This window comes from Aythya marila, assembly GCF_965140915.1.
Source record: "Aythya marila genome assembly, chromosome: 5".
In the NCBI taxonomy this organism is placed as follows: domain Eukaryota; kingdom Metazoa; phylum Chordata; class Aves; order Anseriformes; family Anatidae; genus Aythya; species Aythya marila.
In genome coordinates this window covers 6,277,805-6,421,576 of record NC_139046.1, presented here as the reverse complement: position 1 = coordinate 6,421,576, position 143,772 = coordinate 6,277,805, and the positions used below count along the sequence as shown (strand labels likewise).

Below are 143,772 nucleotides of genomic sequence, written 5' to 3'. Positions count from 1 at the left end.
CTGGATGTGGCCAGGAGTGCCGGGTGCCAGAGAAATCAGGCCACGCTCCTGCAGCCTCATAGCAGGGGTATGAGGAAAAGAGCGTTTCCTGGAGTTAGCTGACACATCTGACCGGAGAAAGTCAATCTCATCGATGATTATCTCTCCTTCTGGTGGCCCTCTCTAATCTCTCCTGCCTGGGAGGCTCCTCCCAAATGCCTCCTCGCTAAACAGCAATTAAAGCACAAGTCCATTAGCAACCCCATGTTGTAAAATGGCTCGCAAGCCGCAGAGCGCTGTGAAGCCTGTCTGTGACAGCGGGGATCTGGCTTATATCTGGCTGCTTTCCAGCACCAGGAACATCCATCAGTCATCCCGAGACCTTGTCAGGGTTCATGTCCCCTCATAACTCTGTCCCAGCCTTTACAAAGTGCCCAAGCTCTCTGTGTGAGGCCGGCTGAGGGAGGCCAGGACACGGGTTGGGCCCTGCAGTGGGTGACAGGAGATGGCCTGGCTGATGGTGACAGCAGGCCTGGGAGGCTCTGGCCTGATCTTCAGGGACGGTCTTGATGGAACAGGAGCAATTAGAAAAATGGGCAAGAGGAAGCCATTGCTCATGTCCTTCCTGAGGTGATTTGGTCCCATTTTGATTTGGAGCAATCTGTGGCACACATGCCAAGGGATGTGCTTATGGGAAAAGGTATTTCTGGGCAGAAACCAACCCCTGAGTCCATCCAGCAGAAAGCAGCTTGGCAGAGAAGGACTGGGAAGTCCTGCTGGGTGCCAAGTTGAACGTGAGCCAGCAATGTGCCACAAAGGTGGCTAATGGGCCATCCTGGGCTGCATTGGACACAGCATGGCCAGCAGGCCAAGGGAGGTGATCCTTCCCCTCTGCTCAGCCCTGCTGAGGCTGCACCTGCAGTGCTGGGTCCAGTTCTGGGCGCCCCAGTACAAGAGAGACCTGGGCATACTGGGACAAGTCCAACAGAGGACCACCAAGATGCTGAAGGGACTGGAGCAAAATGTCCTGTGGCGAGAGGCTGAGAGAGCTGGGGCTGCTCAGCCCAGAGAAGAGGAGATTTGGGGGGATTTTTTCCATGTCTGTTGGGCCAGAAAACCTTCAGAGGTCCCTGCCAACCTCAAACATTCTGTGATGCCGCAGAGCCCGGCAGGGCAGGGGAACCCAGCACTTACCTCTCCACTTCTCAGCTTGTCTCCAGGACCATGGGCCCAGCTGTGACACCCTATGCCTCCATTTATACTACCAGAAGTGCAGTTTGGAGCAGGGTTTCTCTGAGGCTGAGGTTCAGGGCTTTAAATGAGAAACCATCATCTGCTGTGCTCTGGGGGCACAGGTGTGGCGAGGGGAGGATGGGCAGTGAGATAGAGCTAAATTTGTAATCCCCCTCTTCACAAATAATCCCTGCTCTCACGACTGATCTCTGACGTTTTGCGCCAGCAGGTCATAAACATCAGCTCTCCCGGTACAAAAATGGGACATTTCCCCCAAACATTTTGTATTTGGCTGATGCTGCTGAGTGCATGAGCTTCCACACAAGTCATTTCCCCTTTGCTGCATCATTTCTTCTGCATATCAGCATGGCCGACACCATTTCCCCTCTTATGAAAGAAGGAGATAAAGAGCTATTTGGAAGGCTTCAGTGAGAGCAGACTGAGGGTCTGGGCTCCTTGCTTGCTTGCACACTTGGAAAGGTGACGAGGCAAGCATGGGGCTTTCCCCAGGCATCCTGCTGAGCTGTCCTGGGGAGGTCCCCGAGGTCCCAACCAGCACAGGGGATCAGGAAAAGGATGGAGGTGACTGGAGAGCACAGGGATAATAAACACATGACTCAGGGGCGAAGTGGTTTCAGCAGAGGGATGGCAATGCACGAGCAATAAAATGGGAGCTACCAACACCACGCTGTCTGTAACCACACACCACACTTGCTCAGCTTTCCAGGAGGCACCAGGGAGAAGAAGGAGGGATCTGCTGAGGAGCCGTGGCATGACCCGTACCAAAACATCCCTGTGGACACAAAAGATGAGGAGCAAATGCCATCGCAACCTGGAGGGGTGCCTGGGGCCAGGTAAGTGTGAGAGGTGCCACAGGCAAGAGTGCACGAGTGAGAGGTGGCAATGGGCTACAGAGGGGCTGGGTGGTGCTGGGGATGTGCAGCCACCCCGTCGGGGCCTGTCTGCTTCTCCTGCCTAGGACAGAGGATTTGTGCCAGGGCAGCCAGCCAGAGCCACTCTCTGAGCACTGCTGCTTCTGGAGTGGTGCTGCCATTGCTACTTTCGGCTGTTTACTTTAATAAATGCTCTCCGCAAGCGGCCTTTTAATGGTATCTTTTCCCTCTGGAGGATGTGACGTGTGATAGCAGCCTGCAGAAACACCCGCCCGTCTGTCTGCAGAAATAGCCCGAGCAGGGGGCTGGCTCCTGAGTCACGCTGGAGAAAGCGGTGAGCTGGCTGGAGGTGACCCAAAACCCCTGAGTTTCGCAGAGCCCGGCGGGGGAAAGCTTTGCTCCTCATCCCGTGCTGCCCGATCTGCTGCCGGCTGCCCCGTGCTCTGCTCACACTCATGAGATATGTCTTGTGCTTTCCTGCACAGGGATTTACTGACGTCGGCAACTCACGGAAAGCCACTGGATATTAAAAAAAAAAAAAAAAAAGGCACCAGGATTAAAAAACATGAAAAACATAAAATATTAACAGCAGCACTGACTTTAAAAAGCCTTGACATAAGTAGAAAATGGAGCTGGAAAGTTTCATAAAGGTTTCAAGAACGAAGGGTATTTTGTGGCAGAATACTGCTCTCTGTCACAAGTGTGGAGGGAGCATCTGGGGGCAGAGGGACCCGATGACATACATCTGCCTTCATGTGTATTTTGGAACATGATTTATTTGTGTTCATTGAAATGGCAGCTTTTCTGGTAATTTCTTCCTTTCCTAGCAAAGAAGCCTTAATCTCCTTACTGGAAATTGTACTATTTATGCAGCAAATCCTGCCTCTGAAATTACTTGAGATCACAAGTTATGTAACCTGAACAGATGGAGTTTGACCATTTTTTTTTTCTCTTTGTCAATTCATATTACAGTCTGAACAGGCTGCAATCATTTATCAGCCTATTTGCAGCATAGACAACATAGAGTAAGGAGTTTAACTATGAAGTTAATTTACTCACACGTAGGAATGCTTACACCAGTGATGAACCATCACTGAGCAGCAGTGATAATAATAATGCTTATTAAGGACTTTCCTCGTTCTTGCAAACATAGTAAGCATTATGCACGTAGTAAGATGCACATTATATCATGGCCATCATCCTGCAAAGACATGAATATGGCTGTATTTACACAGGGGATAGGTGTGATTATCTGCAGCTCTGGTGTGAAGGTAGGTGTCTGAGAGTGTCTGTGAGATCAAACAGATGAATAAGGGGGAAGGAGGAGCTGCAGAAAGGCTGGAGAAAAAACAGGCCAGGGAAAGGCAGCCAGAGTGAGAGCCCTGATTAATGCTGCCCGGTTCAACCCTTCAGCAATATTAAGTCTTAAAATGATGAATCGTCCACCCAGCTCCCAGCTGATCACGTGCGTGCCCTATAGAAGCCAATACATAACATACAACATGCAGCTTTAACATTCACATTAGCTTAATGGTCCTTCTGTTAACACTCATGAGCAAGCAGATAAAATCCTGAAGGGCTCAATTATGCTTGTAGAGATTTTATCTTTTTTTTTTTTTTTGTACTAACGTGGCTGTTCTTATTACACGTGAGTTTAAACTGAAGTGAATCAAGGCCATAGGGAATTAGATGGAAAAAGATGATGAAAAGGGACAGGAGGGAAAGGTAAAAAGCAAAGGTTATTCCAAAATAAGATATATATGCATGACATCTCTTAGGTGTTCTTAAAATTGAAGGGGGCTCGATCAGACAAGTTTAGGGGAAAGGGAGAAAAAAATAATATTTTGAGCACAAATCTGGTTTTCTATCAAGCCAAAGTTCAACCAGGGCTAAAAAAGCCACCAAGTTTAAATACGGCCTCAGTCCAACCACATTATATACTTTTATTCCGTTCTGTGGGAATGTTCAATGTGACACACTTGCATATTCGGGGCCAAACTGCAATCTAAGGCTCAGCCCACGTCGAGCAGCTTTGCTAGAGGAGAGCTTTCAAGAAAACCTCAGAAAGCCGAAACGGAGCTCGTGGTATGATGCAGCACTTTTTTCCAAAGTAAAACTGAAACAGAGGCACGATGCAGCCACCAAGGCTGCTGTTCTACTTATCCATGGGTGCAGTTTTTCCTCTTTTTTGGGCAGCTGTGGAGCAGTGGCTCCTGAGAAACCCCGGTGATGCTGCGAGCAACAGCTCGCCTCCACGCTGCAGTTGCACCCTGTGGTCATGCTTAGGGGGATGGCAGCAGCTCAAGTCTCATCACAAGATAAAACCTGGTTTGATCCCATCTTTCACTTTGCTTAGACCTAAATGCATCCTCTGGTCTCCTTTCAAGGGACCAGCCTAAAAAAATTAGCCAGAGAGCTTACTTGCAGCCAGAGGCTCCATCAGCCCCTTCCTGCCCTCACTATTGACAACAGATCTTCCTCTAAAAACACTTCAGATCAGGACAGTAAAAAACAACCCAATGGGAGCTTCAAACTTCAAATTTTCCCTTTCATAATGTATTTAAGACTGCAGAGACAACAACAGATTTTAATGAAGCATCAAGCAACAGAAAAAAGTTACAAAGCCAAGTGGATGGCAGAAGGAATGAAAATTTCAAAGCCAGCCCCGATTTTAGCCAGGGAATTGCCATTTCTTGTGCACAGTGCTATGCAGCACCTCAACCTGCTTTCTTCTGGGCTGGGGGCTTTACATGCCTGGTACTGCTGATCTGAGAAAAAATATAATGCGTTTGTAGTCCATTCTGGATCCTGGTCAGTGGTTAACATAGTCAGATGCTTTCCTATTAGAAAAAAAAAATCAGATCCCCTTTTTTATTTATTTTATTTATTTATTTATTTTTCCACAAGGAAAGAAAGCCCACAAGCCCGTGCTCCTGCTTACAAATGCATGTAAATGTTTAGCTGAACACGATTTTGCTCAGGCTTATGAAGTGCTCTTTCTTTAGCTTAGCTTTTCCCAGGATGATGTAATTTACTTGACCGGGTATTTTCTACTCTTGCACAACTGTGTTAGTCGAGCTAAGCAGCTTAATCTGAGCGCCAGCCTGGCACGCGGTGTGCCAAATGGTTGTTCAGTGCCCTGCGAAAAGATCTGCTATTTTTGCGAGGCAAAAGGATTGCTCGTCTGCGCCCGAGCTGACTTTCAGATGGATGTCAGTCTGTTTGTGTGTAAGTAGGTCTCGGAGCCCCAAGGACTCGCGGGCTGGCTGAGCCAGACGCGGTCGGAGCAGTTACCTAACAGAAGCGGTGCTAAGAGCAGAAAAATGCTGTTTTTCCCCGTTTTTATGATGGCTGTCCTGGGTCAGAGGATTTAAAGGGCGCGGTCGTGACTTTAAGGGAGCACCCACAGCCCTGGCTGTGCTGACAAGATCCTGCCTAAAACTCCAGCACCACAAAGCTCTTGATTTTAGAGCCTGGGCTTGTGGGGGACTGGGGAAGAAAAAGGAGGGAGAAGAGAAAAAAGTAGATTTTTTTAATTTATTTTTTTACTTGATGAGATTCTCAGACAGGGGAAATGGGACAGATTGATCACCTTCAGAAAGCACATTTTGTTTAAAAGTACAGCCCAGGCTGCAGAAGGTTTGTCCTGTCTGTAAGGCACTACAAAACACTTCAGCATCGCTCCGTCTGTCTGCCCTTAGGGGTGGGATAATTAAGGCTGTGCTGCCTGAACTGCTGATTTTTTGGTTCACTGGTCAAAAACTTGCTTAAAATCAACTCGAACTGAAAATTTCACTCCCTGTTTTGTTGGGGTTTGGGGGAAGCTGACCTTTTTCCATCTGTCACTCCAAATTATTAATGTAATTCAGACACTATTCAACAAAACTATTTGTCATTAGGACTAGGGATGTTTCAGGAAGAAACAATCCCATCATGAGTAGTTTTATCACTGTAAAATTACTTCCTAAATTCAGCTCAGGTGTCTCTGAAACTGCATGCTCCCGCAGTGACATTTCTGCCTGGACTGCTGGTGGTCTCCGTATTGATATGCAATTCCTCGCTATTTCTGCATATCAAAGACTTAGATTTGGTGCATCCAATCACATCTCCCTCTTGTGGCTACATCCAAGGACTAAAACAACCTGCTGTTTGTTGTATGGGATTACACGGCTTGCTTCTTTTGCTAGCACGTCATTTTCCAGCATCAAACCTTGCTGACGACAGCGAGGGGATGGCTGAGGGGCCACATCACAATTTCCTGCCTTGTGTTTCCCAGCAAGATGCCACCAACTGCGCCGGGAACACAAATTCCCCAGAGAGCAAGATGCAAATCTCCGAGTCCCAGAGCACTGGCATTTGGGCTTGGGGACACCGATGTCCAACTGCGGGGCAAGAGCTGGGGGTCCTGAGAACCCCACGCCACCCCAGACAGCTCATCATTTAGACAAATGCCCATGCCCAGATGAACAAAACCAGTACACAGGCAACCCTGATGAAATTTGGTCTTCATCGGAAGTTTTGCCCCCTCTTGCAGAGGTTTCCCCCTAAACAACCACACCGCTGCAGATCAGCGCTCCCCATTTGGGTTTTACATCTGGGTTTTAGCTGCTTTTATAGCGATGTTCCTTCTCCTGCTAACGGTCTCACAGCAAATGATATTTCGTTTTGATGAGGAAGCTCTTGAGCAGAAGCCAGGTTGCCCCAGGCAAAGCAGATTTTTATTTATTTATTTATTTATTTATTTTTCCCCTACAGTTTAATCAGTAGGAAACGATCAGTAGGAAAAGAGGCCAACGCTGTGCTGCGAAGGTGAGCGGCCGCCTTGGGATGAGATTTTCCTTTCTCCTGCTCCCAACAACAAAAGCAGGAGCCAGCATCCACACTGTCTAACATGCACCCGACCGTCCTGGTCCTCAGCCCCCCTCCGTCAGGCTAATGGCAGCACTGCTGATTTGGGGGCACAGAACAGTCCGTGATCGGCCCATCTCTTATTTATTAAAGAGTCAGCTCTACCTTTCAAGAGGAAATGGAGAACATGGTTCGAGTTCCCGTTTGTGTCCTTGCCTCAAGAGGAAGGCAGCTCCTAGGCGGCTCCTGGCAGCTGTTCAGACAGCGTGAAAAGCCACTGAAATTATATATATGTATTTTTATAGCTCTGCTGTCTGAAAGGGTCAAGGCTGGCTGCCGTGAGGGAAGGTGTTTCTAGACAAACATTAATGTGACGCTGTGTTTGCGGGAGGTGACTCAGCTCCGAAAATATGTGCCTTTTATCACATGTTTCTAACTTGGTGCAGGAGCAGGCGCAGGGGACACAGCGCTGCTTATGCTGCGGTGGGATCCAGCTCAACCTCTCCATCCAAATGCTGTTTATCTGCCAGGGAAAGGAGCTTCACCTGGTGTCACACTGTACAGACCAGGCACTTTGCAAGGGCTACGTACACAATCCCACGACCGGCGGTGCTTTGGTGCTCAGCCTTTTATACAGGGTCACCCCAGGCTGAGAGCCACAGGGGCCGCATTGGCTGGGACTTTTTCTGCCTTATTTTCATCAGGATCAACCTGAAACTCATCCCTGTGCCTTGCCTGGACCCTGAGAGCCTGGGACAGGCTGCTGAGAGGCTGGATGGATGAGAGCAATCCCCGTTACAGCGAAGGAGCTTGATGGGGTGGCTTCAACCCCACGGGGATGTGCCACAGGCAAAATCACCGTCCCTGCTCCCCTCTGCAGCATCTGAAGCCCGTGGGGCGGATGATCAGGGCTGCTGATAGGGAAGAACATCTTCCAGCACGGCCTTGGATCTCGGTGACTTTCCCAGGAAGGAAATGAGAGGGTGGCGAGGCACCCCACCACCTTTCCCCAGCTTTCCTCCTGCCGAGAGTCAGCACTTTATCATATCGCTGCCGGAAACTATTTAAAGGCTCCTTAATTAGGCTGTGGTCTCGGGCAGTTCCTGTGCTGACTGCTAGATGGGCCCGGCCGATACCACGCGGTTCGTTTTTGTCAGGTGGAAAAAGTTTTTGTGTAAACCGCAGCCAAACGGTGCCTTCGGCTGGCTGGAGGTGGGGGCAAGCGGAGGAGGGACGGGGCAGTCGTCACGGGCAGGATTTGTTTGTTCCTCTCAGGTGCCCTGATTGGAAGCGACAGGCTCCAGAGGAGCTGGATTTCTGCAGGGCTCACCTCTAAAGCACTCCCCGATCCCGGCTCCTGGCGCCTGTGCTGGGGGGAGCAGGATGGGAGCTGCAGCTCGGAGGAAAGTCACTCAGCATCTGAGACACTCGCGGTGTGTTTTGTTCTGGTCATGGAGCTCAGGGCCAGGGCAGAAGTTTATTTTTGGACCTGAACTCTCACAAAAGTCTTTTTCGGGGCACCACCAACCACCCCCAGCCAAGCCTCGGGGTACCCAGCACTGCAGCATCTCCACCTCGTCCCCCACTGCTCCGGGGCTCCCAGCCACAGCCTCAGGAGCAGGGGCAGAGGGGGGTCTTTCATCTGCTTCGGGCTCATGGCAGAGGCTGAGTAAAAACTTTCGATCAGTTGCTGAAACCATTGTTAAATTAAGTTGTTAGATCAGCTGTTTGCTCAGCTAAGAAACCTGCTCTTCAGCTGGGAACCCTCGCTGCTTTCCCCAGAGCTTGGGCCAAACCCCAAGCAAATCAAAGCCACGTTTCCTGAATCAGGTGGGGATCCAAATTCAGAGGCTCAGGGATGTCTCCCTGTTGCCCAGCTCCTGGCGGATGCTTCCCCCTGTCCCCTACTCAAATCCCCACCAGTTGCTCATTAACAGGGCAAGGCAGGAGCTCGCTGATCCTGCCCAGCACCTCCTGCATCCCTCCAACAGACCTTGCAGACCTCCCATAGCCCAAATCCTTCAGCTGGCATGAACGTGTCTCCTACAGCCCGAGGCTTTTCCCTGTACACAGGGTGCCCCTGAAGACACATCTACACCTGCTGTCAGGTACACATCAGCGGCTGTACCGCGCTGTGTACACCCCTGTGAATGTTGTTGTAAGTCACAGGCAAACGTTTCTCCAACAAATGTCCAGGAACCGGTGACCTGGCACTGCCTGCTGCTGTTTTTTCTCACTCTTACTCCGCCCCCCACAGCAGAGGCTTTCAAAGGCAATAACAACTGGAAATAGATTTCTTGAGAAGCTCAAATTCAGAATATTTTCCTCTGCCTAGGCAGGCATTTGACAGTGTAATTCTTAAATGTACTTTATTGCTATTAAATTTAATCCCCGTGAAGGATTACATATCTGCTTCATTGCAAGTCTGGCAGGATTAGCAGCGGAGTGTCTGCTTAGTGTTTTAAAAACATCAAACACGAACACAGCCCTAAGCAAGAAACCTTTTCCGAGGGCTGCAAAATGCCAAGGGTCCGGGGAGCTGCCGGGTGGCAGGACCACTGACGGGTGCCCTTTGCTGTGCGTTTCAGCTGCCAAAGCCTCCAGAGAAGCAGCTGCAGGAGCCTGTGCTGTCCCTTTGTGTGAATATTTCCAATTCTGCTCTCCAGCAGTCAGAAACCACCGGCTTCAGTGCCGCCAGACAGACAGGGGAGCGGGAGCTCGGTGTTCTCCATGGGGTGGAGAATTCGGGGGTTTGGGGTTTAAATATGATTTGCGATGTGGTCATTGCATGTGATTGTTCATGGTTGTGTTCGTAACTTTCTCTTTTCCTCAGGTAGATAAGTGGAAAGAAAGGCAGTGACTGAGCATCCTCTCCATGTTAGCCCAGGTGGACAGGGATGGAGGTTACAGGACCCCGTGCCCCGGCACTCAGGATCTGCAGCGGGGATGTGAAATCCTGGCTGGAGTGGGATGTGCATCCCTGGGATGGGATGGGATGGGATGGGATGGGATGCCTGCACTTGGACTCACCCACTTGGAGGCAACTGTCTGTTTAAAGAGGATCTGCAGTTCCTAAAAGCTGCCGAAACTCAATATTGTTTGGGCTAATTAATGGCCTCTTTGGCCCAGGCACCAGCCCTAGGCAAATCCAGCTCCCAGATCCCCCAGAATAATCACAACTGCTCTGATGGCAGTGTGCAAGGTGCTGCGTGCTGCAGTAGATGGGTGTGTGGCACGGCACGGCTGGCAGGCTCTGCCCTTGGACCCAAGAGACCTGGCATTGCCAGGCTTCCCATGCCCCACACATAGGTATAACACAGCAGGCAGGAGAGGTGCATTTTTGATGTAGCTGCGATTACAGTGGCTCTGGAAGAAGAGATTAGAGAGCAAGAACTGCTCCAAGAATTGCCCTTAAAACTCAGGCAGCAGATACTAAATCTCCAATTACCTCTGCACCTCCGCAGCGAAGCTCAAATTCCTCCTAACTGTTTCCTTGACATCAAAGACAAAGAAACTTGAAAAAAAAAAATCAAAGCAGCAAACAAATCACAGAGCAAGGAGGACTTCTCAAGCAGGGAGCCAGCCAGGTCCCTGCTCATTTGCCTCAGAAGAGCCCTGACTGCGCAGACAGAGGCGTGCAGTTGCATTCAGAGCTCAGGTCACACGGGAAGGCTGACGTTAAATCCTCCCCCAAAAAACCTGCTCAGGTGAGTCTGTTTTAAAGCTGTGCTTCCAGATTCAACGCCATCAGTTGCCAGCGTGGGCATCCGACACGGGACAGAGCAGACTCTTTGCAGATGGCCTGGCTGGAAGCGGATCTCTGGCTGAGGAATTGGTGGTGGCCAATTCATCACCCAGCCCGCTGCAGCAGACGCCGCAAGGTTTATACACTCCGCGCACAAGACTGATTGCTCTGGCAGCGAGCGGTGCTCTCCTGGGAAGTTTCCTTTGCATTAAGTGCTCCTGACACTAATGTCGGTGCCTAAGCAAACACATTAGGCTGACTGAAACGGCGGCGCTGCTGGGAATCGCGGTGTGCACACACGGAAGGGCAGCGGCAGCGTGTGCCGGCGGGGCAGGACAGGGAAAGCACGGTGATTTTGTCTGCTGGGAGAGCTGGGGAGGAGGCCGAGCCCTGCTCTTTTGCTGGGCCTTGAGCTTGCCTGGTTTAGGTTTGGTTGTGCCCCAAGCAGGCGAGCAGCTCCCTCCTCGCAGCGCTCCAGATGCTGTATAAGAAGCAGGCCCAAATATTCTGCATGAAAATCTCCTCTGTGGATCACACTCAGGTGAAGCACAACTGGATTTGGTTGTGCTCCGTGCAGCCAGCCCACTGCCTGCACTCGGCAGAAGGATGGTGGTGTAAGAGGGGCTGAAACCAGCCGAAATTCAAGCTCCTTGCCCAGGGTATTGGCACGGCACGGCGCCGAGCGTTTGAGTGCACAGATCCGTGCCCAGGTCCTCCCGTTTGGAAGAACCTGAGAGCCGGGGGATTGTAAGGGCTGAGTGGGAGTACTCGGCAGTTCTCCACGCCGAAGATGAAAAAGACGAATAGAAACACTTAATGGCCTTTGAAACAAGAATAAAGCAGGCGGGATATTTTTAGCAGCCCGCCTGCACTTGCCAACACCTGCGTCCCGAGCACCGACACTCAGCTCCTCTCCAGGTTTGTGCGGGGCCATCCGCTGCAGCCCAGGGAAAAGGGGCACGGTGAAAGGCTGGGGTGGGGAGCACACCCTATAGCATCCCTGAAGGGGCACCTCTGAACATCCTCGGGGACCCCAGTCTCCCCTCTGCACAACAAAAATGTGTTTGTGCTTTGAAGATGCTGCTCTGTGCATCTCCAGAGGTTGCGTGCTGCAGGAGAAGGACTGAGGTGGGATTTTCTCAGCAAGACCTTGACATTTCCCTGCTTTGCCCAGCCCTTCTGTGGGGTAGGGGCACGGCAGCTCCGTCTCCAGCCAGGCCGTCTGTCCCGGGCTCCTTTCTGGAGAGCACAGCGGTGGCTGCCCTTCAAAGACAGTTCCCCCGTTAGGGAAATGCTGAAGCACTGCGAGTGAAAATTTCTTTGAAAGCCACACTTCAAAGCAGCGTACAAACACAGAGTGGTTCGGCGTTTTGCATATTTCCCTACCACTCCAAAGAACGGTTAGGAGCAGGTTGATAAGCAGGGTTTGTAATTATGCTCTGTGCTTTTCCTTTCACCCCCCTCATCATTATTTTCCTTAGAAATACGCACAGGCAGTGGAAGGCAGCGTTTTCCCATGAAGGACTTCCAATGCTAGGTTGTGTAAGTTCTTAGGAAATTATTTATTACTTGTTTGGGTTTTGATAATAAAAAAGTGTTGTTGTCTGAATTTTCCAGCGAGAGAAATTCAATCTCGTTCAATTTTAAACAAGAATTATCCCGAGCCAGCAATAACATTTCTGAAGGAGCCGGTCATGGAAAATATGTTTCTGAGAACAGTTCTCAGGACGAGAAATTTCCTCGGAAAATCTAAAACTTGAAACAAAATGAAAGTCGAAACGCGAGGGCGCGAGACCGAGCTGGAAGTGCTGTGTGAGAGTGGCACGTGGGGATTCAGCGTGTTGCTGCTGAAAATAAGAGGGCTTTTCTCCTTCACCGGCACAGGTAATGGTCGTGCCTGAGATCTCAAAGGGCTGCCTCACAGGGGAAAGATGACAGTAAAACTACCAGGCTCGCCATGCTGTGTGCTCACCGGGCTCCTTTTCCAGCCCTGGGGATCCAGAGGAAGTTTGGAAAAGGGCTAGACAGGGCGAAAAACCCCAAGGGTGTTTGAGCCCTACCAGGGACTGTTAGCACCGATGTGATAAATGCGGTCTGCTAGCAGCACTAATGATTTGTTTGGGAAACAGATTAATTTGGAGCCATGACACAGACCTTTCTCTTCCCCTCTATTTATTGTTGCCTCTCGGAACCGCTCGCTGTGAGCTAAGGGCACGTTGCGGAGCTGAGCGTGGTGAGCGTGGTGCTCTCGCATTATTCACGTCCCAGGCCGAAGGGGAGGATCTTTGTAACAGGAGGCCACGGGCAATTTCAATCTCCTTCTGAAAAGCCGTGTCTCATTCAGGCATCCTTTGAGGATCAGAGTTTCTCCATCATCTGAAGCTATTGCCTTAATCTAAATTGTTGGTTCAATTGCTTTCCATGAATTTAGCACTTAAAGGGATTAGGGCAAAAAGAGCTCTAATTTTCCCTCTGACCTTTTAACATCATCAAATGAAAGCTGGGACAGCAGCAAAGGAATTTTCTTAAGTCAATAATTGTTTTGCAGTGACTGCACGCCTGTGAGCCAATGGTGCCGCGGCCCTGACGGCCTCCCCGTGCGTCTAACAGAGTCATCCGCCGACGTCTTCGGGATTTGGCTTCACGTTGGCCTCGCCAACAGGACGGGACTTGCAAACACGGCAAGGAAGCAGCAATCCAAACTCAAATCCTATCGGGGAGGCTGCTCTGCCTGAGCCCCGGCGAGTTCTCCAAATGGGATTGTGTTGAAATCCCGACCTCGCTCGCTCTGAGGCTGCCGAAGCTGCTGCCTGCCCTGTAGCCAAAATTAATTAGTTCTCGTATCGATGTGTCAGGCATCACCATGAAATCACGAAGCGAGCAGAAAGCTGCTGGCATCCTGCGGCGCTTTAGGAGAGGGGCAGAGGAGGTGGGACTCAGGGCAGGCCGTGCAGCTCAGGGGGGTCTCGCTCCCCTCGCACGACGCTGGGCAGAAGGGATGGGATTTACATGGGAACCGAGCACGTGCACGTAAAGGATGAGCAAGGAGGCCCAGTCCTCACTCCTTTATCATCTCCTACACCACGTAAGAAGCTGGACCGTGAAGCCTGCTCTGTGCAGGGAGGGTTGGTGACAGCCGTGAGCTGTAGGTTTAGGGTTCAGCCGTCACTGGGGCTCACCCACCCCCCTGGCCCCATCACTTTGGTCTTTGGCTCTGCTCTGCTGGCTGCGTGCCCCCCTCCTGCCCCTGCAGGCCTTTCCTCGCTGGGCGATGCCGCCCCGCAGGGAGCCCGCAGGATGTCTCTTGCGACATCCGTGGCACTTGCAGCACAAGGAGACCCTGTCAGGAGCCTTAGCTTAATCCAGGAGCAAAGTACAAGGGAGCCACAAACAAGAGCTGCAGTGTTGCAACGCCGTTCTGCTGTCACAAGCCATCCCAGATAAAAATAAACCGCCGGGCCAAACCAAGCCCAGACTTTAGACTTTCTTTCACCAGATGCTGTGGGGAAGACGCCCATCGAGGGCACCCAGAAAGGGTGCAAACAGCACAGATGCTGAGATGAGGTTCCTTTTTTTGCCTCTCCTCTGAGTGTAATTTCCCCCTCAGTCTCAAGCAAGCTCTACAATTAAAATATTTCCCCCCCCTCTCATCACTTTAGGGTATTTCAAGTAGCCCCTGGGAGGGTAAATCCCTGTGCAGGGAAAGGAGCAACCAACACCCTCACTTTAGGCTGGGTCCAAGCGGGACAGGTCCTGGAAAGGTTTTGATCCAGAGATGCCAAAACACTTCCCAGTTATCTCTGATGCTCCCTTTAGCACGGCTCAGCGTGGCACCTTGCTGGGAATGGTAGGTGGTGTGATTAAAGCAGCTGAAGGGTGCTGTCAGGGATGCAAGGCGTGTTGCAGTTCCCTGGGTCACCCCAATTCACCGTTTGGCTGGAGCAGGAGCTGCAGCCCCCTAAAAATCCTGCAGGGGAAAAACACAGCCCAGCTCACAATGGATTTAGCCCCTGGGTGGTTACTTGTTTCTTCAGTCTGAGGTCTCATTGCTGCGTTACTGAGCAGTGTCCTGGCCACGTGTCCTCTCCTCTCACCTCCACCCACACCACCCCAGCCATGGCATCACCCTGCTCAGAGCCCTGGGGCAGAGCAGCTCCAGCAGTCGGGAGGGAAATGCTGGGGTCGGAGCTCAGCGCCTCGCACTGCCCACGCCACACACTCCTGGTTTCTTTGTTTGCTTGTTTGTTTTTAATTTTGTCAACCAGGAAGCAGCTCAGCCTACATTTTCTCATTTTTCTGCAGAAGCGCTCGAAATTCTCCAGAAAGGGCCTTTGAAAACATTCTGTTCTGAATGTGATCTGGAAGTTAGAAAGGAAAAAGAAATGCTGCTCTGAGCTGCCCGCGGCCAAGCTGGCCAGCAGCGGCTGAGTCGAGGAGTTCTGCTGCATCATTGTTGAATTTGGCTCTTCTTAATGTCAATACCTACGGAGCTTTTAGGGCTGCATTAAAAAGATAAAAAAGGAACCAGACCAGGAGAGCTCAGGCCAAACTTCGGTGCTATTAAATTCATCAAATGCACGAAGCAGCCGCTCTAAAGCCCAGAATCAATATTTTCCCATCAGAGTCCCGCGCAAAACACAGACCAGAGAAATTTGGGAAGTTTTGAAGGAATTTTGTTTGGAAGCTTCTGGCTCAGCTCAGACGGCTTTGGAGGCCGGGCTGGACAGGAGTCAGGCCTGCAGGACGTGTTTATAGGAGCCCTGCGCAGGGAAATGTCTGAGCCTTGCATGGTCCCGCAGCTGCCTGGGCCTGAGGGGCGTTTGCTTGGCTGCAACCATTCCCTCGGGGTCTACCAACCAGCAGACTGGTAGATTTTTGGGGGACAAAGCTGTTCCTGCGATCACTGGAGTTTCCTCATGAAGAGAAGCGTTTCCCTGCTGGTTCATGTGTCCTAAAATACAGCGGGGGAGCCCAGCCAGCCAGTGCAGAGCAGATAACAGCCCCACAGCTCGCACCCTGCGTTGCCCCCTGGCTGTTTTTCCGATGCTGTGGGGATGAGAAGTTGTTCTGCCGCCACTTGAAGGGTGAATTACTGCTCTGCGAGCAAAGCAGCAAGGTGAGTCTGTCAGACAGAACTCGTTTCTGTCAGGAAGGGAGAAGCTCAAGCCAAGGAGCTCCTCTGCACAAAAGCAAAATTTGTACGGGAACTCATGCCAGCGAGTTATTACATTGCTGATCAAAGCGAGCTTGAGATTAATGGGGAATCAACACATCCAGCAGGCAGATGCACACGGGGAACATGCCTGGATGAAGGCCTGTCTCGACCGCTCTCCAGCTCTGGGAGAGGGGAAGGTGGATGGGAAGCTGGGGCAGCAGTTGCAGGATCCGGCTTTGTCCCGGTGGAAGCCAGCATGACACACGGGCACCTGACTTCTGAGGGGGGGAGAAAAACCAAAACCAACCCACAGATGAAACCAAGGGCAGAAAGACAAAAAAGCCCTGAGACGTCAGGGCCTGGGAAACGTCCCTGGCTCGGTGCTGGCTGCCCCAAGCTGCTGCTGGAAGCCACGGGCACACGAGGGCCACCCCACAGCTCTGATGGGTACGAGGAGGCCAAGCAGCTCCTCAGGCACCCCAGCACCTCCCCCCAGCCCTTAATACCCCGTTCCCTTCCCAAAGGAGCGGGATCTGGCCCTGTGGGCGCAGCGGGATGAGGCCTCAGGGCTCTTTTATCCTTTCCCTTGGTTTTATTTGGATGGATTTGCCCAGGGTGCTGGGACAGGCTCGGCCGCCCCGGTAGGCCGGGCACTCCTCAGGGATTGGCGGCGTTAGGCGCTCATTGCCCGGCACCGTGAGGTGGGGAGAGATGAGCCACGGCTGTCGGGAAGGGGGGAAACGGAGGGGTGAAGCGGTAGGAAGCTCTGATAACAAGAGAGCCATAACCAGAGCAAATATTGAGTCATGCGGCAGCAGCTGACGGAGGAAGGAGAGCAGGGTGCTTCTTAGTGTGCTTCTTGCAACTCCTGACTTGCTGGCTGACGCTGCGCAGGAGCCCCAGCACCTGCTCACCTGCCATATGGGGTCCCAAAAATCGGCCTTTGGGGGCTGCCTTTCACTGAAAACGGAGCTGTGAGCGTGGGTCTCCATCCCACGGGGCTGGCTGTGGTGCTGGGCAGGAGGCCAGGACAAACAGCGTGCCTTGTTTGCCACGCGCCCCGGTAAAACAACAGTGGTGGCAGGCAGCGTCACCGCGGGGCTGAGGCTCCAGCGCTGCCTCCAGGAATGCAAGCGTGGGGCTGAGCCCCCTCCCTCAAGTGTCCAGGTGTCTGAAGCAAGACCAAGAGCTGCCGTGGCTGCAAGCAAACAGAAGGAAATAACCAAAAAAAACAAAAACACATACACAAAAAAAATAAACCCCCCCAAAACACAATAATCCAGCACCTCCCCAAAACACAACCTGAGGGCTCTTTCTTCCCCTCTGTTCCCCAGCTGGTGGGAGCGGGGCTGGTGGGACACCTCTGTTGGAACACCTCTGGTGGCCACAGGAAACCAGCAGAGGTCAAAACAGCCAAAATAACCACAAAAGCAGCAGTGCTGGGCCAGCTGGGGCTTTGCACAGCAGCCATGTGGAGGTGGAGGAGGGTGCTCGAAGCTCCCTGCGATGGGAGAGGAGAGGGCCCGCCTGCCAGCACCAAGGGCAGCCACAGTGGTGGGGACTCTGTTGTCCATCGTTTTGTGAGGAAAAGTGAGCAGCTCCGGCCCTGTTGTGGTGCTGAGCAATGCAGGGCTGGGATTTCAAAACCATGGCAGCAATCTGCTCAAGCAGCATAGGCCTGCTTGGCCCTACGAGACCGACATAGCCACGCTTGTGTACGTCAGCTTCCAGCACTGACAGAGCACAGGAGCAGCACGCAGAGCTGGGAGATGAACAACAACCCCCCCCCAAAAAACAAAACAAAACAAAACAAAACAAAACACACACACACAAAAAAAAAAAACAACACGGCACAAACAGCGATAAAATCACCTTTTCACAGCTCAAGCTTAAACTTTCTCCTTGGCGCAATGCTGCTCCTCCCAGCCGGGGAGCTGAAGTAACACCGGAGGATCAGAGCCCTAACAACGCGGAAGGGTGAGACACCGAGGAGCCCGCGCACAGCGTGGCACGTCCGCGGGCTGGCGTGGCCTGACGTGGCTTTGCAAAGACCTGTCCAGTCACTGACCGGCCTGTGAGAGCCCAGATGCAGCAGAGCACAACCTGCAAACAGATCAGCAGGAGGTGGGAAGTCCCTCTGTGACTAGCAAGTATGGACAACCAGAGGGCCTGACCTGCGGGGTCCCCATTTCAGCAGCTCTTGGTGGAAGCAGCCTGCCCAGGAGCAGCCCCCAGGAGCAGTGTGGCTCTGTGTGGCCACCAACGCACTGGTCAGCACACGGGGAAAACACAGAACGTTCCTCATGGGCTTTTTGCCACGGGTGCTTGCAGCTCAACCAGCTCAGCATCACGATTTCGTGCTCTGTTGGCAGCATGGCGTTGAGTCGTGGATGTTCACGAATCCTTTTCAACGCCTAAAAGACCAGCGGCAGGTGTCACGAGGAGGTGTATGCATCTATACGGCACATACACCCCATGCACAGCCCCGATACCACTTTCCCACCCTCCATCCTCTTCCCCATAGAAGAACAGGCAGAGAAACATTAGGGGGTTGCCAAGAAAGCCAACAGCCCTGGCAGCCCTCCAGCTGCTCCTCTCTCGCCCCGTGCCACCCCAAGACCACGGGCACCGTGGCCGCTCTCCTGCCCCGGCCGTGCAAGAGCCGCGGCACATTGCATCACCCCCGGGGCAGGGCTCCAGCACCTCCAAGCCAGGGGGGATTTTGCCAACCAGCCCCACCCCGATGAGAGGAGACGGGGAAATGCTTCCCCCATGCCCTGCAAAATGCCCGGGGCTTGGGGTCATTTCTGGGTTGTGCCAAAGCCAAGACCTGGTGAGCAGGCAAACAAACACTGCACCCTCCTCGGAGACCTCCGTGCAAGCTCCTACCTGCTTGCAAAGACTCATCCCAGAGGGACAAGGTTTTTAGGTGCCTGAAATTGTTGTTATGGGCACACATTCAGATTTACCCATTACAGGCTACACAATTTTGCCCGGCAACACTCCCTTGCAGACCCAAAATTAGGGCTGAAGTGGAGCAATTAGCATCTGATGAAGGGATGGGGAGGTGAAATTTTAAGGTCAGGGTTGTTTCTCAGCAAAGCAGGGCCTGGATGCTGCTGGGAATTTCTCAGTACCACTGTGAGAGAGAAACTGCCCAGAGAAGTAGCTCCCCTTGGGCTGGAGAGCGCTTGGTTTTCCACCTCCTCTGCGTGGTCACTCTGCGACGAGCTCCATTTTTCAGAGGCTTCCAGGCTGTGTGCAGGGGGCAGTCTGTGGATCTGTCACCAGCAGAGCATGGGGGAGTTTTAAAAACAGATGCAGGCCCCGTTTGTACAAAAATAACATCACAAAGGGCTTCTGGCAAGAGGGAGTCCATCAAACCTGTAGAAGAAGGGGCTGGTACCAGAAGCCGGTAGGGATTTCGGGATGCCCAGCTGTGTCCTGCTGGGGGCAGCTGAGGGAGGTAAAGCCACCACCAAGCATCACCGTATCACACCCACAGTTTTTAGGACTTCCTTCGTGGTCTTCTCTATTTTTGACCTGCCACCTAATCGCATAAGCTGCTTTCCAGAGTACGTAAAGCACTTGTAGCTTTCATTGACCTCCATGGGGTGATTGGGTCCTCCAAAAAATGGGAGCAGAGGTGGCCAGGTGGGAGATGCCAGAGCCAGCCTTGGTTTGACCTGGTTTCTTCATCTTATGGTCCCGGGCTACAAAGAATGGCAGGTGGGCAAGGGGCAGCGAGCGAAGGGCTGGCAGTGCCCAGCAGGCAGCTGCCACCTCATCTTTGCATGGGGCAGGCCAAGGTACCTGACAAAAAAAATCTTGTTTACAGCTCTCCCCACACAGCAGAGCCTGAACTGGAAAGCCAAAACACTTGGTGCACTTTCGACTCCAAACAAACAGTGGGTGTTAGGTTTTAAAGAGCATGTCACCATGACCTTAATGGCCCACTTTGCGCGTGGTGGCATGGAAGGGAGCCCAAAGGTGAAAAGGCTTAATTAGTAATACTTCAAGCTGATTACCACGGCCCATATATAGGGTGACCCGCATCTACTATCACTTAGCATAGTAATGACTAAGTGCAGCGTGTGGTTTAAATATCTCCCTAATGCCGGAGCTAAATGCATCCGTAGCCCTAACCCTCTAATTGACTGATTCTAAATATGATAGATTAGCTTTCCATCTCATTATATGCATCTAATCAGGGGATGAGGGTGTGTATACCCTTAGACACATGGTTTTTCATTTCTACTGCCCTACAACAGCAATTACAAGAAAATTACCTGCATGCTCAGCTTTGTTGCAGGCTTATCTCGTACCCCATCTCCGAAAGCTGCCATATTCACTTTATGATGGTAATAAAAAGAAGCTGCAGAAGCCTGCTTCTATTTGGACGCCGAGATGCAGAAATATGGTGTCGGCCTGCTTGACCTTCGCCCGATCACCCTAAATCAGAGCCGGGCTCCTGCCACCCATGGTCACTGCCACATGGCCAGCAGTGCCTCGTGGGACAGGAGTGGGAAGCGGGGGGGGGGGGTCTTGGCACAAGCAGCACCTTGGGCTTCAACTGCTGCCCTTGGCAAGGATCCTCACTCTGCTCCTGCTGCAAAGAGGCCGCTCAGCCACACAGGGAGCCTCTCCCTGCGGCCTCCATGCCCGGCTGCAAGGCCCCGCGCACCAGGCAGCTCCTCGAGCTGTTCGTCGCGCCCCGGCCTGAGGACACGGGTGGGTGGAGGACTAAGGCAAGGTCCCCGAGTGACCTCATGTGCCTCTCGCAGCCCAGCACTAATGAGCTTGCTGTGTTTAGGCTTTCACTCCAGGTCTGGGTAGCTCCAGGCACCTCCTTGCTCGTGCCTCGTGTCTGTGTAGGAACCAGGCCCCACCAGGGGCTGCAGGCCCCCTGTTGGACTCCTCTTGCTCCGAAGCCAGTTCCTAAAGCTTGGGAGTGCCCCAGATACACCCGTGCTCCACCAAAACTGAGAAGCACCCACATGAAGTCACCCTCAGAATTTGGCCAACATCTACAGGCCCTGTGAGGCCCCGCTCTGGCCCAGGTGGCACGTCCCTTCCTGGCAGGAGGTGTGAGCATCCATCTGTCCCTGATGAAACAGGAGAAAGGAGGAGGTCACCAGCCTCTTGCCTGAGGTGTTTGCAGAGGATCAGAAGATCCCCTGGGTTTAACAACCCTTTGTTGTTAGAATGGTCATGGGTGCTGTGCTTCCTCTGTGTTTAACCCACTCCAGAGCCAAAACAAAGGCCCAGAGCACCCTTAACGTCACACTGGATGGCCCAGCCCCACAGACCTATAGATAGGTCCGTATGCAGACACACAGTAATTCACCACGGGGAGATGAGCCACGTTATGATTTTGTCATTTTCCATTCAAGCGTCCCAGGCAGTGATTGCAGTTTGGGGATTTTCCAGCTCAGACAAATTACCAGGCTCCACCAAAACAGCTACGAGACAACCCAATTTTGGGTTACGGAGCCTTCACCAGCTAGGCAGGAGCTGAGCTCTCCTCTGTCTGCACGAGGGAAATGCCTGCTGTGCACAGGAGACTTGGGGCCATGGTAAATTGTTGCAGCGCAAGGAAAATTAAAGGAGCCAGGCTAACAGATCAGAGAAGGCATCCCGAGCTGGCAGGGGAAATTCTTGCTCATTAGGAGCAAAAACAGAAGACAGCTTTCAATTGCCAGGGTGTAATTTAGACCCAGGCTCTACGCAGCAATTTTCATGGGTCTGCATGGAGCCCCAGTGACACTTGGTGATGAAGGTTTCCACAAGTGAAGTCCAGGCTTAGCTGGCTTAAAGGTCATGCTCGCATTTTTTTCCTCTAGTTAAAATTAAGTTTTAAGTTGCTGCGATTACCGATTGAAATGGAACATTGTCCTGTGACATCCGCTCACTTGTCTGGTTTCCTTAGGCAGCAGGTTTCCTCCAGTGCCCAGGGAAGTGGCAGAAGCCCCGAGCTGGAGGAAACAAACACCGTGCCTGCCCCTTGGAGAAAGGGTTAGCGAGAATAAAGGGCCTGAGAAGCAGCAAAGAGAAAGGTTGCCCTAAGGAGAGCAACATGTTCAGATCCGTCTATCAGATAACAATACTTAAGTACAAGTTCGAGAGTGTGTTCGCAGAGCTTAAAAATAATGGTGACTCAGCTCTAGGTGAAATACTTACTCATCCATAATGCTGCCTCCCTGCCTCAAGTCTGGAGGTTTGAGCTACCAATGGTGCCGCGTTCGCTCCAAGTTTGGGACACACCAACAGCCCAGAAGCTAGAGGAGATCTCAGACAGTGTCTCGGTGGCATCTGCAAACCCAACGGCCCAGTTCTTGGGGCAAATGTGACACTAAGTCTCAGTTCAGAAAGAATTTGTGGTTTAGCATCAAGATCCAATAAGGGTTCTTAAGTTCCTCTTTCTTCTAGACTCTGCAATTGGGGAAAAGCGAGACTTGTGCAAAAAGCAGCTCTGGGCAGCAGACGAGCCTGTAATGACTGGGAGGCCTGGAACTGTTCTGTGTCTGCGTCTAGAATTAGATTAGATGGAGATACATAAAATTGCCTCTCACTCCCTGCCCGACCACAGCATACCTTGGCTGGTCTCCAAAAGTGGCCTTACTGCCAGCTCTCCCAATGTTCTTCAGTCTGGGCACATCTGGTGGCAGTGGTGGCAGTGCTGCTGCTGTTGCCGTGGCTTTGAGTGCCTTGAAATATTGTTCCTGGAGCCAAGTGAGATGAAGGGGAAGCAGGTTTAACTTAAGGAATAAAAGCTTTATTTCTTACTGTTGTAGGAAACCTGAGACTCTGACCCCAGCCCACGTTACGTGTTTGGAAATGAGAAACCAGATGAATAAACCCCTCTTTTGAAGGGAGGAGAGGGAGGGAAAGAAGCTCTGGAGGAGCTGAGTCACTGGTTTTGAGCAATCCTGCTAAAATCTCTCACCTCCACTTTTCTAAGACCGCTTGCCAACAACAGTCGTGGGAGCTCAGAGCTGGAGCAGGAGAGCTGACACCACAGGCAAGTTAAAACCGTTTCAGGGCTAAAACCTTGACGCTGACACGTTACCTGCGGGAGCCCACACCGCGAAGCCTCCGTCTGTACCGGACCCAAGCTTGTCTCACGCTTACTTCCTGGGATGAAAGGAGCAGGGCACGGTCCTGGGCAGTTCTGCCCGGCAGCCCTTTGCCACAACAGCTTCTAACTCCCACCATCTCCGAGACCTGTGGCCTGCGAGCCGCCGAGATCAAACCGGCCTCACTGAGGGCAAGGCGTTTGCCTTCCCCGGTGCGATGGGGGCAGAGATGAAAGGGCAGCCTTATCGCACGCCTTCACTAGCTGCCTACAAGTGGCCTCAGGCACTTCTAAAACACTCCTCCCTCTCGGTCACAACCTGGGGCTATGACCCCGTTTCTCAGAGGACACCCTCCTCTCCCTTCTCTTTGCTCACTTTTAATACAAGGCGTGAGGGGGCAGGCAGCCTTCCCTACAGACACCACGGGGACGCTGCCTGTCCCAGCTTCCCAACACCTCATTCAGGACCCGAAGATGCTCCGGCAGCCGAGCACCAGCACCACTTGTTGTTCTTCGGCACTTTTTGACCTCCTGTGCTTCTCATGGGCTTGGCTCCAGCAGCAGGGCACTGCCAGGGGCGATGCCGAGCGCGGTGTGGAGCGCAGGGGGCAGCGGCAGCACCGAAGGCGAGAGGTGACACACTGTGCAAGGGCTGAGGCAGGAGCTCAGAAATGCTGCTGAACGAGCCCCACGTGCAGCAATGATACGAGGTGTGAACGCCTTCCCCAGCCTTCCCCTTCTCCTTCCTCCCTCCCGTGTCTCCTGGACGCCGCCTGCCCTGTCATATGGGTTCGGAGACAGGGAGGAGGCTCCTGTTTGGAGGCACAGGACTGCACTGTGGTGGCTATACGGGAAGAATAAGAGATGGAAAAGTACATAAAAACCTTACCACGCCTTCTGCTGTTACAGTTTTAGCACCCATCTTTTGGTATTTGCCATTTTCCTCCAAGCTCCAATGCCTGGCTTCACATCAATTCATGGACCCCAGCTTTCATCTAAATAAATTATAATTACAAGACTTTCCAGCTCCTATTGATGTGGAGGAGAAGTGCAAGTCAGAATCTGAAATATTCATAATCCAGATGGGAAAAAAAAAAAAAAAAAAAGAGAGAGAGAGAGAGAAAGAAAAGAAAAGAAAAGAAAAAAGAAAAAGAAAAAGAAAAATGAGAAAGACTTTGACATTTATTATTTTGGAAAGCTCTTGATTTCTGAATGAGCTGTGATTTTCAGAAGACCTGACTCATCATCTTTGAATGCTGGGGTTTGGCAGCCCTGTATATATTTAGTAATACAAACCCTGACTTGCAGCTTCCAATAAGAATCCTAATGGCATGATAAGACAGATTTTTATCTCATTCACGTCATTTCCAAATATCAGGAAATTTCAGTAACAGCAAGAGTTGTAAAAGCTGTGAAATGCTCTCCCTGGGGAAGCGCAGCAGTCCCGTGACTGCCCACTGGAACAGCTGAACCATCCAGCAGAGCACGCAGCAGGGAACAGCTCTTTTCCTTCTGGCTGGGAAGGAGCGGATGATCCCAGACACGGTTTCCCTTTCATTTCTCCTGGCTCTGGGCTTTGCTAAGCAAGGCCTCGTACCACAGCCCCTGGAGCCTCTTTCCTATCCAGCTGGGGAAACAGCAGCTTCTGCAGGGGGAGCGCACAGCTTCAAGAGCAAAGACTGTTGCAAACCATTTAGGACTTCACAAGGAGAAAGGAACCTGTGCCAGTCCTTGGGAATGCATTCAAAGCATCTTTACCCAGCGGTTAGAATTGCATCAAATACATTGAAATCCCCGAGGCACTTGGAGTCTAGTGAGATTTTTTTTTCCATTGCCTATCAAGCAGTGGTATTAAAAATGATGTCTTTGGCAGCACAACCAGCCTGAGTGGATGTAAGATGATTTTAATCTATTCATTCTAGACCATCTGCTTCTTACCCTCAACTTTCAAAGGCCTTGAACAAGACGTAGGCCATTGAATTTTATAGCTAAATTTCATGAACCTCTTTGAAAATGAAAGGATTGCACAGAACACAAATTTAGAGACATCAAAGGGACCTTCCCTTTTCATGCAAGCACTAGAAGCAGTGCAATGGGAACTAATTATAATTTGCTCTATTGCCAGTTTTCGCACTGGAGCAAATACAAGCTTTTTATGCTTTAAACCTCACAAACCTGTGGCTGCCAGCTTAATATACTCCTAAAGCCAAAACCAAATTAATAGACTAAAACCATCTTGCATCCACTTAGGCAAGCAATGAAGCCAGAAGAGCTGTCAGGCTAGCTCATGGAGAAGTTCTTCTTTTTTTGTGTGTGTTCCTGCTTTGTTTTGAAAATCAACATTTCTTTACATATTCAGAGGCAGTGTAAAAACTAATTCGTCTTTTTCCAAAGCAACGCCATTGCATGGATACTTTTTAATGAGCTGATCTTAATCCACGCTGCCGACAGAGTCTGGAGGGAACACAATCGAGATGGCAGCTCCTCGTGAAAGTATGACAGAGTTCAGGGATCTCAGCCAGATGTAGCTGACTCAAGATCTGCTGACTCGAGCGGCTGAAGTCATTACGTAGACATGTAAGTTCCAGGCAGGCGATGGCGGGGAAGAGCTGCCCTGAATTATGAAGCAACATCCAGGTGAAATTGTGAAAATCGAGGACATTATAGCAGAATGTCAGGCGTCTAGTCCCAACACGGATCTGCACGCGCTGTTCTACGAGCGTGGTGTGACCCTGAGAGCACTTGAAATCGAGAGAAGTGAGTTGGGAAGAATCTCCCTTTGATATTTGATTCTTGCCCCATCAAGTCAAAAACCCCTGGGACAAAGCAGGCACTGGCTGGCCAGAGCAGGAGCTCTTCCAGCTCTGTGTGAGGGCCTCAGACACCATTTTATATATCTCAGCGATCTACAAGCCTTCTGATTTACAGTTCACAAAAATCATACTGATGCACCTACAGAAGTGTCTCAGTTTCCATTCCCCGAGCATTCAGGACATGAATCGGTGGGTGATGGACCTGCTACAGCAGTACAAGTCTCCAGAGGTGAATCTTCCACATGCTTCGTGCTCTCAGTGGTATCAGCAGAGCTACTTGGACCCTGGGGCCATGGAGACAGGATCTGTTTTGATGCTGAAGGCAATGCTATGGCACTAGCTTCTCCAGGAGGTGAAGGTTTCATTTCAGAAGGTCTCCAGAGCCCCAAGGAATAACACAAGCAGTGAATGCATGGGATGGTACCAACATGTTGCCAAAAAGGCCTATCAGTTACGACTCTCCTGCCCTGACACTGACTTTTCCAGGGAAGGAGAGGTCATTCATAATCCTTGATAGTAAGAGACTCAAAAAGTCGTCATTGCAAAATTGACAGCAAGTTGCTTACCCAGGTTTTGGTGCTCCCATGCCTGGTGGCCACGTTCACTGCACTTACCCCTGCCGAGGAAGCACAGCTGCAGTCAGTAACGCTGGGATACTGCACGAGGAGTTGCCTAAGGGTCATGCCTGCACCAAACAGGTGAACGCTGTGCTTAATACCCACGTGAACGTGATGGCACAGCGGCCCCTTCATGTAAATGCACTCATCCTGTACCATTTCTTCCTATGTGAGGAAGCAACTTGAGCTAGCCTGCGCAGCTGGTTCTTGGATCATTTTTCTGGATATCCACTGTTCCTTCTCACACATCCATCCCGTCCTTCCTCCTCTCTTGCCCCACTTTGAAGAGGCTGGGTATCCTGGGATCAGCACGAGAGGCTGGCTGGATGCAAATGTGGCCAGAAGATGTTCATGGAATGGAACAGACCAGAGGATGAAGCCATGCTAAAGAGGGAGATTTGGTACAATACACAAGCACAAAGGCAAGAAGTGTCCAAGAGTAACTGAACCTGTGCCCCACCTGTCAAACACTTCAGCAAATGGTTTAAGGATGGAAGTAAAAGGTGAAAGTAAAAGGTAAAAAAAAAAGCAAAAGGCAAACCTCTTTTGTAAGATGTTTAAATCCTTCTCCAGCAATTCATACCAGCTCAAGAAAGAGGTTATAATCCCGACATAACAGCTCCAAATCTAGCACGGAATGCAAAGGTGTGCCATGGAGCTACAGAAAAATCACTCGACTTCCAGAAGAGCACAGAAATCACAGAACTATCTCTTAGTATGATTTTTGTCTGGTTTCCACAAACTGCACTAAAAATTGCCTCAGTCTGCCTGGCAGAGGCTTGAGGCTGCAACTGATAAGAAGTGCCCTGTGAGTAATAAACCCTTAAATCTAAACCAAACCGAGTCACCCCGTTTCTGAGATAAGCCTTATCCTTCTCATGGGAGAAAGTTGTCCTTTTGTGTTACCTACTGGTCAACAACTTTGCTTTCAAGGAGATCGCCAGCTCTGCAGCTCCCATCACAATAATGCTACAAATAAATTAAGCACTACCACTTTGGATCAAAATTTTAATGAGGCACTAAACCCACAAAAGGGGCTCTGTATAGCATAATTAAATAGAATGGGCGTAAATAAACAGTAAGGTTTTACTAGTTACATTATAGTTGAAAACAGCTGGGATGCAAAGAAAGGAGCATTGAAGATGCATGATGTAAAAAGGCATTTCACAGAATGCAAACACTAGAACTTTTCATATCGCACAAACAGTAAAACACTACGAGCACATGACTTCCCTTTGATTTGGAAGAATCTGTGTGGGGCACAGGGCACTTGTTTTTTGTTTTTTTTTCCTTCTGCTAGTCAGCACAATGAAATATTTCACATAGAAACCCAAACAGCGGCAAAGAGAGCCATTTGTCCTTCAGAAAGAAATAAATACTTCAGAAACAGGTAGAGTCAGTAGGAACATCTGGTTCGGCCAGGCCATGGGATGCTGGTTCATGGCTCTGAAACGCTGGACAGTGCTGGGACTCCATGAAACAGCCTTGCAAACAATCAGCATTATTACAAGTCTGTTTGGCTCAGAGCTGCAAGACGCTTGATTTGTGCTCACGCCGACTCCTCAAATCCACTGCAGGCTGCAAGCGATGACATTCAGGCTGAGCCAACTCGCTCAGTACTCAATTCTCCATCTGCATCAGCTATTTACAGTATCACGTTTGTTCCACCCCTGTCAATATTTGATCAAAGAGCTGAATAAACCTACAAACACAGGAAGGTTTCAATTTCACATTAAGGTAATGTTGACAGTGGTGCTGCTGTATCATGTGAAGTCAGTGCACTGTTACTTCTCGAGAATGAAATTCCTGGTAAACCTGGTTTTCATTGCATTTCCCGCCAGTCCTCTGAGCAGCCCTTCCTCAGAGCCATAGCTATTGCTGCAATTCCGAGCTTGTGAATGAAAAGTTTCTAAATTCATCTTGGTTTATCATCGGAAGAATTCCTTCTTCAATGGGAGTCAGAATGGGCTCCTCTTTTATAAAATCTGGATCGAAGTTGCTCACGTCATCTTTGGATTTCTGTCAAATGGAAAAGACAAAGGGAAGAGATGTCAGAAGCATGCATCACCTGCCTGACACCCGCTCTGCATCTTTACTCTGGTCTTGAGTGCAAGGAACCTCCGCAACCCAGGCAAACCTTACTGAAGGTTTTTTTCTGGGGTTGGACTGAGAGCAGCTGAGTGCCCCGCGGAGCCTCGTACAGTATAAACTCTTTTAGAGCCTCTGCAGGCTTTAGACAGGCAAACCCCTCTCTGCTTTAACTGATACTACCTCTGAAAGGTTGCTTACCCCCACATGGCAGGGCAGGGCACATAAATCAACTCCCTTCCTCAAGTGTCAGCACAGCCCCAGCCATTCAAAGTGGTTATCAGCAGTGCTTCCAATTAGCTGACTCCACACAGCCCTTCCTTATCTGCAGAGCGTCTCAGCTGGGTTGGCTGGGGGGGAGGGGGGTACACTCCTCTGTGTGCGAGTCATTAAACTTGCACAATAATGAATTACCAGGTCACAGGAAGACAAATGGCTTGCCTCCAGGTGCTGGATTCCTCTCTGCACCATACAAAGTGGAACTGTTTACAGTGCACACAAACAAACGGAGTTTGTGGCACATTTTGACAAGGCATGTGTTTTTCCTGCATCCAGAACAAGATCTTTTATGGACGCTGAAGCCTAACGTTTCCAGATTCTGCCCAGCTCACGGATGGACTGAGGAGGCTCCTTTAGCCTTTCATTCAGGCCAAGAAGCAACTCCAGAGCCTGACCTCGTGCTGGATTCCCCTGGATGCCTGGTCCTGCACCCAGGGAGCTCCATGGAGCAGGGCTGAGCACTGCCACCAAGAGTTAGCAGTGAGACCACAGCACGGGACACGGCCACCCCAACCCAGAATTTCAAAGGCAGGGAGGACACAGAGATGACCTTGGGAAGTCTCTCCACAGGGAGCAACATCTCTTCTCGTGGAACATCCCCTGGGCTGTGTGGTACTGGGAAAAGGGGCAGCCCTGGGCCCTTTGCAGCCTGTTTGCCATGGGAACCACTCAGCCCATAGTGGCCTGAGCAGGGAGCACTCTGCTGGGTGCTGTGCCCAGAGAGACAAAAACAGAGGTGATGTATAGAGAGGGACAAAAGCAAGGCAGGTCAGACACAAAGAAGCAGGTGGAGTGGGCAGAATGAAGGTTACTTACCCTGTTTTATATCTGGGCAAGGCAAAGGCCCTGATCTGCTGCATCTGCTTTTATAAACCTGCATCTTCTGGCATTGAGCTGGCTTTGAAAATCCAGCATGGAAGGGAAAAGCGCCCTGTACAACACCGTGTGGCCAACCAGCAGCCAAGCCAAAACCATAGGCCTCACCTCCTGGCTCCCAGGCCAGGGCTTTCATGGCGAGGTTGCCTTTCCTCCGCCTCTTTTTAGTCTCACAGCAATAAACGTGCTCAAAACACCCAGAGGAGGAAAAATAAAATAACAGGACCCTTTCCGCCACCCCTCCCTCTCACGTACAATTCGGGGCCTGAACGGTGGCTCCATCTGGCGCTGGTTCAGCAGGTCCCAGTCCAGCTCTTTGAAGTAGGGGTGCCGCAGGATCGCGCTCTCGCCGCCCAGCGCCGGGCTGCCCAGCCGCATGCTGGGGTTCTTCGTCATGAACTGCAAGACAAAAAAAGGGCTGTTTGTTTCCCCCCATCCAGCAGGGCCACGGGAGAAGGACCCATTAGCAGTCGCACAAAAGCTTGTCCTCAGCTTTCCTGTTGAACCCAGTTGCTGGCCAGACTTCTCGATTTCATTGTACTGGAGCTGTGCGCAAGGACCTTGACTCACTCTCTGCAGGAAGCAGTTTGGGCGTATTTCTCCCCGATCCCTTCTATTTCGGTCAAATCCTTGGTTACCACAACAAGAAAAGAAAGTCGAAGTGCATCGTTTGCAACATTATAGATGTTGCAGAGTGTTTTGGGAGGTTATTTATTTACATACTAATTTCTCAGGCATACAAGCTCGCTCTCAAATGCTGCTCGCCAGCCAGGCAGGCCTTGGACTGGAGTCAGTCCCGAGCTGTGCCTTTTTCCTAAACCTCAGCTTGCTGAAGTGCAGCCAGGAGCCTACGCTTTCCTTCCTGTCATCTTAGGAAACAGAGGAAAATGAGCAAGGCGCTGGCTTTCACAGCTCCCAAAACCCTGAGCAGATAGATGAATGCTCACAGGTAACCGTCCTCTCCTCTCCATGGTGAAACTCCAAATGAGGGCTTCCTTTTGTAATGTTTTTTACTCTGCTACTAGTGAAAAGAGATCTCAAACTTCAGCCAAAGTGCCCCGATTTGCCAGGGAGCCATGAGAAAAGCCATCGATCACGCACACAGCGCAGAGGGCAGTGGTGGGTGCCCTTTAGGTCCTGACAAGAGTGATGAAGTGTGAGCGCTGCAGGTATTTCGTCAGGGGAAAGAAATAGTGGGGGAGGAGGGCAATCCTTTCCCAAGGCAGGGAAAGAGCTCGTGTGCTTGTTAATTTAGGGTTATAGCCCTTAAAACTTCAGCAAAATGCAATCTTTTCCTTCCCCTCGAGTATTTCTAATTCATTAGAGAAATCAGGTTATGTTTAAACCGGGAAAACAGCCGCTTGTGTTTGCCCATTGAAACCAGCAGCATAAATAAAGCCAGCTTCGCGCTGGTGGAGGTGTCCAGACGATTTCCTTGAAGATGAAAGAGCATTATGCTTAGCCAACAGCACAACCAGCCAAACCAGACAATCGGTCACTGTTTCGGGAGTGACCAAGCCTGCTGCATCTCGGCCGCGGGGAAGCGCAGGGAAGGGGAGGTGCAGGCAGAGGCCGGCTCCGCTCCGAGCGCAGAGCTTCTCGGCGGGTATAAATTCTCCTAGGACGAGTGGGTAAAAGGTGTAGGCATTCCCTACCTAGAGAGGTGACAGGGAGAAGAATGAAGACTCACAGGTTTGTTTTAGGTGTCTGCCTGGTGCTCCTGTCCAGAGGGGGCTTCAGAACCCGAGCGGATGGGATATCTGCAGGGTGGCTGCAGCTCAGGGACCCCGCAGGAGCCCAGACCCTGCTGACGTGAGCACAAAACCCAACCTGGCCTCCCTCCTGACCCCTCTGAGGACACGTACTGCCCCAGGGCTCCCTATGGGACAGCTGCTTTCCAGCATCCCTCCCAAAACCATCAGCAGAAAGGGCTGCTGAGTGCACCCAGACTTGTAAGGACAGTAGCAACACCAGCAGGGCCGGGGCCTTCCCATGCCCTCCCCGAACTCCTCAGTCATGCAGTATTTTTCCAAGGTCAGGCAGGCCAAGTACAACTCGTGTTTCCCCCTGACCCTTTCCACCTGCTTTTGTCCCTTCCTGCCAGCAGAAACCAACCCAAAATTTCTGTGTGGTTCTGAGCACCAGACAACATCTTGGTTTCCCAACCAGAAATGGGTCAAGCCAAAAGTTCTCAGAGACCTGGTTCAGGCAAGCTTTGGCAAGTCTTTCCCTAAACTTCTTTGGTTTGCAAAACAGGCCAGAAATCTCCTGTTAAGCCCCTTTTTTTTTTGTGTCTAGAAATTCCTTGCCCAGCTTCTTTGTCCCCACAGATGGATATCTGCACCTCACTAGCTGCGATTTGCATTGCTGGAACACCTAGAAAGCTCAAACAAGATCAGAGCTCGCTGGTGCTGGGAGTGGTAAAGACCAAAACAGTCCAAAAAGAGAAGACAAAGAGGGGAGAGAGCTGGGAAAAAGTCCCAAGTCTCCTGGCTCTTGACCTACCGCCTCCTCCATTACACCAGGAAGCTTCTGCTAAACGTGTGTGGGGAAAACATAAAAGAAATTAATCTCTGGAAAGGGCTGGCAACGTGCTTTGCTTGGGTTCCCATTCATGCTCAGCCATAGAAGACCAAAAACCAAACTGGACTGCCCACTCCCAGACCAGTTCAGTGCCCTGGGATATAGAACTGTGCTTACATTCCTGTTTGCTTGCTTTGCTCAACGCGCTGCCAAAATTGCACCAAGCAAAGGCACCCGCTGCACCAGCCGGAGAGCCAAGGTAAATGCATTCCTTGCTGCTTAAAACACCCTTTTTGTCAGGACAATGAGGATTAGCCAAGGGCTGTCCCTTGAGCTGGGCTGTTTTGGGCTCTGAGAAAACAAAACCCGAACAGTCAAAACAAAACAAGTGCTCGGAGTCCAGCAGCTGGCTCTGCTTCGTGCGCCCGAGCGGCGTGGCCAGAAGCCTCAGCCGACGCCAGGCAAAGGGCAACCCAGGCACCCTCTGCCCCGGGGTAGGTGCACAAAGGAGGCAGGAGGAGGGTGAACACTTCACATTCACCCACTGCTGGAACACGTCCTCCTGGCTGGGTGCTGAGAGTGGTGCTGGGCTGCCACAAACCCCCTCTGACTTCATCCTCACCTCCGAAAACAGCGAGTGGGACGGGTACCTGAACTCACGGCACCTTCCCCAGCTGCCAGGCACATGCTCAGCGCTGCTGCCTCTCGATCTGTAAGGACAGGGCTTTGACCCACCAGCACCAAAACCATTTTGGCAAGGTTTTTTTGCCCCTCCGACAGCTTGTTTCTCAGATTCTGCAAAGCCCTAAGGCAGGCTGGTGGAGTGCATGTAACTCACACACCCCATAAAGAGTTATCGGTGCAGCCTGAGGAAGCTGCCCTTGCACAGGTGCCTCCCGTGTGAGGCACACAAAATTGAAAGATGAAATTTGGGAGCTGATCTCCACCAGAAGAAAGGCCTCCACCTGCAGGCCTGTCTCACGATGCCTCTGGTGTCTGATGGTGCTTGTAGCAGAGCAAACAAGGAAAACAAAAAAACGTGCTCTGAAATAAGCAGCTGGAGCCCAAACCCGTGGCTCTGCCCATGCAAGCAGCACCTCTGAAGCACCAGCAGCTGCTCATCTTTCACCTGATCTCTTCTGCTGCACTCGGGAATAGCCAAGCTCTGGAGCTGGAAAAGCCTTACAAAGCGCTGGCCCCAGAAAGGCCAGGGTTAGCCTCTTGCTTCACAGTTAGGTTCGTGTTGGATAGCCCTACGTGTCCTTCCAAGTACAACTCTCCCGTGCTTTTTGCAGGTGGTGAAAGAGATCTGCAAAAAGTTTTTCATGGCAAAACGCCACCTCGTAGTGTTTATTATCTCTAATTTTGCGTGATAATCTGAAATCCAGAATGAATCCTAGCCTCTGGCACACAGAGCCCCGTGAAGAAATAGAGGAAAAAACCCAACCATAATACCAACAAAGCAAACCAGAGATGTTCCTGAGCAAAAGGAATTATCCCCCTCCCAGTGTAAAGAGCTCCCTTGGGGCATCCAAGAGCTCCCTTGGGGCATTCAAGAGCCCCTTTGGGCTCCTCCAGGCTGCTGAGCAGACTGGAGCGAGGCTGTTGCTGACCTCAGCTAACCCTCTCAGCAACACCACGGCCAAAAGCAGCAGCTGGAAGGAGCCGAAAACCCATGACTTCATGAAATCGTTTGAAAACATTTACTGAAAGAAAACGCAGCAAGCCACGACAAGAAATTACAGAGGTGGAGATCGGTCTTCACGGACGGGCCGTGAAGTTACAGGGAAAAAATGCAGAAAAAGCAGCGCCAGGCACAGGGGAAAATCTGTGCAGCCCTGGGAGCTCGGTCTGTGAGCAGGTGAGGGAGGGCAGGATGGATGTCACTGCCACGGGGGTGTGGGGACCCCTGCACAGATCCTGTCCCCAGGCTGTTGTGATCCCTGGATGCTCCTGGGATCACAGCTTCAGGGCAAGGCTGTGCAGGGCTTCTCCAGCTGCACTGGCCAGGCCGTGTTTATCCCCTAAAAGCAAGCTCGTGCCCCCCGAGCAGCTCGTCTTTCAAATGCAAGCCCACGGCACAGATGGAGAGCATCCCCGTCCTGCAGACAGGGAGGAGAGGAGCAGAGAAACTCATCACTTTGCTGAGCCCCAGGCAGCGTGCCACAGATCTGACAGCAAATCCTCGGTCCCAGCTCCTCTCCATCACAGCTTCCACTTGCCTCCAAGGGTCCCTGGTCAGGGCCGTGCAATCATCAGCCCCTACCTGCTAAAACAAAGCTCACGGCATCAAACTTTCCCTGCCTGGTGGTGTTTCTGGTGTTGCTGCCAGGGTGAAAAGCAGCACACAGGAGATTTACGCCCCACGGCCTCCCCTCTAGGAAGGAGGAGGAGATGAGGAGATACCTGACACGCTCACCTTCATTAAGATTCATGAGCTAAACGAACAGGGCAGAAATTAACTCGAAAGGAAATAAGATTTCTCAAAGATCCATTTGATCTCAGACAAAAGGGAATCGTTACATAAATGGAGCAATTACTCTAATTAAGGCTTCCCTCCATGAATCTCTGGGCTGAACGCTGCAGTTGCTGAAAACCGTTCGGCCGCCCATTATGTAAGGCAAACAAACCCACGGGCTGGGCTTTCGGGAGCCCTCCCCCAGCCCTAACAAAGAGAAGATGGATGTATGGCTCTGGTTGTGAGCGTCTGCCTTATCTTTAATGGTTGGGAGCCAGGAGGCTTCACTTGCCCCGACTGCAGCTGCCAGAGACCAGGCAGCATTTCAGCTCTCCACCCAGCACGCAGCAGGATGATTGCTAAAAGCCATGGCTTGTACCAGTGCAATTCGTCGTGGTGCTGAGCCAGGATAGGACCCACGTGTGTGTGTGGCACCTCTTCCTCCACACCAGGGTCCTGGCTACAGAAAACTGAGCAGCAGAAATCCTTCAGTGCAGAAAAGGCCCCGGGAGTGCAGTGCCAGGACTGCCCTGAAAGCAATACGTGGGGAGGGAGGCAGAGCATGAATCCGCAGTTATTTCCCCTTCCAAATAATATCGGGATGGGAAGGGAGGTAAAAACCAGTCCTCAGCCCTGCTCCTAAAAGCCAGAAGACCTCCAGAGGTCCCCCCCAACCTCAGCCATCCGGTGGCACTCAGCAGGGCAGCAGCCACACGCTGCATGTGCCAGCCGCAGGCAAGCAGGACGAAATGTCAGCGCAGTGGATATTAAGGCAGAGACATTTGCTCTTGCTCTCTCCCGCTGCAGAAAGGGCTGCTCGATGCAGCCGAGTCAAAGCTCGAGGGAGCAAGGAGGATTAACTGCCCTGCAAACAGTGCTGAGTGAGGGACTGGCAAAATAAACCAGGCGGACAGAGCCCCTCTCGTGTGGGACGGGCACATCTGGCTCCAAACTGCCTGGGGGTGCAACGTTGCTGACTATCACCCGGAGAGAATTTGGCCTAAAATATGAAATTTAAGTGCTGTTTGAATAGCTACAAACTTCCTTGCTGTGCTGAAATTGATTTTCTTGCCTTCTCCCACCCAGTTTAACTCATCCACACTAGAGCACGATGAAAAGGCCACAAATACCAAGCACCGGAGCTTTATACCGGCCCCTGACGGTAGCTGGTGATTTTAGACACTTCTGCCTTTGAAATTCCTCTAATAATCAGAAATGAACTTCAGTCATTAGATACCTGGATTATTTAACACAGGTTTCGGTCAAGAGGTCCCCCCAGAAATCTGTGTTTTCAGCACTGAGCAGTAAAACCCAGCTCCCGCGTGGGTCACCTGCTGCGGGGGCTGCTCGGAGGTTCAAGATGAGGCTGCTGTTTTTAAATCCCCCGGCTCGGATTCTGGATGCAGCACGGGGATCGATACATCAATCAGGGCCAGGCAAACGCGCCGAGGGAACGAGCAGCACGCTTATGAAGGGAGTGGGGGCATGATCCCACTCGCTTTTTAACCAGGGGTAAAACCTCCCTAGGGTTGCCCGGGAAAACAATTAATCCTTTTCTGATAGTCTTGTCAAGAGGAACCAGGCATTTATTACACAGCCCTGGGTGGCCTATTTACATAGGGTCAAGTACAAAGGGGACTAAAGTGCCCCCAGACAAACCTGTGAAGGCCAATTAGGAAAAAAAAAAAAGATCACGGGAAAATACTTCAAAGGAGCTTCGCCATGCTCTTGGTTCCGTTTCGATCCTTTTAATTTTAAAGTTCCTGAAAAGACACAGCAGGTCAGAAAGGTCAACGCTGGAAGGACGAGTGGATGAGCAAGACCTCCAGCCCCGAACAGTGCGGCCAGTCGGAGATTTATGGCTTTTACTGGGGCGCTGCGACCTCCCAGTTAGACGGCCTGGCTCGCTCCTGTGGGGCTGGGCAGCCAGAGATGGTCCCGGCTGCAAGGAAGGGTTATTCCCATGGCCAGGTCGGAGCCAGGTTCTCAAGGGAATTCTCAGGCCTTCCCCCAAGATTAGGTTTTAATGAACTCCCCCAAAATACCCCCGAGGGTCTATGACAGAGAAGTGAGCCCAGAGAAGTGAGCCACAAGTCTTAGGCTCGGCCACAGGAATCGCTTCTTCCCAAGCCCCTAAGAGCAAGCAGAAAAAGGAAAGGGGAAAAAAAAAAAAAAAAAAAAAAGGTTGACACAATGTATGCTGCTTCACTTTTTTTTTTTCAGTTCTCTGGCAGGAAAGAGGAGGATGAATCATAATTGACACCGCAATAGGCAGGGCTAGGAGCTTTTGTTGTGAAGCAAATCTGAGCCTGCATGCTCTGGGCTTAAACAAGAAGCTAATTTCAGCCTATTGGAAAGGGAAAGGTAAAAGACCTCATGATGAAAGGAAAAAGACCTTCAGGATGCATCTGGCTCTGGCAAGCTACATAGGGCTGGCATTACCTTTCTTTCACAGTGAATTATGCAGAGACATGAGACTATTACTGTGGGGAAGAGAAGCACATCAGAGAGGAGTGTGATCAATCAACAGGAGAGATTGAAAGCACCGGGGAAAACTGTTTGCTTTTCAAGAATTAAGAGACCAAGAGACAGCACACTGCAGAAATGGATACGCAAGCTCGAGCAAAAGAGGTATGAAGACAACCTGTGGTGGAGCTCAGCCTCGTCACTTAACCACACTGCATGTTTAAGGCAGAAATGGGTTAGGTGAGAGACCATTTAAAGCTGCACAATTCCTTCTGCTTGGGGAACAACCAGCTCCAGAGTCCTGCTTTCGCTGCACAGGCCCCAGAGCCAACCAGGAAACGCAAGATGAAAGCATTTTTAAAAACAAAACAAAGGCAAAAACGTTTACACAGATCCAACGTAGAGTTTCACAGAGAGATTCAAATATCTGCCTGACTCTGACAGCCAAAGCTTCATCAAACTGGGAAAGGGGATTTATGGGGACTGCCAACTCTGAAGGGATGCCAAGGAGAATAATTTATTGGCATATTTGAAGGCATTTTTAATATCTGCCTTTGTTAGCTGGCTCCTTCAGCTCTGAGAATAAAGCACCGAGCTCATCTAGCTCCCGCTTTGAATTCAGTGGGTCCACCGTTGTGTTGTTCCTTCTCCTTTTAATCTCCGTCTAAAAAAACTCTCCCGGCATCTGGTTCATTCAAACCCAGCTTCGTCCTGGCTAGCGAAACAGATCATCTTTTTCTGCCCGCTTCAAAGAAAGAACCTGGCCCAGGTCTGTGGGATGCGAGTGCAGAGGAGAGACGTCTGCCTCGTGCCGTGACGTACGAGAGACGTAGGCAGGGTTACACCATCACCACCCGGCTGCCCTGTTCCACACCTCATCGGCGTTTGGGACAGGACCAGGGAGGAAAAACAGAAGGGTTTGGTCGAGCTCACCCAGCAGCCAAACTGACCGCCCAGGACTGAGGGAACAGGCGAGGCAGAAAGGCAGCAGGGAGCACATACGCACTGCGCCGGGATGTGCCAAGCAAAGCAGGGCCGAGGTGTCTTGAGTCACACGGTGCTTGCTGCAGCACGCAGGGAGGATGCGGGCACCTACCGTGGCTGCGAGTTGATGACAGCTCCGCCTGGTTCTGACCTCCCAGGAGCCAGGTGGGTTGGACCCCAAGCAAGGGCAGTGCATGGAGAGAGGAAACATCTCCAAAGAACAGCCCAGAAGGCCTCACCATCGCGGAGTGATGAATTTCAGAGGAGAGCAGCTGTGTAGCAGGCAGCTTGGGCCACGCACATCTCTCCTGGACTCAGATGTCTAAGAAACCAGCCCCTTCCCTCCCCTGTCACTGCAGGCTGCTTGCTTGGATCACGTTAAAAATCTGCCTCTAAATCTTTCTGCCGTGAAAACTCCCTTCTCTCCTCATTAATGACATTTTCTAGTTGCTTACAGCCGTGGGGCCAGTCTGCTTCAGCAGCGAGCACTCCCAGCAGCGAGCAGAAAGCCTTCCTGAAAACATGTGTCAAAGAATCTCACTGAGATTTTAGGCTCTCATGTGCAAAAGAAATCTCACCAAGTCTTCAGGCTCTCCTGGTGGCATCCCCTCGCCATGGAGTTCATTCCTCCCACAGCACAGCTCAGTCGTCACTTTGCTTTCTGCAGCTGGGCCTGGGTGGAGTGCCCTGGGGGATTTTTTATTTTTTTTTTTAATTTCTCTCCAATTTTCTTTCTTCTCAGCCTGTTACGGTAAGTTCACGCAGCGCAGCTGGGGTCTCCAAGGACTCTGCTGGAGCCATTAGGCTGCGTCCAAGCAAACCCAACTGCCCTGTGCTCTGGCCTCACCAAGTCAAACAAGTTCCTCGGAATTTCTTTGACACAGCAGGAGATAGCCACCCTCAATCTGCACTCCCCAGAGATGCCTGGATTTAATTCCTGCACACATAAAAATAATATTTCTCTCTTGTTGCGAGCCACCACTCCTAATTCCTGAGAAACAACAGAAAACACTGCTCATTTTCACTGGAACAAAGGTCAGAGGAGGGTACACTTCACATTTGCTTCTTCCTCAGCTCTTACCACCTGGAGAGGTGCAGAAGAGCCATAACAGACCCCCCCTTTTCCTACTGTTATTTAATATATTTTCTACGTATGAATAACCCAACAGCATAAAGCACTTCTGCAATCGACTCCCGGTGCCCTCTAACTTAACTTCTTGTTTTAAGGTAGAATTTGGGCACACTTCCAGTTAGATGTGTGTGCTTCCCTCTTCCCCAGCTAGAGAGAAACTGCTGCTGGACAGCACGCTGCCTCTGACACACCACCAGCAGGACGTGGGGGAACCCTCAGAGGGCTCCTGCCTGCCCTGACACTTACCGGAGGGATGGAGGGACCTAAGGCGGCCCCATACCTGCTCTTCTGGGCAGCGATGGAAAGACAAACTTCTGCAGAGAGTTTTGAGTGGCTTTTTTAATTAGCGAGATGAAAATTGGCTGAGCTGTTGTGGAATGGCCCCAGTCTCCCTCTCTCCCTGAATTAAGTGACTTGCTGCTGTCTGTACTGAGACATTCCTGAGCCCTGTTTTGCTCTGCAGAAAAATCTGTGTGTGCTGTCTCCTCGGAAGGGGGAATGAGCTGCCTTGCCAGTAGTTTACTAGCTGTACACATAAGCCAGAGAAGCCAAGGAACTAGCTGAGAAGGCTGAGTTTCTTGGGTTTGGTCTGCATTGTGGGCTCACAAGAATGGGAGAAGGCTCTTCCTTCCAGAGCAGGGCTATTTTGACTTCTAGATCAGGCTTCAAGGCTGTCTGGAGACGTGGTTGGATTCAAAGTGTGGCACTTTCAACCATTCCCCCTCCTTCTGCTCCTGAGATCCACACGAGCTCCCTCCCAGCTGGGCAGGAGATCCCAGCTCCATCACCTTGTGCTCCAACAGCCAAAGCTGAGTCCATAAACTTGGGCTGTCAGAGCAGCACCTGGCTTCAGCTGACCCCAGAACATCCTTATTAACCATGACTGAGTCTGAAGCCCTAACCCACAAACACTACAGCCCCTCGGTCTTAGCCTGGCAACACCAAGGGGATTTTAAGCAAGTCTGCAAGCGCAAAGCATAACACGGGGTGGGTGGTTAGACTCGAGCGGTGTTGTCAGGGTTCAGATGGTGCCAGATGAGCCGTGGGGGAAGTGAACCCAGTGACACAAAGCAGCAGAGACTTCACGAAAGCAGAGCATTTGCCTTTTGACTCAGCGTCACTTCCAGGCTATTATTCTCTAGAATAACAGATTGACTTCAGGTTTCTCTTTTGCATCCTTTTCGCTGTAGTGCTGACATCATTTCTTCTCTGAAATACGGTCACGTTTGCTCTCTCAGTGGAGCTCCCTAACCTTTCAATCCCTCCTCCTCCTTCTAACACAGTTACACTCCTTGCACTAATCCTCCAGCATCTGTACCACCCTATGCTGTTCCACCTGCACAGCTTGGGACTGCAGGCTACTAAAACCACAGCCAATTTCCTCTGCACCTTCCTCTTCCCTTGCCTGGTATTCGTTTTTCATATGAAAGCCACTCAGAAGGGGAATCACCATTTCTGCCTGGTTTTAACTCTGAGTTTTCTCCAAAATACTTGTGTTTAGCCAGCTGGAGGCCAAACAAGCATTCATCTTATTTGTATCCCCAGAATATCCAGCTGCATGCAAGGCTGCCCAAGCTTCAGTTTTTGAAGGAGCATTTCAGCTAGACCAGAAGTGCTTCAGAGCTCACATTGTGACCGGAGGCTGGCACACAACAAGAGCCACCCTCAGCTTCAGCAGGCTCAGCTATGCCAGGAGTTCAGGAATCCAGGGTCCGAAGGCAGAGCCATGTTAACGCCTCCCCAGGGAGATGCTGCTTGCTGTCACCTGGCCCTGAGAGTGAAAACATCCAAGGTGCAACTCCTCAGCCAAGTCCCCAAGCCTTTGGGCCAACCAATGCTACTTCAGTTGATCAGCCCAGCTCAATAGACCTGGTCCTCCTCTCCTCACCTGACAGCAGACTTGGAAAGAAAAAGCCCTGCAGCTTTCCCTGAGACTTTCCTTCCCATTACACCACTGGCTTTTGAGCCCTGATTCTCCATGTCTCTTCATTCTCCCCTCCAACCAAGCCTGTCTGTTACAAAGTGCGATTGGATTGCATTTGAAAGCCATACATGAAGCAAGTGAAACCTGTGCCAAAATACAATGCACCCTGCTTATAGGAAACAAGAGGATTGTATTTCATTTTACGACTCAGCTTAATCCCAAAGCCTCCAGCTGCCTGGAAAGCCACCCTCTTTGCTCAAGCCCTTTTTGCTGGTGACAATTCACTGATTTAAAAAAATCAACACACTGGAACAAAGCAAACTCCGGCGGCACTCTCACCATAAAAGATATGGCACAGCAATCTCTGCTCTCAGAAAGCCTCTGCTTGCTCAGGAAGTTTCTCTTTCACAGCCTCTCCATCCTCAGACACTGGTGATTACTCAGTCAGCTGATAGCAGAGAGTATTTGAAAGAATTATTTAAAAGAAAGCAAAAATTACATTCAGATTGAGATGAAATGGTCTGAATCCATTCTGCAGTAATTCTCCTTTTCTGCAGTTTTTTTCCTACCACGAGCAAATCCATTCCCAGGTAGACTTGCTCACACAAGAAGCAGGAGAGCTCAGTCTGAGCCCGCTCTGCCTGACTTGAGCCATCATTCCACCAATTCCCCACTGACGCACTCCAGCAGTGCAGGGTATATGAGTGGGATTTCCTCCTTTCCTCCTCTGGGAGCATCAATTCCAGCAAAATCCTGCTGATTTTCACAGATTTATCTCTGCCCTGCTTCCAGAACTTCAGGGAAAATACCAAGGACAACAAATTAAAAAGGGCAATAGGTAAAATCTTCTCCCAGAGCACAAATCTTTCTGCTTTTAATTCTAAACAAGGTCCAAGGGCACTGAGTTTGTTTTTGTTTTCCTTGGTAGCGGTGCTCAAAACCACATCAGGAACACCCACCCACCTAAATGAGGTCCTGCGGACGTATCTTGGTGGTTATCAGGAAACAGCAAAGACGAACAGGATGCAATCTTCAGAAATCAGGTGATTTCTCATGGGGGGAAATCGGTGACACACAGTTATGGTAAACGAAAGCAAAACAAAATAACAGCATCCATGAACCATGTCCTAAAAACCAGTTTCCTTGTTCATAATGAACCTCTTTGTGAAGACAAACTGATCAAGTGCTTTCCAAACCCAGCTATGTGCACTTGTAGAGAATCTCTTAGCACCTACACCTAATCGCCTCTTCCTGGCAGGGGAATTTGATTTCACTTTCAGAGCTTTGCATCACTCGAGTGCTAAGTGAATTCTCACTAGGCCTGTTCAAGGTTAGAGGCCAGAACTTTTAGTGAGGGGATAATCCAATTATTGAGGCTATTAAGGCCTCAGTCTGCAATATGAGAGACCCCAGGTTTAATTCCCTGGTCTTCCATAGATTTCCCATGCGATGTAATTGCTTACAATCATTTTCGTCACTGCAGCAGTTGAGTGCCCTGATTTTCCAGAGCTCTTAATATCGTGGGTTAGACAGTACTGTCACGGCTGTAAACCAGGGAGTTCACTTCTGTTGAGATAAAGCCAGTAGTGATTATTAATGTGAACAAAGATGCTCACCCAGTAGCAATAATGTTCTATCTGCTAAAAATAGCATTAACAGCAGAAGCAATGATATGCAAATCTACTTCTTTAGCAGCTAGAAAACCTAGTATCTTCCTTTATGCAGTAGCTACAAGGGAACAAACAAAATAGGTTCAACACTGTTACACTGACTACTAAAAATACTGTCCTACTGACATACTGACACACTATGGGTACACTGCAAATATAGCACACAGCCATGATCGTGGTTGTTACCATTCAAATGAAATGAAGGCATGTGCTTTTTTCATTTTAATCTAGAGCCCAGAAAATCTCCTGACAGGACGCTTCCTTCCTGTTAAAGTCAGCGTGCTCTGATGCTTCTAAAACACCACGAGGAAGAGGAGGAATTAGGGAGCTCTTCTAGCTAGCAGGTCTGAACCCCAAAGCAGCCACTGAGACACTGCAGAAATTCAGGCTGCAGAGAGCTACCACCAGTGCTATAAAACTCGACACAAAAGTCACCTCCAGGTAGCAGCCACTCAGGGAAAGGAAACATTGAAGAACTGAAAGTCCAGTAAAACTTTCAATTCTCTCCTCCCATCAGTTAACCACGAGGTTCCTGGCTACTGCTCTGAATTTCAGCCTTCTCCCTGGAGTTACAGTCGTCTCCTGGAAGCGCAGTGCTTCTCCTGAGCAACACGTGAATGTCAAAGAGGCAGTTTTGCTTTCATTTGTGTTCCACCAGCAACACGTGATACAGCTGACAAGCAGAGCAGCAGGAGAGACCTTTTGCAGGTAGGTACCCAGCAGCAGCTAAGTTAATTGTGCAGTTTTTGAGACGCTCAGTCAATCTCTGTTTCAATCCCTAGCTCCCTCTTTCTCCAGCGCCACTCCTCATGCTGCTGTTTGCTTATCCCAGCAGAGATCTGCTGTTGAAAGTTTGGGTTAGAGCAGCGTGGCGTGAATGAAGTCTGTGCTGGCTGCTTCTGCGAGGTTCCAATCAGAACTAGGAAAATAAGCATTGCATCATTAAGAGGCTAAAATGCAAATTGTGTTTTAATATATGAAATTCCAGATACAATGAGCATCGGGCCCCATTCTACTGCTTTTATGCAAGACATCTGCCACAAGTCTACTCTGCTGTTACCTATCATTGCAGAAAAGGAATCGACTCACATATTCAAGAGTACCAATCTGACAACAGAAAAGGCAATGAGTCAGAACTTCATTTTTTTATTTTAAATTGTTGCAGATCATTTCCATAGATCAAGAGGGCCTTCAGCACGACAAGCGGTACCTCCTGAGCACATCCTGAGCTTTCAGAACAGAACCTTTTGCCTCCCCAAGAAGTGGGCTTTACACTCAGTTGATTTCTGTCAGGTTTATTAGGTGCATTTTCAGCTGCAGCATGCAATTGCTGATTTACTATCTGACAGAAAGCCTTCAGGAGAAATCTTCCAACTTCTGGCTACTAGATTAAAGATCTGACAAAACCCAACTCTCATCTCTTTTAAATGGTCCCTTTAAATCATTCATTATTCCATTTCTTTGAGTCAGCTCTCCACGTTATGATGAATTGCTATCTTATCCAACTATTTCTCCGGCCCTCTATTAACACAAAATTTAGGAGTATTAAGACTTAAATGGATGTATATTCATTCAGTGCTTAAAAGTATTAGGTGGTGTGATCATCAGCAGGAAGTAGTCAGTAGCTGAACAGCCAAGTCAGGTCTCCTGACTCCTCGGTTAACACCCTTATCATTGAATCACCTTTTGATTCATGACGAACCAAGGGAGTTCCAGTATTCTAGGCAGTGTTTGTACATGCACAGCCTGAAATCTTAGAAAGTTTCATTCCCATGTCACAGACAAAGATACGAGGCAGAAGATAAGAAAGATTCTGGGAAAATTCAGGAGTACATGCCAGAACAAGGACTAGATATAGCCAGCAACAGCTCTTCTCAAACCATTTGCAGTACAGCCCCTCTTTTTTTCCCCCCAAACACACAAAAAATCAGAAATCTCTGCATGCAGGTAGACAGCAGTCCAACAAAGGATTTTCAGGAAGACTTTACTTCATTGACACTCTGGTCACATGGAAATCACAGAACTGCAGAATCATAGCATGGTTTGGGTTGAAATGGACCTTAAAGACCATCTAGTTCCAGCTCCCTGCCATGGGCAGGGACTCCTCCCACCAGCCCAGGCTGCCTAAAGCCCCATTCAGCCTGGCCTTGAACAATTCCAGGGATGGGGCAGCCACAGCTGCTCTGGACATCCTGTGCCAGGACCTCTCCTCTCTCATTGTGAAGAATTTCTTCCTTATATCTAACCTAACCCTATCCTTTTGTTTTTAAAACCATTACCTCTTGTGCTGTCGTACAGCCACTGCTGATAATACTGTGTGTACCTGCTCCTTCTGTTCTGGAAGATGACCATATGCTGTAAATCATTAAGCCAGCAAGGGAATGCCCAGAGAAGCAGACACGCACACACCGCTTGCCAAGTTGGCTGCTGAACCGTATAAAGGACATAACTATGCAAACACACTGAAGTGTGGCAGGATTATTTTTTTTTCAGTTTATCCTTCATTCCAAGATAAGAAAGGGTCAGGGTCAGGGAAACTGCAATTTCTGAGCGCCCATCCCCCAGCCCTGTTTTCTTTTGCCAGATTTCGGCTGAAGAAAGCCAGGAGAGGATGCAGACAAGCGGCCGAGGGAACTCACCGCTTTGAGGATTGCCACTGCGTCCTGCTGGAGCCACGTCGGGTAGACAACTTCGTCGTTCAGAATGGCCTCGAAGAGGTCGTCCTCATTCTCCGCCTCGAAGGGCGCGTGGCCGCACAGCATCTCGTACAGCAGCACACCCATGGCCCACCAGTCAACGTCGGGGCCATACAGCATCTCCTGCAGAATCTGAAAAAGGGATGGGAGTGAAACATCACCCCTGGAGCTTCTTAAACCGAGCAGGGGAAGAAAACAGGTTTGGAAACATCAGTGCAGAAGTTCTTGCTGTGTCCTCAGAGCTCTCTCTGCTAGCCTGGCTGGATGTCCAGGAACATTTATGTGACCTCAACCTGGGAACCCCCTGATCTACGCTAAAGTACAACAGATCTGTTAAACAAGGGCTGAATTAACTTGGCTGCTCACTGGGTCATCTTGGAAACAACATCTTTGAACTTCTGCTAGGTTTTATCAGGAGGAAAAGGGGCATTTCAGCTAACCTGCTGAGCCTCAGAAGTGGCGGAGCAGCCATGTGCATGGGCTGACACCGCCTTTTCCCTGCCCCAGGAAGAAATGTGTACACAGCTCCAACAGCAACACTTTCAGCAGGGGAGGGGAAGGAGCCTGAGTGTGCAAGAAGGCACAAATGCCAACCACAGACAAAAATCATCTGGCAGCATCTGGAGGACAGCTGTTTCTTAAAGAGGTGTTTATTAATTTTGCAGCGAGGTTGGTGAATGACAGGGAAGGGGAGCAGGTATAAAACAGAACTGGGAAACAAGGGAGAATTCAATCTCCTTTCAAATCAAACTGGGACAATATCTCTGTGTGCCTCTTTCTCTCTTTTTTTTTTTTTTTTAATAGCTGTGGCTCTACCTCACCTTTCCTTAAGAAAAATATATGCTTAGTGCATTATATCTTGGTGCCTAGGAAACTTTACACCCAGCAGACAAATAAGGTGTAGCTCAATACTCCAAAGAGCACACTAGCTGCTCAAAAATGAGTTTGCTTGGTCAAGAAAGCTTCCCTGTACCTCAGGAGCAATGTAGTCTGGTGTACCGCAGAAGGTGGCTGTGGTGATGCCATCGTGAATGCCCTCTTTGCACATTCCAAAATCTGCCAGCTTGCAGTGCCCCTCGTAGTCCAGCAGCACGTTGTCCAGCTTCAAGTCCCTGCAACGAGAATCATTCACTGAGTTGCTACGTGCTTGGAGCGGCCCCAGCACAAACGGAGGCAGCGTCCCAGGCCTCACAAGCTTAACCTGTAAACTGGACAAGCCTCATCATCATAAAAAAATAAACAGAAGTCATGCAGGAGGGGTTTTCTTTTGCCTCATCTCTTACAAAAGGGAGGGAGGAACAAACACCATTCTGCCGAACGGCATTTAAGATGGGCAGGTACTCTACGAGTTCGCCCACATGGCTTTCCAAACGCACCACAAGCCCGACTGGCAGAGCTCCTGCTCACTCAGCTCGGGGACTCACTCACTGGAGCAGAGGTTGCCAGAGCTGTCGAATTGCGTAAGGATGCTCTGATGCAGCAAAACGCGCCGCACACGACACGCTCCAGCTCAGCAAAGCGCCGCGCCGGCGGGGAGCAGGTCCTCACTTCTCCCAAGGTGTAGGGTTTAGGGCCTGGAATTCCCTTAGCGGGGTGGACCTGACTGATAAATCCCACCTGGCATTTTGTCCAAGCTGAGGAGGAAAGTCCCTGCCAACAGTGCCATGTGGACAGGGCGAAGCTTCAGCCAGCACGGGACGCAAAGCCTTAAAGTCTTCCCACGTGTACCAACCCCAGACAGACCATGCTAACAAGAACCAATCTTCCCCCGTGGTGCTTGTTGGGGTCAGTGCCTCCTTGTTTCATACCTGCCTGCTTCCTGTCACAACAGCCCTGCAGCCGAATGCCATAGAGAGCAAGCCATGGAAAAGCACGTTTCCCAATAGCTCACCTGCACCAGCCGGCAAGCACCTAATCAAAAGCAGGCTGCCAAAATGACAGAGCCCTCACAAAGCTTATCAGGGAGATTGCCTCAGGGATCAGCCCACAGCCCTACGCGCTGTCAGGACCATTACCAGAAAGCACAGGGTCATCTGCAGACTTAGGCAATGCCTTCCTAAAAATACATACTGGCTCTTGGCACCTCCGCTTTTCAGCTGTCAGACGAGCTCTAGGCACTGTCACAGATGGAGGAAAGCAGCTACGATGGGAGTGCAAATAGGTCACTGTTTTTTTTGAGTGTTTTGTGTGTGTATTTGTTTATTTTTTTATTTTTTTTTTACAGGTTTGGAGAAAAACTGCACCAATGGGGACCCAAAAGGTATCCTGCTGGCTGAGCATACCTGAGTTTATGCTGCTTCTCACACAATATGCACTTGAACATCTCTGTCACAGAATGAATTTCCAGGTCACAGCTCTTCAACAGAAGCTATCTCAGGTATGGCTAACCTTTGCCCAAGAGTTTTGCAGTTCTCACAGCAGCTCTGCAGCAGGGAAATGTTACCATCGTTTTACTGAGATGGAGGACGGGCTCATAGGCTTAGACAAAGCAACTTTCAAAGGCATTTGGATGCCCAGATAGAAATAGAAAAAATAAAGTAAATATATCTGAGGACTTCAGGGCCCTTTTATGAAATCCGTGTTGGAACTTGATCCATTTTGTCCTCTGGTTGGACATCCATTTCCTTGGAAAGGGGGAGCAATGGGGAAGGCAGTGACATCGGTGGCATCTCCATACCAACATGAAAACCTGGGGAGAGCTGAAATCTGGATCCAGCTTGATCCTGCTCATCCTCTGTCTATGATCCTGAAGTGGCAATCAGGTGGTTGATTGCTCTGTCTTGCATTAGCATTTCTACAGCCCACACCACCACCAGAAGCCTCTCTGGAGCTTGAGACAAGCTCTCTTGCAACTTCACTGTTACAGTGGAAAGATCAGTGCCACATCATGCTAGACAATTAGAGCCACATCCTGCCCTAAAGAGATAAGAAAAAGTATTATTAGCTTCTTTTGAATCGATGGGAAAGAGAGGGTTGGAGGTTAACAATTTGCCCACGTTCACTAGAGCCAGGACTGAACACCAGCTTCCTGAATTCCAGCTCAGGATCTTAATCGTAAGATCATACAACATCCTCTCTCCAGTTTTTAACAAAGCACAGAAGCCAGTAAAAACCCCTCTGGAAGGATGCTGCCTGTCCCAGAAGGCTGGCTAACTAGTGGCCAGCAAAATTTGGAGGTCTAGGACAGTGCCCACGCTTGTCTTACGCTGCAGTGTTTGCTCTGGGTGGGATGCTCAGCAGAAGATACTTATTTTTCCCCTTCTTAGAATTAAAAATGGCCGTTAAGCTGTGTGGGCAAAGGCTTGTCTTGTTAAGGTGAGCACAATGAGAGGTATTGTATGTGCTCGTCCATGACAGTATGCCTTCAACAGCGGTTTACAGTCAAAGCTCCTGTTGCTCTTCCTTGTGGTTACTGGCAGAGCAGGGAAGCCCTCCGAGCATAAAGGCAGGCCTTGTTTCCAGGAATCTGCAGTGATGTGGTTAAAACGCGCAGTTTATTCTTGGCTTGCTTTTAAATGCAGCAAACGCCTTTTTCAGTCCTGGGCAGGTCTGACTTCTGGGGGAGGGTGCACCTAAACATGTGACTGGAAGGGGAATTTTGGTGAACTTGCTTGGAGATCCCCCTTCCAAGCTTCCCCCCCACTCCCCAGCACACCCGCCGTGTCCTGGCGTGCTTTGGGAATGCCTCAAAATGCGCCTTCGGTAGGTCTGAGCCAGCAGAAACGCAGTCACGTACCTGCACTGAATAAGCAGGTTGCTGTCCCGCATGCGAAGCCTGAGGAGCAGAGGCGAGATGCTGCAGCACCACGGGGCTTGCTCTGCAGACCAGATCCCCAAATGCCCTGCCACTGGGCAGCTCCTGCCCCGCAGGACGTGCTGCAGGGAGCCTGCAGTCACTGCTGGCTCTACAACACACCGCCCTCATCACACAGGAGCTTCTGCAGGTGCATGATGCTTGCAGCATCCTCCCAGAGAGGCTCTGTGGATGTAATTGCCATTAAATTTCAGCCGTCTGCCTCTCGCTGAGCTAGTGGAGTTTTAACCACACGAGGCAAACCTCCAGCCCTTTGGCTGCTCCGCATCGCGTGTTAAATCCATTAAGGACGCCTGTTGTCTCCTCCTGCAGTTGGGCTCTTGGCTTCTCCCGGCTTCTTTCCAGAAACGTGAAACCTAAAACTTGCATTTGCTATTTTCACGCAACCGGGAACAAGCCACTGATCTCCTCGCACTTGCTCAGGCTACGTGTGTTTCACTTCGGAAGAGGACCTCCCGCGACCAAAGGGACTGCTCAACGCCTTGCCAGGCCCACACAAGGCCCCACAGGCCCCATTGGCGCAGGCCTCGTGGGCCAGCATGGCAACAGGCTCGGCCATGTGGCCACCCTCTGGCTACCCCAAGCCCAGCCTAAAGCCTTCTCACACATCGTGTGCAGCGTTTGCTTCAAGCAATTCCAGCCATCACACACTCGGTGCTTGCTGCTTTACGCTGACAGGGCTCCCCGTGTGTCCCACCACGTGAGCCAGGCCCATCACATGAGAGGAAAAACACTGACAGGTTTCTAAGATTTACAAGGAGCTCTTCAGTCGAGCAGCAAGGATTCCGGGAAGCTGATGAAACTGGAAGCCGTCCAGCTCACAAAGCCCAGATCTACCTCATTTCCTTAATACTTGCATTTTCCATTCAATATTTTTAGCAGCTCGATGAAGCAATAAGAGCAGAAAGGTTTTCTGAGGGCTGCATTTCTAAGGTCCTGATGAGACTCTGCCTTAAGCCTGTTGCTGGCAAACTTCCCTTGGAAAACAGACTTCATCCCAACTCAGAAAGGCAGCTTTGTCCTCACACGCAGTTACGGCACATCGGCTTAACGGCATCATTTTATTCTAGACCCAGAAGAAATGACAAAACGAGCTGCCTCAGCGTCACTCACTGGAAGAGGTGTTCTTCATACGTCTGCCACTTGAGTCTGACATTCGTAAAAAAAATGAAATTACAATTGCAGATGATCCACTCCTTTCTGAAGCACGTCAAATACGATTCCCCTGCACCAGAGAGTTTTGCCAGTGAATAGGTGTTATACAAGTACCTGCCACTTGCTCTGCTCAGATCAACTCACTTATGACATAGAAATATGTTATAAAGGATGAAGCTTTGTATTTTTTCCCCTCTTTTGGCTTCACCACCCTGCTTTGCAATGGGATCTTTTCTGCAGGAGTGGGGGCAGCAGAAAATGGCTTCCAGTTTGAATTGCTCATGTCAAGGTTCTTCCAGGTTTGGTAATCCCAAAGCCCAGATTAAAGCCTGTAAAAGCTCGGTGATCCCATCTCAAGGCAAATACTTCAGTCACAAAAGATGCAGATACAGAGCAGCAGCAGCTAGCCACAAATGCAGCTGCAACTGGGATGACGCTGCAGTCAAATATGAAAATATGCATACATACATGTATTTATATTGTCCATATACAATTAAAAATAGAATACCTAAACCTGGAATTAGCCAAATGATTTATTTTTGGCATTTCGGAATGTGAACATTTTGATTTTTTATTCTTCAGCATGCAAGACCATGTAGAGATTCCTTTAGAAACACCTTTGGAGTGAGCAAATGTGCATTCAAACCCCTTCCACAAGCAGGGACTAGATTTTGTTTTTTCTCCATCTCTTCTGTTGAAGTCATTTTACTTCGTAGAAATACTGAAGTCTCCATCACGATGGAGAAAAACGTGTTTCTACTGCCGGCTCTGGAAGCCAGAGCAATACACGTTTCCAACTCCTGCTGCTCCAGTGAAATCGTAATTATTTTTTGTAAAATGAAACAACTTCAGCAGAGGAGAAAGAAAGACATTTAGCTCGCAGAATAGCACAGTTGTTAAGACACTTAACTAAGAGGAAGAATGTCCAAGATGGAGGCCCTGCTCCAAATGCTGTGGACATTTCGTCCTCCCCTCCTTTTCTTTCTTCCTTCCTTCCTATAGTAAATTTTGGGGGCTCAGCAGCCAAACTCAAAGAAAATAATTGTTTCACAATGCCATTCCTACTGGTTTTGCAATAGGAGTCTCCAAATTTTGTTTCCAAGATCTTATACCAGTTTGGGAACTAAGGCTGGGAAGGGATTTAAGGAATTTTGGAAATTAATTTCCAATCCCATGCATCTTAGGTTTTACAGAACTCGCTGATGCTTAAAATTTCCTTCACATCAGATGGTTCACATCTCCCCCATTCTTCTAATAATAACCAGGCATTATTTATTTTTATGGTCAAATTAATTTCTATAACCACAAATTCATATGTATAACCAGCAATTCATCAAAGAAGAGTTAAGCAAATGTCCTAAGCACTGGTATAGCTGAGTGTCAGCAGGCAGTAGAAAATACTGGCTAAGGATACTTGCAATATATTCTACCAGAGCTAAGACATAAAAACCTACTCTGAGCTGCTGGTATTTGTTTAGCTGCTGCCACATCTGTAGGGTAGGGAGAAATACTGAAATCACAAATGAAAAACCAGGTTACCAGCCTTTGAAAAAGGAAGCCACAAAGCAGAGATCAGAAAAAGATCAGGCTGCACCGAACTTGGGAAGACAGCTTGAAAGCCTGAGGTTTGTTGCTGAAAAAAAAGGAAGAGCTTTTGCTCCCTTTCAGCCTTGGAGGCTTGTTTCAATTCAGCTCCTGTGGTTCTTTAAAGGGGAAAATCACCATAAGCTCCAAGAATCTCATTGTGCTTACAGAAAGCACAGAACCGAAGGAAGCCCTGAAGGTACCATACAACATCTAACCAGCGTGCAGCCAGTAATACACAGCAATACTGGGGGCTGCTGTGCTGATACAGTAAGCCTCACTTTATGCACCCACAGCTTCACAAAACAGTCCCTCAGACCCCTGGGGGATTCAATCCTGATCTCTCCCAGCTTCAGCTTTACAATTAAATGAGGAAGAGGATGGCAGAACTGCATGCTTCATCCTTCCAGGTACTGCACAGGGTAAACCAGAATACAGCTCAGAGATTGCAAAATGTAAATTCAACTTCTAGTTTTCTCGAAAAAAAACGTTCTTGTGGCTACAGAAAATGTTCCATCTGCTTTCCAACCAGCTTCTGACTTGCAGTGGCAAACTCTTTCAGACTGTCGGCGTGCACACAGACAGCCTGACCACAGCAGGCGTACCTCAACCTGCAGTGCGATGGCATGGGGCACCAATGAAGGGAAGATCTCTCCCGGTGTATTTAAATAAGTTCATAATTAGCAGAAAGTAGGAATGAAACAGAGCAAGGTGCCCTTCTCCGCTGTCCTAACGACCAGAAGTTATTTTCAAAAGCTGACCACACTCAGCCATTTAGTGACCTTAAATATAGCCGCAGCGGCTCCAAACTGAACTTCTGCATTTCCCAGAAACAAAGTAAAAGCAGAAATATGACATAATGACACAAGAGTAGCATTCAGACCCAGTGTAAGCGGGATAAGTGAGCAAAACTCTGAAAATTATCACTCCCTGCTAGGCCACGTAACAGCTAACAGCCTCTCGTCCTTGCTGCAGGCTTTGTGCGGCCAGGAGGGAGCAGCGGCCCCTGGGGAAGGTCGATCCCACAGGCAGCTCAGCACCTGAGCGTTTCTCCAGCCAGGAGCCCAGCACCATTCCTGGGGATTTTACAAAGCCAGGACGTGTGGCTGACCTCTGAAAACTCAAGCCAAAGCACAACCAAGGGCCCTTCTGAAGGGCAAGGTGGGTGTTTGAGCTTGGAGAAGACAAGGAGATCCTGCCAGCCCCCTGTACCTGTGCCCAGCAGCGTGTCCAAAGGCTCTGTATCAGCCCCATGCACTCCCCAGGAGAAGAAGCCTGATTAAGCTTCAAAACGCCTTCTTGCTCAGCCGCTTGGGCTGCAGCCTAAACCCCGACTGGCAAGCACCTGCAGCCAGGAGCGCTCTATTATTATGTTTTAATCTCAAAGTCAAGCAGCCCTCCGAGCGTAAGGGCAAGTTCCTGCAAGCCACCTGCCCAGGTTAGGGCAGCGCCATGTGGGGTTTGGCAGAGATGGGATGGGACTGGTGCTCCAGGCTCCCTCTCCGCCTGACCCTTTCCTGCTGGCAGGGTCCCTTCGTGAGCTGCTCCCCTTGGCAGGTCCCTTGCAGGGCTGGTGCTCGTGCCCATGGGGTTGGTTTCTCTTAGGGCAGAGCAGCTGGCACAGCTCAGGATCCGGGGCCTCTCCGATGGTTTGAAGCATCAGCAGTCCCACCTCCCCTCCCTCCGGGCACTTCAGCAAAGTGTCTGTGGAAGCTACCACAATTACTGACATGATTTCATTGCTATTGAGATGAACGGGTGTGATTCATCCCCCAGCTAAATTAGAGTGCTAAAGCACACAGGCACCGACTACAAAAAGCCTCAGCGCACCACACTGGGTAATCACAGAGCTCCCATCACCTTGGTGGGTCCGAACCCGAGGGGCACAGATCCGGGGGGACCCCACAGGTACCCCGAGTCCTTCTAGGGTCAGGCCCACCTCTGAGAGCTTCCCCTTCTCCACAGCAGCTGGCAGAGAGCTAATGACAGTCTGCACAGGCAGCGTTACAAGGACAGCAGGACATTCTTGTGAAATGGGGCAGCAGAGAGCCAGGGTCATTACTGCTGAAACACAGACGCGCTGGAGATTGCTACGTTGGAGTAATCCCAAAGATGGCGCAATCCATAGATATTTATATGTCCACATGTGTGCGCATACTTCTTTTTTTTTTTTTTCCAATATGTACATATATACAATACGCGCATTATTCGCCGCGCTTTTATGTGGTATTCTTGTCAGGAAAAAGGAGTTACACTCGAGCTATTTCCCAGAATCCCGGAGCAAACGTCCTCCCAGTTGGTGCGGGAAGGAGAGGGGTGGGCAGAAAAAGGCTTCGTGTCCAGCCTTGGTATGCACGCCGCGCACACCCTCCCCGGATGAGCTGCCAGGCTGACTGCCTAGTCCTGTGATAGACTCCTCGGTCCCACTGGGCAGCAACGCTGGAATTTGCTGGCCCAGAAACCATCATTTGCTGAGTTGCTCCCAACAGAGCTGCTATTTTATCCTTGCCAAAAAAAGAGGGGAAAAAAAAAAATCCCAAACACAACCCTTCTTTCTGTGAGTCCCTTTGCTCGAGGTCTTCAGAGGAGGTGTACAACAGGCCTGGGACCCGAATGCACGAACAAGAATAAGATGTGGACTTATGACGGACGGTGCCAAGAGAGATTAAAAAGCATAAGCCTGTTATGTCACCTTGACAAAAATAGAGCAACATCGATTCAAAGCCTGATACAGAAATTAAACAGAAATTGGGCTCGTGCCCATGGTACAACGTGGTCTCAGTGCTTCAAGATTGAGTGGAAGAGTTACAACAAGATCAACCATCACCAGCGGCCCACAGCCCACCCTAGAGCGGCTCTGAGGCCCTGTCCCAGCAGGATCAGAGCAGGACCACGTTGCTCAAGAGGCTCCTCTTCCCAGCAGCACTGCCACACGTCCCCATTTCGCCACCGTCTGCCACTAAGCCTGCCCTGGGGGAATTAGACGGTGGCTCAAACCAAAGCGACTCTCCTGAGCTCTCCCTGCTAATCTCACAGCTGCTCGTGAAATTTACCTTCCCTACACTCAGCCTCTGAGGAGGGACGTTTCACTCAAGGAAATACCAAAAGAAAAAAAAAAAAAAAAAAAAAAGAAGTGGCACCATCCATCATGATCATGTGTGCAGACTGCCTTTGGCAACAGCTCGGGCAGCAAACAAACCTGTACGAGTATTTGTAATGCCAGCAGGGCTTTGTGGGGAAGAAGACACTCCTGAACTGAACCTGTAAGTCTAGTCAGACTTCTCCATATTCATATGAATGGCTAAGATTCACTCCACTATGACCCTCATCCTGAATCCAGGGAAATCAGCAGATATCCTGTCAGGTTCGGTCGATTTTGGATAAAGCCTTTAGGAGGAAAAAAAAATTACTTAACCTTATTAAGGCTCTGAATTACAGATCCAGATTTATAAAGCTAAAGCTATGGGCACTAATCTCCTTTCTATAATTGACTGAACAATGTTGAAGGCAAAAGTATTCTGTATTTTCAATGGGATTTCTTAAAACCACTTCGCTCTGGTCTCTGGATTTCCACTGCCAAATATACTATTAACTTTCAAAGAATCATTTTTCTGGGCCAGAATGGATGGTTTTGAAAATCTCACCATCCCCACGAAATTTTTATGCACACGATGGAAGAGCAGTGTCAGTGCTAGAGACACGTTGTGGGCATAAAATGCATGGGGTGCGCCAGAGGGGGTACCACCTAGCCCCCGCTGGAACAAATTTTAAACATACTTCCTAGGAGATGCTGTCCTGAGATGTTTGTTGTATTGTAAGAACCGAGACTGTCCCTGATATCAGTGGTTCTTTTTTTCTAAGACTCCGACAAACCTGTGGGCACACTAAGTGCTTTCCTGACTGCTCTGATCTCTCAGCTTCTCGCCACAACAATCGCTTAAATAGCAGCAGTGAAATCAGACGGAAGAAGAATTTGCAAGAGCCTAGCAAATGGGTCATTATCCCAAGATTTAGGTTCTCATTTCATGTGGATTCCTGCTGCTGTTCCCTCATTACAGGTGATTCACTCCAGGCTCTGCAAAGCCCAAGGATCCCGGATAAGCAGGGCAGAGCCGGGTGCAGCTCCTGGCCGGGCATGCCGGGCTCCCTGCAATCCCGCTCCCACTTCTGGGGACTCCTCCCAGCTTTGCACCAGGATGGGAGGGACGGATTGCATCTCATGTGCCACCCCAAATGCCATACTAGCAGCAACCAGACCCAAAGCCACCCATGCACGATGCTGGCCTGTCTCGTAGTGCTTTGCATCAGTTCCTTTGCCCATGAGTCTCTTCGGTCGGGGCTCCCTCTCCAGTTTGCGTAGGGACAGGGGAGCTTTCCCAAGGCAGTTCAGCCCCTCCGAAATTTGACTCACCAGCTGGCAAGGCCATTTAAGTTTCCAAATGAGGTGCCTTAGCTTGCTGCCCGATTGCAGGAAAAGCAGAAGGAACTTTGAGCAGGAGGCAATGCTCAGCTGACACGGTTACCGAGCAGAGAAGGCTGCCAACTCCCCGTTCCCGTAACGCGAAACAAATGAATCAGAAAGTGAAAAATAAGCCCTGTCTCAGTGCCCCTCTCCTTTCATAACCCAACACACAGAGTACCAACTCCAGGAAGGAGACTGGGAGGCTTGCATAAAGGAAGCACAAGGGACACTTTCAGGACAGGAATGAGAATAATGAGTAACTTCGGCGGGCAGCGAGCTCCAGCTATGTTGGAAATTTGGGGATGTTGCCCATGTGCCTTTCAGTGGGCTGATTCAGAGCCAGTTCACACCCTGACTCTGTGTCCTCACTCTTCTTGCCAGGACCAGGACACCCTGCTTACTGGAAGGTACCTGTGACAACTCCTCCTAACTCACCCTTTTTCAGGTCTTTTTCAGGTTTTACTGTTTTCATTGGGGAAGATCTGAAACTGTCAGGTCCCTCTTCTTCGCACTAGCCTTTGCTATATGCTTGTGCTTTTTGATTATAAATCCCTTTCTACTGGAAGAAGACACCGCGAATCCTCACTGAACTTATTTTTAATCTGTGGAGACAAGAAGCAACAGGTGAAACAGAGAAATCTTTGCTGAGAGTTGTGATGACACCACACCAAATCAAAAGTCCTTAGAATTAATGATACTGTATCTACACATCCCATGTTTATACAGGACAGAACTGCACAACAACACACATTTTCTATCGCAATACCAAAGTCAGCCAACCTGAAGAAACGATGTTTCTCAAAGAACCCTTTGCCTGTGCTTGCTAAAGGTACAAACACCCAGGTGACATCTGCAGTGTGTTGCTTTTTAGCTCACGTCCTCACCAAAGCTTGGCACACCCCACCTCCAAGGGTATATTTTTATTTTGTGGCAGGAAAGCGATTCTTAATGTTATTGACAATCCCAGTGGTTTCAGTCACCAAGTACACCAGACACATCTACTCAGTCAAGTGCCACTGCTCTCAGATGGGGCTGCTGTTTTCAGATCTTCTCTCCACCAATAAATAATTGATTGAGGACTAATGGAAAACCACAGAAGCTCAGGGGAAGCAGAACTCTCTACTGACCCAAGAGAAAAGTCCAAAAAGGGAATTATTTTAATTTTTCCATGCTGAAATGCGTCAACCACAAAAGATACATTAAACCTGATGAGTTCCTGGCACTGGTCTACACGGGCTAGGCAGACATGGAGCAATAGGTGACCTGTGTCCTCTCTGCACTTTGGGGACACTACACACACGTGGTTTATCTGTTCTCATTTCTGTTCTCAGGCTGACTTCACAGCACTTTACAAATGGTTTGCAAACCTCGTCATGATTTTGCATGAGAAACGATTCCTTGGTAGGGTGGTGAGAGCAGAGAGCTGGGTGGGGATGGCGGGGATGGCGCTGCAGCCTACTTCGTGCTAGACCACACCAGGAAAGCAACCACACCATGACCCAGCAGCTACTTTCACATCAAGATTACATCCCTGCGCGTTGGGAATCAGCTTTTAAACGCATGCCTACTTTCACTTCCCACCCCGCATTGTCCCTGTGGTGACTTGAGAAGCACCACAGCGATACGAATGCAACCCCAGCTTGCTTCCTCCTCAGCCCATGCCATTTTTTTTTTTTAATTATTATTCCTTGTTTTGAATCTCTGCATTTCCACACACATGCCTGTCTCCACAGCCATTCCTGCTGCCTGGAGCTCAGCCCTTGGGCATTTGGTGCTCTGCCCCCTGACCGAGCGCTTGCACTCACTCCTGGCGCCACTGGCAGCCTGCATCGGGGACCGGGCAAAACCTTTCTGCTGCACATCCAAAGATGAGGCTGGACAGCTTTCTTCTCTGAGCACTTCTCCATCTCCTCCTTCTACCTCAAGGCGAAGTGCTCCACAGCCCGATGGCCACAGCCACCAAGCTCCAGCACCAGTGGCGCGTTGCTCAAGCACGTGGTGGCTTGCTGTTAAAACCAGCAGCCAGCCCAGCAGAGCTCCTCGTTGCCCTCGATCGCCCTGGGCAGCTGGAGCTTCTTCTGGCACCTGACTAGCAAACCTGTGGCTGTTACTCCATGTGCAGAAACGAGGCAGAACATGGATTCGGGCTCAGCCTCTTCCCACATCTTTGAAGGAGCACGTTGAGGTGTAGCACTGCCAGCTGCTGAGGTAGCAGCAGGGTTGATTTTTATAAGCTAAGGACTGCCAGGTTCCTCTTCACGGTGGTGTAAGCCACTTTTCTCTGCCCTCTTCTCCAGCAGCATGGCTGTGCTACCTTCCTACCCAAACCTGTCCTTCCCTGCTCTGTCCTGTCGGTGATTTTGGGGTGCTGGGCTGGTAACGGTGCAGCAACAGCGTGGGCATCCAGCGCCTCTCCATGTGCTGCAACCAACCCCAGCAGCAAGAGCATGGCCCAGCAGCAGCCCTCAGCGTGGGCAGAGGACAGCATTTCACTTTACTCATGTCACAAGCAGGTAGGGGAACCAAGAGACTTCCCAGATCGCCCTGGCAAAGCTGTGCCGTGACTCGTGGTGCTGCCAGAGGACCTCAGCTGGCCCCTGTGCTCTCCATCACATGCCCTGCTTTTTGCCAAATTCCCAAGCATTTAATCATCTCACGACTTCTCCTACTCCGCAGCGCTGTCCCATCGCTTGGGGTGAGCTGTTCCTAGAATCAAGTACCACACAGATGAGCAAGACTGGAAAAATCTCCCCCACTCCGCCGCGCGAGTGCTCTGTTGGCTTGTCATTGGTACAAACCACAGATTACTTCACGATTTTCCAGCACCCACAATCCACATCATCAGCCGGCGAGTGGGCTGGCTTATATACGCAGATGAACCACAGAAGGGTTAACCCTGCAGTGGGCTGAGAGGAAAAGCCACCGACCTATACCCAGGGCTGTGACTCACCAGGAGGGGCTGCGCAAAAATAGGGCTTTCGGAGGCAGCCAGAGAGGTGAGGAATTTCTCCAGGGATCCCTCCCAACAGACAGCAAGGAAACAGAGGCGAGGGAAGGCGGCTCACCTTTCCCATAAACTGAGGCGGATCGGGTGGCTGCCCTGCCAGGGGAATCGCTATTGTCCAGCCCATTGTTTGCAGCCTGGCTAAAAAGGGGACGACAGGAGACTAATTGCTTCACTGGAGAAAAAAAAAAACAACCGTCTGGAGAGACCAAATTATTCTGTAGACTGTTGTTGTTTGGGTTTGTTTCCATCCTGGCTTAACGAGCATTAATGACTTCAGTTGCACGAGGATGGGGGGGGGGAAAGCTATTAGGGTGGGAACATGATCTACACAAACCTCTCTTCTTGCTCAGCACACGCTTCTGCCACGGACAGCCTCTACAGCCTACTGTGTGTCCTATTTGCCTGGCCATCCCTCCTCTGGACCATCAGAGGAAGGTGGCTGAGAGCGAAGCAAAACATTTAAGTTTTCCTTTTCCATTGGAAAAGCCTGCTGTCCCCTCTCAGCAGCAGGGAAACGAAGGGAAAATGTCCCAAAAGAGGGGATGCTCCAGCAGAAGGCACTAAACCCAATGCCTGCAAAATAAAGTGTGGGGTTTTCGTTTTGTTTTATTTTTGTTTGCAGCAGCCACGCTGAAACTTCTGAGACCACATCTGGTGCCCAGAGTGACAGAATTAATGCTAGAGCCAAGGCACATAATCAACGTTGAAGTTCTTCCTTATGTAACAGCACCTGGGCCACAGCCGCTCACTTGGCTGATCCTGTGAGCGGCCCTACTGTTGTAGGCCAAAAAAAAAGGCTAAAAGTGAGCAATGCCTGTGTTATGCCAGCCACTACATAAATCCCTGCTACCTGGTGTTGGCTTCAGGGAACTGGGGACTGGGAGCCTGCAGGGACGATGTGCTCACATCCATAAAGCAACCTGACCAAGGGACAAATATCTCCTAGCTGGGTGCATCCCACCAGCAACAGACCGGCTGGAACCACCCCAGGCCACAGCAGGAACTTCACCAGAGGGAAAATTTCACCACGAGCCTGGTTATAAGAATGTGGAGAGAGCAGGAGAAGCTCTGTCAGTCAAAGAATGACTTCAATTAACCTGTTCATGACAGAAAATGGAGGTACCTGACTAACCCACGCTGCATTTTGCTCAGGTGCAGAGGTACCAGCGAGGCCTCCAGAAGCTGTCCTGTGACACCCCCACGTTTCACACATCCCACGTCCAACGTCAGCTTACTGGTTCACGGAAATAGTTGAAATTTGTTGTCTTGCCTCCTGACCTGTGGGGATCAGGTCACTTTAGAGGTGCCACCAGCTGGTGCTGGGAAGCAGCCCCAAAAAGCTCCAGCAGGAGCTTCACCCGACTGCCCAGCAGCCTGGGGGACGCCATCCATCCTGAAGCACCCCGAAGGCTGCTGTGAGTGGGAAGGCTGCGGTGCAGTAAATAGGGCAGGCCTGAAGACCGTTTTCCATTATTTATATCGCACAAAATCTCTCTCTTCTCTCTGGGGCTATCGCTGTCAGGTTAGTCACCAATTTGGGCTATCAGCGAGCTGAGCAATTTCGCTAGATTAAAAGAGTGCAAGGGGAAAAAACGCTGAGACTTTCCAGCCATGAATCAGACTTTTGCCCACTCAAACTGCAGATATTTTGTGCCTTCCGAGGTTCAAAAGCCAGCCTCACTTTGCTCTGGCTCCTCTCCAAACCATCACGATTTCCATCGAGAAGCACAGGTAGGCATCGCCTTCCTGAGAACTGACAGGAAAATGCGTTTCAAGTGGCTCGTTCACAGCTAAAAGCCATCTATTTAGCAAATATGGTGCTATAATGGCCTTTTCCAGGGATCCTGAAGAACTGGTGAGATCAGCTGCGAGTTACACTGATCAGGTCCCAGCCCTGCCACCAGCAGACCGGCTGCCAGCAGTCGGCCACCACAGCCCTGCCTTTAACCCTGCAGCTCGAGGTGTGAGGCTGCCTTGACCCAACATCAGCTGCTCCGCTTTGGGCCCTTCAGAGCACGGTGTGGAAGGAAGGACACAAAGGAGAGCTGGGCCACACGCTGTAAAGCTATCCGCTGCTGGCTGCGTCTGCGTGATCGATTTGTCCCTCAAACAAGGGAGATGGAGAGCTGCTGCAGCCCTCCTGTGGGCTCCTTCCTCCCTGGCCCCAATGAGTCCCCATGGAGCAGAAGCAGCAGGAGCAGCCCTTGCTCCATGCCCCAGGTTGCTGAAATTGGGACAGAACAGCCGGGCAGAGCTCCGACCTCCACGGCGGGTGGGCTGCCTGCTTGGGAGCACGGCCAGCTGGCCAGAGGCACAGCAACTCCTTGGCTTCCTCGTTTGTGTTGAGGCTGGGCAGAGCTGCAGGAAGCAGTAGCCCACTGCCAAGATCTGTGCTCCCGTCGCACAGCAGAGGCTGAATGCAGAAAGGCTGGCTGCAGTGCTGCTGCCTGGGCACCGGGCTTTGAACTGCTGATACAAGAAATACTGAAATGGCAAGCTCCAGCGAGGGAGCATGGTTATACAGCAAGAGGAAAAAATTAAGAGAACATGCAGACAATGGCAAAGGCTAAACTAAGCTGATGTGATTGTGTTAAAATCCCCACAACACTGATAACTGTGTAAGAATTCCTGAGATACTGCCAAACTGAAATACAAAGCACAACCATTCAGCTTTTAGGCACAAGTCAACGAGGATACAGGACCTCGCTCGGTGCTTATTCCGTTTTCCTACTCAGGTAAATGTCAAAAGGAACGTAACCAGATCCAGAGAGGGGAGGAGAAAACCTGAAGCCCGCTTGCTAAATGCCACGCACTGGCTCAGCCTCCGCCACGTGTCCCGCAGAGCCTGCCCGCTGAAATGTTCTGCGGCTGCACAGCGCCATCACACCCGGCCTTGTCTGGAAGATGATGAAGTTTGAAGGAACAGCTTCTCACCACCTCTTTCACCTTTACACATGACAATTTCCCCGTGCTGCTGTCCCTGCTTTCCCACCCACCCTCTCTTCCAGCCCCCTTCGGTGTCCTCCACAACACACGAAGCCACAACACACTTCAACAAGGCACCACGAAGCTGCCTGCCCCAAAACGGCACGGATCCAGGAGCTGGGGCACCTCGCAGTGACCCACGTTCCCTCGCTGCTCTGCTGGTTCAGATGCTAACATTCACATCCCAATTCAATGAACTTTGGCATGACAGGACTCCTGGATTTGAGATCTAGCTAGAAAATAAACTCTCCTAGCTGGAAGTCATCTTCTCAATTCAGGAGCACTTCTCCACTATTCCTGTGCTGCCGAGAGATTTGTGAAAGCTGCTCGAGATGTTAATAATAAATCACGCTTCTGAAACTTTAATTGAATCAGAAGAAATCAGTTCAGAGCGTGGAGTATCTCTGCGGTTATGAATGTATCACGCTTTGTATACAGTATGTATGGATAGAGTTGAGACTTGAAGGCTTGCTCCTGTTCCCATTGTTGTCAGCTGGAATATCTCCACTAGCTTTAGTGGAATAATAATTGGGTAATACAATTCTGAGACTAAATTGTGCCTTTAGGCACAGCCTCATAAACAGGAGGATCTCAATCCCATTAACAGCAAAGGTGTTATGACTCAGAGGCCAAATGATGAGCAATGCTTTCCCCTTGCTCCATGGGAACAAGCTTTGCAATTTGCATCCCGGCCTGTGCCAGCAGCTAGCTACAGCTGGCATGAAGAGGGCAGAAGCAAAACTGTGTTCACTGTCCTACCCAGGGCACCACAGACATGAGATGAGCTCCTTGTTCCACAGCAAGGCCAGGCTGCCAACTCCATCCAACAACCACCACGCAGTGATACTGCCTGCTGCTGCTTCCTGAGGGGCTTAGGGAAGCTCAGGCCACAGTGATGGATAAACACTGCTAAGGAAGCAGAGCTGCTCAGAACCTGGAGTTTCCAGTTTGCAGACTTACTGCACAGCTGGAAATTTTAATTCCTTTTTTTTTTTTTTCTGGAATAAAAGTAAAAAAATTAGGATTTTCTTCCACAGAAGTTCAGAATGCAAAACTGACAGCAATTACTGCAGTGCTACAATATAATGATGAAATTTTCTACCGTAATTATTTCTATTTTATTTATGCACTCATTACAGACAGCTGATGACTTTGAACTAGAATCTAAAGGCAAGATGATTCAATTGCTCCACTGATAATAAAAGCTGCTGGGTGACTTTACAAAATGCCCATTTGCATAAAAATGGTGCATCTACATGCTCACCGGCACAAAGCACAAAATCCAGGCACTGGGATTACTGACCAAGGAAACGTCAGCAGCTGATCTTGTCATCGACTGAGAATAAGTCAAATTCTGCCTGGAAAGCGATGGCAGTTGCTGCAGGCCAAGTATGTCAACAACACCGATTTGCTCATTGTCACTCTAACATCTCTCGCAGCTTCACCCACTGCAACATGTCATGTTGCAAGAAATCTTCCATTTCAGCAAGTCAGAGGGAGCAGATGCAACAGCATTTCGTCGGCATAATCTTTGTTTTACAAACATTGTACAGAACATTTATTAAGGTTGACAGGGACCTTTTCCTCAGCTATAAATATCAGCCTCCCGAATGCTAACTCATGGGTCATATTCTCTGACATTAACGCTGAAAGCTTCCTCGATTCAATGTTATTCCTGGGATGCAGGTGGGTGCAAAGATCAACAAAATGACTGGATTAATGCTGGGCAGTTCTGGAGATCTCAGAGCATGAAATTTCAAAATTGGGTGCTTAAAATTATTAGCCTGAGTGCCTTTGGTATCAGAGAACAAATGAAAAGTTAGGTGAGCAGTTCTGGATACAAAAAAAGGTTGTAATAATATTTCATGGCAGTTTTTAAAAATAAATCTTACATGACTTCTTAAAATTAAAATATTTTCATTTTTACTTTTTCTCTCTCTCATGCCCTTCACTCCTTCAGACAGGAATAGAGAAAGCAAGAAAAGCAGTATTTGTAGATAAAATCATTTCTTATTTTCAGAAGTTCAAACCTAAATATTCCCAAGTACTCTGGGTCCCAAAAAATTTAGTCTAATTCTGGGCTTCTTCATTTAAGAACTCAGCTGTAATCATTACGCACAGCGATTATATTGTATCTGTAAGCTTTCTAATTGTGAAATGCCTTCATAAGGATGCAGTAGTCACCAAAAATATCGAAATGCAATTCATGTCTAATTGCTTATCCCTGCCACAGATGAGCAATATTGCTCATTTTTGCTGGTACCAGAGTTACCAAGAAGCACCAAGCTCTCGTATCAAGCACTCGGTAAGTGAGAGTCCATGTCTGTAAGAGCAAAGCATGAAGTTATTACACACAAAAGTAAAACTACACCAAAGGAGAACAAGAGTAGAAGTACCAGGGCCAGGCATTTAGGCAGAGGTTATCCAGCCCCGAGGCAGCTGGATGAACCAGACAAACTCTTGAGGCCCCTTGGAGCTCTGTTTTTAATGATTTATACAAACTCATCATGTGCAGGGCTTGCAGGTTTCAAATCAATCCCTTTAAATAAGCATAAAGGAAAAGTAGACACTAGCAGAGCCAAAAAGTTCTGTAGGCTATTCAGCAGCCCTTAGTCATGTGGAAAGTTGCATTAAAGTTCACAGACTATATACAGTGGAGTCAATGGGGCACAGAGATCTGATATGTGGATCTCAAAACAGGACTGCTCTTCGTAAGCATAACTGTAAATCAGGACTGAACCGTCCGGCACGGTGACTGATTAAACATGACATGGAAACGTGAAAGGCTGGTTTTTGTCTCTGCCCTTTCCATTTGATCAAGTGCAGAGAAACAACACTTTAAACACTGCATTCGAGAGCTCAGCTCGCAAGCATGCAACAGCCACAGTTTAGTGAGAAATTACATCGGGGAGGTACCCCCGATAAGCACAAATCAACCTACAGAGCTGTTGACTCTCACATAAGATAGCTGCAGACATTACCACGCTCCCCACCCTGAGAGACATTCCTTTATATTCTCTAAAGCTGAATGAAGCACTTCCAGGGACTCCAGCATGAAATTTTCTCTTCTACACTAAGCAGTTGCTGTAGGGACTGGGCTGCTGGTATGCTGCTCTGTGCCAATTTGCAGCTTTTAGCCGATTTGCTTCACTTGTTCACCATAAAATCAGCTTATATTTCATTCTTTCTGCTACTCTCATGCAGATCCAACTCTCTCCCTCCCCTGTTGTTTTTTTTTGGTCCTGCTTCCATGTATCTACTCCAGTCCTCCTGGCCCCGATTCAGGAAAGCACCAAACCCAGGATCCCATCAAGGTCTCAAAGCAGCAGGGACCAGATCCCACAGCTGAGGTTATCCCAAACCAGGGTGGGGAGGAGGGAGGCAGCAAACACAGCAAAGACTACCTCCAGGTGCATCTAACGTAGCATATTCACCCGATAGTTTTCAGAAGAGTTACCCAGCTTTAAAATACCTCCTGCAACAAAGATTTACCTTGACTTGCTACGAAAGCAAAGCTCTGCCCAGCAGCTAGGCAAAGCAGCAGGAACCCCCAGCCCACCGCTTTGCCTTGCTGCTATCAGCGGCAGCCCCAGCCCAGCTGCCAAGTTCCGTCCCTGGGGAAAACCTCCTGGCTTCAGGGGAAACCAGATCTGCCTCCAGATGTGAAAAAGGGCAACGTGAGATGAGAATAAACAAAATCACCGGTCACAAAAAAAAGAATCAGGGAGAGAACATGAGGGATCCTATGTCTACAATGTCTCGACCCATGGAAAAAGCAAACAGCACGCTAATAAGAGCTGCTCTGTTAGCAGTGGCTCTGTGTAATTAGGAAAGGCATCCAGCTTCTGTTTTCAGCATGTAATTTTTAATTGATTTTGCTGAAAGAAACTTTAGTGTTGTTTCAGTTAATAAGAGCCTTTCCAGCAAAACTGGTCTCCTTAAAAGGCTTATGTAAACCTTCCTCCAAATGTCACAGGCTCGCTGTTTGAATTGGCAGTGAATTAACCTGTTGCAAAAAAAAAACCACCTCATTGCCTATAAAAGCCAGCAGCCATGAGACATACAGCTGCAGACCTGACGGGCCTCCTGCGCTAAGGAAGGTGATGATTTCAGACACCTGGCCGGCATCCAGCAATCTCTGCAGATCTCAGAGGAGAAGGAGCTTTTCCCTGTTGTAAAGAGCACCGCACACAGGAAGGCGATGCTTGCAGATAACACACGAGAAAGTAAACACTTGCCATTAACGAGCCTATCATACTTTCCCCGAGAGCTAGCGTTCAGCTCCAAGACCACTTTATTTGGGTAACTGCATAATTACCTTTTGCCTTCCAAAGGGACCGTGCGTGCTATTAAACACAGTCAAGTCAGTGGACCTACTTAATGCTTTGCTGCCTTTATCTCAGTGCCTGGTGCCACACCGGAGCACAGGGACTCCACGCATGCCATCCCACGCTCAGAGGTGACAGAGCAGAAGCAGACCCCAAGGATCTCTAGACAGGCCACCCGCAACAGAAACCAGTCATAATGGCAATGGAATCGGCTAACTAGCATGAGCCCTCAGAATTAAAATGGGGTTTTCATCCAAAAAAGCAGTCCTTTCCCAAGCTTTCTAGCCCAGCCTTTTAGTGCTTCTGGCTTTTAACCAGCCACGCTGCCTGTACCCTTAAAGATTTACCTGTCGTTGTGCTGTGCTGAGAGGTGAGCTGGGCCACACAATTTTGCTATCCAACCCCTGGCAAAACCAGCCCTGATGCGCACGTGTGACACTGCTTCTGCTCCCAGGTAACTGCTGACCCAAGGCTAGTTCGGGTACATCCCCATGTCCTCTGTCACTTCCGTGGGCAGTGGAGACATTCCAAAAAGCAGCTGTTTCATCACCCTTCATCTTCCCAAGAAGGTACACTTGCAGAGGCAGAAAGTTCACCATAAAAACCAAGACCATGCCAGCAGGTTGGGTTGACTGTTCTACGTTGCTGCAAAAGGCTGCTACCTTTCTGACATCTAAAATGTCTGCAGGGCAAACCCCTACCCCTTACCCCCTCCCTCAAGACAACCCAGTTTAAGAAAACATTTATATTTTATTTATATATTATAATTTATATTATCAGTATGCAGGTGTGATTCAGGGACACCTTCTAGGTGACCTTGGCAAGTGGACAGAGCCACCACCAAAGCTGTACACCACCCTCCACAAGGTTTGGACTGGAGGGCAGTAGGGCAGATCAGCCATCCTTACATCCTGCTACCTGGAAGGAAAATTATAAAGCCTCATAATTATTTACCATCTCTTTGTTTTTAGAGACTGCGAGTGGACCAGCTCATTTGCTCCGTGTAAGCCACTGTGCAGTCTCACACTGCTCAGCTGTGAATGCTGTTTTGTTTTGTTCCTGGCATGCACAGAAGCCAAAATATGCTTCCCACAGCCTGGGAACTGCTCAACTGAAAAGTGAAAGTCGGGAAGAGCTGCCTGAAGAAAAATAGGTCATGGAGGCTTTACATAAAAATCACAAACAAACCTACCAACCTGCAGTAGGGCCCAGCGCGCTGTTTTCCTTCAGAAGCATCCTTAATGAAAGAAGCCGTGCAAGAAGAGTGCCCTGCGAGCAAAGATTTTATCTACAATAGCTTTGATTATCACCTAACCTTTTCCTGGCAGCGTACCTCATGAGCTGATCCTAAGTATGTCCTTGTCCTACCCTTCTGTGGTTAGGGGTGTAGAGTATGCTGTGATTTGGTATGTTGAAAAGCTCATTTTCATGTCTGCTTTCATTCTAGCTTTGTTCCTTCTATGATAGGATGTGGAACCACACTATACTTGTCAACGTTTTTTTTTCAGGAAGCAACTATAAATAGGCACTGCTGAGATGACAGCTAAACCTCAGCTTAGGGCAAGCCAGAAATGTTTCCTTGTTAAGGCCAGAAAGCCATCTCTCTTTTGCAGTGCTGGAAATGAGAAGAAAGAAAAAAAAAAACACACCCAAAACACCGTGAAACTAAAAACTCACTAAAAAATAAAACCAAACACAAATATGCACACACACATTTATAGGACTTCTTTTCTGGGCAAGGCTTAGGAACAAACAGCAGACTTTCACTGAAGTGAAGAGTGACCACTGAGAATTACATCAATGGCATCATGAAAATCAAATCAGCCTGTAAGAGCACCAGTCCAGCACCAGGACTGACTGAGATGTTAGACAGCCACATCCAACCAACATCACCTGCCCAAGGAGCCCCATTCCATGGGCATAGACTCACAGTGGCAAAAATACAGAAATACAGTGCTATAGATATTTCAAATTGGGAACATGTGGCTGGAGGACTCGGCAAACACCCCATGTTCCTTGTTACCAGCATTGCCACCACAGCCCGAAGTGACACATTTCAGCTCCTTCTTGATGAACTTTGAGTGATCTCTCCCAAGCTTCTCTGCCTTTTCAAAGGAGAGAAGACCCAGCTTTTGGCAGTACGTGTTGCAAAAGCGTGACGTACCAGGAGAACAGTCATTGTGTTGGTAAATGCAGGCTGTCTCCTGAATTGCTTAATCTTGGAGGGGTGGGGGGTAGGGATATACAGGATTGTTATATGAAAGGCCAGCCCAGAAGAAAAACAGATGACACAGGGTATTTCTAGGCTACTGACTTACTCCTCTGACCCCGGGAATCCAGAAGAGGCTCATTCAACAGCTCCGGGCAAAACGCTTTCTGGTCAGGTTTTTCGTGGTGTCTCTCCCCACTCCTCCCAGCTTCCTATGAAAGCACCCGAGATTCTGACAACAAAATCATCAACCCTCTTACACGAACGCAGTGATTCCTTTGCCAGTATTTCCTTCCCATCTGCCCACTTTCACACACCTCTGCAAAGCCTGGTGTCTGTGACCCAGCATAAGCAACCTCAGCTTAATACAGCTACAACCAGCAGCTCTCTTCCCTCAGACTTTTCCAGAATGGAGTCTCCCTGGCGATTAAAATAAAGAAATAAATAAAATAAACATGAACAAAACCCTCACTGGCTACATCTACCCACTGCAGCTGAACTGACCTGACTCCATGGCTCAACCAGTCTCCTACCAAGATCAAAGCCCGTGCAGTTGTCCGAGCAGCTTTTCAATTACTCCTCCAGTTTCCATCACGGATTACAGCAGCGCTTGAAGAGTGCCAAGCCCCAGAGGGATCGATTACTCCTGCCCTGTGACAGGCAGCAGGCTGAAGGGTACAGGAAAAGCTGGAAGCGAAGTGGCATTACATTATGTGCAGGCACAGTTTTGCTGTTGAATGATTGACAATAACTACTGGATGTCACTATTTTGAGGATAATGTCATTTGCGTAATTATCTGGCAGGGTCTCTCTTCAGCAGCTGGCATTATTCGTGAGGAAAGAACCGGACTGAAATCCAGCTGCAGAATCAGTAGATTTGCTATTCTGTGCAGACAAACACTGTGCTTTAGAAGCTCAATACGTATGGGATATACATCACTGGTAATATTCGTACTGTCAGGACCTGGAGAATATTACGGTGATACTCCTCTATATCACTCTGCCACATATATCATATGATTTCATACTTTAAAAATAATTTAATATTCTCTATCTTCACCTGACCATCTGTTTTTTATGGAACTCAAGCGAGGAAGAGAAGGAGAAATTGCAGTTCCTTGATTAATCTCACCATCAGATAGGAGATTGCCCTCTGCACCACCCCTGGCCCTTTCACCAGCTTAGCCCTCAGCTGTTCTGTCTGCAGTGTATCAAAACCCAGGTTTATCTGATAGGGGAAAACACCCTGCTAAACAGCATCACCTGGGCTGAACTGTGCAAAGCCCAAACTCAAATGGCATTTGAGACTGCTCCCACCCCAGACCCAGCTGCGGGTGCTGCTGTACAACTGTAACAAGCACAGAAATCAGAGGTGACATTATTCTGTGCTGTGCTGAGTGCCACAAGTAGGACTGAGCAGGGCCACGGCAGCCCATCCCCGAATACGCCTGCTCTGCTGACGGAGCCCAGGTAGCAGTGCCCAAATCAAACAACTGACTGCTCCTCCTTCCAGTGTTCTGGGCAAGAGGATGCCAGGGGCATTATGCAAAGCGTGTCAGAAAGAAACCTTTCTCTTTAACTAGACTGTCTCAGAACAGGCATCTCTTTGCTCTAGGCTCCTGTGCCACTCCAGAACAGGTCTGGCTCTGCCCCTGCCTTACACAGGAGGTGCTGGTCAAGCGGTCATCTTGCTCAGGAAGGCCTCCCCAGGGCAGACAGGCTGGCTGATCCACGCTGGCTGGTCCATGCCTTGGTTTGGCAACACAGAAAGGAAAAAATATAACCAAATTGCCCTCCTGGGCACAGGGGAAAGACAAAAGCAAGGAGCTACGTGTGGGAAAACATTTCCTGAGCACAGTCTTGAGATCTCGGGTAATGGTGCTCCGACCCCGGTGCACACACAAAGATGCCAAATACAGACGTGGATAGGAAGGAAAACCTCCTGCTGTAGGATCATGGCAGGAACGAAAAGACAATAACTGAGCTGAATGGCATTGGATAGGTACATTGAATAAATAGGATTTAAGCATAGTCGCATGGCTAATACAGGGAAACAAACACACTTGGGCGTAACCAGCACCGATTAGCCTTTAAATAACAAGGCACGGAGCAGCAAAGGCAACAGCTGCTTGTATTTACCTCCCAGAAAATCTAGGAAGGTTTCTCTGAATGTCTGCCCCTTTATCATCACTTTGATACGTGCCCCACAGCAGCAGCACGGGCCCGGAGCAGCACGGGGGAGGCTCCTGTCGCTCAGCAGCGAACACCCTGCGGCCAGGCAGCCCCGTGCTGAACACAAGCACCTGGCAGGGCAGAGCAGGGGCAGTGCTGGGCTGATGAGCAGCCAAGTAACAGAGCGATGGGAACCGACACCAACACAAACATCCCGTGCCTCGGAAGGAAAGCGTTGTTTCCTACGTGTCTGCACACGTCATAGGAATACCCCTCCCCGCAGACAAGAGAGCAGCCAGAAGTTTCACTCCTTCCTGGAAGCCGGGTGCACCTCGGATATTGTGCAGGGGGAACGTGGAGGTGCTGCTCACCCAGCTGGCAACTTGGTCCTGGTGACAGCAAGTGACAGCTCTTTACTCAGGCAGAAACCTCCAGCCGTGGGGTTCGGACAAAGAGAATGAATGAAAGCAGAGCTCACCGATAAATGATGCCTCTTTCATGGAGGAACATAAGGGCTGAAATAATTTCGGCAGCATAGAAGCGGGCCCGATCTTCGTCGAAGCGACGCGACTTCTGAATGTGGAACATCAAGTCCCCGCCATTCACGAACTCCATCACAAAGAACAGGCGATCCTTCACACACGCAAACACAACAGATATGAACAGCGTTAATCACATCCTCCGTCAGGCTTACCATTTGCTAAGTAGTAGCTCCCAAATAAAGACAGATTAAGTACCCGTGAGATGTTGGGGGGAAAAAAAATAAAAAAATCCTGATTTTTTCGGGAAAGATTAAGCCAATACCAGGAAGATCTGATAATATCCCACTGCCATGCGCTCCCTCCACCTCCCAAACTTTTGCCCCCAGGAATGATCTCCTGTGTACGTGTGGGTTGGGCATATCAGTAGGTGCCTGCTCATCACTAACTGGCTTCTGGAGGGTTTGTTTAACTGTCCTCAGCCTAAATCCAGCAGCGTGTGATACCCCTTCTGCAGCACTCTCTGAGCTGAGCAGTCAGAAGGGAAGGCTGTAAAGAAGACATTGACTCCCTGCTAAATATCACAGCTTTCAGGGGGAAACGTTTCCTAACACCCTGTGCGTAACCAGACTGCAGCTTCACCACGCCAGCACAAGAGCAACAACAACGCTGTCTCTGGGGCATCCTGACACTATTTCTAGGGAATGTGCGTTGTCTTACAGAGATTTCCTGCCGTACACTTGCATGGCAGCTGCCTTTTAGGCCTTCACATTTTGCCTTTCCTGGCAGCTCTGATTAACCTACAGATCTTTGTGTGATGAAGGAACTGAGAAGGACAAAGTATAAACTGGAGTCTCTACCAGGCAGAAAAGCAACTGGTTCAATAATGTTCAGCTCATTAACCACAGCTGCTGGTCTCTGAGGTTTCTTTAGTCACTTTGTTCAGGTTTTTGCAGAAGTCTCCAGACAGGGAGACGCTCGCTTAAACTCTGTGTGTTCGACAGTCCGGGTGCAGGCGCACTGTGCCAAAGGGGTGCCCACTTAGCTGGGAGAGAATGGTTACACAACAATTTGTCACCAGAGTAAAGCCTAGAAGTGTTTCAGACTCTTTTACAATTTCCCCGAGTGCTTGTTTCAGGACATTCAGCACTAATAATTTCAGTTTTACTCTGAATAACAGGAATGAGCAGGCTGGAGAAGGGGCAAACGATTCACTCGAGATCAGCCAGCCTTTTACTGGTACAATTTGCCCTTCTCTCCCCCCAAAACCCTTCCCAGGTCTGACATTAATCACCTACAAGCTCGTTTAAAACCCTCTCTACATTTAAGAGGATAAGCACTGCCAGTCTCCTCTTGCTGGCAGGCAGCCAGCTTGCAGCGACTGCTGGAATTAACGTCCCGGGATGCACGCAGAAGGGAAAAGAAAAGCAGGCAGCAAGCCTTTCCATCCTCTCCGTCCACGAGCAGGAGAGCAAACTGCTCGTGCCAGAAGAGGTCAGATCATTTCTCGTCATCACCCTGGGCTCAGCCCAACAGCAATTTTGGGCTCCTTCCTGAGGCAGCAGAGCTCAGGTAGGTGCTTCCCAGCAGGAACAATGCAGCTGCGAGCAGCACCAAGGCCATGTGCTCCGTGCCACTTCCAGTCCCCGCAGACAACACTGCCTCATTGTTTCGCTCTGCTCCTATCTTAGGGCAGCCAAAACACCCGGGCTGGCTCAGAGCAGCATGAACTGTGCAAAGGCGGCGGCGGCGACCTTGGATCTTCATCCCGCAGCAGATTTGTACTGCCACATCTCGCTGCAGTTGGTGAAGCTGAAGCTGGCTGTGCTCTGCCTACCTGTTCTGCAGCCCTTCCTCCAGCTGCAGCGTGGCTATCGCCTCTGCCTTGCCTGTTGGGCCAGCTTTTACCTCTCCTTGTTATTTCTTCCCTCCTCCTTCCACACTGATCACTCCACACGCCACGTGCTTACCTAGCTCAGCTTGCTCAGGCATCTTTTCAAGCCCACACTTTAAAAAAAATAAAATAAAAAAAAAATCCCTTTTGCCAGGTCTTCTACAGGAAGTAATTTAACTCACCAGCAACCTGACGAGGTATGCGTGTATTTATGTAAGATACATTCTTGTATAAACATGCATACGGTTAGGAACATTGATTTTCTACTCTCTCCTTAAAGGTAAGCTTCAGGGAAGCAAAGTTAACCCTTCCTCTCTCAAAACATGCAGGTCCTGCTGCTCTGGTGCTGGCAAAACTCCGGGGCCTACCTCAGGCTTCTGGACGGACCTGCATGTACTGCAGTGCTTAAAGGAAGGTGCTTCCTCCTCAGGCGTTCAGGTGAGCACTGAAACAGTCTAGCGTGAAATTTATATACGACTGGCATCGGAATTAGCAGCTTTTTGGTACAAAGAGCTCTTGCTTCAGACTAACTGCAAACCTGAGTGAGTAGCTTTGCCTGTGTTACACGGTGCTCACAGGTGCAGCAGGTATTTCTCCTCCACCCGTGGTCTCATTGCACAAGTCAAATGTAAATATGGATTATTTAATTACTGAAGCTCTCCCGTTTAGGCCTAACAGGACTTTTGATTACCCCAAAATTTTTATTTTTATTTTTTTAAAGTCCAGCTGATCGTCTACACAGTTTTCTAACATTTAGAACCCCCTTGTATTTGCTGAAGGAAAGGGCAGGATGGGTTATATCTTGTCCATAAGCCAGCATTTGTGCACTGGCCTCCTACATACCTGGCAACAAATATTAGAAATCTCAGCCCTAACGAGCATCCTTGGGGACCAGGATCTAGGATCCAAGCAAGATCTGCCATTTTCCCTCTTAAAAGGTCATCAGCTTGCCAAGCTGCACAGACCAAACACTAAACACTCTTCCAGGAATTGTTGATAAGTAAAATAAACAGTAGTATTTTATGGGGAAAAAAAAAAAAAAAAAAGGCAATTTGGAGCACGCAGAATAAGAGCGGATAAATAGCTTAAAAAGGGGTCAGGAAAGGGAAACCTTAAAATAGCAGATAGTTCGGATACTTGAGGGTTTGACTCTCCCTGCCTTTCCTGAGGCCAGGTGCTGTGAACGCGGGTGAGAGGAGGCTCAGCTTGGCTCTGATTCACGTTGGTTCACTGCAGCTCCTCCCTCGGGTACACCCTCAATTGCCAGGTGGAGTCGTGAGCCCCCTTTTTGGGGACTCCTCAGTGGGAATCAGGAGGAGGAGAAAGCTGGAGCGCCTTGGCCAGGGCTCAGTGCTGCAATCCTCACGACTGTTTTCTGTTTTGCATTGCTCACGAGTTTTCCCTGATTTACTATCTCCTCTTGACGTTAGCAAAGTAAGAAAGAGCATTTGAGTCAACAGGAAACGGTGACGCTAAAGCCTCTGCAGCAGCGGCGGCCGCATGAGGAAATCACATTGCACCATTTCTGCACTGGGATCGAGGCGAATAAAGCCACAGAACAATTGTTACTGCAAAGAAAAGAAACACTAGGAGGAAACACAAAGTCCATGGCATCAGGTGGGCCCATTTCAGGGCTGGCCTACATCTCCAAATTAGCCCTGACAATTGCAGTGAGAGACAAGCGGTTGTTTGTCTTGTTTGTTTGTTTGTTTGTTATTTTTTTTGTTTGTTTAAATGCGAGTTTGCCGTGTCTGTTCCCCTGCTAGCAGGGCAGGGGCCCCTAGAAGCACACACTATGTCCTGAGACCAGGCCAGGTAGTGGTTACCACCCCTACCAAACACAAGCACTCACCAAGCTTCGGTTCAAGCACGGGTTAGCCCTTTGTCCTCCCCAGCTCCACGAGGAAACTGTTCTGAGTCCTCATACCTTTCCTCCTCAGCACCACAGCAGGGGGAAATCCAGGTTTTACTAAAAGACCATCCCTTCCTTCCCCATACCCAAAAAAGGCCAGCGCAAAGGCAAGTTTCTACCCACTTCCAGCTAAGAGTCAGAGCCGATGCCCATGTGTAAGCCGCATGAGACCGGTGTCACACCAAAGACCTCTGAAAACAACCAGGGTGAGAGCCTCACCTCCCTTCACACCGCGTAAATGTGGCAGGGCAGCACCATCACCCCAGTTCAAGAAGTGTGGAGGGAGAAGGAGGGGAAGAGACGTATTTCCTATGTGCAGACAGAGAAGAAAATAACAAGGCTGCTGTGCCACGGACAGCATGGAAGATGGAGAGGAATTCTCTCAAGGGAGGTGTTGGTGGAGGTTCACATCCCGGGAGGAATTTTACAGAAGCCTCGTCTGTAGCTGACCACTGCTGTCGAAGGCAGCATCTTGAGATGAGACCTGGTCCAATGTGGTTTAGAGAAATGGCCCAGTTTTTCAAAAAAAATTCGTCTGGCTCTGGAATTCTGCTACGCTTGCGCTTCATCCTTTTGGAAGCAATTCATGCACACAACTCCTTAGAAAATCAGCTTTGGGCTTGATCTGAGTTCACTGAAGCCAAAGGGTTTCCCCAAGAAAACAGTCATTTTTCACTGTTTTGGCAGTTTAAGCTCTGCAGAGCAGAAAGCAGGCTTTCAGAATTATCTCGGTACAGGAACAGCTGTGTCACTGCTACACAGCAAAAGTTTATTGCTTCCAAAAACGAGTAGCAGGGCTTAGGGAGCTTGCAAGCAAATTATTACAAGATAATTACAAGAGCTGGCAGGCTCCCTCAGCGCTCCCGATGTTCCCTTTCTCCCTTTGTGGTCCACAACCCCCACACAAAGCCATCCGCCCTCGGATGTCCTGAGACAAGCCACACGTCCAGCTCCGCCAGCAGCGCCAGTGACCATCCCGTATCTGGGTCAAGGCGCTGGACCTGGAGGAGGAATAATAAGCAGGTTTGTTTCCCAATATTTACCCTCGCAGGAGTAACACAACCAGCAACCACGCTCGGACGCCGCTCTGTGCCTTCCCTCCGCGCCCAGCCCTTCGGCCGGGGCAGCGCGGCGTCCCCGCGGGCCGCCCGCCGCTCCCAGCTATGTGGTTTGCAGCAGGACGGGCTGCTCAGGTGGGTTGAGTTACCCTTGGAAGAGTTTCCAAGCCGGAGAGGATCACAGGCGCCTTCAGAAAGGGCTCACCACAAAGGAGGTGCTGGAGCAACCTTCACACGGGAGCTGAAGGAGCCCAAACGAGCTCAGCCCCGAACAGCCGCGCGGTGTCGAAGCAGTGCTTGGGCTGTGATGGAGCAAGACGTTGATGCCGGGCAAAGGCTCGGTCCTTTGATTTCAAATCAGTGTAGCTATGTGAAGCAGAAGAGAAGAAACAGCTCCACGTCGTGCTCGCCCGGCTGGAATTATCTGCAGGCATTAGTTACGCTTCTTACACACGGTCACAGCGACGACTGCCACCGGCTCCTGCCACTGCTCTGCCACCCCAGACCCCAAACAGACAAGGCAGTGGAAGGCATCAGACATCACAGCAGCCTGCTGGCTGACCGTCAGTGCTCTCTTGGCCATTTTCTCCCTCTGCTTCAGTGGCTTCCGAGGCACGTGCCAGCCCCAACAACCACTTATGCCCAGGAGAAATCAGACCACGGCAAGGGAGCGTGTAGCGGATGGCACCGTACAGCCCCGGGGCTATCGAGATGGGAGAGATCATGGTGTGCCGTGACACATCCAAAGGGCTGAGAAAGGGAAGGTTGCTTTCTTCCTTCCACTGCTTTTTATTTTTATTTTTTTTTCAGGCAGAAGGAGGTGCGATGAAATTCGGACTGAGAGGTGGGGTAAGCTGCACGCCGCGCTTCCTCACAGCTCGGCTGCATTGGAGTGAGCGAAGGCACTTGTGAGAAGCACGGGTTTCTTCCCCCATTTCAGGCTCTTTCAGCAAGGAACTGCTGCTGTCATCGTCACAACTGCAGAACAGAGCAGTTATCTCTCACTGCTGTGCTCTGCCACACCGCTGACAGTGGGCACAACGCTGCCTTCCTTCTGCAGCGGCAGCCAGGCACACAAACATCGCCTGGGGAGCAACAAATTGGCTCTTGCCATTTGCATAAATAAACTCTCTGGGGTCCCTCGGGGTAAAGGCTGCCCCGCGTGTGCATGCGTGCACAGCGCAGCATTAACGCTCCGCTAATTCCAGAAGAGCTGCACAACGACAGCCACAGCCCAGGCCAAGCCGACGGCAGCCACGGGTCCCCACCTGCTCCGAAAAAAAAGTCCTGAATCCAGCTGCATCCTTCAGACTTCATCCCATGTCTTCTTCTTCACTGCTGGGCTGAAATTTCAAACTCACAGGCTGAAGAGTTTTTGTAACGCAAGGCCAAATGCGATCCTCTCTCTGCGACAACACAGCCCTGGAGATCTGCAAGTGAACCACATGCGTAGCTGCCCTCCCCATCCCCTCCCTTCAGGATGGTCTAAATCACAGTGAGGTTGGCTCATTTTATGGCCAGAAACCTTCACTCAACATAAATGCAAATGGACAATTTTTAATCATTCTTCTTCATTTGTGTCTCTTTCACTAGAAGCAAAACAAAGAGCCCAAAATCGCAGGCACTACATCAACCAGCTAAATTACATACAAAAAATAACCAAAAACCTACGTAATCACAATTCAAAAAGGGAAAAAAAAAAAAAAAGTGCTGCCTTGGCCACTAAAACAAAATCTCCTAAAAGTAAAATACAAAACAGAATGAAAGAAGAAATAAAATCTTCCCCTCCAGACCTTATTAAACGGCATAGAAAATTACACAAACACTCCTTCCCACCTGAAAGATCAAAAGCCAAAGGGCTGGCTGAACTTAGGAATAAGGAACTAGAACGTATCAAGCTGTACACATCGCTCATTAATCAAAGTTTTATAGGACATCTGCACCCCTCAGCTGGCTGCTAACATCCCAGGGTCTCAGGAGAGGGCAGCTCTGCAAAGCTCAGGCTGTTTTCAAATCTCCCAGTTCAGAACAAGCTCCTGGAATTGCTGTTCCCAGTTTGGATTGATCAACCCGAGGCAGCTCTGGCCTGTTTTTCAAAAATCCCCACTACTTGCAACATCTCCTGGCCTCAGATTGCACTTGGGGAAAGCTAGAGACCTCTGAAAGCTCAGCTAAAGGTCTGCAGGAAAATCTGAGCAGCAAAACAAAGGCTTTGTGGATCCACCCTCTCACCTGACACACTGCCTGGAAAGCAACTCGGGTTCAAAGAGATTTAAACCTAAGGCACTGCTGGGTTGAGCCTCAGCTCGTTAGCTCATCTCTGCCTTTTGCTAGCTTCCCCTCCCTTCCTCACGACTAACTGGCACTTGGCCGGTCACCCTGTTTGAGAGTTGGTTTCATTTCAGCCCTTTTTATGCCACAACTTCCTAGATTTTAAGGCCAAAGAAAAATATTGCTTCCATTTACTGTGGCTAACCATGTGCAACACGTCCTTTTGTTACCCTTGCGCTGAGCTCAATAGCTTTGCCTACCAGGTACAATCTCTCTCAGAAGGCACTGCAGACAGAGACAGACGTTTTCTTAGCTTCATAAAAACACAAGTAGCCCGAGTCCCTCAGCAACTAGGGCAGGAAAGTTACACTAAGAGGCTACAACAGCGCAAAGATGAATGTAGCTAACACTTCAGGTCGCATTTTCACTTCAGCTCCTATCACCTCGGTGTGCAGTGTAAGTGTGGACACCCAGCAAAGTTCGCAGAGAAAATCAGAAATGTCAGCCTGATCTTGTTTCACCTCCTGAAGCCCAAACCACTCTGCCTACAAAAAGAAACATGACCACAAGAAAGCCTGGTTTTGAGCGATGTGCCTTTATTCCGTGACACACAGGAGGGATTTGATTTGGGCTGCCAGCAATGAAACTGAAGCACACGCTGGTCTTCCAGCACGGCAGCCCGGGGCTAGCACCGGTCTGGATGCTGAAGAAAAGGGGAAAAAGGCCCAGCAAGCTTGCAGGGAAGCACCACAGAGATGCACTTGGCTGTCAGGTGTATGCACAGAGCAAGTCGTACCTCCTGCCATGCCACGGGGGGAAGGCTGGGGGCTAGAGCCTGGGAGACGATCAAAGCTCTCCTCTCTGCTCCCAAGGGGCTGCCCCGCAGCGCCCTTCAAACAGCACATCAAAGAGGCCTCAGCATTTCCCCGTCTCCCACTGGCACGCTCCGAGGCCTGTGTCAGGATGCTTTTTCACCTCACCAGACCCGGAAAGGCTGCTGCTCACTTTCTAGAGTCCCTTACCTCCACACCTCCACCACTGTCCCGGGGCTGCCCCGTGCTCTGCTCACTTGGTGACAGTGTGGAGCAGCTGATGGGGAACCAGGATGATCCTGGAGACCCCTGGAGGATCAGGACCAAGGGATTCCCCTGGACATGCGAGCACAGCCAGTCCTCTCCTGCGGCCCAGCGGATGGGGGAGCAGTCAGCCAGCTGCCCTTGCTCAGTCCCACCACTTCTGCAGGTGGCTGGTAGGCTCCCACATGAAAATTATGCCCCTGTCAAAGGTTTCAGATTATCTTGAACACTTACAGGAGGTGAAATGCAGGCTCATCTCCCTAAACACCTCCGGCACAATGCCTATGTTGACCCTGGAAGAACTGTTTCAGCACTCCAGGAACTAGAGGTGATGAAGAGAAACCTTCCCCTTCTGTCTCAAGCATGACATCAGCCCACAGCTTGTAAAGGGGGCAGAAAGCCGCATGCCCTCATAAAATAAAGTGGTACCAGTTCAATGATTAGCTGCCCTGGAATCCCTCCTGGCTTCAGCAGCACCCTGCTAGCTATTATCTCTGAAGGACGCTTGTTACAGAAAGTCACGTCCCTCCGCCAAGTTCTCGTGTCTCACTATTTTTGGAACAGCGCACGCGGGCTCTATGCCTCAGCAACTGTCAGCAGAGCCACACAGAAAGCAAATCCATATAACGATCAGACTAACAGGGACAGTGCTGGAAACAGCATCGCCTGGGGGACGGTCCCCTGAAAGCACCCTGTGGTCATGAGAAAAGGGATAAGGGCAATAAACATAAAAGGCAGAAACCTCTGTCCTCTGCTATTTGACACTATTTGCATGGGAAGCTGATCCCCCCCAGCCCTTCCATTCTCATGCAAAAGAGGTGAGACAAAAGGATTTAAAAGCAAACCACCTGTGCAGGAAGGATGGTGCCTAAACCCCAGAGATGACAGGACCGACTTGTTGCAAACTCATCTTAATTAAAACATTCCAGGCTCTGCATTCCCCAGGATCGAATTACCAACTCCACTAGTTATACGGAGAGCCTCTTTCACCTGGCCTAGGCCTGTATTGTTGAGGTGTTGGATGACACCCATGGCAGGTAAACGGAAAGGAGCAGTTTTGGGTGCTTGTGACCCCTAACGCAGAATCCGAGCTTATCCACAGGTCAGCCCCAGCACCTGTCAGCAGCTCACAGATTAGCGCAGCGGGAGCATAATCCTCTCTGACACTAAAGGATGGTTGTAAGGCCCTAGAAAAAGCAGAAGCAAACAGCTTAGGCAAGGTTGAAAGCACTCGAACCAAGACATTCTATTAAAAAAAAAATATTAAAATAACAGAGATTTATCTCAGTTTGTGGTGAGCAAGGGAGACCTCACACAGGTGCTGCTGGACCAGGCCAAACCCACTCCCTGCGAGGGACCAGCACAACTCCATCCCTTCAGAGGAAAGGAATCTGGAGGTGCAAGTCCCAAACTGCGCCTCCCTCCCTGCAGAGTGAGGGCCCTGCCCAGGGCCGAGCATGCACAGGGCCATGGCCAGCCTCTGCCAGCCTGCTGCACAGCCAGGGTTTGCTCCCTGGGCTCTACAAACTGCGACCTACCGGGCAGAGACATCACTTGCAGCTCCTACCACCTAGCGGCTGCAATATTTCTCTGCAAAAAGCAAGAAGGCTGGCTGGAGGTCGGGCATCCTCAGCCCACCAGGGGCTATTAGAGCAGCTTACGCTGCAGCTGGGACTCCAGAGGACCACAGGAAAGAGGCACAGAGGCAGCACCAAAGAACAGGAAACCTTTCTGAAAATGATCAGCGAGTGATGTGAGCACAGAAAAAAAAAAAAAATCAGCTAACTAAACAGGCAAGCAAAAGTAGCAACAATATAGATGAACGCAGACAATGCACTGCTGTTTCTGGTGCTTGTGCCAGCTCAGCTAAAGCTAGCTTACCCGCACTACACAGCATCGTGCTGTGCAGTACAGACATGCCCTGGGCTGTGTAAGTCAGCCCTGGGCTCTAAGGCAGAAGGGTTTGCTGGTTTGGGTAGAATATTATACAAGAGTCTGAATTCAAATGGCTCCAGCTCCATCCAAACCTTCAGAACCTGTCCTCGAAGCGTGCAGCATTTCAGACACTTCTGAACTCCTCCTTCCCAGCTCGTGTACCTTTCCTTGAGCTGGAGGGCCCATAACTGGACACCTGTATCCTAGCTGCAGCCTCACCGGTGCCAAGCAGAGGGGTGAGCAATGTCCCTGACCTCCTGAATCAGCCAGGGACATAGTTTAACTTATTCATAATGAGTCTGCTGGTTCATACTGAGCTTGGCACCTACCAGGTACCTTCCAGAAGGGATGCTACCCAGCCACTTAGTCCCAGCCTGTACTGATGTGTCCATGGCATCAGCCTCTTATTTTCTTTTGAAAAACTGTAAGAAGCCTCAAAATGGCTATTTCCCTAAAAATTCCTAAAGCCAGGCCCACTGAGTCATTATTTACCCAGGATCTCCACTCATTGCAGACTGGAGTCATGCTTGTGTGTTTTTTTTTTTAAATGTGAACCTTTAATACCACTTTTGTAGAGTTTGGGCTGTAAGTGTACGTCTGATGTAATTTCCACGTAACTGCAAGTGAAACCAGGCACTGTTCTGAGAAAACCTCCCCCCAGCTCCAACCAAACGAAGGTGCCTTGGTATTTTTAAACATGGTTTCAGGCTGACATTTTAAATAAGTGATTCCTTTTAGTTTATATATGTGTGTGTGTGTGCCTATATATATATATATATATTCTTTTCTGTGAAGAACAAGCATAAACCTTAAATTTTTTATCAGCACCATTTAATCCCTCCTGTGCATCGTATACCCTGTTGCTGCAATCATTTTTCCATTATGGCAAAGGGTTTTAATTATGCTTTTATAAGCAATTTAGATCTGGTTATTCTGGATTGAGGTGGGTGTCACTGAGTGCAGAAGGTGGACAAAAAGACATGGTAAACCACAGAAGTCTGAAATTCCTTTTTTTTTTTTTTTGGGTAAATGCTTCTCTTTTTGTTTTTGTTTATTACTGGAGGGAAGTTATCAATCCAGATAATGAAACAATGCAGGATTCAAGTAAAAGAGGAACCTGAGAAAGACTGGAACTAGCAGGGGCCTGCTATGGCAAGCACCACTCCCTTGGCATCCTTTCAGAGACTGACCAGGTTCGGGGCAGCAAGGGCTGAGGGGTTCTTCCCTCCGCTCCTCTGATTAAAAGTTGGTCCAGAAATTCCTGTTCCAGGCTGTTCTACTGTTTAGCAACCTCCTTTTCATTTCCAGTCTAACTGTATCCATGGCCAGTCTAGACTCATTTAATCTTAGCCAGCATCTTGACAGCTTTGTTTCCCTTCTCTGTGACATCTGCAGACATCAATCAGATCCACTTTTTGCTTTCCATTTGCTAGTCTAAACAGGCTGAGTTCTTCCCTTTCTTCCCTTTGCAAAAGACTCCTCAATTACCTCGCAGCCCAGCAGACCTTCTCTGCACTCGCAGCAGATTGCATTCATTTTTTTAACGTGACAGGCGCTAATAGCACGGTGACCTTAAATCTTCCCGAAGCGCACTGAAAATACCCTACACAGACCAGGACTGCATTTGCTATTTTCACATCTAAGTTGCGATCCTGTAAAGAAAGCCAAAGAGCATAGCAACGAGCTGCAAAAAAAGGCTGCTGTCCTAGACCTGACCTCAAACAGCTCTCATCAATACCGGGCATTTCTGATATCTTACATGAGAATTTCGGTAAGGCCATTAAAATCAGGCCATGTTTCTTCATATTATGGAACACAAAAGAGTTTCCTTGGTTACTAGTGACAACAGCGAGCTTTGTTTCTGCTATAGAGTGTGGCTGCTCTGTGAAACCATGTAAACTGTATATGTATTTAAAAAAAAAAAAAAAAAAGAAGAAACACACCACCTCATTTCTATTACATGAGTCTACCCCATGGGCTCCACCCTAAACGAGCTCAATTCTCGAACTCCATAGCTGGCTGTTGCATCACCCCAGTGAGAAGAGAAACAGGTAGGTGGCAGGACACATTTGAATGCCTTTATTTTTTTTTGGTCTTCTTTTTCTCTCCTCCCCCCACCTCCCCCTTTCTTTTTTCTTTTGAGAAATTTTGGGTTTATGAAGGATTGAAGCCACAATTAATAGGTGAAATTTCTCCTGTCTCCTCAAACAGGGCAAACAAACTCTATCAGCATTTAGCAATGGACCAAAAGCAACTGGAAAGGAGCCCAGGCAGTCTGGAAGAGCTACACTGCAAAAATGCTTTGGTCCTAATAACAGCTTAGCTCAGGGACTCCCAAACTTACCTTGCCGGGATAGTGCTGTGGCCACTGCCTCCATCCCAGCCACCCCTGCCACCACCCACGTCAGCAACAAGCTCCCACCCATATGCACACGCGGGAGGAGGCTCTCAGCTGCACAGGCAGCACGTGCAGTCTTCCACTGAGGTATACAAATCACAAGTGACAGCAGTGCTGTCACTTGTCTTATCTACACAAGAAGAAATACCAGCCGTGTATGGGCCCAATCCAGCGTCTGCCCATGCCAGTAAAATCCCTGCCAGTAACCCCAGAAGGATATTTTGCACGGTTCTGAGCAGACAGGACTAATGCAGCACTATTAAAGTTCAGGTAGCAGGGCAGTAGGGTCTGAGATCCCACAGCAACTGGAGGACACTTCAGGCCTGCAGGCATTTACACTTATGTATTTGGAAACGCTCAATGGCATAAAAATGTTTCCAGGAAAGATATCTAAGATACATATAAAAAAAGGCTTCCCTGATACTTCCACTTTGTCATGGAGTTTACAAGCCAGGATTTTGTTTGACAAATGCCTCAGTATCAGACGTTAAAGGCCCACAGTGCTCTGTTCACCCTTAAGCAGAGAGCTTTCTCCTGAGTTTAATGTGGATATTTAGAAGAAGCAGGGGAACAAACACACAGGGCAGTGCCTTTATCCTAAACATACCAGCCTGTATCAGGAGGAAGGCTGTCCACTACCTGGGTTATACTTACAGGAGTCTGGAAGCAACAGTAGAGCTTGGTGAGGAATGGGTGGTTCCTTGCTAAGGAAAGGATGCGTTTCTCAGTCATGGTGCATTCAACATCGTCATCTTGGAGAATGACGTCCTTCTTCAGCACCTTCACTGCGTACAGCTGCCCGCTCTCTTTCATCTTGGCAAGCATCACCTAAACCAAAGGGAAGGGTGAATTGCAAGGGCCGAGCCCTCAGCCTTTATGAGCAACGCTGAGATTCTCGCAGCTTCTCACACTAGAAAGGTCAGTTATCTCACGAGCAGGCTTGTGGAAGCAAGTGAATCAGGCTGTTAGCATGGGCATCAGCGTACAGTCAACGGCACGTGCTACTGCCTGCAGCAGCCTTCTGCCCACACACCCCAAAGCCTGCTGTGGGGCTAGGTGCTCAAAGGTCATCCACCATCAGCCGAAATGCTCTGAGGGCAGACCCTCTGAGCACCACCATCTGTCCCACTCCCCTCCTCAGTTATCGATTTCAAGTGCAGCATTTTGCACTGGCTTTGTGAGAATGAAACCCCAGTCGCATTACATTTGAAACCTCTGCTCTGTTTCTTTGAAAAGAAAAGTTTTCACATGCTCCAAGAAATGCTGCCCAAACAAGTGCTAATGCACACACGTGCAGTTTCTGGTATGGGCCCTGGCATGCAGCTGTTCTTCTGGTTGCTAATTTTCTTTTTTTTTGTGATATCCCATTCTTCACTTTGCTGTCAGTTTTCTTTCTCTTCCCTTCTTTCCCTTCTCTTTCTAACCAGCCTCATCACACAGGGCACCAAAAGCAGAGTCCACTGGACAATCTGCACATCTCATGATGAAATAACCTCAAATACCTTGGAGCTTCTCACATAAGGAGCATGGTATTTCCCCGAAGAGCTACAAATAACACTCACCTTCCCAAAACTGCCTTTTCCCAGTACACGAAGGAAGGTTAAGTCTTTGATCCCAAGTTTGCTCGCTGAATTCTCACTAACATTGTTGCCATCCTTCACGCTGCCTTTCCCCTGATGTCTCAAAGTAGATCTGGAAGCCAGTTTCTGTGGAGAAAAGTAAATAAATATCACTCTGCACAGAAATTGTACTTTGTCTCAGAGGTGATCGCAGGTAGGCAGCCCACCCAACGTGGGCATTTAGGAGCTGTTCGGATGCACTGCGTGGCCACTGGAACAGAAAGTGCATGGGTACTGCCACCCCACACAGCTGCTATGGGTACCAGCCAACCCTGTCACTGTGCAGAGGTGTGCTGAGATGTCACAGCTGGCTCCTGACCTGAGCATTTGATGTTGTAAATCCCAAGGCAGGCCTGTCTCTCTCTGCCCTCACTCCTAGAAAAAATAAAACAAGTGTGGAAATAAAAGTCTCCCTGCTAACATCAGAGTGAAGAGCATCATTTCTGCAGTATGAGAGGTGCTGGTGAAACCTAGAATCCAAACAGATTTCCTCTGACTCTCTCCAATTTCTACCTGATGCGAGGGCTCTTAAGAAAAGCCCATACCTCAAAATAGTTTTCTTTCCCACAGCTGTGCTCCTGGCTTCCTCTACTGCCACAAATTTAAACTAATGCTTTTCTTGCCCACACCAGCAACGTGTGTCTGCATTTTCAGGAATTGTATCAGTATTAGCAAGCATTTCTAGAGTTTCTGGTTTTGCAGAACGTAGAGACCAAGTCAATCTCCAGTGCCCTCTGCTCACTGCTTTTCAGGTATGAGTATTCACACAAACTGGAAGTACTTTTGTTTCATTTATTGGTGCGAACAAAGTCACAGGGACTTCTTGAGCTCCACCTTGTGACTGCTCTGATGTAAAGCAAAATTCTTCCCTGCACAGGAAGACTTCCCTTGCTGCCACAAAAATGGTAACCTCAGCCATGCAGAAAGAACCAAAAACATTCAGGAAACACCCAAGGAAACTCTCAGATTTAAGCTTCTGAACACTAACTGGAGCCTTTAGCTCACAAATAATACGAGGAGATTGCTAAACACCAAGCACAGATTTATATTTTCCTGGTCTCATTTTCTCTTGACATATATATTATGCAAACCATGAATGTGAACAAGTGATGGTTTTTACAAAACTAAGTTGGGGGTGTGTGGCTTGTGTTTCCGTGTAACTCCAAGAATTACTGAACCTGAACTGTTGCAGCATGAAGCAGGAAAATAAGGAAGTCTCATTTTTTCTCAGCCAACTGAAATCAAAAGGAGCAGCACAGCTTAATGAGCACGCTAGGCTGAGAAAGCTTGATGTGGTCGATCAGTGCAGCTGACTAACAAGATTAACTACGGCTGGTGATTATCTTTTGGTTTTGAATATATATATATTTAGGTCAAATAAAAATGTCTAGCATTTTACTATGGGTTATTGGGGTCTCAAACTGACTTTTCAAAACTGCTAGCAAAAAAAAAAATCCTCATGAAAACCAATTTATTATCAAATAACAGCTCTGACGTCTGGTATTGTGTATGGACACTGTCACTCTAGCTCTTATGCTGTTTTAAATTTCCCAAATACATTCAGGTACATAACAGCTGAATTTTAGGGTACCTTAAATAGTGACAGGCAGAAATTGTAACACACACGTCCCAGCTCTAGCAGTAACCTCACCAGGACCCTGGCCTGGATGACAAAGACCAGAGATGATGCTATGTTGACAGTGACCTTGGATTTTAGCTGGGGAAAGAATGGTAAATCGTGAAACAGATTGCCCAAAATGACTCAAAACCAGTGACAAAGCTAGGAAGAGAACCTAGGCCTCTTGCTTAGCTCTTCTTTTGCTCTATCACCAGTCACATCTACAGGCAGTGCATTTGTATTTGTGGAAAGGCTGAAGAAAGGCCTGGCATGAATTGCATTGACGATTTATTAGTTTGGGGTCTGATACTCTCATTTAGGCCAAACAGATGCAAGAATCAATGGAGTCACACCACTACAAAGCATACACAAAGCAACATTCATAGACTGATGCCTCCACCAGGGTAAATCTGGATAGAAAACATCCATTTTCCAGGTGAAATCTTAGCCACAAGTCTCACAGAGCAATAGCCTACACATGCAGCCCATTGGCCAATGCCACTTGTCATTACTGAAGTCTCCAATTTCTCCTGGTCACATACAAATTGGACTCAGGTGTAAACATTTACAAATAGAGGAGGAAAAAGAAAAAGACTCACCGAATTTGGGGAAATGCTCCCAGGTTGCAGGCCCATGCACGCCAAGGTTTTAGCAAGCTCTGCTGAGTTCACCCCACAGTTTGGTGCAACATTTGCTTGGCATCGGATGTGGACGTTCATTTTACAGACTGGAAGGGGTGAAAAGGAAAAGCAAAGGAACAATTAGAACAACTTGGAGGGATTTATTGCTGAGAAATAACTTAGCAAAAGACTGCTCAGCTTCAGGAAATATACTGACCAGACTCTATCCTAGATCTGAACAAAAAGTGTATTTTTGCCACCGATCTCTGCCAAAACAAGGTTAGGACTCATACAAGAGAACAAACTGATGAAAACCGGGTTAGCATACATACCCCCAAACACTCCAAGTAGGGTGCTAGATTACCTGAAGCTACTCATAAGCAAAAGTATGTTTGTGAGGTATATAAATAACATTGCAGCTATGCTATCCATTTAAATTAAGATTTATAGTGCCACAGAATTAGCAATGAACTTTCCCTGCATTTGCAAATACCTAATTTTAGAGCTATGTTGAATAATGGGAGGTAAAATCTTTCTTGCTTTTACTCATGGACACACATACGACCTCTTGTGGGAGATGAAGGCAAATGGAGATTGTTTGTTACCTATACAACTTTACAGTTCATATCACTGAAACAAAAAAGTGGATACGTTTTGTCAAGTAACAGTGTGACAGTTTAGCCAACACATGGCAACGACCTTCTTTTCTTTGGATGCCTTTTGCTGCCTTATCTAATTAGGACAGGTAAGGAAAAGCTTCAGATAAAGAGAGAAAATGATGCAGGAAGCAGCAATACCCAAGAATATTTTCAAACAGAGCTGTGCTGAGAGTAAAAATTTGAGTCCTTCTGGAAACCTGATATTAAAAAGTAAAAAAAAATAAATAAAAAAAAGAATCTAACTCTTGCAAAGACGAATATTTATTGCTTGTCCTTCTCTTGGTTGCACAAATCAAGCTCACGCAGTGCATTGAGAGCCTAAAAATCTATATCACGTTGTGAAAATACTACAGTAATAAGCTACTCACTTTTGCACTGTAGGCCCTGTCGCATAATTCCCCAGAGCAAGGAACCGCAGTGGTCACAGAAAGTTGGGACTTTGTAGTTGTGGACACTGAACTTATGAGGAATGTTGATTCCAAACCTCTGTTCAGTCACCTGAGGGGCCAAAAGAAAAGCAGAGATTTAAACGTTCAAATATACACATATAGCAAAGATCACTTACATATTGACATTTAACTGCAGAACCGTGAAAATAATCCCAGCTCAGAAAACGTCCCAATCCATCACTTCACTGACATTTATCATAAGGACAATGACTGAAATCTCATTTGCAGAGAACCTTCTCTGGTTTACTTGCTGGGCAGGAGGGAATATCTGACAAAGCAGATTTTAAAGAAGGCCGCCCAGGCAATTTTAAATTCTTAAAACAAACTTGGAATTAGAAAGCATGGATTACCTCATCACAAACCTATCATACTGAAGTGCCAAATATAAATTGCTAGCTACAGCAATTTGTAACTAAATAGTTCTCAAATGACTAACTTGCATACTGTGTGCGAACACGTAACTTTATGTCAAACGGGTGATTTCATTAAATTTAATATTGAATAGTTTTCCCAGCTCCTCCTGAAGTTCTCATTTCTTTTCTCACCCTCCTCTTTCATTTCAGGCCCACATTTAGCTTCATAGCTTGCTGTCATCCCCTTTTTAACTTTGTTCTTTTCCAACTGTGAATCTTTCAGATCTCGAAGACACCTTAGAAAAGGTTACATCAGCTGAAGGAACCCGTTCCCATTTAACCTCTTCATTACTTTCTAATTTGTGTCTCAACAAGCAGCTGCTGGAAGAGTGGCAAGGGGAACCCATCGCTTAGCAAAAACTAGAGGGGCTACTGAAACGATGAGTTTAAATCAAGTGGTGCCTCCTCACCTCTGTCTTCTTTTAAAGCAGTTTAGATATGTCATAAACCATTCACAATGCTAAAAGGGGGGATGAGGTACAGGGATGACGACTTAGCATTAGACTTACACTTTAGCCTTGAGCATTTTAACTTATTTTTATCTGGCTTGGCAAGGGGTCATTTTAAGAAGTCTAGCTCAGCAGTTCTGAGTCAAGAAATAATGAGGAAAGGCAATTGCTTGCATGCACTTGAAAGGTTTCTGCATGGGATACAATAGATCTACCTCCCAATTAAGAACGTTTCAATTGAATTTCCTCAAAGAGTTATTAAACAATTTCCAGTTATAGAAATGAGATGCAATGCACAGTGCTGTTTTAGGTGGGGATGTTATTCCTGTCAAATACAGCCAAAACTAGCACAGAAGAAAGCCTTCAGAAACACAAGTTATGCAAGGGTTTCTTTATTACAACATAAATAATTTCAGAGAGTAAAGGTGTGGTGCAGTGACTAAATGGGCACTTTAAATTACCCAAAAAGAAAAATAAAAAAGGCAAAACAAAGAGCAGTGGTTGGATTTTAATGCCAGAGAAATCCACATCAAGAATTGGGCACCAAATTTTGATGATGACGTGGTTAATTGTGAAGGAAAATTACCAAGGAAAACGGTTTGATTTGCTATTTCTTGATGTCTTCAGATGAAGACCCTTCCTAAACTACGTGGTGGTCCAACCAGTTAGTGGAATTAACAGAAGAACAGCTAGATGATATTACACAGCCTATGTAATATCATAATGATAGGGATGCATGTCCCTATCATTCTTCCTCACTTTTAAATCCATGAACGAAGGTAGCACAGAACAGGTTCTATGACAGGAAAATACCCAGACAATCCTGAAGGTTCACAAACTATGATGACCCGAAACAACAAACGTGACTTTACCTTGAGATCGTTCTTGTTAGTATTGTTTTGGCACGTGCAAGCTGTAACAATTAGATGATGGCAGCGCTTGTGTACAACACAGGTGCATACTAGGAAATAAAAGAGGCATGCTGAAAAGAGCTTTTGAAAGACTCAGAACACATCACCCCATCAGCTGGTTTCTTTATGGCTCACTTATATTAACAGGACATGGCAAAAATGCAAAAAATAATCAAGGTGGTTCAGAATTTCATCTACAACCCACTACAAAAGAAATTTTGCACCGGATCATTCATACAGGCTAGAAAACAGCTGCCATAAAATACGGGAGATGCAAAGAGAAACATCAGCGTAAAATGAGCTCCCTAAAAATGCTGTTGTACTTATTCTGTGGTATTTCACACAACATACACAAACAACATCAGAGAACACAGGTCTGAGATACCAAAAGCCATTCCTACATCTCAGTGGCAAAGTGTCTCTCCCGTTGGATACCCAGCTGAGTGCTGTGCAGGTTAGTTTGTTAGGCTCAGTGCAGTGCTTGCATCTGAGAAGCTGGGTAACTGCAGCAGAACAATGCTGTGTCTAGGCTAATCAGCTAATCCCCATCAAGAGGGCTAATTAGCCCTAAAGCACAGCAGGGCTCTCTGCAGCTCTGAAGCTGGCTTGGCTGGAATGAACTTGGATTCCTCCACTCCATAACCCCGCGTGCACTGGAGCCAACACTAATGGCCACAGCAACTGATTGGGCAAGGAGATTTTTGTAATGGAAAATGTAAGCTGCAGACACATTGCAGGGTCCCACACTATTCTGTCTGTTGCTGAATCAAGCTTATATTCACAAGGCCTATCAGTAACGTTCACTTTTACCCAGAGATTGTATGCAGGATACCCATTTTGTTTACACGCAGCTTCCTTTCTTATCAAGACTCCAGCACCTTATTATATTGCACAAGAAACAGGCTGTGTTAGAAGGCCTGGGTGACCATGCACTTGTGAAGCCAGTAGTTCTGCTACCTTATCATAGAAAAAAAGGGAAAGGAACTAAAACAATTAAGTGCAAACAAGGACCACATACATTGATCTATACAGCCATACAGTGCTAAAACGTGCATTCAGACACAAGTGCTGCACCAGGCCATGAAACTGCCCTTTGAAGTCACATCCCTAATTTCACTTTGTTTAGCTACACAGGGAGAGAAAGGAAGAGGGTGGCCATTCCAGCAAGGTATTTGTGTTTTAGTATCAGCTGGACACTGTGCTGAAGGGACATTAGGTTTCTCAGGCCTAGTTGGGTGTTGCACATACTCAGTAACTTGGTGGATCTGTACAAGAGGAAAACTGTGGGTGAAACACAGCAACAGGACCCCTCGGTGTTTGCATGAGCATGTGTGATTGTTCCTACACATATTAAAGCCACCAGACTGACACCTGCTCTAGTGCACGGTCTTGGCTGGCTGAGGAGGAAGATAAGCAGTGACTTCAGAGAAGCTTGTAACCACAGGACATCCCAGCAGCACGGGGAAGTGCTCCTGAGACAGCACACCCTACACACACACAGTGCCCGAGCAGAGCACCTTACCTTGACACTGGTATCCCTGCTTCCCAAACACGCCCCTGTGCAAAGCAAAACATGAACAGAATTTAGTAGCAGAAAAGCAGCCTTCTTGTAGACCATTTACAGAAATGAGAGTCAAAAGGCAAGAGGATCCCAAATGACCAGATCCCTGGGGAAAAACTGCCCAGCAATAAGGGTGCAATTCAGTACTGGTGAGGTGTAAGTGTAGCAAAGCGCTGCCAGGGCCAGAGCTCACAGTTCGAGCTTGTCAATGTTATTCTCCAAATTCCCCCTCACTCTAGTTTCTGAAATACTTCGTTTTATTACAACACACACCACACTTATTAGACTGATCCCAACAGCCCACACCCTGTTATTATCTCTCCTACTCCATGCTCTTTTGAGACATATATAAGTTTTTCTCCCTGCTCTGCCTACGCCCCCACACATATCATCCCACACCTTACACCTCCTCTGATGGCTTTTCTGTTCTCAGATATTTTCTCTAGTTTTTCAAGCAACTGTTTTTTCTCATCGTAATCTCAAAACTCCACTCAAACTAACATTTGTGGTCTTTCTTTACTTCTTTTCCTGAAATAACATTTGCACTTACAAGCAAGGAACATTGTCCTAGCCCCACACTCTCCCAGCTGGCTTCCAGCATCCAACCTACACATCAGCTCTGGCCTCTCTGCAGCAGATTCCAATTTGCAGTGTAAATGTACCCCTGGTGGGCATGGGGTGTCACTTTAGTAGCCCTTGGTGAAGTGCTGGGCAACCGATTCACAGATGGCATGTCAGTCCCCAAAACATAAAGGCTAGGAAGGTCCACACCACTGTTTTTGAGTGATTCTTACCAGATGAACTCCCTGCAGTGTGAGCAGTACGTTGGCTGTCGCAGGTAGGTAGCCATGAATTTGTGCCCGTTCACCTGATGCACTCGCCTTCGCATCGCCCGCTGGCGCTTCCGAGTGAGGTTCTTAAAAATTCGATCCCTCGGGAGGGTTCCTATGCAGGAAAAACACAAAGCAACAAAGCATTAGCACTGCTGTGCACAATTGCTACCCCACTTTTTGCTATGGCAGAAAATTCTTTCAAAGATCACGATTACATCCCTGATTTAGAAGTTGGATAATTAGGATCTAGCGCAAGGAAAGCATCTGGGAAAAGCAACAGGGTAAGTTAATGGCAAAGGCCAAAATCTAGAAATAACTGCTTCTTCTCATCTGCCTCTCGCTCCTCTCCCATGTTGAGACATGTCACTAACACATTGATTCATAAGGTGTAAACAGACCAGAAGCTCAAAGCTAATGTGTTATCACAACTCACAGCTCTTTGGGTAATAACTTCTGAAAATGTGCCTGCGTGCAACTGACTGACCAGCCCCGTGCGGTGGTGCTGAGCCAAAGCCATCACTCGCTTGCTGAATAGTGTTTATCCTCCTTCAGTATCCTCATGCTACGCTTCACTATCACCATTTGTAGTGACTTTGCTATTTGGTATTGTGTCATTCTCCACTTTCTTTAAAGGGCTCATTTAGCAAAGGACAGGTAATATTTTATAGTTCTGGAGAGCAACACCCCAGGAGCTGTTGGCACTGAAAAACTCAATCATCTCAAAATTTACTGTTATTGATTTATTTATTTTTAAAAGCATGTTTAGTTCAGCCATATAACAATTCCTGGGCAAAGCTCAGTTTACACAAAACAAGTCACTCTTACAACACAGAACTGAGCCCTGGATCCAGAAAGTCATTCACATACAGCAGCAGACATCTGTCTTAAAAATCGCAGCCATCTGGCTTCTGGGATCCTTGCACAGCCCAGGTCAGACTCATCTGAGCTTCCCAGATCAAAGCCTCATCTGGGCCACACTTGCCTCAGAAGAAAGAAATGAAATTTGCAGTGTTCAAGTCAGTTGCTTTCCAGAGGATAGGATTAGGCCCTCCTAACAAGTGCACCCTGGGGACACTTGCCGGAGTCTGCTGCAGGACAGCGTGCACCAGCACACTCAGGATGCCTGTTTCGAGGGCAGATTGCTGCAAGACAAAAGCCAGCTATTGCCAAACCCCTCTGCATGGATGTAATGCCACAGGAAGAGCAGGCGGTCTGTAAACTTCCCAGCCCTCTGATCGTCCCAGAGCAGCTGATCAGCAGCAGTACCCAGACGCAGCTGTTACTGTACCACTTCATTTGCCCATAAAAAGGGGGCAGAGCATTTCCCTGCTTTCAACTAGCTTTGTTGATTAACTGCTAAAAGAAAAAAAAAAAAACCATCGACTTGAAGGCTTGAAGTGTAAGAGTCCCACATCACAGGCGTATTTCCTGGTCCTTTCTGTAAGAGTGGAGATTAGGGAAGCCATCCCATCAGCGCTGAACCCAGCCACTTCAAAGGGATGCAAGCCACATGATGTATTCCTCTGAGTGTTCCTGCCACACAGGTTTCGAAGCAAAGCCGGCCATAAAGCTCAGTTTTGCTTTTCTTTCTGCTGCGTGCTCCTACCCATTTGCGCGCGCAGCCCCTCCAGGGGCACCGACTGGAAACTTCATCCCCAATGACTTAACTGTGACACGGAGCTTGGCCTGACTGTGAAACAGCTTGCATTTATTTCTAAAATGGAAGCACACTGTAAATTAGGATTTTCCCATTAAAGCAAAAAAGGATGTGGTATGGCTCATCCAAGCACTTAAAAAGAAACGTGTCTTCTTCACTGCTGAGCTTCAAGCAGTTGCTCAGAAAGAGAGGTGTAGAAAAGCCTGCCTTTCTAGGGAAGTGCTTAAATGTGTGTTTAATTCTCACCAAAGCCAACAGGACTCAAGTGACCACAGGAATTGCCAGGCAGAATCACAACATTGGCCCATCTAGTTCAGCATCCTGCCTCTGTCAGTGGGCAACCAGGAACACATGACAGCAAGATGGAGGAGCCCTGCAGCTGTGAGATAATTCGCCTCTTTCCCCCACACAAGATGTCATTTTGATCTCCAGAAGTGCGAGTTGACGTGCGGAGGTTTAATATCCCTTCCAAACATTCAATCATCACTGCGCCACCTCAATAGCCTTGTTATCTACCACAGAAAACACGGCTGAGGAGAACTTCAAGAGGTCAACCAGTTCATCCTTCTTCCCCAAAAGAGGAAGCCAGTGCCTTCGCTGAGCTCAAACTTCTTGCGAGACAATAAAAAAAAATTTAAAAAATCAGAAATTTCCTTCCATTATTTTGGAATTTGCCCACCTTTAAATTCCAGCGCACTTATCCTTTGTCTAGGTGTAAGCTTACACTTAAGTGTTTTTCTGGATCAGGGCCAAAAACCTCAGTTGGCAACGTTTTCTGGCCTGGAGCTCAGCACGCACAGGAGACCTTCCAAGGAATGGAAAATGGGATAAAAGCCCCCCTCCACGAGCAGCCCCCGGGTGGAGAAGAGCAAAGCGGTCCATGGGGCTACCAGGCGGGACACGCGGTGTGGCCCGGGGCTCGGCCTGCTTGCAGGCAGCCTACGGTTCTGATACGGTTCACAAAGGGTCATTAATATTTAAAACGTTCCTCAAAATTCATGTTTTCCCACATTACGCCGTTGCATTATCCTGTGCATTTCTCCAGGTGCAGGTCTTCCAGGTGATCCTCACCCATGCTTACGTTCATCCCACATTAAGTTACAGAAACTTTAGGGTTTGCTAAACAGGAGACTGACTCCTGCACTACTTGCAACATGCCATCAGCTCTTTTGGGTCCATGCTCTCCCCATTTCCCGATGCTGTCTGGAGTGAGAACGGGAGGGAGAGCCCAGCACACCTCAGGGCTGCAGGAGGCCATATCCACTATCCACCAGGCGATCTGGTTGATCCAAACACACGGCCACGTCCCACAGAATAAATTCCTCCTTCAGAGGGCCCGAGCACTCCCCGACCCCTCACACCACGGCACGGAGCGGGTGAGTTCAGCCCTCCGACAACAAGGCCCAGGTGATTCTGAAATGGCGGACCACCACCACCAGCTATCCTTAGCACCAAAACCACCTTAATCCCGACAGCCAGCCCTCACCAGGACGGCAATTCCTCAGCACACGAGCACCACCTATGCCAAATTACCCACACCATCGCTCTCAAGAGGCTGTGGGCCGAAATCATCCACCCAGTGCTCGAGCCTGCTTTCGGACAGGGTGGCCATTTAGTGTCACAGGGTGTAAGGTCGCTGCAGAAGTCTTTCTGCTCACAGTCTCTGGAGTTTCCTACAGAATATAGATTTTCTGCTCGTGTGCTGACAGGATTTTACCAAACAAAGCGGCTCCAGACCACTTGAGGAAGACCCAGACTTTGAAAAGCCTCTAATCTCTGGTGAAGCAACAAACCACCACAAATGGTTCGGATGTCCACATACTGCTAGAAAAACAAGCAAGCAATTACCCAGTGAAGGGAGTTGTCTGCGCTGATGGTTAAATATGGATGTCTGTAACTATGGGGTACTTACTGCGCCTGGCTATCTGTAAAAGCGACTACAAAGCCAAGTATTAAAAAGCCTCTTCCCCTTTCCTCCTCTCCACTCAGGCCTAACACGTGTTTATGGCAGTGGAAATTCTGCGTGTGGAGGGAGAGGAGAGTAAATAACCCACCGAGTCAGCTGGGGATGGCTGCAGGCACTGGTGCCCCGCTCACCCAGCCGGCAGCGCAGTCACCCTGCCCTGCCTGCCCCCGAGCCCACCCGATCCCACCTTCCTGGACAGAGAACCCCTGTTTCACCATCACATACCTTTAGGACAATTAAGCACAACTGCTGTAACAAAGTTATTTATCCATATTGCTCAGTGCCACTACCCACTGCTCCTTCCAGCAGTCCTGGCTGGAGCTCAGCTGCTCCTGGTGCAGGAAAGACAAAGCAAGCTCTGCTGGAGAGACACATGAATTCATTTCTCAACAAGCCTTTCTGGAACAGTTTTTTATTTATTTATTTATTCCAAGGGTTTCTTTCAGTTAAGTCCTTAAGTGGTGGTGTAACTACGGCAGTAAGACAAACAGAGAAGCTGCAGCATGACGTGCTGCGGAGTCCCTGCTTGCCTCGGAGCAGTCAGAGCGTGTCAGAGCTCCCCCATCAGAAATCAATCTCAGCCCTGCTGCCGTAACGCTGGCACTAAAAAGTATTCGGGTACGCCCTGGCACATGAAGCTTTCTAGTGTTATAGTTCAGCACGTGTCAATAAAACTTGCCTTTGAAAGAAAGATATTCCAAAAGCAATGTTAAGCAGTAATGCTAATAGATTAAAACTTAACGAAGCCTTTTTTATTAGTACCAGTATGCGTGCTGTCCTGTGCTCCCCTAGGAGCACCCCAAGCAAGATCCCATCATACTGAGCACCATATAGGCACGGCGCAGAGCCCAAGCACAGGGCTCACTGGGCTGCAAAAAAGCACATGAGCAGACTGGAGGCCAGTGGCTGCAGCTCACAGCTGCTCACCAGCACCGCAGCACAGAATAACTGCTGGGATCAGGCTGATGGCCCTCCTAGCCCATGTCCTGGCAGCGAGTAGTGGGAGGGTTTAGGAAACGAATATAAAAACCATCACCTACATTGGGAAGGAAAACACACACCCATCCCTTCCAGCCATCAGTGGTGCAGGAGCTTTCTCAGTGTTCACCTAACAGCAGGCTCCTTCCTATTTACTGAAAATAAACAGAGGCTAAACCCAGATGTTTATTTTCCAAGCTGGAAAACATGTATGCTATGAAAAAATCCCTTACAAAGACTTGGTGTATCAGTTAACCAAGAGTTTTATCATCACAATCCCACGGATAGTCAAAACCACAGGAAGCCTTCCTAATTAAAACACCATAAACACAATGCAGCATTGAAGAAGCTGATAGCCCAGCTCCGAAAGGGGAAAAGGATTTAAAAGCTACGACCTGAAGTTGTACTTCCATGGCTGATTGTTCTGCTTCCCCAGAACATGTGCTGTAGATTGAAAGCCTTTCCTTTCTTAAGGACTGCAAACGTTTCTCTTCAGTTCACCTCATAAGTTACCTGGACGTGTGAATCTGCCCAAGGAAAGCAGCCACATCCCCAGGAAACTTCTTAACTACACGGGTAGTGGTTCGCTTTCACTTCACATCCATGCGAGCTTCTGTCCTGCAATTTCTATCAGTCTGTGCACAAAAACAGATCGGTTCAAATCCCAGCAGAGGCTTACAGCAAGGCAGACATGTGGCACATCAAACAGAGGCTGAGGCTCGTGTTTGAGCCAGCTGCTGTTTTCCTTCTAAAAGCAGAAGTTTGGTACGAAGACCAGGGAAAGAACCAGCTTGTGCTGGTGGGGCTGGGGTGTCTTCTACCAGCACTTGACAGAAAGGCCATTTTAACGGGCAGTTCATCTTTTGAGATGTCAACCAGTCAATATTGTCTGAAAGAACATGAAGCAATAATAGAGCAATTTGCTCTGACTTCAAAAACCAGGAGTTTTCCCACTTGTGAGTACGAAGCGGTGTTCTCAGCAGTCTCAGAGAGGCACAGCACATGCGATCATCGTTACCCCAGACAGAGCATCAGGTCACACAGAATTACACACCCAAGGCAAGGCCTTTGGTTCTCGTCCACATGCTGAAGTAGGGCAGACCCCCTTTCTTGTTTTTCTGCCCGGTTTAAGACATAAACCCATCTCAGCTCTCACCCTCAGCGCTAAGTGATCAGCAGCATCTGAATATCGAGGCTGAATAATGGTTTTGGAGCGCAGCAGCAGTGAGAACAAGATCAATAAAGTTCAAGCAACAGCACCAGTGAACATGATGGCGTTCAGCTACTGCCATAAATCCCATCACAAGCTTATTTCTGGAATCACACCGTGACACCAAAGCTCTGGCAGCAACAGGAGGTGAGGAAGAGATTACGATGCTGAGCAGACACATCTCAAGTTAGCACCAGGACCTTCTGGAGAAGTTTCATTTGCTTCACAGTCTCTAGCACTTGGATGTAGCAGTGCCAGGGCCAAGGCAAGCTTGGAGGAGCTGGAGAGCCCAGCACATAGTTGCCAAGGGGCCATCCACAGGCACGGGAGAGAAGAGGGCTGAGAAGTGGAAGGCAGAGCCTAGTGCTAAGGCTCAAGAAGGAAGAGCTGCTTTATATCTGTTTGCATAAGTCCTGTGAGAAAGTGAGAGAGGAGGATGAATGCAGCTTGAGAAACTTAAAGCAACCAGCAAGGGCGTATTCTGCTGCCACTTGGAGTCTACAGACCAGCTACGAATACTACAGAGGTTATTTTGCATAGATTTAATCATGATTGCCACACAGCTTTTCAGACACACGCAGAGCAATTCAAAAATCTGATTTTCCATATCTGCTCTTATAAATTGTGTGATTTTTTTTAAATCTATTTAGAAGTCTGCTTGTGGATGTTGACAGTTAGAGAGCAAGGCACCACAGCATGTTGTACAGGGCTGCAAAACATGATGGTAAGGCTTTTTCCTTCATTTCTGTAGCAAGTAATGAAGAGGAAACGGGATGTGGAGAATAATGAAAGATTTCCCTGAACATGAACAACCCCATGCCACAAAAGACGAGGTTCTGAGATGGAAATCATCACATACCAGCTGGTTTGTGCTGCCCAGGCCACAGGCTGCAGAAAAGATGCTGGCTGCCAAGGAAGATGTGTTTGATGGGAAAGCCACTTCCTTGTGCTTCCCTCTTCCTTCTCCTTACAGCCACACCACAGTGAGAGAAGGAAAAGGACAGCTCCATTTTTCACCTACGTGTTTCTCTGCCAACAGCAAAAAACGTTTTTCTTATGCTCAGTTTGTCTTTCTGCCTCTACAAGTTTCTGCGTTAGTTTGGAGATGGTAACCTCGTGATACTTGTTTGAAAGAGATACCAGGCTGGGGTGATAACAGCTAAGAACTGCCTCAACATGCACAAGGAGGAGATGCCAGGGGAAAAGGTTTTTAATTTTAAATCGGAGGAGGGACTTGACAGACAGCAGATACCTGGAGCGCTGAACAGAGCCCTCTGGAGCCCCAGACAGGCCCTGTAACTGGAAGGCCCACTAATATCTGTGCTGTACCCAGCAGGAGGCACACGATACCCATGCGGTGTGTAAAAGCAGGATAAATTAGTCAGGTCACATCCAGCGAGATGACAGACGGGAGCTTCCCTCCGGCTGCAGCTGAACGTGATCTTCCAGCTGCAGCCGGGCTGGGCGAAGACACCCGGCCCCAGCCCCAGCCCCGTGCTGCCTGGTCACGGTGCTTTCCCCTCCCCAGCCCCTCGGCCCTGCCGGCCTCACTCCATGTGCAAACGTAACCCGGTCCTGTCACGCTGATCTGGGCTAGGAGCAGGCAACAACAAAACCTGAAGCTGACCCACACAACTGTAATAACCGCGTCCCTTCCTCAGCTGGGACAGAGCCGCACATCTGCCTGGAGTCCTGGTTTTACCATACGATGGGGAAAATCCTCCTTCTTGCTTGAAGATGTACAAATAATAATACTGCCTTGTACTTCTTCCTGCATCGCTCGTTGAAGACTTAACGAACCGATTCCTCTCTCTCCTCCCCTTGCCAATTATACTCATTATTATTTCCTTCTGCTTAGGCAAGTGAATTTCCATTGTAAAACCTCCTGTTAGTCCTTCCCACCTATTAAACCGAAGAGAAAAATGTTGAGATGTGATTTATTGGGAAAGGAAACCATTTAAATGTATTATTCATTAAAAACAGGAAAATAAAACTAACAAAGCAACTTTGATCTTTCCCATGATTAATCCGTGCCCCAGAAGCCCTCCGTACCGTAAGTTTTAGAAGATTTCAAGCTACGCTGCGCCGGCTGAAGGGTACAAGCAGTACTGATGGAGAGACAGCATTAATAGGGCAAAGTTAGCAGCACCTGTGCAAAATCCTTGAGAAACACATAATTGGCACGCTGGGCAAACCAGCAGGGAGATCCTGAACTTTCCCCTGATCCCGACGCCTCGGGGCTCGTGTGTGTTGTAAGAGCCAGCAGCTCATGCTCGTCGGTAGCTCCGCCGTCGGTGTTACAACACGCGGCGAGGAGGCCTTACCTCCCCAGGAAAGCACGAGTTTCCAAGTGGCGGCTATTTTTAACCAGATGCAGCTTCGTGCTATTTTTAAGCAGATGCTCCAGGGACACCCTTCTTCTGGGCTGCGTGGCCAGCTTCGGGATCAAAATCAGCCAAGAGCATTAAAACCAGCGTGGCTGCACAAGGTTTCACGCTCAAATCCATTTGCTTAGAAGCCCTGCCTTTATGTTTAAGCAACGCAGCTTTTCCAGAGAGATACAGGCTCAACATCTGTCTCGGATAAGGGGCACCACCAGAAAGATATTCTTTATGTAACATGAGACAAAAAGCATAAAGAAAGCCTGTTGAAATGGGAATACCAAGCAGCTTGCAGCCAGCAGGACCCGAGGTCTTGCAGCAATTCGACAAATTGCAGCCACGTTACAGCACACTGCAGCCGTCCCTGGGATCAAACCTCAAGTTTCCTTACTTGGGGCACCGTATCTTGCGGTGGGAAAGCAAATTGTAACCAACAGCACAACTGGAACCTAGACAGGAAGAAATTAATTGGGAAAGTTAAGCTAACGAAGTTGGACAATTGACTTCAACACTCCCCTTTTTCTGCTCTTGGGGCCGTGCAGCAGAGCTCACCGGTGCCTCAGCCTTTTCCAGGTCTTTGCTGGGTGTTTGCTTGGTGCTCCCTTGGAGGGATGCCCAGCACCTGAGTCACCAGCAGCAGCTCCTGGCCGCCTGGTCACCCAAATCACACTGAGCCAGCCCGAGCGGCCCGGCCGCACACTCAGCCCTGATTGCACAGCTGATCCCTGGTACTCTCGAGATTTCCATGTGGCAGCTTGCTAATCAGTTCCCTAATTGCAACAGCCTTAAAAAGCAGGTTGTTTACCATGTCGCTCTCCCACGCAGGTTCCCACACACCACGGGCTGAGCGAAACGCCGCCGCAGCAAGGCGTTTGTCAGAAAATAAATAAATTCAGCCTCCCGTGCTCCAAGCTTATTGCTGCCGTGAGGAGGCTTGCCAAAAGGCAGCGCCTCTTCTCGTTAAGACAGTCCCACCTCGAAAACGCGGCGAGGAAATCATCTGTCTGCAAGTGCTCAGCCCGGCGATAGGTTTGGCTTCCCTTCGCAGCCCGTCCAAAAGCCCTCCTGCAGGTGGCACGGAGCATTTCTGCTCTGCCCCACACACTGCACCTGTCCCAGGGCTGGTGGATTATCATCGTTCCCCAGAGGGATTTCCTGTAGGGCCGTGGGCCAGGAGGAGTGTTTGGAAAAGACATCTGCCCCAGACAGCCTCCCGCCCGGCTAACGCAGCCAGACGTGACCGCTCCCACCGCCCCGTCTCTCCCCCGACAGGGTTTTTCACACCGTGATCCATATTTCTCCGTTTCGGAGATACATCTCCGAGATTTCAAAAGCAGATGTCCCAAATCCACGCGGCCACAGCTTGGAAAGCGCTGGGTGCCACATGGGCAGGGCGTTGCTTGCCTTGGCTCGGGATCTCTGCGCCGAGGGAAGGGGCCCTGCAGGTTCCTCCAGCTCTCCAACAGCCACCAGAGCCACCAAACCCATTTCATTCCCACAAACGGCCGGCCCCTTCCACGAGGTGTAAGAGCAGCAGCGCCGAGGACGTGCTCTGCCTCCCTGAGGGCTCTCCCATCTCACCCGCCTCGACTAATGAAGACGCAGAGGTGGCTGAGCGGGAAGGAAGCCACTTTCTCCACCAGCTTGTGATAGACACCTAAGCCCGCAGCTCCTTTCATCTCCTTGCCAGCGCCTCACGGAGCAGGAACATACGGGGAGGGAATTTGGTTAGGCTCAAATGGCAGGAGATGAAAGTCAGACTACGGCTTGATGCTCCCAACAGTGTCCTTGCACTGCGTTAAGCAGTTCTTCCCCCGTACAGCAGTGCCGTGCTTTCCTTTCAGATTCTTCACCCATCCCTGACGTGCTCGGGGCTGTGCAGGCTGGAGGTGAGACGTCTTCCTCTGCCTTTGGCTGCTCTGCAGTGACTGCTATCAGGGGCTGCATCACCAACATATAGCAAGGCCAGGTGTCAGGCACAAATTTCAGCATTTCCTGACGTTTGAGAGTTTGATTTTGTCACTTCAGTGACATCCCTCAAATTAAAAGGTTTTTCTTTTTAAGATGATTTTCGAAATAAAGAAAAGCATCGCTGAAAACAAGTTACAGCCATGGGAACTGTGGCAGCCTTCCCCTAGCTCACCAGCAGGGCTGGTCCCATGCACACAGCACTGTCCTCGCTCCCTGGAACAAAGCGAGAAACAGAAAAGGGCTGGATCTGTGCAGCAGATCCAGCTCTGGTGACAGAGGGACGTGCTGGCTCTACAAGTTTCACACCTTGAAGGGAGAAAAGAGCTGAGATTCTGGAATAAAAACTTGCTCTTCTACTGTCCCCTCAGCTCCTCTAGCACATGCGTCCTTATTCTCCCCTACCCACCCTCTGAGCTTCTTGAAGCTCTTTGTTCCCTGCAGCTTCTGGCCACCTCCACCCATCATCTCCCCCCAGCCCAGTCTCCTTTTTCCTTCCACTTCTCTTTATATTTCCCTTTGTCCTTCCTCCCAGGTACGTTTTCCCAAAGGCAGCAGAAGGCAGATGGAGTCTGCGGAGGCTCTCATCCCTCCCACCCTCTCCTCTGCCAAGCGTGAGGTCACCCTGGCAGAACGACACCGGGATCTTTTTGTTCAAAGCCGTATTTTGATCCAGCATCTCGTTCTGCAAAACAACTGAATCATTTCGGCTGAAGCATTCCAGAAAACAAACATAAAACAGCTGGCACTAAACCCCATCAGACAGCATGTCAAGCTGGGAACACTCAGGAACAGCCCAAAACAGGGGCGTATAAATTGTGAGCATTAGGATCCACCTCTGAAAGCGCCACTAGAAGACGAGCTCTGCTTAACTGCAGCTTACCGAAGGCTGAAGACCCTGTTCTGCTTGGCTGCCAGCAGCTCTCCCAGAAAGGTTGCTATCTCACCTTGGAAAGCAAATTAAAGGGTAGATAGGATGGGAAAGGCAAGGTTTAAATAAGAAAAAAATAAATAAATAAATTGTGGGCACATTTATGGTTGCATGTAGGTGGCAGATGTCCCTGTACTTCTTCCTACCTTGTCTGGCACTGATCAGCTCAGCCCAGACCCTTTCTTTCCCTCCCCAAAGGCTTTCTTAGGATTGTGGGGAAATTTCCCAAGGCTTTGCATCATCCCAGTCCCACAGAGTGCAGGAATTCACTGCCGCGACATCTACAAGCAGCAGCAGATTGGTGCTGTCAGTCCTCCTCATATCAGTAGGGTCAGAGTGAACGGTGGCCATACCTTGCCCCCTGCAAGCACTAACGACCGATGAACACCTTCCAGGTAAACTCAGGTAATTAAGCACTGTGAACCACTGGGATTTTGTTACCACACATCCTGTAATGCCGACAGTCCCAGTGGATCTGCTCACACACCAAGTCCAACGCTGCCCCAGGTGCCAGAGGCTTCTGGGCTCCTTCCAGGCAGGGCTGCCAGACACGAGGAAAACCCTCGCCTGTTGTGGCACCACCCAAACGAGCAGTCTCCTCCAAAACCCAGAGTTGTCAGGCCTGGATATTAAATGGTACGGTGCCCGATTTAATAGTTGGTGGAGGTGAGGTTAGAACAAAACAAAACCTAAGAAAAACAACAACAGCAAACTGTATAGCTTTTTTTTTTCTGCTGCAGGTTTACAGGGTGATGCTATGTAAAGTCCTCGAGCTTCTGGTAAGCCATTCACCTATTTGATCAGTCGGGTACCTCAAGAATTGTGGCTTAGGGGAAGGCGAGCACAGCCAGAAGGTGTGCTGATGTCCTCCAACACCCCACCTCCATCCTGGTGCAGGCTGTGATCCAGGTGCCCCCGTCAGCAGAGGATGATCACCAGGCAGGGAGCAGCCAGGGCAGGGCTGCTGTCGTCATCCCTGGCCGCAGGATCGGGGTCCCAGCCTCCAGCAGCTTCGTGCCCGGCTCCTTCCAGCCCACGTTTGCCACTCCGCCGTGCTGCAGCACAAACACCCGCTCCGGCACAGCGCTGTCCTCCAAGGCCAAGCAGATAGATGCAGCTCCTCTGGGAACCACCGTCACTTCTTCCAGGAATCACAACAAAATAAAATCTCTGTTCCTCATTACGGCCAGGAACACTGAAATCCCACAGCAGATTGCAAGCTTGCATATTTATATTTAGGTTTGCAGAGCCTAGACAAAACACAGCCCACTGGAAGTAAAGTTAACCCTAATATTGCTGTTTGTTGTATTTCTGTGGTGTCTGGATATCTACACAGTTAGCAGATCTCGGCAAGCCATAAATTACTACAAGAATCCCTCAGCTTTACATTTACTGCTCTACCCGTGGAGCTCAAATCAGTCATCTCCCAGGAAATAAAGGTGGTCTGGTGACTGCACAACGGGCTGGGGGCTGTCCACCTCCCGGCTCTGTGTTAGAGCCCCCTCCATAACACTGAGCAAAGGCAAAAATAAAAAATTTTAACGGAAGAGAGTCATTTGTGAGGTGTAAGAATGCCAGGGTACAAAAATAAATAAATAAATCAGGTTCTCCCTGCATTACTTATATTTGAAATTCACTGTGTAAAGTTTAAAAACTTCAATTTCCTTTAAAAAAAAAAAAATAAAAATGTTCAGACCATCCTTCCACCATTAACAGTAATAACTCTTCAGTACCCTCAAGCTTACCCACATTATCTATCTTTCAAGGCTGGGCTGCCTCACAGTGGCTCCTCAAGCCAGTGTAAGTCTGAACAGCACAAACACAAGGCTGTCCTACAGAAGATGTGTTCCAGCCCCTTCTGCTCCCGGCATTTCATAACCCAAACGATGTTTCTCGCATCACCCAAAGGCACTTCCCTGCCAAAAGGATCTCCAAGTCATCCTTTGTGGTTGCTCTGACTTTGAAATTCTCTCCTTGGATCTTCAGAGCTGCTGAAAATTTTTTACATCCTTGTGCTTAGCTCGTGGAGGCTTAGTGACACTGACGGAGCCACTCTCACTCCTGCTGGCCTGGCTGATTCGGGAGCTCAGAGCATCTTTGGTGATGCTCCTGGTCTCCATAAGGACACAATCTTCTGAAGGGTGCACTTTGGGGTGATTTTTCCCCAACATTTCCCCAACTCTACATTGTTCTGACCTATTCCCTTCTCAAAGAGTAGAGCTGATCCAACACAGGCTGCACCTGGAAATCCCTTGCCTGAAGCACGCGCATCTGTGACCAGTGTAAAGCAATCAGGCATCAGGGGAAAAAATTTACAGGAGTGTAGAAAAATGCTTCCCTGGCTGCTCTGTCCCATGTAAGACTTTGGGCTCATCATTAAAGACCTCCTTGTTCTCAGGCTGTGCACCTAAAGCAGCAAAACAAATTTTTACCCTGTCCCGCACTGATATTTCCTGCTCAGATCAGGAGGATCTCTGGGCAGCGTCCAATACATGCCTGAAAACTGCCTGGCTCGGGCTAGTAACCCAAAACAGAAGAGTTGCCCAACTGGCCAGCAGCTGAGAACAAGACATTTTTTCATTCTTGGTTCCCAGTTTCAAATAATTACTCTCCTGCCTTTAAAAAACAGGCTGAAAACAGTTATTACCACAGGTCACTGAGGACCAGTAAACATCTTTTTTTCTCCGCCTTGTGCAAGAAACTAATAATGTGTCTGCCACGGAGCTTTGGTGGGGCTGAGAAGCCGCACGCAGCGCAGCCCTTTTTAGCACAAAGGCTGTACCCACTTAAAACTTTGGGGCTGCAGGTCTTCGCTGGTGCCTGTCTGAGGAAATGCTATTTCTTAAGACAAAAACCATTTCACATTAGAAAAAAAAAAAAAAAACAAAACACAACAATGTGTTCTAAGAAAAACAACAGCAGAAGACAAAGCTGGTGCTTGAGACCAAACCATCCCAAACGCGCCACGTGACAGCTGCAAGCTGAAGAAACGTTTCCTGCTTCAGAGGCAGGTTCAGGCTTCCTTGCTGCTGCAAAGCCTACCTACATTAAATATTTAGCAAGGGGTGCTATATCTGCTCCACCGCTTGGCTTTTCAATATTCTCTTTGTTCTATTTCTTGCCCAGAACTCAAATTTTTCCTTGTCTTTCCTGACGCTGAAAGAAAGAAAAAAAAAAAAACACACAACCATCACTTACAACACTGAAATTAAAACCGAACCTCAAGCCAGAATTATCACTTTGAGTGGCAATGTCAGAAAAAAAAAAAAAAAAAAAAAGGCAAATTACAAGAGTTCAAAGCACTGAAATAGAAGCACTTCATTTTCTACGGAGTTTGCTTCATTCATTAATTCAGTCAAATCATTACTTTGTATTACTTTCATTAGCTTTGCTCAAAATTAAAAATAGCAAATAAGTAAGAAAGGTGGCAAACCCCAGGCAGGGCAGTGGTGCAGGCAAAGAAGCTGCTGGGAGGCTCCAGTGCTGGAAGGGAGTGAGGCTCACATCGTCCTGCAGGTACACGGCATGGGCCTTGTGGTGCCCATCCTGACCCCAAAGATTTGTGCCACAGACCTCAGCCACACGGGGCTGGAGGCACGGAGCTGCCTCCCGACAACTTTGTCTTCATGCCAGGGTGCTTCCAGGTGCCTTCCAGGAGTGCTGAGGCTCCTGAAGAGACTCCTCAAGAGCTGCGGTCCTCAGGGCTGCGGCAGGGCCAGATGGCCTCACTGCAGCACTGCTTGGTCCCGCTGCTCCCCGCTCCCATCCCCAGCTGAAAACACACCTCATGTTCACAGACATAGCAAATTCACAGCAAAGGCATCTCTAGCAGAAGCCACTTTATTTACTTTCAAAAGAGAAAGGGTCTCGGGCCTGTTAAGGAGATGAGGGGCAGAGGAGAGCGGTGTCGGGGCCCCTCACACACCGCCAGCGGGACCACGGTCGTGCCTCTGAGAGGTAAATCTGCTCCCGAGGTCAGGAGATTTCCATCCTCAGTTTGCACAGGAAATATCATCCAAATGAGGGGGGTTAATATAATAGGATATGGCTTAGCACAGCAACGCATACACATAGTATGGAAAATAAAGGTGGGCAGGGGTAATTTCACTAGGCCTCCCTCGCTTTGCTCCTTTCTCCTCCTGAAAAATGAGCTCTATTTTTACCAGCTGGAACAGGTGTAGTTCCCTGGCTCAGAACAGCAGGGTACCACTGATGGGCAGAAGAGCCATGTTCACAGGAATTTCCCTTAGAGGAAGCAAGAGGCTCCAAGGGAAATGTAACACATTTAAAATTTGGGGGGGTTTCAAGTTGCTGGAGAAGCTCCTGTCTCATTGTTATCCCTGTGAGAAGAAAGGTCTGAGGATGAAATAGGAACATCAGCACTAAAAGAAAGCCACTAACCCAGTGCTGGATTTAAAATAAGTAAAGGAAGGCAGATAGCCTCATCCCTGCCTCCCCTGGGGGACCCTTACCACAAGCCAGGCCCAGCTGGACACGTGGAAATCCTACAAACGGGCTCCCAAACACGGCTCTGCTGCTTCTGGCCATGCCAAAACACCTCAGGAGGCAGTGACAGATGGGCATGGAGGAATTTACAAAGGACTGATCTGTTACCAACTGTGTATTTTCTGCACTGCACTCGTCTTCACAGCACGTCAACACTTCTTTCGGCCACAGAAGCGCCGTCCTCTTCCTCTGTTCTCACAGCGGATAAGGCAGAACCAAATTATATTTTTGGTCAAAAGAACTTTTCATCAAACAGAAAACAACCACTCCCAAAGCCAGAAAGTACAAGCTGCCAGCACCACTGGGACTGTCTATTTTGGGTACGTTTTCTAGGACAGCGAAATAATTGAGTCTCAGGTGTACCTAACGTTTGGGACTTCTTTCTTCCTCCCTCCCCTCCTCTCTGTCCCTCTCTTTAGTTACTTTTTTGGTCTTTCGCTTTACCAGAATCACGTAATAGTGGCTGAGGTTCAGTGAACTTGGTCATTTCTGTAGACAAACAATTAGCTCGGCAAGGAAACACCTCTCAAACGATTCACACGTTGGCCAGTTGGTGTGAACACCGGCAACAGGCACTGACCCTCCCTCTACCTTTGCTCAGCGAGAGCTTTCAGAGGCTTTCTCAAAGTTAGATTCTCCCCACAGTTCCCACTAACCCCATTATGTTTTTTTTTCTCCTTTCTCCACCACTGTCTATTGAAAGAAGTCAGAAGAAGATGCTGTGGAAGCACACGGATGGCTCAAAAAGTGGATCTACTGACACTGGCACATCCTTCTTTTTACTTTAGCTGACTTTTTTTTTTTCCTTCAACACCATGTTGCAGCTGAAGGCTACATTTCAAAGCAGGAAAGGCACCAGAATTACACCATGCTTGAGTCACAAGAAAATGAACAGAAGTCCTAAAACACCACCTTGACTGAAACTCCCTGTGTCTATGTGTTACCTTGATGGAGTCTAATGCAAACTCCTAATGTAGGCAGTATGGTTTTATGTGTACGTATAGACAGACATAGGCAGCCTTCACGTGGTCCCTGCCAAGCTGGCCATAACCAGCAGTGAGGACGTGGTAGCAGTTGTCCTCTCGACTGGGGCAAACAAGTGGGAAGCTGCCTTTTGGGCTTTCAAGTTGTGAGTGATTGACAGGCTGCTTTCCAAAAATTAAATTTCCAATAAACGTCTATCTCCACATTTCTGGGGAAAAAAAAAAAAAGGAACAGGAAACAATAAAAAACAATAAAATAAAACACGGTATTATAAAAAATATCTCAATGGTTTTAAGAAACCCTTCCCTGACTGATGCCTCAACTTCCCAACTTGGAAGGAGCGCAGTACAGTACCTGCACTTAGACTTGCCCTGGATTACATCTGCTCTTGGAAACCCTAAATATGACCACCCCATGGGACTGACCAGTCAAGAAAGGCCCCGAGAGCCCCCTCGTCTTCCTGCTCTTCCAGTTACTACAGAGGAAAGAGAAGTGAACTATTTCCAACATTGCCCGTTTTCCTCTGAAAGCAGAAGCAGTACTGACATCCAAGTTCTCCATCTCTCACCTTTGCGATCCCAGTAGCAACAAAACTTAGACAATTAACACCATTTCTAATGTCTTCTCACCCCTATTGCTGTCTAGGAGCCTCCAGTCTTCCAAGAAGAGTCAGCTCCTCCTAGCACACCTTTGTATCCTCCCTGATCTCTGGTGACAAACCAGGGACCTTCCCAAATTTGCTCTTCCCAAATTAACTCCAAAAAGCCATTCGCACATCCCCTACAGTCCCCTGCCAAAGCACAGCTGTAGGGAGCGTCCCTCAGAGGAGAAATGGTAAATGATCTGCCTGCATTGTGTGCCACAAGGGTGCTCACCAGACCCCAGCGTCCATATGTAGATGGAAAAAATGTGCGTTCTTTGACAGATAAAGAACTGAAAGTTGAAGCAATACTTTGTGGGCGGCCCAGATTTACACAGAAAGTGAGTTTCAACAGAAAACTGAACTCTGCTCTTCTCTGCCCTGCTGCAATGCCCTGCCAAGGGGCTGTTCTCCCCTCCACTCTTATTCCCTAATCCTCTGAAAACAAGAGGAGCAGACTGCATCGCTGCTGTAGCGAGAAGCCAGTGGCTTTCACTGTACACAAAATGCTGCTATTTGACTTCTTGCATCAATCATAGCCTAAGAACATCAGGACACCCTACAAATCAACGACACGCTGCTCACCAGCAGCCTCTGCTCCCACCAGCAGCACCACCACGTGCTGTAATGCTGTGCTAGGAGACGGGATGCCAAAGAGCCCATTCCCCACCAGCTCAATCCCAGACCAACACCCCTGCTACTCACCCGGCCTGCTGCCTTGAGCCACGGCTGCACAAAGCATCCCCACTCCTCCCTAACCAGCAGCCCCTCTCCCCCACCCACGGTTTCCCCCACTGCATCACATCTTGAAGAAAAGCTTTCCATTTAGATGCATCTAAGACACCATATTAGCCTGGAGGTTCCTTCTGCTAAGCCACCAAAACAAGCCAAGGAAAGGTCCTTGTAGCACCTCTGGGCATTATTCTCTCCTTTCTCTAGCTCTGGTCACTAAACAGGAGATAACAGCACTGACTAAAGCTCCTTCAGCCTCCTGAGATGCCCTTCAAAAAGCTGTTTCTCCTCCTTCTTGCTGTTGGTCATTTGTGGACATCCAATACAGAAGCTAAAATGCAGTTGTGCACCTGTGCTGCCCCAGGGAGAGGCAGAGGCACAAAGCCACCTGATATTTACTTGGAAAAGTTCAGCACAGTGGTATGTTACTCCCTGTCTTCTCCAGCACTCCCAGACCATACATTTCCTTAGGGGGTCAAAGCCAGGCTTGCTGCTCTCCCCTAACACACCTCCTGCAAGCAGCATTACGCCCTGCTCATGGTCCCTATGGGTACGAGCAGCCCCAGACTGCATGCAGAGATACCTGCAAAACCCTGCTGCTTCAGAGCACGCCATCTCTCTGCAAACCCTTGCCTGGCACTCAGGTACAGCTCAGCTGGTCACGCATTGGGTTCAAACACTTTAAAAGTCCGCAGCTGCCCTGCAAAGAGCAGCACACACCTGTGGTATGCACCACCTCTGATGAGCTGAGCTCTTTGTCAGCTCCCTGCCCACCACAGCAGGCTGCAGAACCAGCAGAGACACAGCTCCCCAGAAGGGTCAGAGCAAATCACGAGCTTACTTTCAAACCTGTGTTTGAAAAACAAAAGGCAGGGGTTCTGACACGCTTTGTCCTGGGCAGATAACGCAACACGTGAGCTACGTGAGCCACCAGCAGCCCCTGCAGCACCCACTGCATCCTGAGCCCTCCTGGCCTCCAGGACAGAGCGGTAGCAGGGTGAGCTGCCCCTGCAGCAGCCCTGGTGCTCCCTCTGATCCTGTGTAGAATGAGAGAAAGCATTAGAAATCCAGCACCCCGAGACTGAAGGTAAAGAGCAGTGGAGCAGGTCTTGCCGTGATTCTTGGCTCCTGTACAGAAAACATCCCCCAAAGTTCCAGGCTGCAGCTAAAACAAGTAACAACCACAAAGGTCTGAGGAAAATAAGCTTTTTTTTTTTTTTTTTTTTTTAGCCCTGTTCCAGCTTTCCTGGGTTCCTCCAGCACAGCTCACATCCACGCTTCCACCAGAGTTCACTGCTATCTCAACAAACAGCAGGGAAATTAAAACCATCACGCTATAAAAGATGGTTATGGAAAGAAGTATCTGCCCGGATACTTTTTCAGGGCAGCTTTTGCACTAAAAATTTTTCCAAGTTTCCTGTGCAAAGTGAACTCTGGGAACAGAAATGCACGTGAAGTAGATGGGAATCATTACGGAACAAAAGCCATCCAGATGTCTGAAACATGTTCTACATACTCCTGATCTCGCCCTTCAAGAGGCACGCAGGTGAAAAGTACAAGTGACAAAAACAATCCGTTTGAGGGACAACTTCAGATAAATAAAGCAGGCTGAGCATGAATCAACTCCCTGGGCCTGAGATCAGAGCAACAGCAGACCAGATGGACTGCAGCACGTGAGGTTAGCAGCAGCCCTTCCGAACTCGCCAGCCGCTTGAGAAGCCTTTGGTGTGCAACAATGTGCAGCCTGCATGGGCAAAGGTGTTCACTTGCACACTGCTTGGTGACTGATGGCAACAGCACACACCAAAGGTGAGCTGTTAACCAAAACAAGCCAAAAATAAGGCCCTTACCTTCTGTGAAGCTGCCGGTAAGGGTTATGACGACAAACACTTTACCTTCTGGCTCCAAATCCACCTGAAAAAGTAAAGGCAACGTTAGGAGATTGTTTTGAAAGATCCTACCAACATATGGTAACATATGAAGCTGAATGTACTCTCATGCACGCCCTTAATTTTACAATAAATTAAGCATCCATCCTTTAAATTGTTCAGTATTTTTAAGAAAAAAGGAGGAATCAAGTTCCTTATTTTTTAAAGGAGCTTTGAGTGTTGAATAGTCTCTTCCATTCAACACTCTTCTTCTTGCTAGAAGAAATAACGATGAAAATAAAATGAATTTTATAAGAAAAACTGGTTAATAGTGTTCCAGTTTGTCAGATAAATGAAGCGGTTATAACACTAAACACACAGAATTGTCTCAAAAGATTCACTTCTACCTGTTTAGTGCATTATATGCTTATTTCTTCCCTATTATCTTATCCCATTGAAATTGTTTCAGTCTCTCAAAATACCACCTGTCCCGGGGTAAACTCCCGTTTCTGATATAAATCACCTTTTGACCTTAAACCACAGAAAACAGGAAATGGTCAGTGCTGTTCCCTAAAGACTTGTTGTCATTTAATCTAAATGAGGTAGAGATACAGAATAAAATTGTAGGGATTTGAGACTCCATCCCAGTGTCAGTCAAGCTGTCCTCGAAAGGAGGGGGGTTGTTGGTGGTGGTTGTTTGTTTTGAGGTTAGCAGCTTTTCAGTTTTCAGTTACATTTTTAATTAAGGTCTTGTTTCTCTTTTTTTTTCACCAACTAAATTTTAGCAAAGTCACAGCTGAGAAGCCCTGAAGTTTGAGTCAACTGTCACACAGAAACCTCACTTAAAGGGGGAAAAGAAAAGCACCCCCTCCGTACACCCCCAAATTGCAAGGCTAAAATTAGGAGCTTCACACCTCGTGAGTATTGAGAAGCCGTGCGGAATGGGAACTCTGAAAATAGAGCTCTCTGGAGGGATGACTAAATAGCAGCGTTTCAAACCATTTCTGCTGTTGTGCAGTCACCTTTTCCTGGTCAGACAAAAAGACAAGCAAGCCTTCCCCATCAACAGCACCGACTTCCCTCACGGAGGTGCATTTAACACACCTTCGTGGGCAGCCTGATCTAGTGGGTGGCATCGCTGCCCATGGCAGGAGGGATGGAGCTGGGTGATGTGTAAGGGCCCTTCCAACCCAAGCCATTTTATTCTGTGATTTGTGTGCACACTGTGGAGAGAGCCAAGAGGAGATGCTCTGGGCAGACGACACACACCACCACTGCACTGCTCCTCAGCCTCAGATTTCTTGCTGAAGTCAAGAAGTTGTTTCCAAACTGTTGGGAATTTGTTAGCATGAGCAGAAGGAATGCATTTAAAGAAAGGAAGAGAGGACGTCCTATTGACGTGACTCCATCTCCAGAGCAGAAGTGACATATCTCCATCAGTGGGATGCAAATCATGGAAAGTAGGGAAAATCCTATCATAATGTTGATTGTATGGATACTGTATTTTCCACCCTCTAAGAAAAATAATATACACACACACGCACACCCCTCAGAAAACAAAACAAAACAAAACTGAATTAAATATTTAGCTTTGATTCGGGATTAATTTGGGGTTTGCAGGGGCTGCCTATTGCACTGGCTCACAGCAGGTGTGTTTTAACAGCCCTCTGTCTCCATTAATATGGAAAACATTCCCCCCAAGACTTCAACTTTAGTGATACCACGCACCATTTTTGTCTAAATTTCAGTTCACTGGGGAGACATGCAACTTTGAAAAGAAATTATTCTCTCAAAACACATAGTATTTATAGCATATACATACAGTCCCCCAAACTGATTTATGGACTATCAAGATTTTACGACTTAGGGCACAATCCTTGTTCACATCAGTTTCCAAATCATCCTTCAGTGTGTATCGTTTTTCTACCAACCTCTGTGGACAGTGCTATGTTAGACTCCTGCTTTCACATTCACAAAGAGAATCTTTTCTCGCTTCTTTTGAAATATAAGGTCTCCAGTGCAATGAGGAGCCCTCTGTTTTGTCCTGAAAACAAGGTTTGTCAAGATACAAGCAGCCAGCCTGAGACCAGGAGATGCAACAGAAGCCTCATTTGCCAGGGCACAGACAAAAGTTGGTCCCAGCTCCGTGACACACCTCGTTCTCCCTCCCTGCAGGTGAGATCCCTCTGCCCAGGGTAGCAGAGTCTTGCAAAACAGAAAGAAAAAAATATTGTGCAAGTAGTAGCAGGAGGCTTATAAAGCAATCTCTCTCCCCTCCAGACTTTGAGATTGAAGACCACTCAAATCCCCTACTCCAACTCAGCAGCCATGCTCATGTCCAATTTAAGAGCACTCAATTAAGAGGATGTAACTACACCCCAGACCTCCTCATGGCACATGTCGGCAGGATCTAATGAAACATTACAGCCGAAAGGCTCCAAAATGAGGAGTGAAGCCCCAACACACCAGGTGCTGCAGAAGGAGGATGTGTTTTGGCACACCAGCTCCCTGCTGGATGCAGGACTGACTGAACTGCTTAACATCTTCATCCCTTGGACATCTTTGTTGGTGACATGGGCAGTGGGATCAAATGCACCCTCAGCATGTTTGCTGGTGACACCAAGCTGTGGGCAGGGCTGCCATCCAGAGGGGCCTGGGCAGGCCTGAGAGCTGGGCCTGTGAAAACCTCATGAGGTTCAACAAGGCCAAGTGCAAGGTGCTGCACCTGGGCTGGGGCAATCCCAAACCCAAACCCAAGCTGGGCAGAGAATGGATTGAGAGTAGCCCTGAGGAGAAGGGCCTGGGGGTGGTGGTGGACGAGAAGCTTGACACGAGCTGGCAATGTGTGCCTGCAGCCCAGAAAGCCACCCGTGTCCTGGGCTGCACCAGCAGCAGCGTGGGCAGCAGGGCAAGGGAGGGGATTGTCCCCCTCTGCTCTGCTCTCCTGAGACCCCACCTGGAGCCCTGCACCCAGCTCTGGGGCCCCAGCACAAGGACAGGGACCTGCTGGAGCCAGTCCAGAGGAGGCCACGAAGATAATCAAGGGACTGGAGCCCCTCTGCTGTGGGGACAGGCTGAGGGTGTTGAGTGACAGGACAAGGAGTAATGATTTTAAGCTAAAAAGGGTAGGTTTAGATTAGATATTGGGAAGAAATTCTTTACTCTGAAAGTAAAGTGAGGCCCAGGCCCAGGCTGCCCCGAGGAGCTGTGGCTGCCCCATCCCTGGCAGTGCCCAAGGCCAGGCTGGATGGGGCTGGGGGCAGCCTGGGCTGGGGGCAGGGGTTGTGCCCATGGCAGGGGCTGGGATTCGATGGGCTGTGAGGTCCCTGCCAACCCAAACCAGCCTGGGATTCTGTAAAACCTACAGCCTGTGTTAGGCAAGAGGTTAAACCAGACCGTCTTAACAGTCTCCCTGGTCTGACACTGATAGCAGCAACAAGATAAGATACGATGGAATAAAATCATTGAATTTAATACTCTCCTGATAGAAGTGTGGCTTTTGGACCCGCCCTGATTTCCTTTAAAGATGAAATGTGACCAGCTAGGCAGCAGCCAAGCAGGTGTCTGAGATCAACCTGCAGCTACGTGGAAAGCGCCTGAAACAGAAAATCATCTCTGACCCAGAAAACCGAAAGCAAACTGGTGCCTTAATGCCTGACCACAGACGAGCCTGCCCGAAATCGTGGAGGGGCCTCATGCTGGCTCCTGGCACTCGAAGCCCTGGAAGCTGCAGTGCTGCTGAGAGCAGACGATGCTCACGCACCACGGTGATACATCGCTGAGCTGCTCGCTAAACCGAGGCCCTGGGGCCAACCTCTGCGATCCCCGTGGCATGGCTCCTGGTGCTCCTGGCCCTGATTTACACCTTCATTAGTGCCTTTCGTGCTTAGTGCTGCAGCTACAGGAACAGCCCGCGCTTCAGGATAGCCCTACCGAGCCAGCAAGTGACCACAGCCACGTTTGGGCACGAGGAAATGTGCCTGCACCAATCTGAAGCCGGTCACCCACAAACGAGAAGTGTGGCACCCCACTTCTGCCCCCAAAAGGAGGAACTCCTAACACAAGCTCTCCTTCAATCTCTTCAGACAGTGAAGAGCATCTATCACTAGCATGCACGTCCCCAGAGCGAGCAGATTTCTCACTAGGCTCTGCATTTAATGCCATTTGAGCACTTCAGAAGGATGCAGCTGGCAAGAGCCTGGCCGTGCAGCCACAAAAGGGACACCCCTACCCAGTAGAGCTGCACCCATGGGATCCAGCAACTCACACACCATGCACCCACCAAGCTTTGCTTCTCGTTTCTTTCCTTTCTTTTCTTCCCAGCATCATCTGTGGCTGCTTAAAGACAAAACCCGTGTTTTTGGAGAGAAGCAGGAGCCACAGAGTTATTCTTGGCAGAGTTATTACAGCCAAAACCAGGCCGTGCAGTCAGTTTGGGTCAGTTGAAGCCGATGCTGGAGAGGCTCAGGGAAAAAACCACCAGTGTGAAGATATGACACAAAGGAGGAGCTGTGCATGAAATGTGAGATAAACGATAAGGGAATGTGATCATCTGCGTGTACTTGACAGTGATATTCACAGTGCACTACGTGGTATTAAAAGAGAGGGTGCTTCTACAGAGCCAAGTTTCCTAACGCCCAGATCTATTTGGTACAGGATGCCTTCCTTTAGGAAACAGCATGCTGCCTGCAAGGTCTAGTATCGGAGCAGCGCATCCACCACAGTGGCAGAAGTCCTGCTACGCTGGGAGAAGCATGATTTCTTTGGCACGTGGAGTACTGAGAGTGCTGCAAGGTGCTGATCTCCAAACAAGCGAAGCGGCGGCGTGCGGTGCAGCGAGCAGCCCACACGGTGCAACAGCATACGATGGGCACGCGTGGCTGTAACCGGTAATCATGTTCCCCACCCTGGTGCTTTCATGCCCAGAGAACAACCAGAAGAAAAACATGGACTTTTTGGCTCTTTCAGGGGTAAATTGGCAAAGTTTTAGCTACCTGGGAGAGGAGTACGGCTTATCAGTCGTGAAACCTTTAATCAGCACCCTCTTGTAGTTCAAGGAACTGGAAGATGGCACATTTCTCTGTAACTAACCATGGGTAAGATGGACTGTTCAGGCTTACTAACCCCCTTTATATCTGTAAGAACACAGGATTTTGGCCAAGAGCTGAGCCTATACTTTAACTGCTGTTGAACTTTGCAGACATACCTAAGAGAAAACAAGCGCTGGAGGATTTTGGCAAGTGAGCTGGAAAGGAGCAGGTATGGAGGGATGAGTTCAGCTACGGTTTCATTAAGCTCTCGTTGTGAAATGCAGCACGGCTCAGCACAGGACCATGGAGGACTTTTCTCAGTAATTCAAACCACTTACACCGTGGCCCATGCCTGAACTTGCTCAGATCGCTCAGCTCCGTGCGACTTCAAAGGGAGCTGCGAGGGATCTGTTTCCCACAGGAGGGGCCCCAGTCAATCATCTCACACACACCTTCTCCCCAAAAGGACGGCATTAACGTCACTCCAGACAACGAGGCAGGTGTTATTAACTCCCCTTCTCCCCTACCTGTGTTAAAAATAAATAAATAGTTCAGCAGCAAACGAGGGAACAGATGCAGCGAGACCAAAACAGGGCTCGTTAATCATATGCCTTCACACACATCACAAAAACTGGTCGTGCGTGATTCATCAATGGAAGAGGTTTGGAAAACAATTTCAGAAGGAGGGTAATCTCTCAGGCAACGTATCAACACCCAACTGAAGCATCCGCTGAACTCGACGAGCAGGTATAGTCAGTCGGCCTCGCAAGGAGCCTGGCATGCCTCTCCGAAAACCTCCCCGCCGATGGGAAGAGGCAAACGCCAAGGGTGGCTGCCTGCCTCTGAGCCTCTCCGAAATGGGAGCCGCGTAAATGTGAGTCAGATGGACCCCCGGGATAAAAAGATATCTGCAATTAATATCGTGCATCTGGCACGAACGGTAATTCCTGTACACTTAAAAGGGGATTTTTTGGTCCCCTCCCCACAACAGATCATCCCGGCTGGGAAGCCTGATCTCAAGTAGGCTGAAATCAATGGAGCTCTTTTTATTGTCTTTGGATCAGACACAAAAGACAAGTCGTTTACCCTGGAGCCCTGAACATCCTTTCTCCCATTGCTGCCCCGTCCTTTCTTCCCCGCAGGCACAATTAGTCAGCATCCTAGAAGCACAACCTTTTTTCTGAGCCATGTCAATGCTGACGTGGCTTCAAAAACAGAACACGCCAGACACTTGCAGTGAATAAAGCAAATATAAAAGCTACCTGGGGACTTAATTAGCTTAATTAAACAAGTAGCTATATCTTTTGACTTCCTACACAATTTTTACATTTAATTAACAGAGCTGCATATATAATCACTCATTTGTAGAGACAATTCCCAAGGCTCTGTTCAGTCGTGAAGCTGAGAGTCTGGAAGAGCCTGGGTTAGTCCAAAGCTGTTTTTTCACATGCCTCTAGTTACTTCTTTTCTTTTTTTCTTGTTCAAGCTCCTACCCAGTCATGCTTATGGAATGTCAGCTCTTTCTGCATTTTAATAACGCAGCACCTCCACCTGAGCATGCTTCGATTGGACGGGGCAAGTAGCAACTTTCTCAGCCCAACACGCATCGGGATTAATCAGGCCCTCTCGGGTGTTTTGAGCCTGACAGACACCTGCCTATCAAGTGAAACACCTTCAAAAAAAATCCCTAGAGCTCTCGAATAGAAAGAGGATTTTACATTTCCAGACCGGCAGCGGATTAAGGCAGGTTTCCTAAAAACGCACCGCATGCATTAGGATTGAAACCTGGGTGCCTAAAAAGCCGGGGGTGCCAAATGTCTCCTCGCTGCCGCCGAGTGCTTAGGGCACTCGCTTCCACCCAGGTGCCAAGGGCACCCAGGGTTGTTTCTGTGCACTCCGGGGACCTTAAATGACACCGTCTGGTGCAAAGCAGTGCCCCTAGCCCCCATCCCAGCCGAGCTGGGAATCTGGAGCTGCCCCACAGCCGCTCCTACCAATTTTCACTTGTGACACCAGAAACCTGGGCTCCTACATCCCGCCTGTGCCTGCAACCGTCCGAGTTTCAGTGGGAAAAAGAAACTCTCCCAGTGACTGCTACTGCCGGGTGTTGGACGCTCTGGAGGTAAACCCACAAATGGGTGGAAAGTTTGTCTCGCTCCTAACTCCTACAACCAGTTATTCCGGCTATTACTGTAATATTGTCGTTCTAATGTTTTGTTCCGGGACACCTGTTTAAAATATTACTTTTGTTTTCAGTCAGGCTGCATAATTATAAGCTGAGTCCCAGCCATGAACAATCAGGGATAACTAACCACTCTTAGCTAATCCCGGACTCTTTAATCAATTTTAGCCTGGTTTCACTCGAGATTCCCCATCTCAACAGGAGACCTGCTCCGAAGAGGAAGGGCTACAAGGCGACTTATCCTTTCCCATGAAGGCTCCTGCCAAGAAAACCTGCTTGGTGGGCTACAAATAAAATATAGATAAAAAAAAAGGAGGTTCCAAACCTTATGAAAATTAAAAAGATAAAAAAAAAAACATTTTCAGAAGCAGAAGCCAAAGCCTGCTCCTACTCGAGGTACACCATCTTATATTGCTTTTGAGAAGCCCTACCTCTAAAACAAAACAATGAAGGATTTATCGTGAATTATAGTAGTTATGATCATTAATGAATGATTTATTAATGGTTGCAGGTGGGTGCTTTTTACAATATTTGGGAAAAAGAGTGTTTGTATAAAATTAAGAGTGAGAGACAAACAATTGTTTGAAGAACCATTTGAAGAACCCTACACTCTTATAGAAGACAACAGCTACTGTCCAGAGGGATTTCAGATCTTCCTGAGTTATATGGTGGGGAGATGGAGGACTGGGGAAGGTTCAACAGTACTGAAGCTTGTCCAGGACGAAGTATTGTCCCCAACAACGCCTTCTCTGAAATTTCTGAAGGAACGGGTTTTTGTTAAGTCAAACTCAAAGCAACTTGGGGAAAATAATCAGGCAAAGTGACATGTACACAACCAAATTCTGCTACAGAGGAGGTCCCTCACCCCCAGTCACACGGGGACAGAAATCCCGAGGACGGCAGGCGGGCTGTGAAGGCGGTGCAGGAGATGACCGGACCCTAACACGAGGGCTCTGTTTGTGTGGGCCCAGCCCAAGCGTGGGACAGCCCTGCACATCTACCCACAACCGGCAGCGCAGGTGCTGAAGCTCCCACCTCGAGGCCTTTGTTCTTGAGGCAGCGGGTGTTTTGTCAGCCCTGGGAGGAAGGGGCTCTGCTTGCTGCTGCCACCTCGCTCTCGGCCGCCTCGGAAGCGGGGCGCGCAGCCCCAGCACACCGCAGCCGATGGCCGGGGCGCAGCCAGGCGAAGGCGAGCGGCTTCCTGCCCCCCGGCACGTAGCTGTGAGGGGGGAGAGCCCGAGAGCAGTGCTGCTTCCACACAGAGACAGCCAGCGAGCACCATGAGGCCAAGGCTTCCCCTTTTTGGAGAAGCTGTGGGGAGCAGAGAGGAGCGAGGAGGCCCAAAGCCTGCTCGGAGCCAGGGGGGCTCCGCTTCTACACCCGGCAGGCCAGCGGCAGCTCGCTGGCCCTAGGGACCATCAGCTGAGCATGAAGAAAGCTTGGGAAGCGAGCAGAGGTGGGCACGGGTTGCTCTATGCCAGCCCCGAGCATCCTCATGAGCCAGCTGATCGCAGAGAAGGGCGGCAGGAAGGCAGCACCCCAGGCGGCCCCACAAGACACCCCCGGGCCTCTTTCCCCCTCAGGTTGCACGGCTGTAGCCCACATGAAACAAAAATCACACGGGCAGGACATATTTTGCCTTTCCCTATCACGCATGTGTACAAGCAGAGGCTTAGCTCTTCTGCACGAAGTAATAAACATAGATCTTGCTTGGCAATAGCAAACCAAATACCACCACATCCATCCGTCACGGGATCCTCCTCCCAACTATTACTGCCCTCTTCCTAAAGCTATTATTTTTTATTTTTTTAAAAGGTTTGAGGAAAACACAGATTAATTTCCTGAAAGAAAGATGCTGACAACAATGCAGGACCACTAACTTAAAGGGTGGCAATATAGGGCTTGATTTTAGCTGCTTGAAAACTCGGTTACAGTAAGCACGGCCATACCTGGTAACTGCTGACTGTCGGCTTTACACATGCAATGTATGGAAATCTGCCTACAAACACCTATATATGCAATTGCAGGTAAAATAGGCTGAAAGTAGGGCAAGATCTCTGTTCTTGGTAGGACTTAGGCCCTTTGACAAAAAAAAAAATCCAATTTCCACTCAATGAACACTAACAACAAATCAAAAAACCTCAACAGCCTGTTGCTTAGCAAGGGAATCAAAACTATTACCAATGAAATAAAAATCCTCCAACAGCCACAGAGCCACTGAGGCATCGTCTTAGCTGTTGTGCTCTGACACATTACTTGCAAAGGGACAACGTTGACAACTCGAAGTTTAGGTCTCTGAGGTCCCAGTGCAGAAGGTACTGTTTTCTATCTCTGAGTTCCGGTGAGGATCAAACATATTTTCCATCATCTTTATTAACTCGGTCTAATTTGGCAGAAAACCCAGGAAACTGTGCCAGTTTTACTGCCCACGGTAATAGAGAAATAAATCAGTGACGGGTGCCAAGCAGGCATGCTAGTGGCACTTCCCGTTTGGGAACGGTCCAAGGGCTGCAGCAACGAGCCGGGGAGCGGAGTTTCCTCAAAATACAAACACCGCTGACACAGCTCCTCACTGACAGAGTGTCCCTGGACAAGGAGGTGGCAGCTGAGTGCGAGAGTGTGAGCCCAGCGAGCCCAGGAACACGGCAGAGACTTGGGTTTTGCCTGGAGAGAACCAGAAGAGGCACCAGAAGGAAAGAGAGAGGGATAAACAAAAAGTCTGGGCTCTTGGTCTCCAGAAGTCTTCCAAGGCACTGCACTCACCTGCAGTTTTAATTAACCTTATTAACAAATCCAAGCTGGCCTATGAATGATTCATTATTTTAAGCTAAGCAGCAAAGTCTGCATCATGCTCTGAGGTTCTCTGTTCAAGGCACAGTCGCTGGTCACCTCGGGACTGCCAGCCACTCGGCTACAGCACGAAAGTGCTGAGTAACTTGAGGGAAATCCACGGACTGTACAATGCAGAATGGGGCCCTCAATATCCTCTTAATGAGTCTAACCCAAGGCATGGTGGATGCCTAAAAGCAGCTGCAAAACTCTGCAAAGAATCCATTTGCAGTTGTCTTCTCAGTGACTTCCTCAATTACACACTTATTTTGTTCTCCAGTGCTTAATGCTGGAAAATATTTTCTTATTCTTCACAGGTTTTATTACATCATCTCGAACTGCTGTGAAATTCTTCTCATTCAATTCTCCATTAGGTGTGTGTCACTATTTCTGGAGCATCTTCTTACTGAACACAATTCACTTTGGTGCACTGCTGCTTCCCCATTTTTGCCCAGTAGCAGCAGCTTCAAAGGGTCCTCGAGTGCAATTAGATAAATATCTCGCTGCCTAAAGCCTGAGCACAGGAAGCTGGGGTTTCACGATGCAGGGGTTCAAACACAAACCAAAAAAACATTGCAAAGGGCTTGATTTGCAGGTACCTGCCCCCTCCTTCCCTCAGACAGCAAGCATTTTGGAGATCTGTATTAGTGGAAGGCCTTGCAATACCCCACACTGTCAGGTTGGCAAATGTTGTGTTGGCTGAAGGCAGAGCCAACAGCTATCTGTTCTGATCATCACTCACCTTGGCTCAACTTCCAGAGCTGCTGTGAGACCACACTGGCAACAGCTAAAACCCCAAAGGTGGATGGTGGGGAATCTCTGCACCAGAAGAGGTTTTTGCCTGCTCGCTTTCACTCGGGGAAGCTTCCTACTCGGGCTGCCATTCCCCTGCTGCAGGCAGGGTGGGATAGGAAAGGAGCTGCACACATGAAATAACTCTCCACCTTTTCACCCAAAGATCTCAAAGCCCCTTGAGGTGCTGGGGGAAACCTTACACTGTTACAGACAGGGAAAGCAACGTCTGGAGACTGCAGAAGCAGAGCTAGTAACGGTGCTTGTGGTCTTCAGAAACCTAATCTCACCCTCTGCACAGCAGGCTTGCAAAACTGCAAGGAAGGCTCTGCAGTACCTATGCAAGCAAATCGTGTCTGTGATGCTGTGATTCTGTGACTTCAGAGGTCCAGACGTCAAGAAGAGCCAACTGCTCCTTTCTTGAACGAGAAGCTGCCTCTCCCCACGGCACCCGAAGCCGTCATTCTTTTCTGTGACTGCAAAGCCTTGCTCTAAGTGCATTACTGGGGAAAAAATAAGGACAACAGCACAAATAAAAAAGCGCCCTGTCAGTATTGCAATGAATTAGCTTACGTGCACAATCAGGTTATCAGTAATACTTCTGACAAAATGCATGGCTTCCACCATCAGGGCTCAGCGGTGTGCCGGTCTTTAGAACAGATCCCGTGATGGATATCCCCACGCAGAGCCCTAACTGCATTACGGATCCTTAGTGAGGGGATGAATAAGAGGAAGGAGTTTCAGCAGCTTTTGAAACCTGGTATGGGCTGTGACACCGTGGAGAAGCCCAGCCTCCTATGCTCCGACCATTCTTTCCCAATTTTAAATTAATCTCAGTGACTTCTTCCCTCTTCATCTGGCAGTTTCTTTGCCCTGGAACAATGAGGAACTGAACTACCTTTTACATCCAGCCGATATTAATCCACCACACCTCCTTTTGTGTTCCACGTTGCAAGTTGATTAATAAAATGATTTGAGAGAGAAGACATGAAAACAAGCTAACGAATATGGGTGGTGCCTTACAGGACACAATCTACTCAGGGCACAGGGAAAGGTGGAGGAGAAAGTTGAAAGCAGTTCAGACTGCACACTAACTCCTCTCCCCTTCCTTACCACAGCTCATGGGATCGTTTACCATCCTTGGTACAACACATCCCAGAACATCGTGTAAAAGCAGGAGCAATTTTTGGCCACATAACCAATTAGATGCTTCTGAAGGTACAAAGAAGGAGTGCCAAGGCATGCGTTACTCCCCCAGCATTCCTGAAGGTATGATGCTCGCTCCTGCTGTCCAGATGTTGCCGCTCGTGCCTGCGCTCTAATCCCACGACATCCAGCGCTGGGAGTCATCGGCAAGTCCTCATGGAGCACGAAGAACGCAGGTTGGGATCCAGCACGCAGCTGGCAACACCCAGGCAGGACAAGCCATTGCCAGCATCTGCTTTGTCAAGTTAGCTCGTGCCCTATTTGTATGGTGGTTTTTCTTTGTGTGTTTGTTTTTCTGTTTGTTTAGTGGCTTGGGGTTTTTTTTGGGCGTGGGTACAATAACATATTTCTGTACAAAAGCGGCTAAAAGAAGGGTGCATGGATGAGGCTCTTCATAGTGAAGGACCAGCTCGTATATTCGTACGGAGCAAATTAGGAAAAAAAAAGTATTAAAATCCTGGAGCCAAGCACTGCAGTAAGAGACAGACTGTTCAGGACCAGGCAATTTTTAACCCCAGCAAGTCTGTGATTACAGTTTTCCTCATCTACCTCATGAGGGAGATGATCTCAGCACGCACTTGTGACCGTACAGTCATAGCCGTGACTCCGGCAAGCGGGCTGAGACAGGAAGGAGCTGAGAAGCACCAGCCCCCAGCCTGCTGCGGGCCGCTGGGTGGGTGACGAGGTGCAGCATCACTGTGGGAAACGCTGCTCAGCTGACCCAGCCATCTGCCTCCATCCGAAGGAGGATGCACTTTTGGGTTTCGCGTGCAACTGCGAGCTGACAGGCGGCATGTCAGCAGCTAACGACAGCGCGTTGTCACGTATTTCCCCTCGTTAATATTTCTTTTTCCCTTTCCGAAGCCTGGTTGTGAGATGAGAAAGCATTTCGCAATGTGGCCAAGATGTGCCTTGGAGTAAAGGAGGTTACAGAGGGAGCGGGGAAGGGAAACCCAGAAAGGGTCCGTAGAGGAAAAAGGTCAGCAGGCGTTTTGTAGTGGTTTTGCTCGGGTGTCCATCAAAAACACACCTCGGTGCTGACCACACTCCCATCTGAAGCTCAACCATGATGTAACACAACCTGCAGAGCTGCAGACAAACATTCTCCTCTCCAACCTGAGCTTTTGGTGGGGTCACTGAGAGCCCAAGCACACAACAAACCTGGGTAAGCCCAAAACAGGACAGGCTCTGTTACGAAGCCACCCTGTTCAGGACAATTGCTGTCATGTTCCCTCCTTAATAAATATTTAGTTTCTTTGTGAACGGAAGGCCTGATATTTTATCCATGGCACAGCCAGTGATGCATGTGCTTTACATTACAAATACACATGCTTTTAACTCCAGCCCACTAGCTAATACTTTTAAAAGTATAAATTCCCCTCTGGAGAAAAGTACTTCCCTAGCTGGGTGGCACTGTAATGTGGACCTTATGCCCCTCTTCCCACTGACAAAGAGCCCTTGCTGAGGAGGGGGCACCCTACCTTAATTCCCAAAGCAAAGTTTTATTCACTCCAGGAAAAGCCACATCAGTTTTACTTTTATCACCTTAACCAGGGAGCTTTCACCAGCTGAGGGCAGAAATCCCCCAGACAGCATTTATCTTCTTTCCAAATAAAAATCAAACAACTTGCCTTCTTTAAGGCTTACCAAGCCCTGTAATATAATGCTAAGAAGCCAGTCAAACAGTTCCTCGCCTCTGCACCAGCAGCATTGCCTGATAATGACCTTGTGGGGGAAGAAAATGAAAGAGATACGGTCCTAACAACTGCCGCACATCTAGCGAAGTGAACCATTACAGATGAAATCCCCTAAGAAAGGGGATAAACTACCTAAAGCTATCCAGCTAATGTGCATGGCATTAAAAGAGCCATAGATAAGATTACAGCAGTGAAGAGTTGGATCCTTAGTGGGGAAATCCTCAACCAGCTGAACTGGAGCTGCTGAGCAGACCTCGCCGTGGCTGCACCGTGAGTTTCGGCTTCGTATGACTCCGAGGATTCCTCTTGCAGCCCTCGAGATGTCTGTGACATTACCACACGCAGTAATATCAAGCACTGCAGTGGTTTGGATAGGGAGATACAAAGTCTGAACGAGTAATGACCCACTGGAAAATTCATAGCGACAGACGGGAAGATCTGGTGCCCTTCAGACACCTACGCCCGCTGCCTGTGGCTTCGGAGCAGCCACAACACTGTCTATTGTAAAGAGCACTGTTCCTGTGGAAACAGTTGCTTACTGTATTTTAAGAGATGGAATAAAAATGCTTTAGATTTATAGATTTTGGCAACTGCCTATTTACTGAAGATATATATTATAAAAAAAAAAAAAAAGTCTTGCTCTTATCGTTGATAGTCAATGAAACTATGAGGCTCAGATAGAGACTATTTATTGTTGTGTGGCTGAAATAACTGAAAGAAAGCATCGATTTCTTTGCAAGTAAGATTTCACATGCCCAGAACTATTAATACCAGGAGGCTGCTTAGCCACCCTAGGAACTGAACCACAAAACTTACGTTGGGAAAACGCCGAGGACCTTTTCTGAGGTCAAGGAGATTCTTTCTGAACCATCTCCCAGGAGTCGAGCACAGGGGCTCCAAAGGTTGTTTAAAACCAGCAAACCTCAGGAAACTTTCTCTCACCTAATTGTCACATCCAGAACAGCAATAGGCACTTACAAGATGTTACAAAAATGAGAAGTGATATTGCTTAAAAAACAATGAATACTGCATACACGTTTCTGAGGCAAATCTTTGTGGTAAGCTTATTTATATATAGAAATAAACCCACTGGCCTTGTATTAATCATGAGCAGACTTTTCTCTATGGAAAGGGAAATGACAAACTTAGAAGGACGTGTCAGACACCTTCTGAGATCACTTCCATATAAGCTAAAATGTGATGACTTGAAGGACCATTCCTTCTCTTTGCAGGAAACCACCCTGACTCTACAATTTTATTCTTGACAAAAATCAGAACAGTAATTCTAATACACACCATGCAATGATTACGAGTGGAGATTTAGTTCTAAGATTCTTCTAAAACTCCGAAGTTCTGAAGTTCTTAACCCTCAGGCTTTTACCCAGAAGAGACACAACCGGAGGGAACACAACCAGAGGGATTTCTGGTAGGCACAGCGCTAAGTGAGCACTGCAACAAGTACATGCCGCGTCCTGTCTGCCTCTCACCGCGCTCATGTTTACAGGCACTTCTACCCCACTAGAGTTAACACCCTTTTTTTTTCTGCACAGATGCAGCAACTGCCCACCCAAGAGAAGCTAAACGACATGGCTTTCAGCACCTGTTAAATGGCAAAAAGCAGAGCGGGTTATATATTGTGATATTGTGTATATCCAACAGCAGTAGCTAAACGCCGGGAAGAACATAGGATTGATTACGAACTGACAAATTATCAGTCAAGCTCTTCAGTAGACACGAAATAAAGGGAAATGCCATCTCAATATGAGCCTTTGATCAGGAGGAGATAACTATCCTCAGCCCCCCTTTCTTTCCAGATGTCAGCACTGCCCTGCACGGGCAGCAGAATGGACGCTGCCTTCACACGGCCCCAAAACCACACTTCTCAGCCCATTACGTCAACTCACGCCGCTTTGACTGATATTTTCTTCATCACACTGGGCTGTGAAATGGGTAGGTGAGAAGCAGAGCCACAAGCAGGAAGCTCTCCACCTCTCCTGCGGCACATGGGCTGCCCGTGTGGCACAAGGGCACAAATCTGCTGGGCATCCTCTTCCACCTGCCCTGTGCCAGCTGCCACAAAGTCACGAGCCTGCTGAAAAAGGGCTCCATCGTGGCTGAACACAAAACCCATTCCTAAACTAGATGACTTTGTAAGCATCCATCCAAATGTTTCATCCTTAGCTAACACAAGAATGTATTTTGTCTACAAGGGGCTGAAAGCCCTTCTATATTTGCATTATAGCCTGGATTTTTGATGCTTTATTCCTTTTTTGTCTTCCCTATACCACTTTTGTCTTTCAAAGGGGGAGGATAGGGCCCTGCCAGCTGTGCTGACCAGCACGGTGAACACTACGAACATGACACTGCTCCGGGCTCACTCCAGAACTATTTAGCACGAGGTTACAAAGGAAGGTGAAGCATGTTCCTTCACAGAACCAAAAAGATGGGAAAAAGCTTGCTGTTACCTTTACTGGCAAGATAGGATAAATGTTACTATAGCTTGTTAATTGAAAATGTGATCAGAATCAGTTACTATCATTAAGAACTGATGGGGTTGTTTTTATAAGGGAAGACAGAAACCCCCCTAGGCTAGGGTAAGCCACCCATTTTTGCTCTACTCCAAACCAAAACAGCTCAGTTGCTTGGACCGTAGCTACTAAACCACCACAATTACATCTCATTTCACTAAGAAGACTTCATAAAACAGCATTTTTCTTCGTGCAGGTCTGTAAGCTGCCACATCATGAATCCTCTCCAGAAACAAGAGGCTGAAACTTCTAAGAAAGGAAAGGGCTGGCAATGGCCTGACAGGCAGTGTCCTGTGAGTGACCCCTTCTCACAACCCAGTCTTGTGGGTGCGATTCTTGCGGGTGCTCAAAGCTCCTCCTTTCAACTTTTTACTGTTATAAAGCAAAGAGATAACGAAGTGCTAAGTTTAGGGCTCAATCTTGCAAAACGATGATAATCAGCAACACTCCTACAAAGCCCTGTTAGGGGACGGCTGAACACCCTACACATTTGACACCACTGTAGATTTTGCATTAAATAGCGTGTACCAGCTTTGACAAGAAATCCCACCATAGATTTGGACCACACAGGAACATTTTCCTCACATGATTACGTTTTCTTCCAGGCTTCGCAGCAAGCTGCCTTACAGAATAAATTGTCATTGAATATATTAATGTGAGATGCCTCAGTCTGCGAATGACCTAGATAATAAACTCGTTGCACAGAAGCCAATTTCTTCCTCCTTCTCAGGGCTCCACGAGCACTCTTTGTGCTCAGTAAATAATGTATAACCCAGCTATCATAAATCCTTGTTGCATGCAGGAAGGAGGAAAGAAGCATGTCCAGTTCTGCACCAGTGTAACTGGGAGAAAAGTGGGTAACTCCACTGGTGCCACTGGAAATCACTGGTGTAGACCTGGAAGGCAGGAACAGAGGAAGTCACTGGGCTCCTGTTGTGCTGAAATCCCACAAAACATGCGGATGGACTTTTTACGGTAACATTTCACAACAACAGAGAAAGACGACAACTTTCACTTCAAAATTATTAAAAACAAATACTAGAAAGAAGTGAGGTACGGAGAGCGTCACATGGAGCGTGACAGAGCTTGGGGGAAGGCCGGGAACTGGGCCCCAATGCAGGAAAGATTTCTCTCTCTCTCCTTCAGATTTAAAGCATTTAAATCTAAAGAAACTTAAATAAGAGGGACAAGATAAAAGAAAATATTTGGTGAATCACTCCCCAGATTGCAGCCCGTAGACCAACATACTTTTCCTCTTCTGGATCCTGGGCAAAAAGCCGACAGGCTGCACGGCCTTGTTTACACAGGAAAATAAATGCAGGACAAAGTAGGAATTCAAACAGGATGAGCTAGTCTTTTACCAGTTCTTCATCCACAAGACCTTCCTTATTCTGAATCAACTCAACCCAGAACTGAATACATGTAATAATTGGCACATTGACCGGTTTGGATGGAGAGAAGCACTCTGGAGATTAACGCAGGCATCCACAAGCCAGGCCCAGCACTACCAGGAACCAAGTTTTGCAGCTGTTCTGTCAGATAAAAGCTCTTGGGAGCACCGACATCCCATCTCATTTTTACTCTCTAGTAAAAACGTCCTTCAGACTGCAGGGCCGGCCAGCCCCAGCGAGCTGACACCATCCCAAATGGTCTGACAGTGCCCGTCGCCCTCTTCTTCAGGCCTACAGCACTCAGCTATGACCGGTCCAAGGTTGAACCTCCTCTATAAACCTGAATGACTACAAGTATTTTCTACCCAAAAGCACTAAAAAGATTTGCAAACTAAGACCCTGCTGCTATACTGTAGGAGGTCGAAGACACAAAAGCAAGCGGAGATGTATGAAGAATAATTTCCAAGCGGCATCTTGCTTACATAACAGAGTAAAATAAATTTACTCGTGAGAGAAGCACAAAATCTGGTACTAGGCCAAGATGGAGCCCACTGACAAAGAGCCACGAAGCAAACAAGAAACAAGCAAAGGAAAAAACAGAAACCACAAAACAGGCCAGACAGAGGGCTAGAAACCAGAGGTGCTGTGGGGAGGGACGAGCTGCATTTTCAGCTCAAATCAGACCGGCTTGCAGTCAAAATCCTGCCCTTGAGGATGGCTGATACTAAACATAGGACACAAAGGCAGAAAAAACAATGTTCGGATAGGGAACTATCATTTCAAATCTCCTCTAAACCCCTGGACACATGCTGTCAGAATACAACTAGTAGTAAACTAGTTGTAATGGCCTGCGACAGAACAGATACACATCCTGCTTCTCACATCCTCTCCCTCACTAGCCTGTATCAGAGTGGTTACTGCTGATCTGTCAAGTGATTTTGCACTGCAAATCATCATTTTTTGACCTTTTTTTTTTTTTCCCTTAAAGGCAGAGCAGACACGTACTACTCACTTTCCATATCATACTTTTAGATGTATGCCCTGTGTGGACATACTTGACAGAATATACCTGTAATGCAAGAAACTAAAAATAAATAAATGGTCACATAATTTCCAGTAAGGCCTGTGCCAGCAACATCCTGTTAGTTAAAAAAAATAATAAACCTCTCTCCCACATCACAAACAGAAGCTGCCCAACTTTTCCTTCTGCACCAGCACCTCGCCTCCTATCTGTTCAGTGGCAAGGGAACCTCTCCTGGAAGGAGTTTGGAGAGCTGCCACCCCACCACCGATTCAGACCCAATCACCTCACTAATGAAACTCGATACTTACGAAACTTGGCAGGTGCACACCAAGAAAAAGTTTTTATGTCGTGTCATCTACCGGTTCACACTCCCCTCCCTCTTCCCCTGCCAACATTTTTTTTGTATTGGCAAAGCTCCGGCTATAGCCGTGTGCTTTCACTCCGGTATGAGCTGCAGCAACCCGAAGGGCAGGTCTGCACCGAACAAAGGCACGCAGAAATGATTTGTGTGCAGTGTCGAGGAGGGCTGGCAGAAGAGCTGAAATCTTGTCCTCAACGTGCCTTGTGTCTGCATTGCCCTGTGCCAGAGCTCCCAGCCTTCCAGCCTGAACAACTCTTCTGCCTTCCCCCTGCCCAATGTGCGAGGAGCAAAGCAGGGAGTGGGCTGGCAGCCGGCAAAAGAGCTCCGGCAGCCTGCGGGACAGATCCCGTCATTGATTACATGCCTCTGGTCTTGTGTAACAAGGGCGTGCGAGGCCTCACAGGGGCAGAAAAAAGCACTTTCTCCATCACCTTGGGCCCAGCATAGATACCAAGATTTTCACATTAAATACCAGCGGTGGCAGGATGGCCGAGCAATGCCTGCTCTCATGGAGCGTCGTGCTAGCACGGCCGAACGTGGCTGGCATCCGTTCGTGGCGCTGCCCTTAAAAATAGAGCAGGATGCTTTCCTCAGCGACTGACTTCACTGGGCCATCAGAACATTTCGTGACGTCAAAGGATAAAAAAACGTCCTTGGCTTTACAGAAATCTCAGTCGTTTGTCTGGCTTACCTTAAGTGGTTTAGCAACATTAATTGGATGCTCCAGGATGCACTTTGTTTTTAGAAGTACATTTGCTATCTTTGATATAATTATACAGCAAGCCTCTCCCTCACATCCAGCCATCCCTCCTTGTTCTAGCACAACCGAGGGCATGGCTCGGGGAGGAAGAACCGCAGGGTGACCTGCACCGGGTTCGTCAGCCAGGGCTGCAGCCCGCACGCTGCACAGCAGGGCAGGGGAGGAATAAGCAATCAGACCAAAACTGCTCGCTGTCTCCAGAAGAAATGAAGTCTACAGAAGGGTTTGACGTGCATTAAGTGCAGCCTAAATGGGCTGAGATGCTGGAGGCAAGGCGTGATGCCTGATCCAGAATCCCTCGCGGAAGCTGCCAGCAACAATCCTGCTTGTCTTTCTTCCCCATGGTTACAGAAGAAGTCCCCGACTCCTCGATTGTTTTAGCAAAGCACAACAGCTACAATCGTCCTGAAACATCAAAGGAGCTTTAACAGTCTGCAAAGGAAGGGTGGGAGTCTGCCCCGGTTCAGTAAGGGATATGCTTTCGTATTGAATTACGCTGTAAACCAGTTGACTTTTTAATGGCATTTCAATAGCTCCAACTGCCCCCTTGACAATCTTTTCCGCGGGGGTTTATTGCCTATAAGCTTGAGATGGCTAGGAACCAAATCATTACTCAGAAACTACTCAAAAAACAGAAAGCCACGGACGGCCTGGATGAGACGCGTTTTAACAGCAAGACCTGTGGTAACAGCTAAAAATAAAACGCGGACAGACCGAGGCCTCCCCCCGCCGGTGCAAGCAGCAGGGGCTGCACAGAGCACGGCCGGGACTGAGAGCTTCCTGCACTGCTCGATGTGCACTTGCTGCTGCTGCTGCTGCCCCAGCCCCACTCCTCCGCCTGCACAAGCAGCCTCCTGTACAGCAGCGAGGGGATGGCCGGGGCTCCGGTCTGCAAACACCCCCAGGAGCTTTTTCTGACCCTGATGTTGCTGAAGGACACCCTGCATCCTATCACAAGCCTCCAAATTAGCAAGGGTTCAAACAGACAGCTCCAGAAAGCCTTGGGTGACTGCAGGAAAGGGAGCCACCCGCTCCACACCACGCCTGGAAGTGCCACCAAGTGCCACCAGGTGCTGCGTGTCAGCCCACGGCCCCGCACCGGCACACGCGTGGGCAGGCGAAGCCAGCACGGGCTGAAGTTTCGCTTTGAGCTCTGCCGACAGCGTATTGCATAGAGCAGGCTGGGCTCCTGCTGCAAACCTCAGCCCAGCACGCACTCAGCACAGAGCCGAGGCACTGGGGACCCTTGGGTGGGACTGGGGTGAGCTCTTGGCGTTGCAGCTCCTTGCAGCTGGGGAAGGCGAGGTGATGATGCTGGGTGCGTCCTCTCCGCACATGCTGCCAGCTCCCGGCATCCTTCCTAACCCCAGCCGTGGCAGGACCAGGCACCTGGCTGAGTAAAAGAGAGACAGCTTCCTAGCCTGCTGCATCCGTCTCAAAGCCAGGGCTCAAGCACCACCCCTGCCGGCATCCCAGTGGCTCTGATCACTGGAAATTGGGTTTTCTTGTGGTTTGGCCAAACCTTTCATGCCTCAGATATCCTCAAGAGAAAAGAAACAAAACACCTCTCAAGCAAAATGCCTGAGTTCTCCAAGGATGCTCACAGTTGCCAGTCAGACCTTGTCTTGGGGAGGAGCTCATGGATGACAGACGTAGAGAACGGGCTTGGCTCAACCTGTAATGCTGAAACAGGGCAGTAAGCACGCAGCTCTTCGCCACGCAGTCAGCTTTATTCTCTCTCATCTGCCTTCATCAGTAGAACCATTACTAGCAACACGATCCAGGATCACATAAATACTTGACATATTGCAAAAATTAGTCCTTCTTTATTTTTTGCAACTTTTTTTTTAGGCCACAAGGCTCGCTCGAGTAGCCTTGATGCACTGACCTGGTGTTTGGAGGGGTTTGTTTGTGGGCACAAAGCCCAGCTACGTGCCAAGCTGAAGAGAAGAGACAAAACTGTGGAAGCTTTCAAGAACTCTCTTAGGTTCTTGCAGCAAGTGTGTTTCCCCACTATTCCCATTCAACAATGTGACTGCATATCAGTAATAATAATTACAGAAACAACTGAAAACCTAACAAGAAATAGGGATGGACCTTAATTTACTCAAGCCTAGTTTGCAACTAATGAGCAGCCCGACTTTCATATAGGTGAGAGATCTACACACCATCTACATGGTTGTCCCATGCGTGGAGATGGGAAATCATACACCCAGAATACTACTGCTCGTCATTTCAGCCTGCTACTGACCTGTGGATGGGGAAACCATTTACTGGACAGCGTCTTCTTTTTGAGCTCATTTGCCCAGCAGTCACATCACTCTCTTCAAATCTCCTCCGAAAACTCACAGTGACCATACACATCACAAAATGCTCTGTCAACAGCTATACAATATTTTTGGCTTCCTGATGCAAGTTTTGTCCACCTGTGAGCCCGGTAGTACTTGGCCCACCACGCCTTGGCTCTCTGACAAGGTCACCATGCTCGGGGGAAGAAGCTGTGTTCTCCTTTTCAATTTAATGTTCAATAAATTAGACAATCGCATACAAGCAAGGGTAAAAAACAATTCTTTTTTGCTTAAAGAAAGGAAAAATCATAGAACAGGGTACAGATAAAAGAGTTCAGGTTAAGCAATGCACAGGAATTATTTGTTTTAATCTCTTCCTGCAAACAAACCTAGCAGTTCTCACATGAGCACATGGCAACAAACTCATCAGGAAGTTGCAATTGGCTCATTAATCTAATAGTCCATCTGTTATCTAATTTCCTTCAGTATACTGTGATAATTTGCTATTTCAAGATTGAGTCACAGAAGGTTTAATTTTAACTCCTTGTTCAAGTGCTAGGAATGACACCTCTCTACCCATGCGCTACCAATTTTTACACTCATAATTAACTCATTCCCTGGTAACGAAGCAGCTCAGTATCTCCTGTAAATACTACCTCCCCGAGCTTAAAAATGAGTTCTGCCACTACGTACGCCTTGTAGGAATAACTCTACATATCGTAAACTTCTCCACTTCAGCTGCAGCTCAGTACTCCGAATTATTTCTGGTGTCTCACTGACCTACGATTGCCTCCTATGCTGCACCCAGAGACAGCTGAAAAGGAGAAACCACCTTGCAGAGCTGCACAGACAGAATAAAAAAGAGATGTCAGTGTATGCTAGGGCAAAATTAAAGACATGCTTTAGAAGAAACTATTCAACACCTGTTGTAAATCACAACTTCATAGCTTTCAGGTAACAACCGGCTTAATTCTGCACTGCTCTGCACCTGGCAGGGTCATGTGCACCTGTGTAAAATGCTACCATTCAGGTTTGCACAATTTCACACCCACTCATCCCCAGGAAAATGCCTGCCAGAAAGAGCATGGTACTGGCGAGCTCGCCGCCGGTTTCAGCTACATCAAAGCATGCTGAAGGCAGGATGGCATTTATTTGACAGGATTAATAAAAACTACTGCTACTCCGCTGCTTGACAAGTAAATCTAAAAAATGGGAAACAGAGGGCAGGATGCTGAAGTTAATAAGCTTTTAAAGATTTGATTTGTGTAAAGTTTGTCAAATGTGTTTTACAACTAATATGAAAATTAAAAAATATTCAGGCTGTGGCGATTCGTCTACCAGGAAGATTTCGGGAAACAAACAAAAGGGTTAGAAGAGAGAGGTAGTTCTTAAAGAGTCTCCAGAACACGGATTTTAAAGCAAACTGTGAGCACGATACCCTGTCCAGTACCCAGCAGGATGACTCAGGTACACAAGCATCACTGATGAGACGATTCATGTCCGTGCACTTACTCATCTACATAAATGTTTGGGGCGATAATTGCAGCGATGTACCTGCAAGTCACCTGGGAAGCACCAGTGCTTACACACCGAATGCTCCTGCTCGCTTCTCACCGACACTTCCTACAACATTTGTCACCAGACCTTGCAAGAACTGTACCTAAGCACTTTTCCCCCCTCTGCAGAGGACAACCCAGGTTTATCAACAGAACAGCAAGAGCCTGAGAGCTCACACCAAACCTTTCAGGCACTAAGGGAGTGTTCCAGGTAATCTCAAGGCTGTTTTCCTGCGCTCCTCCCTCTCTGGAGGAGCACTCGGGGAGCCGGGGCTGCCCCAGCCCATTTGGCTGCATCACACCAGGTGCATTTGGAGTTTACCAACATACCGTTGTCCTTGTATCTTCTCTGAGAAGCGAACATAAACATTCTATTTCAAACCAAAACAAAAAGCCATCCTTTCTTCCCCCCGCCCCAGATCTCCTTTACCAGACACTCAAACTTCTTCCCAGCTCTGCTCTCCCTTCAGTTCTCTCTCGGGATGCCTGAACATCGTGGGTGCTCTATCCCCGAGGATATTCTTTATGACTGTTTCTCAATCATTTTGTATTAAAGGACTACATAACTTTAGGGAAAAAAAAATCTGACTGCTATTGCAGTGATTTTTTATGTACAGCCTCTGAGGATTTTACGTATAAACTCTGAGGATTCACTGATTTTCCCCTCACGTCATTCCTTTCTTTCCCTGCCTGCATTAGCCTACGTGCTTTTGTTTTTGGGGTTGGAAAAAGGGCAGCATGAGGGATTTCAGAGCGGAGATGTTGCAAATCATCTATAAAACCCTTGCGGTGTCTTTTATCATGCCAGTAGTTCGTGGACCTTGTGTTAGTACACAGCAGCACTTCCTATCCCTCAGACTGCACAAAACCCAGTCACAGCCTTGCCGGATTTATCAAGAAATATTAAATTATCAGGGCAAGATCTTGTTCCCATGTCACCACGCGACTCTGCCTGCACGCTATGCGAGATGCTAACGGAGCAAGTCAAAAGGGAAGGCAGGAGAAAGGGACAGAAGACAAACACTTGCTCACCCTCCCTACTAAATCCACCCCGGTTGTTGTTTTGGGACACTATGAAGGGACAGAAGCAACTCTCCATCTCTGTCTAGGTGCCCTATAAAACGTCAGCTTACATCAGTCGAGTTATCAAACTCGCTGCCTTCCCATCCCATTGCAGCCCTCAGCTCCCGGATCCAGAAGCTCACAGAACATGTGCCTGTCCAGCAGGGAGGAGAAACTCCTCCCTCGCCACCCAGCATCACAAACACCTCAGCAGGCCCCATACTGCACCCGTCTTAAAAATCAGCATCCGTGGGATGTGTGAAAGGAAAGAAACAGCGGGCCCCTGGACGTGTATGCGTACACACGGGAGGTAATATTACTATAGATATTTCGGTAATGTAAATAAGGCCAAAACCCCACAGTAGGGCAGTCCAAACCCCACAAGCAGGCCAGCCCCTGCACAAGCAGGACACCAGCCTTCTGCGAAGCTAAGGTCACTCTCAACAGCAAATAGGAATCACTCCCAACAAATCAAGCAAGCAAAAATATCCTCAAATCCGTGACCCTATGTGCTGAGCACACTCCCTTGCCCTGTCCCACACAGGTCTGTTCCATATTTAAAACTGTTTTAGCACCAGTCACAGGAGCAGCTTCTCCCCAGCAGCACAACGAGCCTGGCAAGCTGGGTATGCACCGACGGAGCTCCCCCTGATGAACTTGGCACCTAAGAATGCTGAAGGAGGAAAAAAAAAGCCCCAATATAGGTCTGTTCAGTGCTCCTGCAGCTGGTATTTCCCCGTAGTCACCCTGGAGATGGAGCATCACACCCCAGTCACCGGCACTGGCTGTGAACAGAAAGCACCGGCGTTCTCTCCAGCGATACCATCTAGATACCTATCGGTTCTCTACGCTGTCAGCTCTCTTTCCTCCACGTCTGATTTTATTGTGGTGGTTACCTGACCACAGGTGCTGAACTTCCTGGTCTCTAAGTTAATACCTGCACGAGCCTTGGAAATTCTGTGTTCTGCGCCTTCTCTGCCGGGAAGAATGTATTTATTTTTTAACTTAATACTTACAAGCAAACTAGTTTGGATCGATACATCCACTTCCTCCTGAGCTACAGCACTGGAAGCAAAGGCACAGCTTTACAGCCTCTGCTACTCCTTTCACTAAGGGCTAAGACATAAAAGAGGTTCTCTGGGCCGGATGTCAGTGACTTGGAAATAACCTAGAATTAACTCTAAGTGAAACCGTGCTCAGCCAGCGCAGGGGTGTACATAATATATGTGAGGCTCGTCCTGCCATTCTGCTCGAAAGACCAAGAAATCTGCATGCACACATCAATCGTGCGAGGATGTGTAGCTCTCAGGAGAAACGCGTCCCTCCCTGGGTATGCACGTTTCCAAGTAGGTCCCTGCATGCAAAGCAAAAGAGGGAAGGCACAAAACCCTGCGAGTCTGCAGGTGCACTTCGCTGGGTACGTCTCACAAACCTCCTCTCTGCCAGGCTACAGCGAGGAGAGACCTCACACCCCTCAGCCACGAAGTCTCAGCCTTACAGGTGTGACAGCTGGGACTTTGCTTTCGGGGTCCCAAAACATGTCACCTGAAACAACACCAGCCACTTACCCCCATCGGTCCGGCCACAAACCTAACACACAGGGACACGGACGTCCCCTCACAAGGGTACCCCCGAGACAAGACAACCCCGCGCTGCCTGCATCTGCAGCACAGGCAAGCAAGGGCAAGCCTGAGCTCTGCAAGCACCCCTGGAGCGCCTTCATTCATTCGGAGGAGCCCAGCTCCGGCCTCTCACCAACTCACCCAGCCCTCGAAGCTGTCGCTGGGGCCCGCCGAGCGCAGGAGGTCTTGGAAGTGCAAGGTGCAGTTGGCCACGAAGTCATCGTAGCCGATGGGGGTGTCGTGGAAGACGGAGAGCTCGAGCTGGTGGCCGTCGGTGACGGTGGCCGAGAACTCCTCGTTGTAGGTGGGCTTGTTGGTCTTCTGCTTGGTGCTGGTCTGCCCGACTCGCACCTGGTCCACGCTGACGGTCACGTAGGGGTCCAGCAGCTGGTAGCCCTTGCGGAACAGCGAGTGGCGGAGGGACCAGCGGGTGGGCTGCAAGCCCACCGCCTCCCCGATGCGCACCTTCAGGTACCCGTTGAACTTCATGGCTCCGGACATGGCCGGGAGGAGAAGGGGACCCCCGGGAGAAAGAAGGGGACCCCCAGGAGAAAGAAGGGGACCCCCGTGCCGAGCCCAGCCGAGCCGTGCCCGCAGCCAGCCCCCGCCGCTCCTCCTCAGGGGGCCGGGCGGCGGCGGCGCAGCCTCCCCGGGGCCATGCCGGGGCCCCGGAACCGCCGCCCCCGCTCCTCGCCCGAGCTTCCCCGCCCGGCCCGGGGCTTCTCGGAGCGAGGAGAGGGAGGGAAAAGGGAAGGGAAGGGAAAACGGCTCGGCACGGCTCGGCTCCGGGGACACCTGGATCGTGGGACGGAGCCGGGCGGGGAGGAGCCGCCAGCCCCGGGAGGGCGGGCCCGGGCACGGGCTGGGAGCGGCGGCGCGGGCGGGACGGGCCCTGGGGTCGGGGGCTGAGGGGGAGAAAGGAGGAGGCGAGGGAGGCTGGGAGAGCTGGAGGATCCCTGGTTCTGCCTCAGGTTTTAACGGGGGAAGCGGCTGCAGGGAGCCTCCAGACTCCTCGCCGCGAAGTTTTGCTGTCCGCTGGGGTTAGCTGAGCGTGATTCAGGCGGCTGGCACGCAGGGGTTGCTGCGGGTTGGTGCCTGCACTCAGTAAAGCCAGCAGCCAAGTGCTGGTAATGACGCTCCAAACTTTGCAGGAGACGTGGTGTGAAGCGGGTAAAGGGGCAGCGAAATCCTGCCATCCCCGTGGTGCTTCATCCACCAACACCTCAGCCAGCTCCGCAGCAGAGGCCATGGTCACCCAAAGGTCCCTCAGGGGACGAGGACACGCAGCCACCCAGCCCTGCTGGCAGCTGGGCCCTCACTAGGGTCAAGCATCTCGGGCACTAAAGGGCCACAGGGCAGCCCCGCGGTGCCCCAGGTTGGGATGTGATGGAAGGAGCTGCTGGCCTCGCTCCACCTTGCTGCGGCTCCTCCCGTCTGGCCCTAGCCCAAGGAGCCCTCCCTGCCCCGACCCAGCTCCTTCCTTGTAGCTGCCGTGTGTAACGCGGTCCTGCGCGGGTGTGGAGGTGTCCTCCTTCCTCCTCTGCCCTGTCTTTTATTTTCACTCCTTCCTGACCCTCTCACATCTCCCCGCTCTCTTCTTTTTGTGTGTTCCTTTCATATTCTTCCACATTTTCAGCCTATTCCTCTGCCCTCAGCCCTTCATCCTCCACGTTCTAAGTGGCAGGCTGCCTCTGCTTTCCCACCTTCTTTCCTTGCCCTTTTCTCCTTCCAGATGCTCCACATTTCACAGAAGCTGAGTGCAAGAGCACCAAGCCAAGAGTCCTGCCAGCCTCAGACCGAGCAGGGCTCCTGTTCCCTCCTCGAGAGAGAGCAGGTGGAACAGGTTCAGTAATGGGATAATTCCTAACAGGGAAGCAACAGTTCTACCAGAAAATCTTGCAGACCCTTAAAATCAGACTTTTGACAAGCAGCCTGCAAGGCTTTTAAGTCCCTTGATCTATAACTCTTAGCTGGAGATAAGAAGTGGTTAAGAATTTTTGAGCTTTGTTAGGACAGGTCATCCTGCAGAGGAACACAGGTCTAATTTCAGAAATGGCCAAGCTGCAGGACATGCAGCCACCACAGGCTCCAGGATCGTGTCTCTACCAAAGTCCAGCTCCAGGTCTTTTAACAGAAGGTAGGGCTAAGCAAGCACAGAGTATCCTGTCCCCATAACAATACTTCAGGATTCAGGGAAATTGTTGGTCTGATACTCCTGAAATACACTTCATCATTAACTATCATCATTTTGGGTAGTTTTCTTCTCCCTAAAGATCCAGTCCTTTTTTAAATCTTCGTGCCTTCATGGATTTTTCTATTCCACAGCAGCGAGTTGGTCAGAAAAAATTAGTTTATTTTCATCAGTTGTGCATCTGCTATCTCTTTAGTTTCTTGTTTCACAACTGTTCTCCTTTCATGACACCATAAGTGTGTATATATATATGGAACAGGCTCCCCAGGGAAGTGGTCACTGCACCGAGCCTGTCTGAATTTAAGAAGAGATTGGACTGTGAACTTAGGCACATGGTCTGAACTTTTGGGTAGACCTGTGCGGTGTCGAGAGTTGGACTTGATGATCCTTAAGGGTCCCTTCCAACTCAGGATATTCTATGATTCTATGATTCTATGATATATATATATATATATATCATTACTTTCTGAAGTGCATCATCATTTGTCATTTTGCACTTTCATCATCTCTGTCCTTCCTAGCTGTGAGCTGTCCCTTGGAGTCTGGGCAGATCCTGTACTGACCAGGATGGTCAAAGTGTTGTAAGTGTTCTTACACCACTTCATCATGACTCTGTGATGACTGCAGACGAGACCTGAAGACAGTGAACTTTGAAGCACCAACCATGAATGTCCACAGGACGAGGCTGAAGGCCTTATAAAGTCTGGAGTGCCTACTCTGTAAACTTCAAATCATCAAACAAAGATTTTACTCTGCCCAGAGGCCCTCAGGGAGCTCAGTGCAATAACAATCAAGAATGATGATTTAAGAAGAACAATTTTTGGCTTAGCCATTTCCCCTGACCTTTTTCTGAGGAAGCAGAGATGAAAGCCTTCCCAAGCAACTTGTTAGAAGTAATCACATATTTACTGACACAAACAGGGAGAAAACAAAATCTGGTAGTTAAAGGTTCAGGCGATGCTGTTTCCTCTGCTTAATCACAGAAGCTGAAGTTCTTTGCTGCGCTGGATTCTCACATATAAAAGTAGGAAAGGGGACATTCCTTTTTCTACACAGTGGCATACTGGATTCTCATGTGATAACGATTCCTGAACCTGGGCATTAAAAAAAAAAAACAGCAACAGTATTGTAAAGCTTACAGAAAATGCAGCTGAGCTATAGTGATATGTGTTTCTGATTAGCGGCAGTACACGTTGCCAGCCAGTTTTCCATTGGAGAAAAAAATTGATCCTGTGCACTCATATGATGTGAACATAACTAATTTTGTTTATCCACTTGAGCCAGTCTGGAACAGATCATCTCGAGCAGCATCTGAACCCACCCCTATTCTGAATTCCCAGCCAAAACCCAAATGACCCATTCTCAAAGAGACCCGGCTAGTGCCGTAACGTCAGAACATACCCTGCCTACTCTCCAGACACCCAAGCAGTGGAGAAACATCCCCAGTTCAGTGTTTTCTTCCAAGAAACAAAACATCCCTGCACAGGGTGACCTTGCGAGGCTGCATGCAGCAGCACCATCTGGTGATGGCTGCTGCATTGAACCTCCTTGCACAGCTTTCGGTGCCTGGCAGGAGCTGGGGTGTCTCCAGGAGCACGGCTTCTCTTCTCCTCCACAGCAGGAGCTCGGAGAACTGGCTCCAGACACGGGCAAGTTGATTCATTTTGTGCCCTCAAAGAGTTCAGGGAGGCCGAGCTCTTCCTGGTGCTTCCTGCCCAGCTGCATGGTTTCCTGAGCAGTCGGCCGATGACACACAGTTGTTCAAGAAATGGACTGCGAAGAGGGCACGGATCTCCTGGTGCTGTGCCTGAGCAGCAGAACAGCCGATAGCATGCAATGGCTACAAAGACAAAACAAAGCACAAGGCAATACAATCGGAATTACAGGTGAATTGCAGGATAAACAGAGAATAGGCACTCCTACTAACCTACCACTCTAGGAGAAGATTTTAGAGCAGTGGTGGACAGACCCCTGGAAAATCAGCTTAGTGCTCACTAATTGTCAAAAAGGCAAACGGACTAGTAGCAATTATTAGGAACAGAACTGAGAGCAAAGCTGTAATGAGGCACAATATATATGGTACACCCATCCCTTATATTGTGTGCAA

General features: G+C 48.9%; 1 protein-coding gene across 1 annotated transcript; it reads right to left on the bottom strand.

The window, feature by feature from the left end:
- Positions 1-27,090: 27,090 nt before the first annotated feature.
- Positions 27,091-140,112, bottom strand: PRKCH (protein kinase C eta). Its single transcript, XM_082762244.1, has 14 exons — positions 139,616-140,112; positions 113,129-113,192; positions 93,287-93,437; positions 92,454-92,488; positions 90,893-90,981; positions 89,078-89,207; positions 88,030-88,157; positions 85,756-85,899; positions 84,848-85,021; positions 71,649-71,803; positions 46,428-46,566; positions 45,398-45,586; positions 29,857-30,000; positions 27,091-28,377 (listed from the first exon to the last, which is right to left on the bottom strand). The coding sequence occupies exons 1-14, from the start codon at positions 139,973-139,975 to the stop codon at positions 28,231-28,233; spliced, it is 2,049 nt and encodes a 682-aa protein (XP_082618370.1). The 5' UTR covers positions 139,976-140,112; the 3' UTR covers positions 27,091-28,230.
- Positions 140,113-143,772: the final 3,660 nt, after the last annotated feature.

Coding starts and splice junctions, on each gene's coding strand:
- PRKCH (XM_082762244.1), bottom strand. CDS start 139,975: ATGTCCGGAGCCATGAAGTTCAACGGGTACCTGAAGGTGCGCATCGGG. Junction 85,900..88,029: donor GGAGCATTTCCCCAAATTCG/GTGAGTCTTTTT, acceptor TTTTCTCCACAG/AAACTGGCTTCCAGATCTAC. Junction 71,804..84,847: donor ACTGTTGCTTCCAGACTCCT/GTAAGTATAACC, acceptor GCGTGTGTGAAG/GATCGCCTGTTCTTTGTGAT.